The 136,406-nt window shown below is 52.3% G+C and overlaps 11 protein-coding genes and 1 long non-coding RNA gene across 22 annotated transcripts in view; 4 read left to right on the plus strand and 8 right to left on the minus strand.

Moving 5' to 3' along the window:
* Window positions 1-7,270: 7,270 nt before the first annotated feature.
* On the minus strand, window positions 7,271-11,200 carry LYPD3 (LY6/PLAUR domain containing 3). Its single transcript, XM_045202929.2, has 5 exons — window positions 11,039-11,200; window positions 10,306-10,437; window positions 9,250-9,420; window positions 8,786-8,947; window positions 7,271-7,973 (listed from the first exon to the last, which is right to left on the minus strand). The coding sequence occupies exons 1-5, from the start codon at window positions 11,118-11,120 to the stop codon at window positions 7,486-7,488; spliced, it is 1,035 nt and encodes a 344-aa protein (XP_045058864.1). The 5' UTR covers window positions 11,121-11,200; the 3' UTR covers window positions 7,271-7,485.
* Window positions 11,201-16,262: 5,062 nt separating this feature from the next.
* Window positions 16,263-36,888, minus strand: PHLDB3 (pleckstrin homology like domain family B member 3). 3 transcript variants are annotated; one of them, XM_024569503.4, is made up of 16 exons: window positions 36,725-36,888; window positions 35,867-36,220; window positions 34,677-34,859; window positions 34,410-34,556; window positions 31,883-32,011; window positions 31,491-31,655; window positions 30,491-30,601; window positions 30,319-30,402; window positions 29,908-30,018; window positions 22,669-22,768; window positions 22,415-22,502; window positions 22,241-22,328; window positions 22,048-22,104; window positions 18,626-18,845; window positions 17,788-17,873; window positions 16,263-16,832 (listed from the first exon to the last, which is right to left on the minus strand). In XM_024569503.4, the coding sequence occupies exons 2-16, from the start codon at window positions 36,098-36,100 to the stop codon at window positions 16,698-16,700; spliced, it is 1,938 nt and encodes a 645-aa protein (XP_024425271.2). In that variant the 5' UTR covers window positions 36,101-36,220; window positions 36,725-36,888; the 3' UTR covers window positions 16,263-16,697. The 3 variants fall into 3 exon arrangements, with proteins under 3 accessions (XP_024425271.2, XP_045058894.2, XP_045058895.2); XM_045202959.3 differs by lacking the exon at window positions 36,725-36,888 and adding an exon at window positions 36,427-36,672; XM_045202960.3 differs by lacking the exon at window positions 22,048-22,104.
* Window positions 36,889-38,683: 1,795 nt separating this feature from the next.
* Window positions 38,684-50,372, minus strand: ETHE1 (ETHE1 persulfide dioxygenase). 3 transcript variants are annotated; one of them, XM_045202876.3, is made up of 7 exons: window positions 50,197-50,372; window positions 49,706-49,850; window positions 49,426-49,541; window positions 41,566-41,695; window positions 39,593-39,682; window positions 39,076-39,192; window positions 38,684-38,881 (listed from the first exon to the last, which is right to left on the minus strand). In XM_045202876.3, exons 1-7 carry the CDS (start codon window positions 50,275-50,277, stop codon window positions 38,829-38,831), a joined length of 732 nt encoding a protein of 243 aa, XP_045058811.2. In that variant the 5' UTR covers window positions 50,278-50,372; the 3' UTR covers window positions 38,684-38,828. The 3 variants fall into 3 exon arrangements, with proteins under 3 accessions (XP_045058811.2, XP_053771618.1, XP_024425204.3); XM_053915643.2 differs by having other exon boundaries at window positions 38,684-38,945; window positions 49,426-49,574; window positions 50,197-50,370; XM_024569436.4 differs by having other exon boundaries at window positions 49,426-49,574; window positions 50,197-50,369.
* A 4,619-nt stretch (window positions 50,373-54,991) lies between these two features.
* ZNF575 (zinc finger protein 575) lies at window positions 54,992-58,910 on the plus strand. 2 transcript variants are annotated; one of them, XM_045202875.3, is made up of 4 exons: window positions 54,992-55,695; window positions 55,975-56,080; window positions 56,599-56,706; window positions 57,201-58,910. In XM_045202875.3, exons 3-4 carry the CDS (start codon window positions 56,628-56,630, stop codon window positions 57,857-57,859), a joined length of 738 nt encoding a protein of 245 aa, XP_045058810.1. In that variant the 5' UTR covers window positions 54,992-55,695; window positions 55,975-56,080; window positions 56,599-56,627; the 3' UTR covers window positions 57,860-58,910. The 2 variants fall into 2 exon arrangements, with proteins under 2 accessions (XP_045058810.1, XP_053771386.1); XM_053915411.2 differs by lacking the exons at window positions 54,992-55,695; window positions 55,975-56,080 and adding an exon at window positions 56,095-56,240.
* A 3,393-nt stretch (window positions 58,911-62,303) lies between these two features.
* On the minus strand, window positions 62,304-87,329 carry XRCC1 (X-ray repair cross complementing 1). 2 transcript variants are annotated; one of them, XM_024569391.4, is made up of 17 exons: window positions 87,118-87,329; window positions 86,626-86,718; window positions 77,601-77,711; window positions 70,000-70,158; window positions 69,023-69,097; window positions 68,821-68,926; window positions 68,551-68,660; window positions 68,366-68,477; window positions 67,954-68,212; window positions 67,508-67,624; window positions 65,035-65,128; window positions 64,737-64,869; window positions 64,444-64,498; window positions 64,208-64,347; window positions 63,038-63,128; window positions 62,592-62,667; window positions 62,304-62,498 (listed from the first exon to the last, which is right to left on the minus strand). In XM_024569391.4, exons 1-17 carry the CDS (start codon window positions 87,166-87,168, stop codon window positions 62,385-62,387), a joined length of 1,896 nt encoding a protein of 631 aa, XP_024425159.2. In that variant the 5' UTR covers window positions 87,169-87,329; the 3' UTR covers window positions 62,304-62,384. The 2 variants fall into 2 exon arrangements, with proteins under 2 accessions (XP_024425159.2, XP_024425160.2); XM_024569392.4 differs by having other exon boundaries at window positions 64,444-64,495; window positions 87,118-87,303.
* A 1,042-nt stretch (window positions 87,330-88,371) lies between these two features.
* PINLYP (phospholipase A2 inhibitor and LY6/PLAUR domain containing) lies at window positions 88,372-92,233 on the plus strand. Its single transcript, XM_045202954.2, has 5 exons — window positions 88,372-88,685; window positions 89,665-89,781; window positions 91,288-91,440; window positions 91,666-91,809; window positions 91,999-92,233. Exons 1-5 carry the CDS (start codon window positions 88,616-88,618, stop codon window positions 92,151-92,153), a joined length of 639 nt encoding a protein of 212 aa, XP_045058889.2. The 5' UTR covers window positions 88,372-88,615; the 3' UTR covers window positions 92,154-92,233.
* An 810-nt stretch (window positions 92,234-93,043) lies between these two features.
* On the minus strand, window positions 93,044-94,321 carry LOC139440375 (uncharacterized). The gene is made up of 2 exons (XR_011650584.1): window positions 93,937-94,321; window positions 93,044-93,798 (listed from the first exon to the last, which is right to left on the minus strand). It is a non-coding gene; the product is annotated as an uncharacterized lncRNA (long non-coding RNA).
* A 383-nt stretch (window positions 94,322-94,704) lies between these two features.
* IRGQ (immunity related GTPase Q) lies at window positions 94,705-101,694 on the minus strand. Of its 5 annotated transcripts, XM_053915407.1 has the most exons (4): window positions 100,589-101,529; window positions 98,189-99,309; window positions 97,528-97,578; window positions 94,705-95,002 (listed from the first exon to the last, which is right to left on the minus strand). In XM_053915407.1, the coding sequence occupies exons 1-4, from the start codon at window positions 101,116-101,118 to the stop codon at window positions 94,860-94,862; spliced, it is 1,845 nt and encodes a 614-aa protein (XP_053771382.1). In that variant the 5' UTR covers window positions 101,119-101,529; the 3' UTR covers window positions 94,705-94,859. The 5 variants fall into 5 exon arrangements, 4 of the variants coding, with proteins under 4 accessions (XP_053771382.1, XP_053771383.1, XP_053771381.1 ...); XM_053915408.1 differs by lacking the exon at window positions 97,528-97,578; XM_053915406.1 differs by adding an exon at window positions 101,563-101,694 and having other exon boundaries at window positions 94,861-99,309; window positions 100,589-101,120.
* Window positions 101,695-102,180: 486 nt separating this feature from the next.
* Window positions 102,181-105,401, plus strand: ZNF576 (zinc finger protein 576). Its single transcript, XM_024569434.3, is given in 5 exon segments — window positions 102,181-102,603; window positions 102,606-102,638; window positions 104,419-104,483; window positions 104,485-104,681; window positions 104,683-105,401. Coding segments are annotated over 5 exon segments (651 nt in total). The 5' UTR covers window positions 102,181-102,554; the 3' UTR covers window positions 104,990-105,401.
* A 6,111-nt stretch (window positions 105,402-111,512) lies between these two features.
* On the minus strand, window positions 111,513-118,535 carry ZNF428 (zinc finger protein 428). The gene is made up of 2 exons (XM_024569459.3): window positions 118,398-118,535; window positions 111,513-112,171 (listed from the first exon to the last, which is right to left on the minus strand). The coding sequence occupies exons 1-2, from the start codon at window positions 118,471-118,473 to the stop codon at window positions 111,663-111,665; spliced, it is 585 nt and encodes a 194-aa protein (XP_024425227.3). The 5' UTR covers window positions 118,474-118,535; the 3' UTR covers window positions 111,513-111,662.
* On the plus strand, window positions 115,803-118,438 carry SRRM5 (serine/arginine repetitive matrix 5). The gene has a single exon (XM_053915393.1). The coding sequence runs from the start codon at window positions 115,988-115,990 to the stop codon at window positions 118,436-118,438; it is 2,451 nt and encodes an 816-aa protein (XP_053771368.1). The 5' UTR covers window positions 115,803-115,987.
* A 5,899-nt stretch (window positions 118,536-124,434) lies between the features above and the next one.
* The window catches only part of CADM4 (cell adhesion molecule 4), a 14,127-nt gene continuing 2,155 nt past the window's right edge, over window positions 124,435-136,406 (minus strand). The window contains exons 2-9 of the mRNA XM_053915410.1: window positions 128,748-128,894; window positions 128,264-128,416; window positions 127,870-128,004; window positions 127,363-127,527; window positions 127,142-127,232; window positions 126,821-126,993; window positions 125,913-126,041; window positions 124,435-125,474 (exon numbers count right to left, since the gene is read on the minus strand). Of these exons, the coding sequence (XP_053771385.1) occupies window positions 125,365-125,474; window positions 125,913-126,041; window positions 126,821-126,993; window positions 127,142-127,232; window positions 127,363-127,527; window positions 127,870-128,004; window positions 128,264-128,416; window positions 128,748-128,894 (1,103 nt within the window). The 3' untranslated portion in view covers window positions 124,435-125,364. The remainder of the gene's footprint in view (window positions 125,475-125,912; window positions 126,042-126,820; window positions 126,994-127,141; window positions 127,233-127,362; window positions 127,528-127,869; window positions 128,005-128,263; window positions 128,417-128,747; window positions 128,895-136,406) is intronic.

Below are 136,406 nucleotides of genomic sequence, written 5' to 3' on the forward strand. Positions count from 1 at the left end.
ACAATCATAGCGCATTCGTCTAAATCAGGAAATCGACATCGAACGTAGATGATCTAATTCGGGGCCTTTCCCGAGATTGTGTCAGTTGCTTCAGCCGTGTCCCTGGCAGCGAAAGAAGCCCTTGGTCACGCCCTCCATTCCGCTGTCACTCCCTCGACTCCTCCTCCTCCGTCTGGAGCGGGGCCTCCGTCATTCTCTGTGTTCCTTGCGTGGACGTTTTTGACACGCAGAGATCAGTTATTTTGTGGGATGTCCCTCAGTTTGGACTTAGCGGCTGTTTCCACGTGGAGAGACCCGGGTTGTTCCCGTCTGCCCAGCACCGCAGGAGAGCTGCCGGCCCCTTCTCAGCGTGTCCTCTCCGGAGGCCATGAGTCTGCCGGTCACCTCGATCACTGGGTTCAAGGGGTGGCTGCCAACCCTTGAAAAGGGGTTCTCCCTTTCTACGTCACTATTCCCCATGTGTAAATGGTAAGTATCTTGTGGGGAGATCATTGGTGGGCGTGTAAATATCCTGTTACTCTGAACACTTGAACCCAGTCGTTCTGCACCTATGGGTAGGCCTGCTTTCTCCCACACCACCAAGCAATTAATGCCGTTCGACACCAACCGACGCCATCTACCTAAGATACGTCAAATTCCACAAATTCCACACGTTAGGGGCTCAGTCTCCCAAGACTCCCCCCACCCTACCCCTTCAGATATCAGGTCACGGCTCAGCCAGTCAAGGCTGTCACCTCACCTCTGACCCCCAGGTTCTCACGGCCCCTCTGTGGGGTCGATCAATTTGCTAGAACGGCTCACAGAAACTTTTTATATTTTTAATTATATTTTATTGATTATGCTATTACAGTTGTCCTGATTTTTCCCCCTTTGTCAACCTCCACCCAACACCCCCCACTCCCTCAGGCAATCCCCCCACCTTTGTTCATGTCCCCGGGTCATGGTGTAAATTCTTTGGCTGCTGCCTTTCCTGCACTGTACTTTATTACCTCCTCACGGCTAGTCTGTATTTGTACTTCTTAACTCCCCCCTCACCCATTCTCCCACACCTCTTCCCATCCCTCTGTCTTTAACCTTTGGGTTTTAACTATGATGTGTCTTGGGGTGGGCCTCTGTGCATCCATCTTGTTTGGGACTCTGTGCTTCCTGGACTTTGGTCAGAGAAACATTTTACTTCCTAGATTACTGGTTTGTTATTTTTTTAAAAAGACATAACTCAGGAACAGCCAGAAGGAAGACATGCAAAGGGCAAGTTCTGGCGAAAGCGTGCGAGCTTCCATGCCCTGTCCAGGAATGCCAGCTTCCCGGCACCTGCGCAACTTCACCAACCCGGAATTCTCTCTACCCCGCCTTTCTGGGTGTTGTCTTTGTGGAGCCTTCATTACAAAGACGTCAATGCCGAAATCATTGGCCATTGGTGGCAGATTCAACCTCCAGCCTGTCTCCCCTCCCCAGAGGCCGGGGAAGTGGGACCGAAAGTTTTGACCCTCAAATTGTGACAGCGGGGAATTGTAACCCACCCTGCCATTCTCTTGACATTGTTTCTGTACGTGCTGGCTCTGACTAACATGCAGCTTGTAGATAAAGAGCATGTTTGTATAGGAATCCTAGGAACTAACTTCAGAAGATACCGGTCCGAACTTCGGGCATCCCAGCTCCAGGAGAAATTGCTGACCTTCAATCGTGGAGCCAGGATGAGCCAAACCAGACCATCACTTGACCAATTTCAAGGTCCTTATTGGAATGGACTATGCTGGTCTGCACATAAATTGTAGAATTTACAGATGATGTCTTAAAATAAGAAGATAGATAAGTTGCAAATGATTTTTGTCTGAGGAAGATGCAAATGACTTCTGACGGAAATGATTTCTGTCCAGCAGACAACATAGCCCCAGAGATTACGGTTTTATTGCCCTGTAGGACACGAACTGGTTTTGAATCTCATTTTGCAATCTTATTTCAGCAGTCTCTCTTTCACTGATGAAATATACTTGCATCAGCTCGAATCAGCTTCACCGTCTTGCTGGTTCCCTGTGTTCTGAGTACTTCCTATGTGCCAGGGTGTGTACTTGAATAATATTATGAACTTTAAATCTCACAAGAGGAGTCCTAAAGGTAGGAACTATTATCACACCCAGTTCATAGATGTAGACACTGAGGCTTCAAGATTTCACCAGCCTGGTTCACTAGCAGTGAAACTGTAGTAGTGCAGGGTGCAGGGGACCTCACACTCGATGGTGGTGTACCCGTCGTGTGGCCTGTGTGTGTAGCACACATCATCTAAGTTTGTGGAAGTGCACTTGATGGTGTTTGCATGAGAAAATCACCTAATGACGCATTTCTCAAAACATGTCCCTACCTTTAAGCAGCGGATGACTTTATTTAGAAACAGGGTCTTTGCAGATTTAATCAATTTACACCCTGATCAGGCTTGATGGGGAGAAGAAGGCCTCTGTTCGACTGGTTCCAGACGAGGATAGTTTGGATGCTGCCAACAAAATTGGGATCATCTAAACTGAGTCCAGCTGGCTAACCCTAAATATAAAAACTTTAGCCCTGTCTGGTGCGGCTCAGTGGATTGAGTGCTGGTCTGCGAACCAAAGGGTTGCTGGTTTAATTCCCAGTCAGGGCACATGCCTGGGTTGCAGGCCAGGTCCCCGGTAGGAGGCGCACAACAAGCAACCACACATTGATGTTTCTCTCCCTCTCTTTCTTCCTCCTTTCCCCTCTGTCCAAAAATAAATAAAAATAATAAATAAATAAATATAAAAACTTTATACTATAAAAAAATAAAATGAGGTCATTAGGGTGGGCCTTTATTGAATATGACTGGTGTCCATGTGAAGGAGAGTGGAGTGATGTGTCTCCAAGCCAAGGAACCTCTGGGGACACCAGAAGCTGGAAGAGGCGAGGAAGGATCCGCCCTAGAAGCTTCGAAGGGAGCAGGGCCCTTCCCACACCTTGCTTTCGCACTTCGGGCCTCCAGAACAGTGAGAGGATACATTTCTGTTGTTTGAAGCTTCCTGGTTTTGGAAACTTTGTTATGGCAACCCTGAAGTGGACAACACTGGGTGGCTGCACAGTCACGGAGGTGAGGGAGGTGCCACCGTCAAGATGGGAACCACACCTGGAGGGCATCTTTCTTCTGTCCTCGCCTGTGCTCGCCAAGTGCCCTACCCCAACTCTGTGGCACCACATCAGGACGACTGCGTCTGGGCCTCCCTCACCACACGGTCTCGCAAGCCTTCGTGACAGGCAGCCAGGATCCCCTGGGGTCTCGTCTAGCACTCCCTTCTGGGTCACTGCCACCTTTCCTGGCCTTCAACTATCACAGTGACGCTAAACCGAGATAGCGAAGGAGTCCTGCCTGGCCAGGCACGACTGATTTTCCCTCTGGATATTGACCAGTTTGAGGTCCACTTATAAATTTATTTCAGCATTTCTGATCACCTGCATGCATGTGTTCTTCGAAGTCGCCTATGAACGGGCGGTAACATTTCTTTAGAAGGGAAACAACACAATTTTGCTTGCAGGGAGAGGCACTGAGCACCGCCCCGAAGCCAGGCAGAGACCCTCACGGTGCTTTATCTAGACCCACATGCCCCTCTGAAGCCTCCCTGAGGGAGGGCCTCCTGACCCACAGAAACGCCAGAGGCCCAAGAGGAGATGGGTGACCCGAGAGGGCTGGGAGACTGGCCAGGCCTCCGTGGGACCATCTGGGCTCCAGGGGAGGACGGAAGCACAGTCCAAGACAGAGCAACCAGCCTGAGACAGAGGCGGCACATTCTCCCCTCAGCTGCTCAGCCGGACTCTGGGCCAATGTGGGCGTCGGCTTGCCTTCCCAGCTGTGCTGGGGACCAGCCCCATCCCTGGGCCCACTGTTACCACTGACACCCTTGTTTCAGCTCCCACATAAGTCCCATGGAAACAAGCGCCAGGGGCTCCCTGCACAGGAGTGTGACTGGCAGCACACACAGCTCTGGAGGCCAGCAGGCACCAAGCATCGGGGGATTTGGGACGGGAGAAGTCGGGGACCCCTGCCCTGTAAGAGCTTCGGTCAGATGGGCCAAGTCCCCCTGCAGCAAAAACGTTCCCTGGGACACCTTTTCTCCAGGGCACAGGGACATAGGCTAGACAGGGACTCACTGGTGGCCCAAGAAGTCACCTGCCATTCAGGCCTCTGCCATGAACCATTGCTTGTAACATTTTACCCATTTCCTCATTGACGAATGAGTGCAATAAAACCTTTGACACAGGGTCGTTTTTCACCTGTATGAGAACCGTGATTTCCCCTTTTTAGAATATAGTACCCTTCCACTCCTGCTTCAGCCCCGAGACTGCGACATCCTTACCCGCCACAGGCCACAGCGGGACGTGGGCTCAGGACACACTGCGGGGAGGCCAGAGGAGCCTTCACCTCAGAAGCCCAAGGCTGAGCTATGCCAGAGGGGGAATCCTAGAGTCTTTCCCCCAAAGAGCAGGGAAAGCCTCCACGGAGCAGGGGTGATAAGAGGAGGAGTTCTAGCCTCCACACTTTCAGAAACGCAGGAGCCCTCAGATCTATACCGCGGAGACGCCAAAAAGACACAGTTACCAAGCTGCAGGCCCGAAACTGTGTGATATGCTAGGGGGTGGGGAGGGCAGGAAAAATAATTTTCCTTCTACCCTAAGTTCTTCTGGCTGGTCTAACAGTCCAATTGGCATGAGAGAAAGTAACAGGAGAAATGATTCAAATTGATTACATAGGTATAAACAGGGATTCCCTGAGAATATGGGACCTGAATACAAACTGGGCAGTTGAGGCTTATGTGGCATCTTCCGTTAAGGAAAAAGAGGGGTAGTGGTTTGGACTTTAAGGGAAAATATGCAGGGAGCAAACATTTGGTTAAAAAAAAAAAAAATTGGCCCTGGCTGGTGTGGCTCAGTGGATTGACTGCCAGCCTGCGAACCAAAGGATCACTAACTAGTTCGATTCCCAGCCAGGGCACATGCCTGGGTTTCAGGCCAGGTCCCCAGTAGGGGGCGCGCAAGAGGCAACCGCGCATTGATGTTTCTCTCCCTCTCTTTATCCCTCCCTTCCCCTCTCTAAAAAATAAATAAATAAAATCTTAAAAAAAAAAAATTCCTTGCCAGCCAGCAGAAACAATGGAACACAGAGAAAAGTCTAACGGACCACGCTGGGTTCCTCCCAGTCGGCCACACGTGGTTCATGTCATGCGGAGGGGAGAGCTCCCTTAACTTCAGTAGGTTTTTCTATCTGAGTTCCTTGAAGCAGATAAGGGAGAGGTGAAAGGCTCTTCCCCCGTCTTTTGTCTCTTAAAAATAACCAGCTCAGAATAGTCAATAAACCCAAAAAGGCATATTTGGAGGAGGGAAAATGCTGCCCCCTCTCATTGGTGAGCAGCTGGTGCTTACCAAAGCAAAAACTGCCCTGGACAACGAGGAGCAGGCCAGGAGGACTTTGTCAAAATTTGTTTGCATTTCTCAGTTACAGTTGGCATTCAATATTCTATTAATTGCAGGTGAAGGAAGATTTTATTCAAGGGCACTGCAATAGAGAGAAAGGCCAGAACTCAGTGCGGACTCAACTCAGCTAAAACAAAGGCAGTCGGGTTTTCAAGAGTTGGGGTGATGGAGAGCTCCTAGATCATCTGTGTTTGCTGACTGGCTTCCCCCAAGGGAAAAGGAAACTTTCTTGTATCTTCGTGATAGCAGGTAGTTTGGGGGTTTCTTTTTAAGATTTTATTTATTTATTTTTGGGGAAAAGGGAAGGGAAGGAGAAAGAGAGGCAGAAAAACATCAACATGTGGTTGCCTCTCACGCCCCCCTTCCTGGGGACCTGGCCAGCAACCCAAGCATGTGCCCTGACTGGGAATCGAACTGGTGACCCTTTGTTTCGCAGCCCAGGAGGTAGTTTTTTTACATCTGGGAGAAAGGCACCCACTTAAGAGAGGCTCTGGCTCTGCTGGGGAAACTGGAAGATAGAGGTGCTCCCTCTTTTGGTGTTTACATTTCAAAGAAATGGTTCCCAGGACTTTAAGGAAGACATTTCCTGGGCTATAAAACTGCCAAGAGGCTCTTCAAAGAAATTTCCACACATCTCAGAGGAGCAGCCAAAGAACTGAGGGTGACAAGTTTTCTAAAGCAAGAAACTGGCTGGACTGGACAGGACGTCTGGGGCCTCTGTGGTTTGGTCGTCTGAATTCTGGAAGGGTCGGGTGACAGGGAGGTCAGGGAGAGGCAGGAAGAAGCCTGTCTCAAGTTTAGACAAGCTGAGGGAAAAGTCACAGTCATTCTGTTCATGCTCCCTAAGCCCAGTCTGCCTGGGTTCAAATCCGGTCTCCATCGCTTACTGGGGTGACTTTCTCAACCTCTCTGGGCCTGGTTTTCTCACCTTGTAAGATGCAGGTGATTAATGCTTACCTCACAGGATGGTTGTGTAGGTTAAATATGTTAATACAAGCACAGCACTTAAACAGTACCTGGCACATAATGTTGGTAAGTGCATTGCTTGCTGTGGGATAAATTACATTACACTTCTGCACCTCTAATCATCCCATCTGAGAAGCTACATGGAAAATTCAATGAAAAACATTTTTAACTAATAGAGAAAAATTAAATGAGCTGATGAATGCAAACACCCTTAGCATATGCCTGGTGTCTGGTAAGACTTTAAAAATGACCAACATTCACCCTGACCAGTGTGGCTCGGCTGGTTAGGTGTCATCCTGCAAACTGAAAGGTCACTGGTTTGATTCCCAGTCAGGACACATGCCTGGGTTGTGTGTTTGGTCCCCAGTTTGGGGGGGGTGGGGCTCCGAGAGGCAACCAAATGTTTCTCTCTCACATCGATGTTTCTCTCCCACGTCAATGTTTCTCTCCCTCTTTCTCCCTCTCTTCCCTTCTCTCTAAAAATAAATACATAAAATCTTTTTAAAAAAAGAAGTGAGGTAGACATGATGTCTTCAAAAACACTGTACAAACTAATTCAAATTTTATTGAGGCCGTTTCCAGAAACTGACCACACAGAGGCATAAGGCACAGTCCTTGCCCTTGAGGAGCTCACAGTCTAGTAAGGAAGACAGACACTGAAAGGGTTCCCGCAAAAACGGGGGGACAGGGCCAGCTGCCAACAGAGCAGGGAACCATTATCCCGCTCCGCTCCCCCGAGGCCAGGCTGGCTAGGAGAAGGGGAAAAGGAAGCTTATCATTGTCTCTCCCACCCTTCCCGTGACTATTCTGACTGGGCACCTTGATGAGGGGGGACACGTTTGCCGCCCCCAAAAGCTAGAACACCAGGCAGGATATATACAATGGTAACTTTATTTCCCGAAGCCGCAAACCAGTGCAGCAGAAGCCAGCAGTAAAGTGGAGTAAAGTGGAAAAACTGGGACTGGGCCTGCCCAGTCCAGTGGTGGGAAAGGGAAGAGAGGGTACCCAGGGCCAGGGAAGGAGGGCAAGAGGGAGTTTTCCAGGTGGAGAAGCTCATAGGAGGGTGCCAGCAGCCACGGCCAACAGAAGACCCACCAACCCTGCCAAGGGAGCTGCAGAGCCTTTATTAGGGGCCCCGTTTTGTGTGGTGTACTGCTCCTTATTACTACGGTCCTGGTGACCAACAGCACCCCCAGACAAGCTAGCTCCCTCTTCCCGGGAGGTCTCAGGTTCTACTTCCTTTGGAGGGGTCTGGCTGGTGGAGGATGGAGTGGGCTTGGTGGCAGAGACGGTCGTGGTTGAGGTCGGGGTGGAAGTCGTGACAGGGGTGGTAGGAGCCCGCGTGGTGGGCTGAGCAGCCGGCAGCAGGACAAGCGGCGGGATCCGTGGGGAGAAGTAGGTCTTGTTGCGGAGGTCTGCGTTACAGCGGGACCCCTTGCAACAGGAGCCACTGAGCGTGAACCCCGGGCCTGTCACCGCATCCCGGGTGCAGAATTCGTCCTGGACGCAGCCCCGGACAGGCAAGGATACAGTCACGTTGGCTGAAGGAGGGAGACACAGGTAGGTCGGTGACTTGAAGTGGGGGGCGGGGAGGCCCAGCCAGAAAGAAACTCAGCAGGGCTCGTTAATCCGAAAGCCTCAACTCAGGCCCCACTTTGAGAAACACTGAACCAGTCAGTCTTTGGCTTATGACGGATCCTATTCCCCACAGTACATTGAGAGGGAAGGCTCACAGGCTGAACTACAAGTCCAACAGTGCCCTGGAGGAAAGGTCTGGACAGGGATGCAATACCTCTCACACGACCAAAGAGTAAAACAAACGCCCCCTCCCTCCCTCCCGTCATTTTTCACATACCTCTCCCCCAACACCGCCAATATTTAGTCTCAGAGTCAGAATTCTATCTCCCCTAACACTCCTGGCAAAGGACGAGGTTGGAAGAATGTCTCCCATGATTCCCTGCGGCAGAAGCCGGGAGGCTCAATAGCACCTCTCCAAAGTAGTTAGGTGGGCACCCTAACCCCTTGAGTTTTCAGGAGTCAGAACTAGATTCCCACAATGCCCGGGCAGAAACTGGAAGATTTGAATACATTTCCGATTGCACATCCTTGCATTCTGCACTTAGCAGGCTTCTATGGAAATGTATTTTTCCCAAAAACTAGCACAAAAAGCATCCCTATCCCCGTGCTATATGGGGATAGGACTGCATTTCTCATGACACTTAAGAAAACAAGACAAGCACTTAGGCCTACAGCTCCCAGAATGCGCTGGGGGTGGGGGTGGGGAACTTTCAGTAAAGGACTACCATCGCCCAGGAGGCCTCAGAAAGGCTACAACTCCCCGGGGACCGCTCACCTGCAGTCAGGGTGACGTTGCCGTCGAAACAGCCCTTGTAGGCGCGGTCGCTGGCGTTGTAGCAGCTCACGACCGGCGGCGCCGTACCCTGGCACGCCTTACGGCTCAGCCCCACACAGCTGTAGCACTCGGCGCCGTTCGGCTCGTTCGCACTCTCATTGCCTGCGAGGGTTGCAGGACGGAAGGAAGGGGTTGAGCTCTGCCGGGGGTCGCTACAGTCCACCCCTCCGCCCCTCAAGGGCGCTCGCTCAGCCTCTAGCTCCGCCCCACCCTGTGAGCCCGCCCACCGAGCCCGCCTCTAGAGTCCAATCTTACCGGTGCCCTGACTCTAGGCCCCGCCCCCGAGCGTGGCCCCGCCCCCCGCCCCTTCAACGTCCTCCAGCTCGCATCCAGTGATCATCACCCTTCGCGGCTCAGGCCCGACGTGGCTCCGCCCCTGAGCCCAGGGCTCTGCTCCCACTGACCTGCCGGGGTGAGCGCTCGCGAGCTGAGGTTGAGCTTGGCGTTGCAGCGGTCCTCGGAGCATTGCTGCAGCTGGATGAAGGCCAGAAGGCCGGCAAGGTCCAGTCCGCGGTCATTCTTGCCCGGGAGTCCGGAACCGCAGCCGCGCACTGCCAATGAGAACTGTCCGTGGACTGCGGAGAGGAGAGAAGGAGGGGTCAGAGGAAGCGCGGCCCTCAGAAAGAGCTGATTGGAAAGAATGACGAACGGAGGGGCGGAACTTCAAAAAGCCGAGTCTAGACTGGTGTGTGTCTCAGTGGGTTGGGCGTCCTTCCTCAAACGGAATGGTCGCTGGTGGATTCCTGGTCAGCGCACCTGCCTGGGTTGCGGGCCAGGTCACTTGTCGGGGTCGTGGGAGAGGCAACCAATCGCTGTTTCTCTCTCACACGGATGTTTCTCTACCTCTCTTTCTCCCTCCCCTCCCCTCTCTATAAAAATAAATAAAATCTTTAAAAAAGCAGAGTCCGTGGGTCTGCCAGGCTGACAGACACTGAATAGAGGGCTGGCTATAATAAACGGGCGGAACTGCAGAAAGCAACCTCAGAAGGAACTGAGAGACTGAAAAAAGCCCAGGGTGGGAGAGGGGTGGGGCCTCCTGGGAGGCGTGGCCTCGGATAGGGGTGGGATGTGGGTTAGAGAGTCGGAGCCTCATTCTCCATCACCATTGGATTGAGGAGGAGAACATTCTGGTAGGGACAGAGATGGCTAGAGAGGTCTCAGTGGTGGAGCAGAAATGAACAGGGTGTGGCCCTCCATCGAACGGGACGAGGTCCCAAACCCCGGATCTCCTAGTTCACGCTACCCACTCCGCAACTCTCAGCCCCTTAACCTTCTAAGCCCTAAGGGCGTTGTGGTGTTGAAGGGCCGGGGCCAGGCCGAAGGGCCAGGCTGAAAGGGTGGGATGGGGCTGCTGGGAAGGGTGTGGCCAAGTTCAGAGAGAGGGGCGGGACTATAAGGAGGTGGGGCCCGGCTGGAGGAACTTGAAGGAGTGGGTGCATGGACCAGGGGGCCCCACTCACTGGTCTCCACCGCCCCCACGGCCTCTGTGCAGACTTCCACTCCTGGCGCGCACTTCACGGTCTTGGTCTTCTGCGGCGAGCACCCGTCATCTGCTTTCTGCACGCAGCTGTAGCACTCCAGGGCCTGAGCTCCTGGGAATTCGGGGCGGAGGAGAATGAGCGCGACCCCTAGTAAAGCTCCCCCACCCCGGCCTGGCAAGGAGAAACAGTCCTTCCCATGCCCTGTGTCCGCAGGACGAGACAATCCGACTGCACAACCTTTTCTAGGGCAGGAGTAAGGAAAATCTTCCCACAGATCTGGGGTCGTGGGATACATTGTGTCCCTCTCCTTCAAGCCCCCTATGCCTACAGTTGGGAGTATCGTTCCCACAGCGCCTTCTGCCCAACGTGGGGAATCCCTAACCTGGGGCCCTGGGAAAACCCTGCCATGGACCGGGAGCGCCCTCCCACACTTCTCCACTCAGGATGGGATCCCTTTCCACAAGCTGCCTCTGACCAGGGCAGCGGACCTGCCCACAGTCCCTTATCAGGATGAAAGAGCTTTTACCACAGCCCCTCCAGGACAGGAATCCTTCCCACAAGCCCCCTCTGACTAGGGCAGATAATCTTTCCCATGGCCCTTCTGCTCAGGATGCAGAGATCCTTCCCTCAGCCCTCTCTGTAGGGGGTGAGGGGACCCTCCTCCCCGGAGCCTCCGCTCTGCCCCCTCCGACGCTCCCTGCAGCAGACCCACCTTCTCGAAGCAGTATCGGCAGCAGCAGCCAAACTGTAGGCCAGATCATGGCCCCGGCACCTGCTTTCCTGGCAGGGGCCATGCTTCGATCCTGCTCCCTTGGCGTCCCCCCTTGGTGTGCCGCCTCCCAACCCAGCTCCTCTTACCTGAGCCCAGGATGAGTAACCTCCCCCCAGGCAACCCTGGCCTTGCTCAACCGGGCCAAATCAGCGTCCGCTGTGGGCGCGGGACACCCGCCCCTGGGTGGGTCCCCCACAGCTGCCAAGGAGTGAAATGGCAGGGCTCCAGTTCCCTGGCAGTTCTCAGAAGAAAGTCTGTGTGTTTGGGGGGCAGAGGGGGGAGTGCTGAGGTTCACAGAGGGGTCTACTCAACACTTGGCACTCACCAAATATTTCATGAGTACCTGCAGTGTGCCGGCTTTGGTCTGGGTGGCCTGCAGATTAAGACAGAACCAGGGCCCATCCTCACAGAGCTCACCGTCTGATGGGGGAGACAGATGTTCATCAAATAATCACATAAATTGTTACTTACAACGAACACAATGAAGGGGAAAGTGGAGGGAGCTACAAAGAGTGTGGAGCCTAGAAGTGGGGGCTGGTCTGTGAAACTTCCCTGAGGATGTAATTCAAGTGGTGGTCTCAAAGACACTGAGGATTTAGCCTATGAAGTAGGTCGGGGTGGGAGCCGAGAGCGTTACAAAGCAGAGGGAGCAGCAGATGCAAAGACCTGCAGATGAGAAGTAGCATGAACCATTCAAATTCAGAGGAGAGCCGTGTACCCGGAGCTCAGAGAGTGAGGGAGAAGGGTGGAAAGTGAGGCAGAAGCACCAGGCGGGGCTAGAGCATTTAGGGCACCACAGGCCCTGAGAAGGGATTTGAATTAATTCTGAGAAAGGTGGACAACCTTTAAGAGTGTCTCAGTCAGCTGCGGACACAATCAGTTCTTTCTAGTGTGATCAATCTGGGAAATAATGCAAATATCCATCAAGAAATGAATAGAGCCCTGGCTAGTGTGGCTCAGTGGATTGAGCACCAGCCTACGAACCAAAGGGTCACTGGTTCAATTCCCAGTCAGGGCACATGCCTGGGTTTTGGGCCAGGTCCCCAGTAGGGGGCGTGTGAGAGGCAACCACACATTGATGTTTTTCTCCCTCTCTGTCTCCCTCCCTTCCCCTCTGTCTAAAAATAAAGAAATAAAATCTTTTTTTAAAAAAAGAAGTGAATGGAAAAACAGTGGGTCACCTATGGAATACTACACAGCAATAAAAAAGCCAACTAACGGCTCCAGCAACATGAATGAAGCTCAAAAACTTCATGTTGAGCTCAAGAAGCCTAAAACAAAGAAAACATACTTTATATGAGCTCCATTTATATGCAGTTCTAGACCAGGCAAAACTAGTCAGTGGTGAGGGAAATCACAGTAGGGGTTATCTTTGGCTAGGCATTGCCGCAAAAGAGAAATGGTGAGAAGCCCTTACAATCTTTGTCTGGGTGGTAGTTACACGTGTGCAAATATCTAAAGAATCACCAAGCTATATACTTACGCAAGTCACTGAACGTACATTATTATTAAAGAAAGAAAGGAGAGCCCTGGCCAGTGTGGCTCAGTTGGTTGGAACGTCATCCGGTAAACTGAAAGGTCATGGGTTTGATTCCTGGCAAGGGCACATGCGTAGGTTGTGGGTTCAGTCCCCGGTTGGCGCACATATGAGAGACAGCCAGTCCATGTTTCTCTCCCTCTGTCTCTCCTTCCTTTCTCCTGTCTCTAAAATCAATAAGCATGTCCTTGGGTGTGGATTTTTTAAAAAAATGAATGAAAGAGGAAAACTGTCCCTGTGGCCTTTCTGTAAGTAAGTACAAGACTCCAGAAGGGGGGAGAAAGAAGACCAGGAGCCCAGTGAGGGAACTGGCCAGTTTTCCAGGTAAGAGAGAAAAAGGCAGCCCCTGACGGCTGGCCAGGAGTTGGCCTGGCACTCTCAGTGAGGACATGGTGTTCTGTGACCCACCAACACAGGCCACAACCATCACACAGGGCCACGCTATAACCGAGATGGAGCGAGACGTGCTCAGGACCACTGCGTCACCACGTCTGAATACAGAAACGAACAAGAGCAAGCCACGAAATGACTAAGCATCCCCATACCCTGGCTTTAATGTAAACGACTGCTTCTATTATATTTATTATATTGTGTTACGTTAAAGTTACAGCTTTACTCTTGCTTTGCTTCTCTGGCTCATAGATAAGATTTACCTATGGCAGTAAAAATAGTGGCTATGTTCATAAAGATATTATCTGTTCCCCAGGCCCCGTTGGGCACCCCCACTCCCAACAATGACTAGCACCTCAGTCATAGGTGGGGTCACTTGGCATCGTGTCGAGAGAGAAAGTGAATGGCTGCCTGTAAGGTCATTCAGCACTGGCCCCCTTCCCTGCCTCCCAGCCTTAGAATCCGAGCCCCATTTATGGTTTGCTGTGTGACCCTGTGTTAAAGTGTCTTCACCTCTCTGAGCCTTCGAGGTGTCTTTTATAATAAAGGAAGGAATGTCTTTCATGGAGGAGTGAGGCAGTGGGCAAAGTATCAAGTCTGGAATTTTAATCCTGACTCTGCCATCCTCCTGCTGTGTGACTTCCAACAACTGCGTCTCCTTCTCTGAACTTCGGCTGCCTCCTTTGCTGAATGGGTCTGAAAACCCCTATGTCTTATGGGGTACAGGGAGGCCAGCTGATAATACTATTATTATTATGTGCTCAAAAGCAGGAGGCCCTGCAGGCCCTAGCCGCGTGGGAGAGTTTCAGGGAGGAACCCCAACTGGCTGGACCAGAACAACTAGCGTCTTGGGAGGGAATGGGACCCAGGGTGGGGTGCCTCCTCTTGCTCAGGCCTGCCCAGGTTCCAGGCATTGACCCCCACCTGGCCCTGGACCAGAGAGCAGAGGGAGGTTTGAATGCAGGGCCTCTACTTAACCTGCTCAGTGACCCTTTCCAGCTCCTCTCCTCAGACATCACTGCAAAGAGATTTAGAATCCGGGTCCCAAGGTGGTTGCACAGAGGGGTCAGTGCAGAGGCAGTCCCCAGTCCTGGAGGTCACGCCAGGGCTTCAGACAAGCCTGGGGCCATATCCACTATGGGTTTCCTGTCCCCCAGGACAGCGCAGGCACTGAGCCCAGTTGACATTCCCAGCCTGTCTCAGATGCACTCCCTCTGGGCTGTACTGTCTGGGATGTGTCAGAGAAGGGGTGGGGTCAGGAGCAGTGCGGGCTCCATAAATTGCAGGACTCAATGCAAAATGAAAATAGGGGGATCCGGTTCAAAGGGCAGGAAAAGATGCCTTTAAAATACTAAAAATAGAAACTCTCTTCCACCATCTCTCTCCACCTCTCATGGTGTTTAATGTCATGTTCTCCTGGGCACAGCGATGCTTGTGGGGTGAGCACAGACCCTCACAGGTGTCTAGAGACCCTGCCGCATAACTAGAGCGACCTGGTGGTTGTGGACCCCCTTTCCACCAGCTGCCCATAACCACGCCCCATCCTGAGATGCCGTTAAGGCTCTAATGCCTGACCCTGAGCTTCCTTGTACACGCAGGCCCTGCTGAAGCTGCAGGGTGGCAGGGGTCCCAGAGAGGAGGAGAGAAGGGGGGGGAGAGTGAAACGGTCCCAGGGAGGTGGGAGGTGGAGCCTCGGCTCCAATCCCCCCAACTCATGCTTCACATCCCTTCAGACCTCACTTATAAAATACAAGTTCAAATACAAAATTAAGACTTTCCAGACAGCAACCACAGAGCATTAATCCTGAGAGGGTTCTTCTGAGCACGTGACCTGTCAGCTGGTCACATGCCATGGAGCTGGCCCCAGCAAGTGCCCAGTTTGCAAAGGAGATGAATTGCTCCAAGAATGCAGATATTTCCCACCTGGAGGTGGGGGTCAAGGGACACCTGAGGTCACTGAGAGCCTGGGGATTAGGGTGTCAGCCTCCCTAGGACTCAGAAGTACCAATTCCCAGGACAGGACTGACAGGACACCCAGGTCATGAGGACATGGGAACCAGAGGGACCAAATGCCTCACTTCAGAGTGGGCAAGGGAGACCTGTCTCCATACAGTGACAGCCTAGAGGGGTCACTGTGGGGGAGCCTGGGGGACTGCAGAAGCCCAGAATAGGCGTCTGACACAGTCTAGGAAACAGGAAAAGCTTCTTGGAGGAGGGGACACTTTGGGTCAGACCTAAAAGATAGAGTTCTATGTCTGCCTTGTTCACCATTGTCCCCAGTCCTCAGCATCTTTCTCATCAATTTATTAAAACATTAGATATTTCCTCAACACCTAGTTTGCACAAGGCCCTCTGCTGTGCAAAAGGACTCAGTAATGACCGAGACGGCCCCAGGCCCTGCGTTCCGGAGCTCCCACCCAGCACGGAGACACACTCATCAGCAGTGATGACCCAGAGCAGTCAAGGCTGTGATGAGTGATCAGAGCCGGGATGTGAAGCCCAGGAGAAGCATCTGACTCAGCCATGAGAATCAGGGAAGGCTTCCTGGAGAAGGAAACATCTGAGCTAAAACCTAACTGATGAGTAAGAATTGGGTAAAAGATTGGGAAAAGATGTCTAAGAGGTGAAAGGGAAGCATTTTTCTTTTTTCACTTTCATGGAATGCAATGTGCTCTGTGGTGCTGGGGACACAGCAAAGACCAGGATAACCCTGGCTCTGCCCTCATGTGTCCCCATCTAGAAGAACATAAATCCATCACCAGTGCTAACCTAGCTGTTCAGGGACGGGACAGTAGAGCTTAAAGCAATGCCTGACCCAGTCAGGAAGGGCTTCCCAAACAAGACCTGAAGAATGAGGGGCTAGCTGGTTAAGGGCAGGGAAGAGGGAATAACATGTGCCAAGGCCTGAAGGGCAGGAGCCTAAAAGCTCCTGTCAAGAGCCCAGTCAAATCTAAAAGGGGGGAAGCAGACCTGGCTGGTGTGGCTCAGTGACTTGAGTGCCGGCTTGCAAATCAAAAGGTCTCCGGTTCCATTCCCAGTCAGAGCACACGCCAGCGTTACAGGATGGGTCCCTGGTTGGGGGTGTGAGAGGCAACAGACTGATGTTTCTCTCCCTTCCTCTCACTCTAAAATCGGGGGTTGGGGGTGGAAGCAGGTAGACCCACAAACTAAAAAACCAAAATTGCCAAAGTCTAAGGACACATGCCTCTCTACACCCCTCTCCCAGCCGTGACCTTAGAGTGGAAGGCCTCCGTTTTCAAAGAGGGGAGAATCGGCTGGGAGACGCCTGGCGCTCTGACGTACCCCTAACTCGGACGTCCTGCCTAGCATGCGGGGCCGAGGGGTCCAGACGCCTGGACTGGAAAAAACCACCACCGGTTTTCCTCCATGTTTAATTCGGTATTCACAGGAGCACCAATAAATAGTCCCTCCCCACCCCTGCACTTTTCCTCCTGCCTGGCACAGGACCCCAGGGGCTGGCTTCCGGTAGGGGGAAGGCACCTGCAGCCCCGAAAAAACACCGCGGCTCAGGCCAGCAGAGCAGCAGCACCTGCAGAAACCCCGGAGTTCCAAGTGGGCGGGCCCAGGCTTCCGGGCAGTGGGCGGGGCCTCGCGGGCACCACGCGCGTGGGCGGAGCCTCGTCAGGCCAGCCGCCCGGAGGGTGAGGCCGCTCAGGGGGCGTGGTTCTCGTCAGCCGCCGTAACGATGACGTCCATCCAAATGCGCATGGCCTCGGGGCTGGGCGCCACCATGTAGAAAAGGCGTTCGTAGGTTTTGACGCAGAACGTCAAGCGAGGGTTGGGGCTCTGGGATAAAAGGGAGGGTGGAGGTGGTTAAGAGCACCGATAGGATGGAATGTGGCATTGGACAAGTTACTGAGACTCGTTGAGTCCGTTTCCCCAACTGCCTTCCTAAATAATGGTACCTACATCATTGGGTTGCGAGGGTTAAAGGAATTAACACAAGAAGGGGCTTAGAATTTTAGGAGAGGAACTTAAAAGCAGGACCCGTGTTCCCTTCCCCCAGCCTACCTTTTCCTATATTAGAAATCTAAGCATTCAGATTTCCCCTCTCCAAAGTGTAGCTCTCCCTGGTTTGTACCTGGGGAAAGCTAGACTGTTCTACAACCCATTTATTGAGTACTTACTTGCCAAGCCCAAATTCAGTAAGCCCCTTACATCCATTATCTGTCTGACCTTCTGACCCCTGAGGAAATGGGTTGAAGTGTGCCCATTTTGCAGGTGAGAAAACTAAGGCTGGTAAACAGAAGTCACTTCTCTCACATCCCACTGGCTGCTTTCCACAGCTCTTTCTAAACACTGTACCAGTCGCCAACATTTAAATTTCTGGCACTGCACTGTTATAAAAGTTCAAATTCCCGAGTCCTCTAGGGAACAAATAAAAAATATGATGTGTCATGGGGCCCATTCTGATTTGGCAACTACCAGCAGAAGCTGAAACCAATGTCTCCTCTGAAGGCTCCCAGGCTGCCCCAGCCCTCACCCCGCCCTCTTCATCCATTCATCAGTTTGCCAAACTTTTGCTCTAAATCTTTCGCTCCAAGAAAAGTAACAGTGGCTGAGACCCAGAGGCTGCGCTCTTAACTTGTGGTCCCCGCGGTGAAATGTCCTGTTGCCCCCCTGTGCTGGATGGAGAACCCTGACAGTGGGGGCCGTGGATGGCCTTTCCCGGGAGCTCACTGAGGCTAGACTACAGGGGCTCACACCAGGAAGACAGGGCAGCACCTAGCAGGGACTTCACCTTGAAGGCACAGCGCAGGTGGTCGTAATAGACTTCCTCGATGGCCTGGAAGTAGATGACGCCTTTGAGTTTGGACTCTTCCTTGTCTGACAGGGAGGGGAGGGAGAAACAGAGCCAGTGAGGTGTGTGTGTGGTGTGAGTGTGTGTCGGGCAGGGTGCGGTCACTGGGCCATGTCCTGAGACTGGGGCTGGGGAGAGGAGCCGGCTGACAGTTCCTGAAGTACTGCGGTTGGGAGGTGAGTGAACATGGATGCTACGTGGGAACCTGGTGTGGAGTCTGGACAGGACTGGGGGACGGGGTTGGAATCCCAGGTCCCTGAATGCCTGGGTCCCGGACAAGGGAAGGGACCCAAGGAGAGGCCAGATGCCTTGAATACCCTGGAGAAAAATCGAGAGACGCCTGGACTCGTGGGTGACGGAGAGGGGGGAAGGCACTGATGAGGTGGATCCTGACTCCTCCTGGGTATCTTAGGAAAATGGGGCCTGGGGAGCCACAACTGTACAAAACTGTTACCCATGTTACTGAGGCAGACTTTCTATAGGAGGAAGGGGATGGAGATCTGGACTCCTGGGTCCTGGGAGAAGAGGGAGCCGGGAGCCCAGAGTCCTGGGTTGCGGTGAGTTAGGAAGGAGTGGGGGACCAAACTCCAGGACCCTGGGGGAAGAGGGGCTGGGGGCCTAGACACCTGAGTCCCGAGGGAGGAAGGGGCTGGGCAGCCAGACCTACTGCGCCTAAGAGAAGGGGGCGGGGCCAGGACTCCTTGGTATCTGGTGGGAAAGCCCAGGGAGTGGACTCTCCCAGGGTCATGGGGGCCCACGGCGGCCAGGCTGGGTTTACCCGCGTAGTAGGCCAGGCGGCGGGCCTGGCGGTCAAAGCAGAACCACCGCTTCCTCCAGGTCTTGATGCGCCCGCCCATCTTCACTAGGTGCCCGCGGCAGCAGCCCCCAGATACATGGACGTGTGAGCAGTTTTCCGGGTTGTGGCCCCAGCGTTCCAGGTGCTGCTGGAGATCCAAAACCTGGGGTCCAGGAGGGCGGGGTGGGAGCATGGGCGGGGCCTGGGAGAGAAGAAAAGGGGGCAGCTGAGGGCACTAGGTCAGGAGGCTACACTTACCGTCTGTTAAACTGCCTGAGCTTCACCAGCATCAACCCCGACTCCCCACCAAAACTGCCCCCCCACCGGCCCTGGGACAGGGCCACTATGAACCCCATATTACAGATGAGCAAAGTGAGGTACAAAGAGATGAAGTAATCCACCCAAGGTCACCCAGAGGTCAGGTGGCAGAGCTGGGGCCGGAAACCAGGGCTTTCTGGCCTAAGAGGCCACGGTGAGACACCACAGGCATGTCAGAGAGGGGATGGATGCCTAGGTCACGGTCCCCAAAGTGGGACCCTCACATACTGCCTCTGTAAAGCAGGGGCCAAATAGTAAGTGATCAATGAATGAGCGTACCATTTCCATTATTATTGCCATTGGGATGAAATTAGTGACTATTACCTGTGCTAAGCACTTTATAGGTATAATCCCACTGCCCACTCAAACCCTCTTGGGGGGTAAGTACCTTATTATCCCCATTTTAATAATTTTTTAAAGATTTTATTTACTTATTTTTAGAGAGAGGAGAAGGGAGGGAGAAAGATAGAGAAACATCAATGTGTGGTTGCCTCTCACACGCCCCCTACTGGGGACCTGGGCCCCAACTGGGAATCAAACCTACCACCCTTTGGTTCACAGGCCAATGCTCAATCCACTGAGCCCCACCAGCCGGGTCTATTATCCCATTTTAAAGACATGGAAAGTAAGACTCAGAGAGGTTGTCCCTAGCACCGAGTCACACAGCCAGAGATAACCAAGACAGGACTCACCAGGCAGTGGTCGCCTCAGGTGGTCAGAAAGGGGAGAAGAATTAAACTAAGGCCCTGGAAGTGCCTGTTGTTACCAGGCCCAGACTGATCATACCTACTCTTCCAGAATGATCCCTGCAAAGACTGGTATGACCCTGTAGTCAGGGGGCTCAGGCCAGGCCTCAGACCTGCCTGCAAGCAGAGCCCCTGGGGGTTTTGTTAAAACGCAAGCTCAGATTCGGTCGTTCCAGGTGGGGGGCTGCAGGGGGGGGGGGGGGGGAGGGGAGGTTCTGCATATGTGACCAGGCCCCAGGGATGCCGATGCTGTTGGTCCACAGGCCAAATTTTGAGTATGGGGGGCTGAGAAGACTGAAGCGAGGCCAGAGCAAGGAGGGAAGAGAAACAGACGAGACTCACTGGTGGAGGCAGGGAGAATGAGCAGGAGGAGAAGGCGAGGTGAGGAGGAGCAAGGGAGCGCACAGGAGGGGCAGAGGCAGTTGCGAGGACACCCGCTGGGGGCCCTGGAAGCTATGGGTCATCCTGTCAAATCCGTACAGCAGTACTACAGACCGCCACAGTGTATGCGTGGCCCCCCAGTGCATCCGGCAATCACCATGACCCCCTCGTTTCCTCTCCCGTTCCTGTCCCCGTTCGACAGCTGAGGAAACCGAGGCTTCAGAGAGGAGGTGACTCGGCCGGGTCACCCAGGTAGGTCGTGGTGGAGTCTGCCCCAATCCAAGAAAGCAGGGCTGGGCTCTGGACCGTCCACTCCACACCCCCGCCGATGCCGGTCACCCGCACAGGACCCCTGCCCCTCTCGGAGCCTCAGTTTTCCCGCACTGAACCTAGGGGGCTGTTTCCACAGCACAGGCTGCTCCAGGGCTGCGCTCGCTGCCGTCGGGCTCTCCAACCCCGTGACTCTACTGTTAGGCGCAAACCCAGAGACACACTATTTAATAAATGATGCCGCTACCAAGCAGGGGTGATTCATTTTTAATGAGCTAGAGCTTGTGCTCTATTTTACTCCCTGAGTCTTGTCAGCACCTGATGCGCACCTTATTTTACTTACTGATTTGGCTTTTCTTTTTCGGAAAGCTTTATTATTATCTTTCTAATCCCCACCTGAGCATATATTTTATTGATTTTTAGAGCAAGAAGAACATCAATATGAGACAGAAACATCAATTGGTTGCCTCCCATTACAGGCCCCAACTGGGGATCGAACCTGCAACCTACGTACATGCCCTGACTGGGAGTCAAGCCCCAGCCTTTTGGTGTGTGGGACAATGGTCCAACCACCTGAGCCACTGGTCAGGGCTAAGGCAGCTTTTCGTTTGCCGCCCCTCCCCCCAAACAAATGCCAGCTTCCCCAAGGGCAGGAGTTGTCATTTTGGTCACTGCTGCCACCCAGGGCCCACCACACAGTGAGCACCCCACACATAGAGGCTGAAACAAAGTAAGGACCAGTGGTTGGGAAAACAAGAAGCAGGCTGGGAACAATGTGCTCATTTTGGAGAAAAATAAATTCACAAAATATGGTTTGATCAGTATATGTGGAAAAGTGTAAGAAGATTCGAAGGCTCTTTAACCACAGAAAACACCTGGGCCTCCAGAGGTGCAGCAAGGAGAGGGGCTCAAGGGTGACTTTCATTTTCCCAAGCTGTCACATTCTTTATAACAAAAATGTATCCATGGTATTAGCACAGGTTAAATAACATCTGAATAAAATGTTTGAAAATAACATTTGAAGGAGCCTGTCAGCTAAATCCACAATGTGAGAAACTACAGGATAAATGACTTGACTTTTTTTCCATGAGAAAAGTGGCATTAAAAAAGTAGGGAAGGCCCTGGCTGGTGTTGCTCAGTGGATTGAATGCCGGCCTGCAAACCAAAGGGTCCCCAGTTCGATTCCCAGTCAGGGCACATGCCTGGGTTGTGGGCCAGGCCCCCAGTAGGGGGCGCAAGAGAGACAACCACACATTGATGTTTCTCTCCCTCTCTTTCGCCCTTCCTTCCCCTCTCTAAAAATAAATAAACAAAATATTTTCTAAAATTCATATTTTAAAAAATTGGTAAATCTTAAAAAAAAAGAAAAACAAACAAAGAACACAAAATTTTAAATGATTTTTAAAAGCCCCAGGATGTAGTTGCCTCCATTTTGCAGTAACTGTGACACTGTCACCCACTCCCGGAAGAGGCAACTGAGGCACAGAGAAGCGAGCATGTTACCCAAGGACGTGCTGTGGGTACAGACAACCACAATGGGAAGGGGAGCTAGGTCTGTTTGGTTCCCCTTCCCTTGCCAAGTCCAGGACACTCTTCTGAGCCACTGGAGAGGACAGGGTGAGATTAGAAAAGGCAGAGGCCAGGGGGCGACAGAAGCAGGGAGAGGTGGGGTGAGGATGGGACACTGACCAGGATGGCAGGAACTGCAGGGCCTGAGGAAGCTTCAGTGCTCCTTCTTGTTCCTTCCTGTGGATTCAGGGTGGGGTCAATGAGGAGACTAACCAGTAGCATCTGGGGAACAAAGCACTGGACTCCTGGGTTGAGGGAGGAGGGGCTGGGGGCCTGGGCTCCTGGGTTGAGGGAGGAGGGTCTAGGATCTCACCCTGGCCTTGAGCAGCCGCTCCCGCTCCGCCACAGCCTGCTGCAGGAGCCGCTCCATGCGGGCGATGTCTGGGTAGAGTGCCCTATAGCTAGGAGGAGGGAAGAGAGACCAGGGCAGGTTACCGCGGCCCTGCCTCTTTCCCCCCATCTCCGCGCCTTCTCCCTGATGTCTCACCTATTCCCAGAGCCACAGTTCAGCAGCTGATAGAGCGGGTGTCTCCCTGAGTCTCCTGCTGCTGGGAGGGCTGAGGCCTCCAGGGGTCCTGGGGGAGAAGAGGTGAGGCCAGGGTAGGGGGCTGGGACTCTCCCTGGTCCAAGCCCCTCCACTTCTCCCCCCACAGGCAGCCATGCCAACTGTCTCCAGCCTGTGCTGCAGGAAGGCTGGTGGTTGGAAAGGAAGGGATGTCGGGGCAGGGCGGGCATCCTCACCAGCACAATGGAGGGACAGAGGTCGGGGGGATCCCCTCTGGCTCAATCTCTCTCCCCTCTTCCGGGACATGCTTCCAGTCCTCTGGAGGCCGATGGAGCCCTGAAAGCACACAAGGCATTCCATCTCAGCTGCAAGTCAGAGGGCTGACTGCCCAGTGGAACCACCATCTGACCGGCACACATCCAAAAGCCATTACAAATGTGATGCTGAGTGAGAGCTTCCAGTCACAGATGGCCACAGTGTCATGTCCAGAATGGGCAAAGCCAAGGAGACAGGAAGTAGATTGGTCTTTTGGGAAAGAGGGGCAATTGAGGGGTGATGGCTAAAGGGTACCGGGTTTCTTCAGGGGTAATGACCATGCCCTGAGTGGTGGTGACGGTTGCACAAGTCCATGAATCCACTAAAAGCCACTAACTGCACACTTTAACTGGGTGAATTTATTTTAATAAAACCATAAAGAAAAGCCACTGTGTGGTGGGCATGTGGAAAACCAGGCACTCCCACATGTTGGGGAGGGGCAATTCTATTAGAACAAGCTTTATGGAGGCCAATTTAGCTCTTTTTAAAAAAAAAAAATACCAAATGTTTAAATCTTTAAGCCCCAGTTCCACTTGCAGGACTATATCCAGTGCATATATTAATACATATGCAAAGTGGCATGAGTCCCAGGTTATTCCCCTCAGAAGCCTGGAGACCACCTACGTGCCCATAGAAGGGGGCAGGGAAAATGAACCCACCGTGGAAAACTCTGCAGCACATGCAGTAATAGGAGGGCATGCTCTCTGCATCCAGAGAGAAAATGACCTCCCAGATAAAAAGCAAGTACACAGCAGTGTGCAGATGATATATTTGTGCGTAAAAGAGGGAGAGAGCATATGCGGGACAGAATGTATAAACACAAAGCATCTCCAAGTAGACACCAAAAACCGGCCACCCGGCCACTCCCAGCAGATGATCTGAATGGTTGGGAATAATAGTGGAAGAGCCTTTCCCATGCCTTTTGAACTTTAAACAAGGGGAATGTTTAGCTTCTTGGGGGGGAAAAAAAAAGACAACTAAATGCAACCTGTGTTCCTAGACCAGAAAAATTTTTTCTTTGGTTTTTCCCAGAAAAAACATGAGTGAGACAACTGACAAAATGTGACTAAGATCTGTGGGTTTTAATAGTATGATCTCAATTAGTTTCCTGAGTTGGATCACTGTACTGCGGTTACGTGTAAGAATGGTCTTGATCCCTGGCCGGTGTGGCTCAGGGGACTGAGCGCCGGCCTGCGAACCAAAGGGTCGCCGGGTTTGATTCCCAGTCAGGGCACATGCCTGGGTTGTGGGCCAGGTGCCCAGTAGGGGGCGCGTGCAAGGCAACCACACATTGATGTTTCTCTCCCTCTCTTTCTCCCTCCCTTCCCCACTGTCTAAAAATAAAATAAACAAAATCTTTTTTTAAAAAACTGCCAATCTTAAAAAAAAAAACAATGGCCTTCAGCCCTGACAAGTGTGGCTCAGTTGGCTGGGCATCATGCCACAAAGCAAAAGATCGCTGGTTCACTGGTTCAATTCCTGGACAGGGCACACTCCTGGGATGAGGGTTCAGTCCCTGGTTAGGGCACAAGCAAGAGGCAACCAACCATCTCTCACATCGATGTTTCTCTCCCTCTCTTTTTCCCTCCCTTCCCCTCTCTCTAAAAATAAATAAATAAATAAAATCTTTTTTAAAATTTAAAAATGAATGGCCTTGACCTTACAGAATAATACAGAAGTATTTAGGGGTAAAAGGGAATAACGCTTCAGAAGAGAATGATAAAGTGTGTGTGTGTGTGTGTGTGTACAGAGACAGAGAAAGAATAATAAAGCAAATGTCAAACGTGGTAAAACGTTAATTACAGGTTCTGAATGACGGCTGCACAGGAATTCTTTCTACTATTTCTGTAATTTTTCTGTAAGTCTTAAGTTATGAAAAGGAAAAGTTATGAAAGATGAAAATATACATAAGAACAATCAATAAAGAAATAAAGTTAAAATCATTTTTTAAGAAAAAAACAGCAACATCTCTGCATGGATAATAAAGAATAATTTAAAAAGTTGCATAATTTGAGCACCAATAAGGATGCTCACTGCCATAGGTTGTAAGTCATCACATGCATTTAATCCATGAGTTAATAGTAACAGTATAGGGAAAATCGACATGCTTACCTTGGGAGGATGCAAGAGAACCAACCCGATTTTGAAGACAGGTAAAGAAAGTCAAACCAACAAGCATTTCCCCTAGATTTCCCATAAAAATCACACCCCTGGGTAACAAAACAGTAAATGAAGGTGAGTCCCTTTTTATAGAAATATTTCAATCATGCAAATAAATGTACCATCAGAAACTGCTGGGAGTGAAGAGAATAGGGTGTTATAAAAGTGGGTCACCTGCTGCCCTGGCCGGTGGCTCAGTTAGTTGGAGCGTCATCCTGTGCACCAAAAGGTTGTGGGTTCGATCCCTGGTGGCGGCTCGTGTGGTAGGAAACTGATCGATGTTTTTGTTTCTCTTTCTCTCTCTCTCCCCACCCCCCGTCCCCCTTCCTCTCTCTCTAGGGTCAATAAACATACCCTCAGGTAAGAATTTTTTTAAAAAGAGGGTCACCTTCCAACTGGAAGACCAGGGACAGCCTTCTGGGCAGTGACTCAAGGCCCAAGAATAAGAGTTGGCCAGGGAAGAATCTGGAGAGTTCCAGTCAAGACGGAGGTGTAGGTAGAAACGCTTTGCTTCCTCACGCAACCAAAAGAAGGATAACAACCACTTTAAAAACAACAAACAACCAGAACTGCCAGAAAATCAGACTGTATGGAACTCCTGGCAGAGAGGAGGCGCGGCAAGACGGACCATGCGAGCGAGGCAGGGGCTGGCTGACTGGGAAACTAAAGACTCAAAACCTCTAACCGTAAAATGCTGTGGGGGTATTGAAGTCAGGAGAAATTCCCAACCTCACAGGAGACTTTTGGAAAGTGGAGCTAGGGCAGAGGGAGGGGCATTGTTCCCTCTCTGACCCCTCCCCCACAGGCAGCGCCACAACGCAGCAAAGAGGGGTGCCTAGCCCTGGTGAACACCTAAGGCTCCTCCCCCTACAACACAACAGGTGTGCCAAGACAAAGAAATATGGCCCAAATGAAAGAACAGATCAAAACTCCAGAAAAAGAACTAAGCAACAAGGAGATAGCCAACCTGTCAGATGCAGAGTTCAAAACACTGGTGATCAGGATGCTCGCAGAAATGGTTGAGCTCAGTCGCAAAATGAAGAAATGAAGGCTACCCAAATTGAAATAAAGCAAAATATACAGGGAAACAACAATGAAGGGAAGGAAACCAGGACTAAAATCAATGATTTGGAACAAAAGGAAGAAAGAAACATCCAACCGGAACAGAGTGAAGAAATAAGAATTCAAAAATATGAGGAGAATCTTAGGAACCCTCAGGACATCTTTAAGTGTTCCAACATCAGAATCATAGCGGTGCCAGAAGGATAAGAGGAAGAGCAAGAAATTGAAAACTCATTTGAAAAAATAATAAATAGAGAACTTCCCCAATCTGGCAAAGGAAATAGACTTCTAGGAAGTCCAGGAAGCCCAGAGAGTCCCAAAGAAGTTGGACCCAAGGAGGAACACACCAAGGCACATCATCATTTAGTTACTCAAGATTAAAGATAAGGAGAGAATCTTCAAAGCAGCAAGAGAAAAGGACACAGTTACCTACAAAGGAGTTCCCATAAGATTATCAGCTGCTTTCTCAAAAGAGACCTTACAGGCAAGAAGGGGCTGGAAAGAAGTATTTCAAGTCATGAAAGGCAAGGACCTGCATCCAAGATGACTCTACCCAGCAAAGCTATCATTCAGAATGGAAGGGCAGATAAAGTGCTTCCCAGGTAAGGTCAGGTTAAAGCAGTTCATCCTCACAAAGCCCTTATTATATGAAATGTTAAAAGGACTTAGATCTAAGAAACAGAAGATCAAAAACTATGAACAGTAAAATGGTAACAAACTCACAACTATCAACAACTGAACCTAAAAAACGAAAGCAAAAGCTAAGCAAACAACTAGAACAGGAACAGAATCACAGAAATAAAGATCACATGGAGGGTTACCAACAGGGAGAGGGAGGAGGAGAATGGGGGAAAAGGTACAGGGAATAAGTAGCATAAATGGTAGGTACAAAATAGACAGGGAGAGGTTAAACATAGTATAGGAAACAGAGAAGCCAAGGAACTTATATGTACGACCCGTGGACATGAACTGAGGCAGGGGAGGGGAATGTGGAGGGTTGGGGCGTGGGGGTGGAGGAAGGTTAAAGAGGAGAAAAAAATGGGACAACTGTAATAATAGCATAATCAATAAAAATATACTTTAAAAAAACGGAGCTGGCCAGGGGAGACTGAGGGGAAGTGTTCCGGGTAGAAGAATTGGAAAGTGTGAAGGTCCTGAGACAGGAACCAGCATGGCTGGTCAGCGCCCCTGCCACTGAGCAGAGTACTGGGGAGAGTGGTGAGAGGGGGCAGGGGCCCGATCGTGCAGGGGCTGGTGGGCCATGGGGAGGGGGCCTGGGGGCCACTAAAGGCATTCGAAGGGGAGGACTGAAGTAGGAGGGCTGTCATGTACAGAACAGATTTTTGGTAGATAAAAAAGACGGACACACCAGTGAGGAAGCCAGTGTTGGGTGACAAAAACCGGAGATGGGGTGGAAGTGGATAGAAGGATGCTAATAATTATAATGCTACTAATAATTGTGACTGTGATCAGAGTGCCAGCAGTCCACATCCACTGAGCACCTATGTGCCAGGCACCACACTAAGGCTCTAACTGTCAACCAGTGGGTGCTGTTATTATTCCCATTTCGCAGCTAGGTAAACAGAGGCACAGAGGCGTGTCTAAGTTCAGCCAGCTGAGTACTGCCGGCTGAACCCAAGCAGGGGCAGTGCTCTTAGACATCACGTGATCCTGGAAAGCAGGGGTGGAATTTGAGGATTTACAAGGACTTGGAGTGAGAGAGAAGGCGCCAGGAGGCGAGGAGTTATCTACTTGTTTATCCGGCTGAGTAAAGAAGTACTCCGCTGTGCCCCGCGGCCCCCAGTTGCTCCCTCTGGACCAGCACCGTGCCCACCTGGATTCTGAAGGAGCCCTAGAAACCCCCATCTCCTAAAAGGCACAGGCCGTGGAAACAGAGGGACTTGGTTCAGACCTGCTCTGCCACTTCCTGGGTGTGTGACTTTGGCAGGACATTCCTTCTCTCAGGCTAGACTTGCCCACCGTAGAGTGGGCGACAGCCCCTTGCCCTGCCGTGGTCGATGCCAGGACTACATGAGTGACCTCGTGCAGAGCACACAGAGGACTGCCTGGCCCGGCCCCCCAGGTGACAGACACCGGGGTGCAGGGCAGGTATGAGAGCCACACCAGCGGGTACAGGGTTCCCCTGGCCTTAGAAGCTCCATGTCCACAGGAGCCAGAAACTCAGGAAACAACTCCATAGGAACGGACACGATTCTCATTGAGTGTCTATAGACATGCAACTTACTTATAAGGGTCATAGTTACGTTAAGTCAGTTGCCTGGCAACCCAGCTGATACTCCACCTTTATCAGGCTCCCAAGGAAATCAGTTATTTCCTAGACATTATCTGCTCACCCTTTGTCTTTAATAGGACCTATTTTGGGTGATTGTTCTGAGCATATATATATTTCCATGAATATATGTTATATATTCATGGAATTATATATCCATAAATTATACAAAATACAATTCATGAATATACATGAATACATATAATTTTATATCAAGTTGCCAATATTTGACTGTTTTTCATATCTAAATAATAGCAATTCCATATGGTTCAAAGTGATAAAAATGCTTCGAGCAGACCCTGGCCTACATTAATCTCTCGAAAGTGATTGCTGTTATTAATATTAATTAATACGTAGTCCTGGCCAGATAGCTCAGTTGGTTAGAGCATCGTCCCGATATGCCAAGGTTGCGAGTTTGATGCCCGGTCAGGGCACATACAGGAATCAGCCACTGAGGGCATAAATAAATGGAACAAGTCAATGTTTCTCTCTCCCTAGACATCAGTAAGTTAAAAAAAAGTTCAAGGCAAGATTTAAAAAGTATTAATGAGTAAGAAAGAATATAACGCATTGCTTATTACATTACATGATACGTATACTAGACAATGTAATACTCATCCGTGTTATTACTGTGTGTACAAAGACACACACACACACGGTCTCTTTAACAGCGCTGCTTAAACTGCAGAAATCTCAGGTCACCATCCGCAGAGGGAGGGTGGCTCGATGCCCCAGAGCAGAATCGTGTCCACAGGGAAGCCCCGAGGGGTGGAGCGTAGGCCCTGAAGACAGAGTGCCTGGGTTCACATCCCGGCTCTGCCACGCACTAGCTAGTTAAGTACCTTCACCTCTCTGCCTCCGTTTCTTCCCCTGTAAAATGGAGATGAGAACCTGCTTCATCGAGGTTTTGCAAGACCAAATGGGTGAATCACGTGCGAAGCATTTCAAACAGTCCCTGGCCCACGATACAGACTCAGTAAATGTGAGCTGTCGTTAGTATCACTGTTATTGTTTATATGGTTATTATCACAGTCGCCAACCAGGATGAGTCAGCTCTAAATGTATCAGTGGCAAACAATCTCCATGACAGAGCATTCAGTTATAAAAGCCAACTCATAGCTAATATACACATTTTTGCAAAAAAAAAAAAGGCAAACACTTCACATGATCTAACACGAGCCACCAATTTCTAAGTGCTTACCCCACATCCGCACAACTGAAATAAGACTCTGTCATCTCGCTTCCACCCTGCCTCAGGCACCACACCTGCATTGTCTACTCCACCTCATGGAAAAAAATCAGTAGCGACCCATTCAGAACATCTTTGCCCCGCTAATGAGGAAGTCTACGCAAGCAACAGGCAGTTGTGCCGCCTCTGGGGAGGGGGCCGTGGGCCAGCGGGGTGGGCAGGGAGGCCTGCTTATCAATATGCCCTGTTCAGATGCCTTTCCCATCTACTCCTGGGCACACACGTTTCATTTTTCCAGGGGAGGAATCACGTGTTAGGCAGAAGGGGAAAAAAAATGAAGCCAGAGACTGATAAAACTAAAAATACCCCTCGATCAACTCTCCCTGCCCCCCATGGCAGAGAAAGCCACAGTGGGAATTCTGGGGACGAGGTGACCAGCGGGGGACAGCGGGGAAGCACCTGCAGGGAGCTGTGAAGGGAGAAGAGGCAGGAAGAGGCGGAGGCGGCAGTGTGCGCCGTGGGGTCCTGGAGCACCAGCAACTGGCGGTCTGTCTTCTGAGTGAACAGGAGCTGCGGGAGAGGGTGAAGGTCAGTAGGAGCTGGAGGGATCGCAGGCCCCACTAGTTCCAGGATGCTCTGGCCACTGTCTCCAGTGCCAGCCCATTTCTCAGATGGAAAAACAAAGGCCCAAAGTCACAAGAGGGCTGGGATGTGGTCTCGCTGTCCAATCTCCCAGACCATGGGCAGAGACTGCTATTTCCCTGAGGAGGAGGAGCCGGGGGCCCAATCTCCTGGATCCCAAGGGGTCTAAGGGCCTGGACTCCTGGGTCTGAGGGAGGGGGCGCTGACAGATGCATGAAATCCCCATACCTTAGTGAGGGCCTGGTTGGGCTCAGCGAGGTCTCCGCCAGGGCCGCCCTGAAGGCAGTTAAGCTCCAGCAGTCGGCTCCGTTCCTAGGCAAAGGCAAGGCATCACGGACTGCCCACCCCTCTCCCCGAGTCCGAATGGGCCATCCCAGCAACAGAATTGATGGCCACCTACTTGTGTCAAGGCCTGAAGGGCCTCCTCCTTCTTCTGGCTCAGCCCCCGACTCTCAGCTGCCATCTGCTCCCCCAGCGACTTCAGCTGCTCCTCCAAGACCTGGATCCGGCGCTGCAGGGCACCCCCAGTACCCTCATTACTTAGCTGCCCCAGGTCCCCAGCTGGCTCCTCCAGAACCAGCCTGGGGTTTGCTCTGCCCTGTAACAGAGACCCTGGGACCTGGGTGCCTGGGAGGAGCTGGGGGGGACTCAGAGTTAAGCTCCCTGGTGCCTTCTCCCCTTTGGGGGGTCCAGAAGAGGGGATGGAGGGTCCTATCCACAGACAGAGACCAAGGGACACAGAGACCCAGAGAGAGTCGCCAGAGATGGAGAGAGAAGGGGGCAGACGGAGAAACAAGCCAGAAGGAGGACCAAGACAGATCCCAAGAGAGAGATGCAGAGAGGGAAGACAGGGCAGAAACAGCAGAGACGGACAGAACCTGTGAGACAGAAGAAAGGAGACAGTGACAGGAAAGAGACCCAGAAATAGAGGTGGGGAAAGAAGACACACTTCAGAACTTTCTGATCCAAAATCCCAGAAAAGTTGGTGTTCAGTATCACCAAACGTGCCACTTTTTTACAGTGGGCTTTGTCGGACCCTTGACTCTGACGATCCCCGAAAAGACAGGGGCAACATCTTTTTGGACTTGGGTTTGACAGGCATAGAGTGTAGTGGTGAAGGCCCAATAGGTTCAAATCCCAGCTCTGTCCTTTACAAAGGAAGTGACTTGGAAAAGGAAACATGAGTAGGCTGACCTTCAGTTTCTTCATTTATAAAATGGGAAAAAATAAGATTTGTCTCCTAGGATTGTTGTACGGATTCAATGCTTGAATAGACGTCAGCTATTATTGTTCCTATTGCGAAGAACACCACACAGGTAGGGAAGAGAGAAAGGGCCAGACATGGAGGGGAGAAGGCAGAGGGCGACGTGAGGGAGGCAGGCTAGTGCAGCCCAGCTCACCCTGTGCTGAGTCAGGCTGGCCTGCAGCTCCTGGACCTTGGGGTCCCGCACACCAGCTCCAGGGCTGCACCGAGGGTCCTCCTCCTCCCGCCGGCTCTCCCGCTCCAGTTGCTGGAACTCTAGGTCCTCGTAGGCACGCTGAGCCACATCCAATTGTTCCCTCATCTGTGAACAGAAATGCAAAAGGGCTGGAAGCCTGGACCCCGAGGGTTCAGGGGAGGAAAGGGTGGACCAGGACTCCAGGTCAATGAGGGGGAGACATTGAGGGCCTAGACTCAAATCCTGGGGGTTGGGGGACTCTGGGAAGGGGAAGCTGAAGACTTAGACTTCTGGGTCCTGAAGGGGTAGGGGCCTGGACACAGGGTTCCTGAGAGGGTCCAAAGGGCCCTCACCTCCTGCATGGCCTGCAGGAGCCGCTCACGCTGGTCCTCTGGCTGCGAGTCAAGCTGTCCCTGGGCCTCCCGGAGTCTCTGGCGAAGACCCTCCACTCGATCCCGCTCCTGGCTTAGCCGCCTCTGCTCCTGAAAGAACAGCCAGGATTTTAGCCTCCCCCTGAGCACAAGGGACGGTCACGAGGCAAGCAAGGGCCAGGCCCGCTGGACCTCAGGCATCCCCCTGCCCAGGGTTGGCTTCATGAGGGCAGGGACCCTGTGTGTCTGGTTCACTCTGGTGCTGGCTTGCCTGGAGTAGGCATCATACAAACAGTTGTTCAAGAAATGAATGATGCCCTGGGTGGTGTAGCTCAGTGGAATGAGCGTGGGTTGTGAACCAAAGGGTCACCGGTTCCATTCCCAGTCAGGGCACATGCCTGGGTTGCAGGCCAGGTCCCCAGTGGGGGTCACATGAGAGGCAACCACACATTGATGTTTCTTTCCCTCCCTTCCCCTCTCTCTAAAAATAAATAAATAACATCTTTAAAAAAAAGAAAAGAAATGAATGATTGCGAAACAAAGCATTTCCTGCTGGGTGATTGATACTGGGACCCAGAGCAGGGAGTCAGACCTGGTCCCTGAGCCCCAGGTGGGGACACAGCCAGTTGTCGTGGGGCAATCAGGGCAATGAAATGCAGAGACCGTTGGAACCCAGAGGGGGGGAGCAATTTCTATTGGGGTAATCCCAAGTTTTCCTGGATGTAAGGATTTTAAGATGAGCCTCAAAAATCAGAAAATATTTAGACCTAAGGAGATAGAGGGGGTTGGAAGGGCCTTTTGGGGAGAGGGAACAGCATGTTGCAAATGCACCATGGAGTTGAAAAGCATGGGAAATTTAGGGGCAAACTCTGGTCAGGGAGGAAGAAGACGTGGTGGAGCAAAGAGACAGTGAGCACAGAGGAGACGGCAGCAGAAAGGTGGGTTCAGCTCATGTTGGGTTTGGTCAACCAGGCTAAGGAGCCCTTATCCTGGGGCAATGGGGAGCCATGGAAGGATTGAAAGGATGCAGTAGGACCTAGGTGTGGAATCATCCCTTTGGGAGATGGACCCCAGGGGTTGAGACCAGCTCCTTCATGAGTCCTCCAAGCAAGGAGGATGAGACCTACACTAGGCCTGGGCAACGGGGATGCAGAGGGGATAGGCTAGGCAGAGGATCAGGGGACAGAAAGGACAGGACGTATTGATTGACGGGCTTGGGTGTGAAAGATAGGGAGGTGTGCCGAGCAAGGTCCAGGACTCTGGCCTGGTGACTGAAGGGAGGGGAAGCTGGGGACAATGTAGAAAAGGGAGTCGTTGAGGTCAGCTTTGGCTGTGGTCGACTCCTGGGTCTGCGGGGGGAGGGGTCTGGGCACCTGGACTCCTGGGTACTGGGAGAGGAGGGAATATCTAGGAGCCAATATCTTAAGCAGGACACAGAGGTCTGATTATGGGAGAGAAATCAGGGCTGAGAGAAACATAGGCTCTCTGGGGACCCAGCCTGAGGATATTACAACGTACAAGATACGGGCAAAGAGACCATTTGACAGCATGACAAAGGTACCATCCCCTAAGCTGTAATGGTAACTGGTCCACGCAATGACCGCCAATGGAGGGGTGTTAAAGCCTCCAGGGAAACGATTGTTAGGAAGGGATCAGAGTGGCCTCCTGAGGTTGGACAACCAGAAATGATGTCCCCCTGACACAGCACACAGGAAGGACCAAGCACACCTGAATCTGATGCAGCTTGTACGTCTAACCCACCACCCGCTGCAAGGAAGAGGAACACGCAAGGGCAAAGGACACGGGCCACATCCTGACCATGGGGACGGGAGACTTGGTTTCTCCGACACGTGGAATGGAAAACAATAGTAGGTAGGGACTACTAGAAGTGAAACAGGTAATGAAAAAAATGCAAATAAAATAAAATCAGGAGAAAAAAAAAAAAACACATATGGCATTTCAACCCTACTGGGGACCTGATTCAAACAGACAACTGTAAGGGGCATTTTTGAGACAATCTGGAAACTTGAAAACTAGAAATAAGACAATATTAAGAACTTGTTCATTTAAAAAGGAGTTCTCATTTAAAAGTAATGTGATATCTGAGATAGGCTTTCAAAACTAGGAATAGGGAAGCAAATTGACAGATACGAAACAGGCACGGAAATTGATCATTGCCGAAGCTAACGAGGGAGGGCACAGGGCGGCAATCTGACTCTTCTATTGTTATTGGTTTGACATTTTTCACACTGTAACACTAAGAGAGCAAAAAGAGAGGGGCAAAAGAAGACGCCCCAGTGATTCGGGCCCCAAAATCATGGTCAGGGAGGCAGAAGGAAGATAAGGAAAGGCATTTGTCCATCACTGCTTCCCAGCCCAGCCCAAGTGTCCGCATTTGGGGAATAAGGGTAACCCTAGTCCTGGGAGCCGTCGTCCCGTGAACCCCACCAGGAATATCCCTCTGACGAGGAAGAAAGCTGATGATGAAGACTCAGCTGGACCAACAGACCTGTTCCCTCTGTTCCCGCTGCTCCTGGCCGCCCTGCTCTGTGTCCACCTGCTGCTCTAGCAGCTCCCGGAGTTGCTCCTCCTCCCGCCGGGCAGCCACTCGCTCCCCAGCCAGCTCACCCCGCAGCAGGGCCACCTCGACCTCCATCTGCAGAGAGAACGCAAAGGCTAGGGCCTGGAGGTGTAGGGAAGGAGGGGGCTGGAGGCCTAGAAATGGATCCCGTGGAGGAAAGGACTGGGAGACTTGGCAGGAGGTCTGCAGCCTCACCTCGATTCTCAGCTCCTTCCTCTGGCGCTGGAGCTCCTTCACTCGCTGCTCCATCAGGGCCACTCGAGTCAGAACCTCCAGCTGCTGCTCTCGAAGCCGCTGCGCCACCCCTCGAGCGCCTTCCTGAGACCGGGTGGGCATGGGGGGCGTGGCCAGGGTCTGTACGGAAGGCGGGGTCTCCCCCTGAGATAAAAGAGGGTGTGGTGAAGTGGAGAAGCCTCGCCCCCTGCAGTCACTAAAGTGGTCTGTTCCGTGCCTCAGACTTCCTCAGAGGGTCTTAATTGGCCTAAACTCAACCACCACGCTTTTATACGAGGGAGGGTGTAAGTTCGGTGACCACCCGGCCCCAGGGCTCGCAGTTTCGGGAGCCAACTCAAGGGAGGTGTTTCTTTTTCTCTAACCAGGTCCTATTTTCTGGGCGTCAGGTCCTCGTAGGCCCTGGATCTCTCTCTCCCCCCAGGTGTCTCGAGTCTTTCACCGCGCTTCTTTGGGCTGCGTCTCTCCCACTGAGTACCTGTCTTCTGTCTCTAAGTTGTTACTTCCCTTCCTCTTCCTCGGAGTATCTCCCTCTCTTAAGGTTTCTCTGTCTCTATTTCTGTTTCTCTGAGCATCTCTGTCCTGTTTTGGGTTTCTGTCTCTGTACCATCTCTCTGAGTCTCTCTTCCTGTGTCTCTATCTCTTTGGGGTCTTTTCTTTTAATTTTATGTACTTATTTAATCCTCATCCGAGCACATGCTTAGAGAGAGGGAAGGGAGAGAGACAGAAATATCAATGTGAGAAAGAACCATCAATAGGCTGCCTCTCACTCGTGCCCCACAGGGGGGCCGAACCTGCAACCCATGCATGTGCCCTAACAAGGGAATTGAATCTGCGACCTTTGGGTTTACAGGACAAAGGCCCAACCAGCTGAGCCACATCGGCCAGGGCTCTTTTGGGTCTCTCGGTCTCCTGTTTCTGGGTTTCTGGTCTCTCTATACCGGACTCTAGGTGTCTCTGTCTTTCACTGGGTCTGGGTCTCTCTGGCCCTGGGTCGGTGTTTCTTCGTCTCTCAGGAGTTTCCATATCTCGGGGCTCTCTCCCTGTCTCCGGATTTCCGTCTATCTGGTCTCTCCATACCTGTCTCTCGCTGTCCCTGTCACCTGCTCTGGGTCACCCCCGCTCCCGGGGCTCCTGCCCTCCTGGTCCCTCACCGCGTCGCGGCTGCTCTCTGTGCTGCTGCCTTCGGCCACTTCTTCCTCTTCTTCCGCCTGCTGCTCAGCTCCTCCGCTGCTGGAAGGCTCCGCCGGGACCTCGGGAGCCTCCTGCTCGCGGGAGCCTTCGGGGTGCTCCCGGGGCTGGGCGGCTCCTCTGGGCTGAACCGCCTCATCGCACTCTGGGACCTGTGGTGGCGAAGTCCCCTCTTCTGGGCTGCTGGGAGTCCCCATGGCGGTGGCTTGCTACAGCGGGGTGGGCGGGGCCCGGAGTCCGGGGGCGTGGACTGACAGCGTGGGGGCGTGGCCCAGGAGGCCCGAGCGTTCTGCCCGGCTCTTCCAGGGGGGTGAGGCCTAAGAGTTCAAAGGAAGGGACTGAGCACTCCCAGAGCGTGGCCTGGAGTTTTCAGGGGCGGGATTCGATGGCTCTAGCCCCGCCTCCGGAGGCGGGACCGGATTTTGAGTCCTAGGTCCTAGCCCGCCCCCTATTGGCTTCTCCCTTCTATCCAGGTGTGGCACCTTGGTACCCTCCCGGCAGCCCCCCACAATCCCTGGCCCACCTCACAGCGACCCCGGGTCTCCTTTTCCCTCGGGGACTCAAAAGTCCGGGCTCCTGTCCCCTGCACTCCGGAGCTTGGTAGACGTGGCTCTGACCCCAAAGGAGCGGCGTCCATGCCACCTCGCCCAGGGACCCAGGAGTCGGGGCTCCTAGTCTCCCTCTCTCCAGACTAACCAGGAGTCTTGAGTCCTCAGCTCCTCCAGGATGCTAAATTCCCAAACTCTGGCCTCCCCCACCCGCGCGGACCTTGGAGGCCAAGTCTCCAGCCCCTTGCTGCGCGGCAGCCCCGGCCCTCTCACCCGCTCAGGATTCGGCGCGCTCGCCCTGCACTCTGGGCGCTGTCGTTTCAGCCTCTGAAACAGGTGGCTGGGAAAGAGGGAGGAGAGAGGCTGCTCTGTCCCCCTCCACAGCAGCCCGGAAGTGGAGGGGGGGGCACAACAGGTCCAACAGCTCCGGAGGGAGGAGGCAGCGACCTGCTTGCCCCGCCCGCGACCGTGGCATCCGGGCATCCCGGCCCCACCGGTCCCACCCTCGGAAAACCCAGCATCGCGACCCCCCACTCTGCCTCTAGCACCCCCATTACTGTCCCTTGGAGGGCCAGGTGTCTTGGTCTCATATGTGCAAACGCCTGCTTAATGCCAGACCTTGGGAATGCTGAAAGAAAGAAGGGAATGCGGATAGGGGCCTCTCCCCTCTAATGAGCCCTTTACAAGAGCCCGGACCGGTTTGGGGAGCTGGACAAGGGACGAGGTGCCCTGAGCTGAGTCAGAGACCCGCCCAGAGAGAAGTGCGCCCCCCCCTCCACTTTGTTATGGGGTGGACCAGAGAGGTTAAAGGTGTCAGCCAGACCCTTTCCTCTCTGGGTAAAAACAGGAAAATAACTGGTGTGAGAAAGTATTATTGGATGTCAGGAGCTGTGCTAAAAGTTGATACACGTTAATTTAATTCTATCCTCCTAACAGCCTAACAAGAGATGTCTATCTCCACGTCATAGTTGGGGAAACTGAGGCGGAGAGGGACGGGACAAGTGTGCCCAAAGTCTATACATGTCGTTAACGTCAGCACCAGATGTGTTCTCTGGAAAGTCTGCTCCTACCATTACGCTGTCACTCCAAGCCAGGAAATGCCTGGAAGATCATTCCAATTGATAGTGACAATAATAGTTAACGCTCATCCTCACCCCCCAAGGCTATGCTGCAGCTATTATGGAAACTACTGTGGAGGGCACGGTGGTGAATGCTGTGGCTATGGAGGCTTAGGGCGTGGCTACCGTTGGGACCCTGGAGGTCTGGGACACATCCGTGAGTATGGCTGGGGTAGGCACTGATACGGCTGCTGTCATCCATCGTGTGTGAAAAAGTTCTATCGCTTCCACTGAAAACCTGATTCAGCAGCTCAATTTCAAATGATAAGAAATCCTCCTCTTTTTACCCATAGTTTATCAGGGACGATCGCCTCCCCAATGCCGAGGAACCCTCTACTGCTTGTCACCCCGAACACAGGGGTCAGTCTGTGTCCATCCCATATATCAGATTTCCTGGGCCCCTTAGACCAGTGAGTACTTGAATTACAAATGTGAGCTTCTCATTATGGCTCCTGTATGCATACCTGACAATGCTAATATTTCACTTTTTCAATTAAAAAAAATCTTAATCTTCTTTTATTTTTTAAAAAGCTTTATTTATTTATTTTTAGAGAGGGGAAGGGAGGGAGAAACAATGTGTGGCTGCCTCTCACACGCCCCGCACTGGGTGCCTGACCTGCAACCCAGGCACGTGCCCTGACTGGGAATCAAACCCGCAACTCTGTGGTTCACAGGCCTGCGCTAGATCCTCTGAGCCACACCAGCCAGGGCCTTAATCTTCCTTTCAAAAAAAAAAAAATAGTGGTTAACAATGATAGGAAGCCTGCCGGGCAGGTAGGGTGCCAAGCACCTCACATACATGAACTCACTGGATCGTGAGAACACATTACTATTTTCACTTTCCAGAAGAGGCCTGGAGAACAGAATCACCGTGTTCTGGGTCTCACAGGGGAAATGGCTCAAACTCAACATGTCGTTCTCATCCAAGGAGCCAGGAAGCCCTGCCCCAGACACCTGTTTGCTTCTGTGCTTGTGAGTTAGAGTATCTCCTCCTTTGGGCTCTCTGGACCTTCACTCTGTCCTGCTGTCTGGCCTCTCCAGACCCCAGAACAAACCCCAGGCCCCTCAGTCCAGGAGCCCAATGGGTTCCCCCAGAAAACAGACAGAACTCAGATTCAGAACAACAAAAAAAGATTTTTATTTGAGAGGCTTGAGGGCTGGTGAGGGAGGGGAAGAGGAGAGAGGCTCCAGTGAGGCACCTCTCCCCTCACCCAACCTGCTGCGCTTTTAATGCACACGAGCATCTGAAGGAGATGACGTCAGCAAGGAGGGGTCTGGACCCCACAGCGCATGTTAGCTGGAACAGCGAAGTCTGAGAGAAGAAACCACGGCTGCAGCTCAGGGGCCCCAGCAGGCTTAAATGGGACCCAGAAATCCTAAGAGCCATCTTCTTTAGGAAAGGAGTTCTGTCCCTGAGCCCCCTCCTCCCTCAGACCCAGAAGTCCAGGACCGCCCGCCCCCCCCCCACCACACACACACCAGGAGTCCGGGCCCCCAAATACTCACCTATCTGCTTAGGCTTGGGCAAGTTCAGGTTGTCCATGACCTTGATGAACTCCTCACAGCTGAGGGTGAGCCGAGGGTTCAAAGTCCGCTCCTCCTCCACAGTGGACACTGTGAGCCCTAATGGCCAAGGGAGGGGGAGGATTGTCCACTTATTCAGTGCCTTGGGCCTCTCAGGACTACACTTCCCAGAAGGCTTTGGGGTGCCTGTCTGGCCTGGGACTATTGGGCTTTTCTCAGAATGTTCCTGAAATTGCTTTCCCTCCTCAACAGGCAATATGGGAAGCGTAGTTTCTCAGTTCCCTAAGCTCTATAAAGAGGTCTGAGGAAAACCCAGGCCCTCTGGAATTCCAGAGTCATGGTTTCCAAATTCACACTCAGTACACATCAGCCCATTGGGGCCAGAAGAATTTCTGGGAATTGTAGTCCCATGGCCCCATAAGGATTACAGTACTTTGGTGCTCCCTGTCAAATAGCAGTAAATTATGTAGGTCCCACACCTCCTCCAGGAAGCCCTCACCATGGTAATCATGAGCAGGGTAGATCAGACAGTCTCCTGGAAGTGTGAAGATCTTTTCGTGGACCGAGTGGTACAAGGTCTTAGCACAGCCTGGGGAGGGAAAGCTCAGAAGTCAGTGGATCAAAAGGACAAGAGAGGCTCCTTAATCCTTCCCCAAGAAAAGGGTGGAGGTAGCTAAACCCTCTCCCTCATTTCCTGCCAGTCCCCCTGTATCTAGGTAGAGAAGGAGAGGAAAGGGTATTCTAGGCAGGTGGAACAGCATGTACAGAGAAGTGGGGAGTGGTGAAACATTCGGCATGGCTGTAAGTAAGGTTAAGATGAGACACTGGCGCACAGAGGAACTGGCCCTCGCTCTGTGGATGCCAAGAAAGGATCTGGGCAGGGGCAGTGGACTAGAAGGTAAGAAACTGTAGGCATGAGGCCAAGGAGGAGAATGGCACTGTGGTTCCAACAGGAAGCCCTGAGCCCTGAGCCCTTCCATTTCATGACTGCTTTGGGAGTGCATGGGGGGGGGGGGGGAACATAGGAGCCTCAGAGAGAAAAGGACAGAGGCTGAGACGGAGAGATAAGGAGAGGGAAGAGGAAGCAAGAGGCAGCCAGGGGTCTGGTTACCCGCTGCCAGCTCAGTGTGGCTGTCTTCCCCCTCTCCAGGCTCGCCCTCCCCTGCAAGGCAGCTAAATCCTCCCAACCTCACTACTGTCAACCCCACATTCTCTCTCTCTCCCTCTCACAGACACACTCAAAGGACAGCCAAACCCCGATATTCTGAAACTCCCCTCTCACAGAGACATCCCTGAATCTGAGTGCCCTCAGCGGCTAAACCCGGAATGTAACACGGCCCCCTAGCAATCAAACCACTGACTCTGACAACTTGCTAGCAGTGAACTCCAGAGCTGAACCCCACCAGCCCCACCCCTACCACACCTCCAGCAGCTACACCTCTCATGGAGTTTTAAAATATGGCCACAAACTCTTTGACACTTCAAAATTTAACACTAACTCCCTTCGCCTTTGACTTAGTGGTCTGGATTAAGGAACTTGCATCTAATAAATAAGATGTTGCAGAAATGACAGAGTTTAACTTAGGAAATTAGGTCATTGAGAAAAATTAGGGCCCTGGCTGGTGTGGCCTACTGGACTGAGCAATAGCCTGCAAACCAAAGGGTCGCTGGTTCAATTCCCAGTCAGGGTACATGCCTGGGTTGTGGGCCAGGTCCCCACTAGGGGGCATGCGAGAGGCAACCAGATGGATGTATCTCTCACATACTGATGTTTCTCATACAGATGGTTCTCTTCCTCTCTTTCTCCCTCCCTTCCCCCCTCTCTAAAAGTAAATAAATAAAATCTTCCTAAAAAAAATTAGGGCTCCTGTCTCTCTCTCTCCCTGCTCATTTGGGAGAATCCAGCTGCCAGATGTGACAGCCCTTAAACAGCCCCACAGAAAGGTCCACCTGGGTAGGAACTGAGGCCTCCTGCCTGCAGCCAGGGCCAGCTTGCCAGCCATGCGTGCGAGCCTCTGTGGAAGCAGAGCCTCCAGCCCCAGGCAAGCCTTGAGATGAGTGCAGCCCACCTGCACAGCTTGACTGCAACCTCATGAGAGACCCTGAGCCAAAACCACCACCCGGCTAAGCTGCTCCCAGAGCCCGAGCTCTTAGAAACCGTGTGAGATAATAAATGTTAATCATCGTTTTAAGCCACTCAGTTCTGAGGTAATTTCTTTCACAGCAATAGGTAACGAACTCACCCCTGAACTTAACTGTCCCCTAACAACTAAACCCCTCAATCTAACTGTTCCCTGATGAGCTACCCTCTGAATCTAACTCCACCCCCACTCCACAGCTAAACGCCTTGAGTTTAACCCTGACCCCCTAAACGCTTAACACTCATTCAGTCATTCTTGCAGCTGAGACTTAAAACCCTGGCACACTCATAACTATACTAAGGTCTCGGGCTGCGGGGGCAGGGCCTGTGACCTTGCTGGAAGTCCGTTCGCCCACAGCCCCGGATGAGCAGGGCATCTCCCGTGAAGGCCATGCTGTGATCATTCAGGACGAAGGTGACACAGCCCGGGGTGTGGCCAGGGCTGGCCCGGGTCTCCAAGGCCTGGCAGGGAGGGAAAGTACAGACAGTCACCAGGAAGCCGATGGCTCTGCCCTCCTGGTGGAACTATTCCAGGGTCACATCTACTGACATTTAACTATTTTGTAAAAAACTAAGTTAGATTTCCAGGCTCAGACCTCACACCGGCATAAACTCCAAATGAATTAAAGGCAAGAACATAAAACCATATGACAGCAACAAAAGTACAAATGAATATATGACCTCTGGTTAGGGAACAACATTCGAATGTGATCCCTAATGTCGTAAATCATTAAGGAAAAGATCAGTGGTTGGACTTTAAGTCAACTTGAAGTTTTGCAATGACAGAAACATCACAAACAAAACTCAAAGGGGACAAGCAAGCTGGGGATGCCACATATTTATAACATATATATCACATGGTGGTTAGCATACTTTATAAGCAAACAGATCCTGCAAATCAATAAGAAAAAGATAAGCATACTAATATAAATATAAAATACTAACCAGTCCTTAAAAATTATCATTAAAATAAAATTTAATGATGACATACACAAATATTTAATGACACAAACATATGCTTAATATCCAGTAAGTGCAAAAAAAGCAAGTTACAAAGCCACCTGTAAAAAAAACAAACCAAAACACAAAGCCACCTGTACAGTGTCTTTTATAAAATGTATCATTAACTCTAAATATATATTTTGGTTTTTTTTTCCAAAAGATTGTATTTGTTTACTTTTAGAGAGGGGAAGGGAGGGAGAAGGAGGGGGACAGAAACATCAATGTGCGGTTGCCTCTTGTGTGCCCCCTACTGGGGACCTGGCCCGCAACCCAGGCCTGTGCCCTGACTGGGAATCAAACTGGTGACCCTTTGGTTCACAGGCCTGTGCTCAATCCACTAAGCCACACTAGCCAGGGCAAAATATATATTTTGTTCTTTAAATTTTTCCTGTATCATCCTTTTTAAAAAAAAATACAGTGAACATGTAACTTTATAATTAGTAATAAAATACAAAATTCAGGATACACTATAGATCTAAACATAAAAAGCATTAAAATTCCAGATATAAATATAGAAGGAAATATATCTTGAGGTAGGAAAGGGCCCCGGCCAGGTACTTCAGTTGGTCAGAGCAGCATCCTGATACACCAAGGCTGCGGGTTTGATCCCTATAAAGGCATATACAAGAATCGTAAACAAGTGGAACAACAAATCAATGTTTCTGTGTGTCTGTCTGTCTCTCAAATGATAAATAAATAAATAAATAAAATTATTAAAAACCTTGAGGTAGAAAAGATTTTTCTAAGCTTGATAGAAAATTCAGAGGCTATAAGGAAAAACAGTGACAGCTGTGGGCACACAGTTTAACTTCATCATAGAAAACTACAAAATCAGAGTTCAAAGACAGAAAAAACCTCAAAGACAGTATTAACTAGCAGCATGTATAAGAAACTATTATAAAGTGTAAACAGCCATGATATATAAACAACCCCTCCTTGGCTGGAGTGGCTCACTGGATTGAGCATCCGCCTGGGAACCAAAGGGTCGCAGGTTCCATTTCCAAACAGGGCACAGACCTGGGTTTCCGGCCAGGTCCCCAGTAGGGGGCACACGAGAGGCAACCATAGATTGATGTTTCTCTCCCTCTCTTTCTCCCTCCCTTCCCTTCTGTCTAAAAATAAATAAAATCTTAAAAAAAAAAAAACAAAAAACTCCTAAAAACCCCAAAAGAAAATGAGCAAAAGAAAAAAAAAATCAGGTAATTCGTGGAAACAAATGGCCAAAAAAAACACCTGGAAAGACGTTCGACCTCCCTTAAAAGGAAGGAGGGAACAATGAGAGTTAAACTTAAAAATCTTTATTATTCACCCACCGGATTGGCAACTGTCGGTTACTCAGGGTGTTTGAGGAAAGGCCTTACGTTTCCTGGGATGTGGATACAACTCATACGACCACGTTAGAGGGCAATTCAGCAGGCTCTGTCATAGCAAACGTCCACTTTCTGATTTCCAAAGCCACTTCTAAGACTGCCATTAAGAATCTCGGACATGCCCTGGCCGGTGTGGCTCAGGTGGTTGGGCAATGTCCAGCAAAGGGAAGGGTCACCTGCCGGGGTGTACGCCTGGGGTGCTGTTGAGTCCCCTCTCCACCCCCTACCCTCCGTCGAGGTGTGTGAGAGAAGCTAATGTTTCTCTCTCCGCCCCCCATTCCTTTCCTCTCCCCCCCCCCAAAAAAAAAACAAAACAAAATACCCTACAAAACCCGGACACAAAAATGCCAGCCCAGGGAGCTCATCATTACTTAAATCCCCACACTCAATTAAGAGAAGCAAATGTCGGAAAAGAAACTATTACCCTAATCATCTGGCTTCTGAAACTACCCACATCAACTAAACCCCACACTAAAGATACCAGTACAAGCTCTCTCACCTCGAAGTTCCCACGGCCCACACTGCCCCCTGGTGGCAAGTAAGCTCCCGGTTTCTTTTCCTTTCTGTCCTCAAATATTGTTGTTTTCTTTCTCCATTATTCAAAAGTATTTAATCTTGGTATTACCATGCATTTTTACTATTCGCTCTCAACTCAAAAACCCAAAATATAATTTTCCATCGTAGCTAAATACTTTGAACCTCCATCAGCTAAACCTTCTTTCTTTTGTGGAAACAAAATAAGATGAAGTGATGGATGGATATACAAGGTGTACGCTGTAAAAATTGTTTCATCTTGTCTGTATGCTTGAAATTAAAAAAAAATATTGGTGAGCCCTGGCTGGACTAGCTCAGTGGATTGAACACCAGCCTGCGAACCAAAGGGTTGCAGATTCAATTACCATTTAGGGCACATGCCTGAGTTTTGGACCAGATCCCCAGTAGGGGGCGCCCCAGAGGCAACCACACAATGTTTCTCTCCCCATTTCTCTTCTCCTGTCTCTAAAAATAAATAAATAAAATCTTTAAAAATTAAAAATAAAATAAATTAAAAATATTGGGAGATAAAAGACTTGTTCCACAATTGCAAATTGTGAAAAAAAATATTCAATTTGCAATAGGAGAAAGCACAGAAATACTTTTGTGGGGCATATGATGATCGATTAAATCAGAATCTCGAAAATGGGGCCTGGGAAATTAGAGTCTTGAGAAGCACCCTTCTCGAAATAAAGAGCAAACTGACAGTAACCAGAGGGGTCGGGGAGGGGGATAACGAGGGAAGGAAGGGGGAGGGTCATCAAGGAACATATATAAAGGACCTAGGGACGAAGACAATGGAAAAGGCAGGGAAGGACTAAAAGTGGGAGGTGGGGACGGGTAGGGCAGGAAGAGAGTAATGGAAGGGAAAAGGGGACAACTGTAATTGAACAATTAAAAAAGAAAAAGAAAAAAAAACAGAAGCACCCTTCTCAATCAACACATTTAACAGGAAAGACTAACTTCTAAATCTCATGGGTGATAAAATGTTCAAGTCTCGATGGCTGCTTATAAAACAGAAAATTCATACCACAAGGAAACCATCCGAATTTGGCCCACTGTGAGTGTAAAATGTATGAGTGTAAAATTCAAAAAACTGTTGGCTGGTTTCTACTATAGTTAAACATACGTGAGTTCTGTGAACCAGCAAGTCCACTCCCTGGAATGGAGGGTAATCTCGACCAAGAGATTTGTACAGGAATCTTCATAGTAGTGCTGTTCATGATAGCCCCAAACTGGAATCAGCCAGCAAAAGGAGAATGGATGGATTGTCATAAATTCACAGAATGAAATGCTCTGCATCGGGGTTGGTAAGCTATGGCTGGTGTACTAAATTGGGCCTGCCCCCTGCCTTTGTAAAGCCTGAAAGCTAAGAATGCTTGTTACACTTTTTCATAGTCGAAAAAGAAATCAAAGTTAGAAAGATTATTTCGTGCCACATGAAAATTATTGAAATTCACATTTCAGTGGCCATAAATAAAGCCGTATGGAACACAGCCATGCTTATTCATGTATGCATCTTCTCTGGCTGCTCTCACACCAACAGAATTGAGTAGTTACAACAGAGACCATGTGACCTGCAAACCAAAAAATATTTACTAACACCCTGACCCGTGTGGCTTAGTGGGTTGTGTGTTGTCCCACAAAGTAAAAGGTCCCAAGTTCAATTCCTGGTCAGGACACATGCCTGGGTTGCTGCCCAATCCCCATCAGCGTGAGAGGCAACCAGTCAATGTTTTTCTCCCTCCCTTTCTCCCTTCCTTCCCCTCTCTTTAAGAATAAATAAATGAAATCTTTATTTTTTTTTTAAGATTTTATTTATTTTTACAGAAGAGGGGGAGGGAGAGAGGGAAAGAAGCATCAATGTGTGGCTGCCTCTTGCACACCCCCTAGTGGGGACCTGACCTGCAACCCAGGCATGTGCCCTGACAGGGAATTGAATTAGTAACCCTTTGGGTTGCAGGCCGGCACTCAATCCACTGAGCCACATCAGCCAGAGCAATAAATAAAATATTTTTTAAAATTATTTCCTATCTGGTCCTTTACAGAAAAAGTTTGTCAATCCCTGCTATATATCAACAAAAAGAAAGAATTACAACCATATCTAACATTGTGTACAGTGAAAAAGACCAAGCACAAAAGAGTACACACTGTATGATTTCTAGGTATAAGGTACAAAACAGGCAGAACTAATCTAAGATTAAGACAGAAGAGCCCTGGTTGGTGTGGCTCAGTGGATTGCACATTGGCCTGTGAACCAAAGGGTCGCTGGTTCAATTCCCAGTCAGAGCACATGCCTGGGTTGTGGGCCAGATTCCCCAGTTGGGCACCTGCAAGAGGCAACCAATCAATGTATCTCTCACACACTGATGTTTCTCTCCCTCTCTCCTTCCCTTCCCCTCTCTAAAAAATAAAAATTTAAAAAATATTTTAGAAAAGACAGAAGAATGATCCCTTGACAGGGTGTCAATGGCCAGAAAGAGGAACAAGGAAGCCTTCTAGGGTACTAGGCATGTTCTTTATCTGAACCTGGGTGTGGCTACTCAAGTGTAAATGTGTAAACATTTGCCAAACTGCATATGTACAATATGTGCCCTTTGTACCATACTATATGTATGTTACAATTCAATTCTAGAAAGTGTGGGGAAGAAAATAAGGGAGAGAGAAAAAATGTGCCTGTCTCCAGTGGTTTGTAAAGAACTCGGGTAGGACCTGCATCCAAGATTACTGTACCCCGCAAAGCTATCATTTAGAATGGAAGGGCAGATAAAGTGCTTCTCAGATAAGGTCAAGTTAAAGAAGTTCATCATCACCACGCCCTTATTATATGAAATGTTAAAGGGATTTATCTAAGAAAAAGAAGATAAAAAATATGAACAGTAAAATGACAGCAAACTCACAGTTATTAACAACCACACCTAAAACCAAAACAAAAGCAAACTAAGCAAAACAACTAGAACAGGAACAGAACCATAGAGATGGAGATCACATGGAGGGTTGTCAATAGGGGAGTGGGAGGGGGAGAGAGGGGGAAAGGTACAGAGAATAAGTAGCATAGATGATAGGTGGAAAATAGACAGGGGGAGGGTAAGAATAGTGTAGGAAATGTAGAAGCCAAAGAACTTATAAGTAGGACCCATGGACATGAACTATAGGGGGGGAATGTGGGAGGGAGGGGGTGGGCAGGATGGAGTGGAGTGAGGAGGGGGGAAATGGGACAACTGTAATAGCATAATCAATAAATATATTTAAAAAAAAAAACTTGGGGCCCTGGCTGGTGTGGCTCAGTGGATTGAGCTTGGACTGGGAACCAAAGGGTCTCCGGTTCGGTTCACGGTTGGGGCACATGCCTGGGTTGCGGGCCAGGTTCCCAGGATGGGGTGAGCCAGAGGCAACCACACTTCTCTCCTTGTCTTTTCCTCCCCTCTCTCTGAAAATGAATTTAAAAAATCTTAAAAAAAAAAACTTGGGTAAAAACAAACAAAATGCTGAATATTCATAACGACAGATAGTAACAAGTGTTGGCCAGAAGGTGCAGGAACTGGAGCCCTCACCCCCTGCTGGTGGGAACAAAAGTGGAGCAGCCACTTTGGATGGCAGTCTGGCCTTTCCCCAGACTGTCACTATACCACCCAGCGATGCCCTCTGAGGTCTGTACCCAAGGAAAATGGAAACCCATGTCCACACAAAAACTCGAACATTCAGGCAGCTTCATCCCAAATAGCCACAAAATGGAGATAACTCAAATGTCTATCAGCTAATGAACGGATAAATCAAATGCGGTATAGTCAAACAATGGAATATTATTTAGCAATAAAAAGAAGTCAAACATTGATAACATGCTACAAGGATGATCCTTGAAAACATTATGATCGGGGACAGAAGCCAGTCACAAAGGCCATATGCTGTATGAGTCCATTTTTACGAAACGTCCAGAAGGGGCAAATCTGAGGTCAGCAGGTAGATTAGCGGCTGCCTAAGGCTGTAGGGATGAAAGTAGGGGAGGGGCTGGGAGACAGCTGAGGGGTGTGGGGTTTCTTCCTGGAGAGAGAAAAATATTCAAAAATCAATCGTGATGATGGCTGCATAACTCTGCCAATATACTAAAGTCACTGAATTGTACCCTTTAGAAGGCTGAATTGGATGGTTTATGAATTCAGGCCATAAAGCTGTTTCAAAAAGCAAACACTGAAGCTAAACACACCACAGCTAAACCCTTCAACGTTCATTCACCAAAAACATCACTCGTTCGGTTCCACAAAGGGCTCATCTGGACACAGCATCTGACCATTTCTAACTCTTCTAAGGCTTCTCACCCCCACGAAATGTGTGTTAGCACCTGAATACTGTGTACCGTTCACATAAATGTACAAGGCATGTTGTTTTTTCTGCTTCCAGAAAAAAGGCTTAAAATAAAGAGGCTGTAACCATCGGAGTGAAAGCCTCTGATCCCACACAGCCATCGTTTCAGCTACGTGCTGTGACTCAGACTATCACTTAGCGAGACCCCCTCACCGGCACCTGACATCACGTCCCAGATGTCAGCCGAACTCTCTACCTCTTTAGCAACTCTGATTACAAAAAAGCCCCTTCAGCTCTCTCTCTCCCTGAGGGCACCTCCTCCCAGCGTCCTGCCCACCCCTCTGCATTGCCCTGGGTTGAAATTCTGGCCAGAAACCAGCTGATTATGCTTGTGGCAAAAGAACGGAAAGGCAGGTAGGAACCTTCAGACTGTTCCCCCATGAGGCAATGGCAGGGCTGGGCCAGGGTGAGGCAAGACAGTGCGTAGGTAGCAACTTTTAAGGAGGCAAGGTCACAGGAAGGTGCTGGCCTGGAGAGTGAGCACTTCCTTAAATACTGCACCCTAGGTGCCTCACTGCCTAACCCAGTCCTGACCCTGGGCAACGGGATGCTACTTCCTCCAACAGAGGCTCTGGGAAGACAGAGGGCTTGGTCCCTCCCTCAGCCCTGGTCTTGGCATTCCAGCCCCCAATCAACTTTTATGGAGATGCCAAGCCAATGGAGCTGCCCCCAAACTGTAGGAAACTGCCTAAGTGCTGTTTACTTAAGGGGCTCGGCCAGCGGCACACCTCCCCAGAGCCTCTTGCCCCAGTGCCCGGCCTGGGTTAATGGCATCCTTCTCCCAGAGACCAAAGCTCAGGGGTCAGGAACCCAGGCCTGAGGCCCCTCCTACCCCAGGACTGAGGAACCCAGGCCCCCAGGTTCCTCGTCCCTTGAGCCCAAGTCCAGGCCACCACCCTCTGGAAGACCCAGCACCCAACTCACGAAGCGCCCGAAGTGGATGGACTGTCCATCCTCTATGTGTATGTCCGCCTGGGCCCCACTGAGGCGGGAGATGACAGACTGGCAGCCAGGGAGTAGGGACCGGAGCAGCCCCGAGCCTGTAATGTGGTCGGCGTGGCAGTGGGTGTTCACTGGGAGAGAGAGGAGGCCAGGTCCAGGAGGGCACGGGGTGCGGGGAGGGCACGGGGGCGGGGGGGAGGGCACGCAGGATTCCCAGCCCCCACGTCCGCCTCCCTCCACCAGGAGTTCTGCCCAGACTGACCAGCGTACAGCAGCCGCAGTCCCAGCTCCTTGACCAGCTGGGCGTCCCGAGGCGCGGTCTCCAGAACCGGGTCGATAAGAATGGCCTCTCCAGACTCTCTGTCCCCCAGGAGGTACGTGTAGGTGCAGCTCTTGGGCTCAAACATCTGGGGAGGGGGCGGGGGGGAGGCAGGTGAGAGCGCAGAAGCAGACACACTCACTGGGGACCTGGGAGTCCCGGCCTCGGCTCGACTCCCGTCCTAAGAGCCAGAAGCAGAAACGCCAGGCGCTTCCTTCCCCGGGGGTCCGAAGTCTGGGGCCCCAACAACTTCATCAGGACCGAAGAGTCCCCACTTTCTGGTAAGTCCCCAGCGCCCTCTTCTGTGAAGAACTCAGGAGACCGGCCCCGAGCCCAGGGGCTCCCAGATCTCTCCGGATGTAAAGGACGCAGGTCTTCGGCCCCTGCGGCCTCCCAGGCCCGGGGATCCCGCGCTGGGTCCCGCCAGCTCTCACCTGCCGTAGGAGGACGCGGGCTCCAGCCCCGCTGTGCTGGCTCAGCTGCCGCCCTGCGACCCTCAGCGTGGTCGCCGCCATCGCGCCCGCGGCTGGATAGGGACGGAGCGCAGGCCCGTGTCCTTGGTGGAAGGTGCACCCTGCAGACCCGGCGCGGACCCCGCGGGCCTTAAAGAGACCTTGGGCGCAGGGGCGGGGCCAGCCTTAAAGGGCCCTTGGGCGCAGGGGCGGGGCATCCAGAATCGGTCCCGCACAGTGAGCTGGGGACGGTGAGGGGACATCAGAGACCCAGGTGACGGTGAGAATGGTACAGGGAGACATTCAAAGGCAAGGGAGAGACGCCGGGAGCACAGGGAAAGAAGTAAAAACCCAACAAGAGGCCCCCAAACACTCATAGCCCCAGGGCCATTTTATAGGAAAAGAGTGGGGTTGGCTCCTCACTGCCAGAAAGAGAAAAAAAAAAAAAAAAAAAAAGTCTGGTTCCAAGGAACGGTGGGTGCGTGGCTCCCAGAACACTTGATCCCATTAAAGTTTATTTTAAAATTGCGTTAAGTATTTTTTCAGGGATGTTTATTCCTTCCCAGGAAGAGCATTTTCAGAACATAATTTTGCGCCCCAGCCGGTGTGGCTCAGTTGGTTGGCGCATCCTCCAGTAGATGGAAAGGTCGTGGGTTCGATTCCCTGCCAGGACACATATCCGGCTTACGGTTCCATCCCCAACCCCTGTCTGCCTTCTATGAGAAGGCAACCAACTGAAGTTTCTCTCCCTTCCCTCTCTCTCCCCCCCCCCCCGCCAAAATCAATAAACATACCCTCAAGTGAGGCTTACAAAAAAGCTCAGAGTCAAGGAGAGAACTTTGTTCATTCCCCACCTGGAGGGCTCCCGCAAGCTTGGCCCAAGCTGGGTGAAGCTGGAGATGCAGAGGTGAGTCCTCAGTCTGGATGGGGAGGGAGGTACAGACATCAGGATAAAACAAGGGGAGGTACAGGGACTTCCAGGAGCTCAGGGGAGGGAGGGGCCAGGAGAATGGGGACCCTCGGGCACTCTTTATTGTGAGGGGCCGCGCAAATAAGACCTCCTCACACCTGAGGCGCCCATTCCTGATGTTTTTGCAAAATTGTTAGATGGTTAACCTGTTGTTTGAAGGTGTGCACACCCTTTGGGGTTTTCATAGGGTTAGCGGTGAGGTGTTCTGAGTTAGAAAGGTTGGCATCATTCTTCCTACCTGTGTAATCTTGGGCTAAAAACTCACCTTCTTTTGGACTTCAGTTTTAAAATGGGGAGCATTTAAAAAATTCTCCCTCTGTAAAATGGGGTTGAAAATCGTTCCTCCCTCATTGTGAAGATTCAGTGAGTTTACCCACGTAAAGAGTTTGGGACCACACCTGGAACAGAACAAGAGCTCAGTGGGAGCTGGCTATCCCTATTTCGTCACCACCCGCCACTCCTTCCTCGTCTTGCCACTGCCTCCCAGTTCATTGCTATAGGCCCCACTGAGAGAACCTCCCAGTCAGGCCACTTTCCCGGCATCACGTCCTCTGGTCCAGTCAACAGGCAGCAAAGAAACAGGCGAATTACCTGGATTCCAGGGCCAGGGGCAGGGGTTCAACACCTGGCCTTGTGGGACCTTGGAGAGGCGGCCTCCCCCCTCTGTGCCTCATTCTCCTCTCCTGTGTGTACAGTGAGGATAATAGTAGCACCTCCTCTTAAAAAGTCGCTGTAGGATTAAAGAATGAATGCATATAAACCACTCTGAACAGTTTCTGGTATAAAAAGCACTAACTAAATGCTGATAATTTATATTATAACTAATATGTAACAGCCGCCTCACTGGATTCTGGCTTCCACTCTGCCTCCTTACAATCCATTTGCCATACAGCAACCTTCAAACAAAGCAAATGTAATAAAAAGATATTTATGGGTTATGATGTCTGGCATATCACTTTAAAATTATTGCGGGGGGGCAGCATGGTGAGAATAAAACAACACTGGCCATGACTGGTTAATTGTTGACATTGGCCAAGTCTGTTATTAATGCAGAGAAGAGTTCTTTGTTCTCTTGAATTCTCTGAATCTTTGAAAGAAAGTATAACGTTGGAAAAGGAAAAAATAAGATACACAACTGACCGATGAGCAATGCGGATTTGAATTGCGGGGCCCACTTACCCGTGGATTTTTCAAAATTGACCCGTTCAATTCAAACTCACATTGTTCAAGACCATGGGGGAAATTTGAACACTGTGGGCTATGTGATAACATAGAAACAGAGTTCATAGAACTCTGAATTTTGGAAGGCGTGATAACTATATTGAAGCAGGAGACAGCATAGGAAGAACTCTGAGACTGCGCTGCTGTTACTGGTCGAGTCTAGTATCCTGGTTGCCAGGAAACGCCATTTAGCACTTAGGTAGAAGGAATAGCAAACCAAGGAAGGGAGGAGGAAGACATGTCTCACTCACTAACTCAGCAGTCCTGAGCCTGATCTGATAATATTGCCAGGTGTTCCAACATCACAAGAAACACTATGTTAGTTTTTGAAACTAACTGTCAAAGTCATTGAAATTCTATGTAGCGTTTCCAGTATCGGGGGAAAAAGCCTTGAAACTGTGCTTTCATCGCAAGGCCTGAAAGGCAGGAGAGGGTCCCCAGTACTCAAAGAAGCCCATGAAACAAATTTGGTTATCTGCCTACCTCTGATCACTATCTGTTTTAGAGGGAGTCTCTAATGCTTACAGAAGGAGCCCTAAATAACTCTGGGTAACTGCACCAACTTTAATTAACTGCCTCCTGTCACGTATCTGTTTTACAACATGATGAACAAATGGAGTCTGGAGCAAGATACAGATTCAGGTTACCAGACCCCTCACACACACATAAGTTTGGGTAGTCACACCCCCCACCCCCGGGGAAAGCTGGCACCACCTTTACCTGTTAATCAATATGTAACTTCTTCACCCCATCCCACCAACTATATAAGTCCTCAGAACAAAGGACTGGGGATGCTTGCCACCCCAGCCCTTTGGCTGACCTTACTTTCTCTGCCCTCACCCTGCTTTGCCTGGACCTGTGCCTCCCCGCCCCACCTCAATAAGGCCCATTCTCTTCCCTGAGAACATATCACCAATAAACCCTGCTTGCACACTAATAAATTTGCACACTAATAAATTCACTGATCATAATCTTCACAGCATCAGCAAGAAGAACCAGGTTTCTCCCATCAACAATAGTGTGGTTATGTTTAAAAGAGAGAGTTCTTATTTAAAATTTTGTTAATTTATTGACTTTAGAGAGAGAGGGAGAAGTATGGATTTGTTTTCCCACTTATGTATGCTTTCATTAGTTGATTCTTGCATGTGCCGTAACCAGGGGATCCAACCTGCAACCTTGGCAGGTCCATACAGTGCTCTTAACCAACGGAGCTACCTGGCCAGGGTGAAGGGTCTTATTTTTTTAGAAACACAGACTGAAGCATTTCTGGGTGTCATGTCTGGATTTGCTTCAAAATAATTCAGTGGGCTCAAGGAGGATCACTGATGAAATCAAACTGGCCGTGTGGAACCTGGGTGATGGGTGTGTGTGGGTTAATTCCTCTCTTCCCCTCCTTCTCCTTTTGTGTATGTTCAAAATTCCATAACCTAGAAATATGGTTAAAATCCTAAACTAGTTCATGTCACTTAATGTGTTTAAAACCCTCACTTGGCTTCCCGTTCAGCTTAGGCCTGTTGCCAACACCTTGACTTCAAGTTCTACATTTTCCCCATCATTGTACCTTCTCAGAGAGGGCTTCTGGCTGTTAGTTCTTCCAAGTATTCACTTGACACGATTTTTTTTTTTTGAACACCATGTATGTAGCTAAGCCCTGTTCCAGATGCAGGGGACAGAGACATGAATGAGATAAACGAGTTGTCCATACTGTCCATTGTAACAGAGCATACATTCTAGAAGACAGATATACAGCGCTAAGCGCATACAAAGGGAGTAAGACAACAGAGTAATGGAGGAAAGGGGCTCCATGAGATAGGATGGGCAGGGGAGGGCTTCTGCAGTGGTGATATTTGAACTGAGATCTGCCTGGGGAATCAGCAAGCAAAGTGATGGAGGAAGGGCCTTGGGGACAGAGGGCACAGTTGGTGCAAAGGCCCTGAGGTAGGACTGACCACAGCACATACAAGAACTGGAAGGCCAGTGAGTCTGAAGCAAGGCAGGACAGGATAAAAGAGATCCTGGGAACACAGCCTGCTCCTTCCCACCTTAAGGTCTGTTCGCTGGCTGTTCCTGAGACAACCTTGACCCTGTCATGGTCTATTTTAATGCACAATAAGAACAAGAATATTGGTAACAGTTATTGGGCACTGTAGGCACTGTTGTAAACACTTTCCATTTATTACTGAATTCAATACTAACAACACTTGATTGTATAGATGAGGAAACTGAGGCCTAGAAAAATTAGGTCCTTGCCCAAGGTCATACAGCTAGAAAGTGACAGAGCCAAGATTCCAAACCGGTTACCCAGACAATCTGGCTCCAGAATCCAAATAACCCCTGGGGTAACTCCCACAGAGCTGGCCAGACGTTGTGGGTTATCAAGCTGAAGAGCCACCCATGCGGGGTATTTTTATGGGCACTTCATGGTCATGCTTGTGCTGGGCGGAAAGGTGCACCATTACGACTCGCGGAAGGATGCAAAGCATGCCACCCCAGGAGTGGCACCAAGAGTTCCAGCCCCTCTGGGAACACCGATCCGCCAAGGTATCTCTCGAACCCCTCCCTCAGACCCCCTTCCCTGGGTCAGGCCATTGCGGTGGGAGGGGCAAAGAATCTGGAATAACCCAATGACTAAGGGTGCCAGGGAGCTATGCAAATAAAGTGCTTTTTATTGGGCATCAGCTCCACCCCGAGCCCGCCCCTACTTCTCTCCAGGAATTAGCCAGATGTTTTGGAAACGCCGTAAGGGGTGGGTAGGGCAACCGGCTCTTGAAACTGCCTCCAGAGACGGAACTCAGGCTCCCAGCGGAATGCTCGAAAAGAAGTGGGACACAGAAAAGGGAAGGTGCCAGTTCTGGGCGCTGTCTTAGTGAGGTCTACGCGCAGCTCTGCGTGTTAACTCCTGCACGTTCTTGACTCCAGTCAGCCACCGTAGGCCCCGCAAACCTCTGTATACTTTCCTATTGCCTGCAGTCCTTCGGCCCGCGGCTCTGCGCTTACTCACCAACTTGCCAGCCTATCACACCCACCCCTTCCAACCAACCTGTCTCCCGAACCACTGCCTCCTCGGGCCGTGACTGCGCATGCGTACTGACGCCCCCACTGGCACGACGTGGGAGGAGGGAATGGAAATGAGGCTGGGCCCAGCCTCTTGCGAGAGATCCCGGCCCTCCCCTGTGGTCGCGGGGTGCGCGCCTTGCAACACAACTCCGCGTCCAAGGGCCGCGCGGCTGCGACCGAGGCCGCCGCGGGAGGAGCCCAGAGCCCCGCCCCCAGTGAGGGGCGGTCCGCAGGTGAGAGTGCTCGCGTGCCGGCCGAGACGCCTCGGTCTTCGGGACAGTGATTAGGGGCAGAAGGCTAGGATCTCCCGGAGTGGAGTCGTTTGGGGTGCTGATGCATAGGTTCCGGAGGGAATGCATCGATGTCTGAGTCTTGGGATGCTGCACTGGTGCCCGAATGCCATGATCCCTTGGGGTGCACTGAGGCCCAGACGCTAGAGATCCGAAGTGAGAGGTCCATTAAGACTCTCTGGATAACAACACACGCCACGTTCTTTCTGTGTCTTCCTCCAGGTCTTCCCGCTACCCTCCACGGCCCCAACTCCACGCCGGGGATGAAATTCCTCAGCAAGGAAGAAATTTAGCGGTCCAGACGTCAATGGACTGAGACTAAGACGAGGTAAAGCTTTCTCTTCCGACGTGAAATTACGCCCACTGAGCTCTGGGGCCCCTCCCGTGGGAAAGTCGCAGAAGACCCGCCCACTGAGTTCTTTGGCCCTTCCCCTGGGTCAGAGCAGGCGATTTGGAGTCCTACTTGTGTAGCTCCGGTCATTCCGGTCGTAAGTACCCCTGCCTGGGAGGTTCTGGTGCGGAGGTTCCGCCCACTGTGGGCATAGGCTCCGCCCCCCTCAACGCCCAGGATCGCTGCTGAGTTTAATAGTAGAGGCCCAGGTAGTACTCCGCTCGGAGGTTCTAACCCTGGGTCTAAGTGGCAAAGGGAGTGCCTCTGCGTCAGATTTGCATAGCCCCGCCCACGGTGCTCTTAGGCTCCTCCTTCCTGCAACTCCTGCCTCCAGTTTAGGATCCCAAACTTAAATACACCCCTAAACAGACTAACCCCTGATTTTAGGCCTTGCAGCCTATCCTCATTAGCCTGATAATCACCACCGACGCTCCAACCCCCGCCCCCGCCCCCAGGCCCTCGTTTAGGTCTCTGGGCCAGCAAGATGCTGGAACGAGATGCCGAGCCCGCCACTGCAGCCACCGATCCTAGTCCTGCCGGCAAGGAACTAGCGACCAAAGGAGGTGAGAACGGCCACCGCTGTGTGGGTGGCGGACATTCTCCAAGGACTGGGCTAAGAGAATCACGTTTTGAGGATGTCTCAGGGTGAAAATGTGAGGGCCCAGGGTGATGACAATTTGGGATCCCCAAAATGTGTTCTTGGGATCCTCCTGGTTGGCTTAGGGGGACCCTCGTGATCATTTCTAGGGTTCAGGAAATTACAGGAGGGACAAAGAACATGACATTCAGGATTTCAGGGTGATCACTTGGGAAGATACAGAAGCAGACACCTAAATAGTTTTGGAAAAGCCTTAGTTTTGGGGATACAGGTAGGTAATGCTTTGGATGATGGATGGCAGGGGTGGAGAGCAGGAACAGGACGGTTGAAGATTCTCAGTATGACCTTTGAGTGCCCAGATACACTCGAATATCAAAGTGGGCTGGGGTGGGGGGAAGCCTAGCCTAGACTTAGGGAGCTGGCTGCTGCCAGGAGCCCATCAGCCCTACTGTCCTCTAGCTCCCCACCAGGGTTCGTCCAAGAAGCCCCACCAGTCGGCTCCAAGGCCTGCGGCATCCTCGGGGGCGCCGACTCGACCCCGCAGGCGGCCTCCGCCCCAGCGCCCGCACCGCTGCCCCGACTGTGACAAGGCCTTCTCCTACCCGTCCAAGCTGGCCACGCACCGGTTGGCACACGGAGGCGCCCGCCCCCACCCGTGCCCCGACTGCCCCAAGGCCTTTTCCTACCCCTCCAAGCTGGCAGCCCACCGCCTCACGCACAGTGGCGCCCGCCCGCACCCGTGCCCGCACTGCCCAAAGGCCTTTGGCCACCGCTCCAAGCTGGCAGCCCACCTCTGGACCCACGCGCCCACCCGCCCCTACCCGTGCCCTGACTGCTCTAAGTCCTTCTGCTACCCCTCCAAACTAGCTGCCCACCGACACACACACCATGCCACGGACGCTCGCCCCTACCCTTGCCCACACTGCCCCAAGGCTTTTTCATTCCCCTCCAAACTGGCCGCCCACCGCCTATGTCACGACCCCCCTACTGCGCCGGGCAGCCGTGTCACGGCCCGGCACCACTGCTCCAGCTGTGGACAGGCCTTTGGCCAGAGACGCCTCCTGCTCCTTCACCAACGCAGCCACCACCCGGCTGAGAGTCAGGGGGAGCGGGAGTGAGCCCGCCCCTGGGCTCACTGGCCCCCTCTGCCGCCAGCCCCAGGAAATAAAGAGGTGGTACTTCCAAACCCAGCTACGTGGACTTGCCTCTTCCAGTTGGCAGGGAGGTTGGCGCCTCATACTGGGCTCTAACTTGAAAGGTGAAGGAACTCTTTGCTCACCCGTTTTGGGGAAGGGAAGGTGTCACCCACTGGGAGTTAACCGGCCCCAACACGGACCTGGAGCTGTGGTGTGATGGAATCGGCTCTGGCTTTTCCCCGGGCGTTCATTTGGCAAAGGGAAGACATCTGCGAGAGTGGTGGGTTGCTGAGGAGCGCAGGAAACAGGCTCTGTCCTTATTAAGTTACACTGGTGCCTCCCTTCTGGCCATTTGACTGTATCTGTGAAATACTTGGACGCACACATGCTCGTGTGAACTATTCCACTTCTGGGAATCTATCCTATAAACTCAAGCACGTGAGCGAGGCGTGAGTGCAAGGACGTTCACTGCAGCGCGATGGTGGTGCCCAAAGCGGAGATGCGCCCCAAGTGTTCATCACCAGGAGCCCAGCTAGGAACTGAAGGCACAGCCAGAGTGGAGGGTGTGGCTGTAGGAGACAGTCAGCCCCACAGGTCCCGGCATGGGAAGATTCCTAACATAAATGATACAAATCAAGAACAAGGGCTATATTACTGAGAGTATTAAAAATAAATAAAGCCCAAGCCCTGGAGCCAGCCCTGACCCACTAGACATGGCTCAGGGGCCTTGGACAAGCTTTGTCAGTGTCTGGACTCAGAAGCCGTGTCTATAAAACAGAAGTGTGGCCTGTAACAAGGCCCACGTCAGGGTGCAAGCATCACCATCCCCAGCAAGGCCAGTGTCCTCCCTGGGCCAGTTTCTCCCACTGTAGAATCAGATGATCAAGCTAACATTGGACTGCTCTTCATTCTACACATAAGCACCTACTGTGTGCTAGGACCTGCACAGGGTATTGGGAACAGGGACAGTAAGCAAGACCAACATGGTCTAGTGAGGGAAGTGGGCAGTAATCAAATAGCGGGGGGGGGGGGGGGGGGGTGCTAAGTGAAGAGACTAAGTCCATTTTGAATAACAAGTAGGTGACCCTTGGTCCTGACATGTGACAACCCCACCCCCTGTAGATCAGGGTTGGCAAGCTCTTTCTGGAAAGGGCCAGGTAGTATGTATTTTCAAGTTTTGCAGGCTCTACAGTGTCTGCCACAACCACAGCGCAAAAGCAGCCACACACGTGATGATACATTAATGAATTTGTGGCTGGGTTCCAATAAGACTTTATTTACAAAGATAGCAGGTGGGCTGGACTTTGCCTACGGGCTGCAGTTTGCGACCCCCGTTGTAGATGAGTGGGGAAAGGACAGGCTAATCTGTGAGCCGAGATGGGAAAAAATGAAGTGGGACCCTGTGGTGGGCAGAATGGTCCCCCCAAATTGTCCTCGTCCTAATCCCCAAAATCTGTGTTAGTTTACACACGGCAGAATGGACTTTGCAGATATGATGAAGGACTTTGAGGTGGGAAGGTTATCCTGATTACTTACTCCAGCGGGCCCAGTGTAACCACAGGACCCCTCATATGGGAAAGAGGGAAACAAAAATGAGTCAGAAGATGTGCTAATGGAAGCGGAGACTGGAGTGATGCGGGGCCACGAGCCAAGGAATTAAGGAATTCAGCAGCTGGTAGAGGCTAAAAAAGTCAAGAACATGCTTCTCCCTTAGAGCCTCTAGAAGGAACCCGGCCTGCTGCCACCTTGACTTTGGCCCAGAGGCTGATTTTGGACTGCCGACCTCCAGAAGTGTAAGAAAATAAATGTGTATTGTTTAAAGCCATTAAGCTTCTGGCGACTTATTACAGCAGCAATAGAAAACCAACACAGATCCCCACCTCACACCACACGCAGAAATAAGTTCCTAGAGAGTTCAGATCTAAATTCGGAGCACAAAACTAAGAGGGCTACGTCTAAATTTACATCTATTTAGATGGAAATAGAGAATATCTTAGTAACCTCAGAGGTAGAGAAAGTACTTTAAGTCACTAAAGGAGCAAATTATAAAGGAAAAGACTGAGAAGTTTGACCACAAACAAATCAAGTTAGAAACGTGACACAGCATGTATCATATATGGTTACATAGAGGCTAGTAAAGGCTTTCTTTAGCCATAATGTCTGAGCTGAGACCTGAACTGTGTGGAGGATGGACTGAGAGATGGTTTGTGGAGACCCAGGCTAAGGGGTGGAACCAAGGAGCAAAGCAATGAGCGGTTTGCTGGACTGCAGGGCACTCTGCAAGGCCTGGAGGCAGGGCTGGAGGTGGGGAAGGATTCGGGCTCCTCCTCCAAACCAGACAGCATTATTCACACCCATGTGCACATCCAGAGCTGTCCAGGAAGAGTTCCTACAAGCAACCACACCACCTTCAAAGTTTCAAGGGCACAGACTCATTTGATCTGGTCTAAACACACCACATACAGGTGGGGAAACTGAGGCCACAGGATGGCACTGGCCTGCAACCAATGGGACAGTGCTAAGTCAGGGTGGATCCCGTCTCTTAACACGCTGAGGCCCTGCTGCTCCCCGCACAGGTCCTGCCTGAGGGCCTTGGCCCTTGCCTCTCTGGGGCCTGGACTGGTTTCCGAGACACACCCTTCTCCCCAGTCCCTGCAGAGGGGGAAGTCCCGTGACTTCAGGAACACCTGCGCCTGGCCCTATCACCCCCATCACTGGGCGACACTGCCCTCCCTGTTCTGCTCTGGCGTTTACCGCGCCCCAGCGCTGCAGTGCGCAGTCCCCCCCCCCAGATTATCAGCCCCAGACGGTGAGGCCGTAAGTGTTTTTCTCACACCGCGGCCCCAGGGTCTCCCTTGTGGTGGGGGTGGTAGGCAGAACAATGGCCCCCCAAAGATGGCCACACCCTAATCCCTGGAACCTGCGAATATGATGCTTAGCAAAGGAGAGTTAAGGTAGCAGGAGGAATTAAGGTTGCTAACCGGGTTGACCTTAACTGGAGATTACCCCATTTATCCATGTGGGCTCCACTTAATCACAAATCTTCAAATGGGAGGAGAAAGCAGAGTCAGGGTCAGCGTGATGAGGCGTGAGCAAGGCTCCCCTGGCCGTCGCTGCCTTTGACGGTAGGGGGAAGGGGGTGTGAGCCGCTGCTGAAAGCAGACCCTCCCCTAGAGCCTCCAGAAGGCAGGCTGGCCTACCCTGTGGTTTTTGAGCCCAGTGAGACCCACCTCAGACTTCAGACCTAGGAAATTATAAATTTATGTTGTTTTAAGTCACAAAGTTTGTGGTAATTTGTTACAGCAACAGTAGAAAGTAACAGAGTGATCAGTACGTGAACGAGAAATGAATGAGTGCACGCAGAACCTAATGCCGCCTTACTCCTCCAAGAGAAAAATCAAGGGTCAAGAAAGGGGAAGGGTTAAGATTGGTGGCTCTTGGTTAGTTGATGCAGCAAAAGCTGGGAAAAGGCTTGGAACGTCCAAGAAAAGATTACCCCAAGGGCAGATCTCAAACCCAGATGCCCCAGCCCTGTGCGCCTTCCAGACCCCCGTCCCCAGGGAAAGTCCAAGGTTCTCTGCCTGGTGCCGACAGCCCCGTCCTTTTGCTTCCTGCAGTGATGGAAATGTTCTGTCACTGCTGTCCAGGGTAGTGGCCACCGAGCGCTGAACTGGCGCCAGTGTGACTGAGGAAGTGAATTTTTCCCTTCATTTCATGGTAATTAAACAGTCCCCCCATCCACTGGCCACCGCACTGGGTGGTACAGTTGCAAGGACTATGCCCACCTTCCAGCCGGACTGTCCCTAAAGCCTCTTCTCCAAAGGCGGCAATGCTCCTTCAGCTCTCCCCAGACACCAGGCTAACCCCCGCTTCCGGGCCTTTGGCCACGCCATGGCCCCTAACTGGAACGCCAGCCCACCTACTGTCCTGATTCTCTGACACCCGGCTCAGCTCCCACCTTAAATGTGCTGGAGCCTTGAAGGGGCCCAGGATTTGGCAGGGCTGATAAAATGCACCCCCCACACTCCTCCTCCAGTGAGGCGATGATGCACAACCATGCTGGTGCCGGGCACAGAGCTGCTCTCGGAGCCCTGCAGAAACAGACGTCCCTGGCCAGGGGAGCTGATGTTTCGAGAGGCACGCCTCATGAGCAGCCAGGCGTCCTGCCCAGGACCCACAGAGGGACTGCCTAGACCCAGGGACAGGCTCAGAGGGTGTGAGATTCCCAATGCCCTGGCACCTGCCACCACAGGGCCGAGGGGCCAGGGAGAAGTGACTAACAGTTCCTTCCCTATCAGAGCCCTGACAGAGAGCCCCGCATTCTCTCCAGGACCCCAGGACAAGAGTCTCGGGCAGTCAGAGACCTGGCCCTCAGAGGGGAAGCAAAATCCAAAGATAAGGCAGACAGCAGGGAGCGTCTTGGGTGTTCTGGGAGACTCCTGAGCGAGAGAGGCAGCGGCTCCAAACCCAGTCAGCTTTATTAAACCTAGGTGTGTGTGCACACGCTTCAGGCCTGGGGCACCACGCCGTAGAGCTGATGAGGAAGCAGCTTCTGCTTCTCGTTGCAACTGTAGATCCACCTTGGGCGGACGAACACCAGGGAGGGGTTCTCCATCAGGGCCTGCAGGGGGCCGGGGGCACGTGTGAGAGAGGAGGAGAGGCAGGGGATTCGAGGGCAGGCTGGCTCTCCCTTTCCCTGCCCCTGAGGACCCACCTCCTCAAAGCTGGGGTCCCACTCCTGTGCGGTGATCACAAACTGGACCCGGTCACTCATGTAGTCCTCGAGCTCTCTGGCGGGAGAAGCAGTGAAGCCAAGAATCGGTGTCCCCTCTGCTGACGTCTGACTCCCCAGCCATTCTCAAAGGCCGTCCTCTCCTACCCCCGCCCATGTCCCCTAGAAGCTGCCTGTGGGTCCCCCATTCTCCCACATGCCAGGCTTGCCACAGTCACCGTACCAGCAGCTCCCACTGTCACCAATGCTTTCAGGAGGGTGGTGGGGAGCCTCACTTTAGAGAAGAAGCCAAGGGGGAAGCTATGCGGTGGTGCTGGCACTGAACTCCAGGGCCTGTGCCCTCCTGCAGGGCACACCCCTTCCCCACCCTCCCAAGCGCCTTCCTTCCCGCAACCTACCATACCCCTTCCCGGGACCCAGAGACTGACCCATTGAAGGCTGTGACATAGCGGCTGAGCTTCCTCCGCTCGTCCCCCGGGAACTCCCCGTACAGGAAGAAGTGTTTGCCCTGGAAGAAGTCTGGGAGATGAGGGAAGAGCCACGGTGAGGCCCTGGATGCCAAGGCACCAGCCCGGAGCCACAGAGCAGGTGGAGGCAAGGCAGAAGAGCAGGGCAGCAGCTGGACTGGGCGTTCAGGCCCAGCAGCAGGGCAATGACGACCAGCAGCGGTTCCCAGCCAGGCCCAGCAGACCCTTCTGGGAAGCTTGGGCTTTTTGGGTTTTGTCTTCTTTAATGGTAAAAGATATAACTGCAATGATTCTAATGTGTTCCTTACATGAGGTAAGTGATATAAGGGGCTGTTGCCACTTCATGACCTGGGCCAGGTGGAAAACCAACCAACCAGCCACTTCTTCGCCTGCTTTGTCTCGTTCCCTTTCGAGCAGGCTCTGGTCTTTAGGACGGCTCTTTCTTCAGTCCATTAACCTGGCTTTCCAAGCCATCAATTCGCTGACACCATTGTGGGGGCTTTGGAGGGTCACAGTGCTCTCCTGCCCACCGTCCACGAGGAACAGGCTTCTTCCAGCGGCCGCTGCACCTCACGCCCACTGAGCCCTCAGTGGCATCTCCCTCCATTGTCGTGGGCAGAGGCTCTGACTGTCGCCCCCATCCCACCCCCGCATTCATGGCTGAGATGACAACGCCAACACCACTCAGGTCCCTCCCAAAAGAAATGTCTGTGTCCTGCACCCCACACTAAACGAACAAAGGGGGGCAGGGAGGAGGGAGGAGCCTGGGCATCTGCACATTTGAAAAGGCCCCCCATGGTGCTCCTGAAGCCCGGGGAGGGCTAAGCCCTGACAGGAGAGAGGGGCCGTTCACACCTGCAGTGGAGCCAAAGGGGAGGGTGATGCGGTGACATGGGACTGCTAGGAGGTGTTCACAGCCCAGTCAGGAGGAGGACAGAGGGAAAGGGAAAGGGAAAGAACAGGAACAGGCCTGAGAGAACAAAGAGGTGGCAAATGCAGGCAGTGGCAGGGAGGAGACCAGGAGGCAAGTCACAGGGTGGAGAGCAGCAATCCCAGGCTGGCTGGAGCAAGTCACAGCTGAGAACTGAGAGGGACAGATCCACCTTCAGGAAGGAGGGAGAGATTTCCTACCTGGGAGTTCTGGAACCGGAAGGTCGGGAGACTCTGGCGGACCCTCGTTGTCTGTGTTCTCATCTGTGGATCCCGCGTATGGGTCCTCGCCATTCTCCCCCTGGTGAGGGGGCTGCCTTTGTTCCTTCTGCTCAGCCACCCTGGGGAAGCGGAGAGGGGTGGACGAAGAGCATGCAGAGACCAGGTCCCCTCTACCCAAGGCCAGGCCCTCCCTGAGCCTCCCGCCCCAACACTACCTCCTCAGCTCATCCTCAGTGTCCCCAGAGTCTTCTGCTCCGTTGTCCTGTCCTTCTATGAGTGGGAGTTTAGTCAACACAAGGTGTCTGCCTTGTCTTCTGGGAAGACTGGTAACCTCCCTCCCAGTCCTCACGCAGGCATCCCAAACCCCAACCTCAATTCCCCTCCAGGTCCAGTTACTGAGGGGCCCCTAGCTTCCTCCTCCCTCACACCCAGGATTTTAGGCCCCTAGCCCCTCCTCCCTCAGACCCAGGAGTTTAGGCCTCCAGCCCCTCCTCCCTAAGGCTCTGACCTGAGCACTCCCCCTCAATGTGGATATCTTCCTGGGATCCTGGAGAGGCTGGTTTGCCCTCTCCTGGGGTTGGGGGTCTCTGAGGTGAGCTGGATCCTGCTGCCTGAGGGGGCTTGGTTTTGGTCTGGGGGTGCTGAGGAGGGAGGGTGGGTCAGTGATCAGGAAAGAGACAGGGTGGGAGGGAGTGTGTGTGGGAAGGTGTGCCCACAGGAGGCAGGAGTAGAGACTTTGGGGACCACATCAGATCCATGTACTCCTCCCACTACACCCTCCCACACCCAAGCAGGGGACAGTGGACCTTTCGGGAAAGCCTGGGGGCTTCATCCCCGCTGCTGCTGCTGTGAGGGTCCCCCTCGTCCTCACTGCTGGAGTCTGGCCCTGCCATGAGGTACCTGGGGGAGGAACTGGGCCTCAGACAAACAGCATATTTTGTCCTCCAGGGCCTGTAGGGAGGGTGCTCAGGACACAGCAGCCACTGGCATTTACTACATACCCAGTGTCACAACCATGCCCACTCTCCCAGCCTGCCCTGCTTCCCAGGTCTGGAAGACCCCACCGACCCCCAGTCATTCCAGCCACCCACACGGGAGACGTGGGCCCTCCCTGGCTGCTCCTCCCTCTTGGGGAAGAAATGCCCCATTGCCAAAAGCATAAAAAAAACAGAAATAATTTTCCCCTTTGAGAACCAAAGTCAGTTTCTCACTGGGCGAATGCCTACCAATTAAGGAAAAATTCCCAAAAGCAAATACATTGTTTAAGACCTTGGCTCTACTATTCATGGTTGCTTAAGCTACTGACACTCCGGGAAAAGAATCCTCCCATTCTAATCACGACAGCAAACACTGACTGACACGGGACTCCCCGTGTGCCAGGCCCTACTCTCAACACCTGACAAACACAGACTCACTGAGCCCCAGGGAGGCGGTCTCTCAGCCCCATTCTCCGGAAGAGGAAACAGAGAGATTACTGACTTGCCCCACCCCAGGGCAAAGTAGGCAGAAGCAAATCAGGTGTTGGCTTTACTTTCCTGATGCACACGAAGTCCCTTCTGCACAGTCTGGTTTTCCCTAAGCTGGCGGGACACTGTTAGGTAAGTCACAACACTCTCTGGAAAGCAGCATCTCATGGGAAATTCAGAGAAGTTAAAGTGTCCCAGTGGATTAAACAATCAATGGTAGATTTACTAAGTTTTTTCTTTAAAGTGTTTTGAGCTAAAAGATTTGGAAAACTCAATTTGTGATTATTGTGGGGAGAGCCATGGTCCAGAATCACCCTTTTGTCACCGCTCTTTAAAATGAAGTACTTCCAAAGGTTTGTTTTCCTTTTCGTCAAAACCCAGTTGCAAATCCGACACTGTTTTGTTGCCTTTTCTTCCAGGCACCCTCACCTCTCCCAGGCGGACAGTGGTCCAAATGCAGTTCCTCTGTCCCTAGACAGACCCCCAACCCACCCTATTTCTATCCCCGAGGCCCCAGCCGCTCCAGGGCCCCCACCCACAGCCTCCCGGTGACACCCCAGCCCTCAGCACACAGCCTGCCCCGCCCCGTCACACCTTCCTGGGCTCCCTGCCACTCACAGAGCAGACAACCTCGGAACGAACAAGGCAGGTTTCAGGATTCTGAATTTTTCTGATTTTAGAGAGGCAAATGCCAGGGACACTGTTACATATCACTCCCTGGGCGGGTGGGGGGCGGGGCAGAGGAGGATATGCCCTGTCAATCAAACCATGAATATTTCTATAATAAATATGATGACACACTTCATGGAATAAAGTTCATAAATAGCCTCACATCAGCTCAGTATGCCCATGCAGCCAAGTGGGTTTGTGCTAAATCTAGAAAAACACTATTGGTTTCAGAGGCATCTGGATTCCTGAACCACAGATGAGGGGTCTGTGGAGCTGGGCGGAGCCCAGTCCTGGGGCCAGACACCAGGAGCCCTTTCTGAGCTGACCCACCCGCTTCGCAGCCTCCACCTCCACCACTCCCCTGACAAAGATGGCCTCTCAAATACACCAGGCACAGCCCTGATTCTGAGCACACTCAGGTCTGTGTTCCCTCCCACGGAGTACAACTCAAGGCCCCTTTCCAGCCATAGGCCTCAGATCTGACCCTGTCCTTCCCCAGCTCCACAGCTTTCCATGGCTCCTGCTGCCTCAGCCTCACTTCCTACCACTTGCTGCCCAACTGCAAGCTGAGCCCCACCTGTGGCTCCTCTGGGCAGACATCAGGCTGACCCCGACTTTGGCTCCTCCGCCCAGCAGGCTCTCTGCCTCTGGTCAGCTTGGTAAACCTCTTCTAGTCCTTAAAGACCCCTACTCACTGTGGTCTCTCCTTGGGCCTGCCTCCGTACTGTTTCATAACAAGTCTGGCCCCTCATCAAAGTGGGAGGTCTTGTCAAAGGCAGGACCTGGCGTCCGGGCACCCACCACTGCACAGGCTGCCTGGCACCAAGCAGAGGCTTCGGGGTCTTGCTTTAAATGAATCTGAACAGGCCCCATCACTCCATCCCCCTGCCCGAGCCTTTGCACGTGCTGTTTCTCCAGCCTGCACTGTTCTTCTCCTTCTCCGCTAAGCAGACTTCACAGAGCCCTACATGAACCCCCAGGCGAGTGCTCGCTGCCTCCTACAGTCTCCTAGCCCACATCCTCCACTGGGAGGCCCCAGTCTGCTTTCTCTCCAGACCCCCAGCACTGCCCAGCACAGGGGTGGGGGTGGGGGTGGTGCGCTCACGTGTGTGCTCGTGTGTACAAGTGTGCAGTGAGGCCTCACCTCCGGGAGGGCAGCCGCCGACGCATGCGGTGACAGTCCAGCACCCACTCCTTACGCACGATGCGACCTCCGAGGCCTAGGACCTGGCTGTACTTGGGGGTGTTGGCAAAGGCACAGCTGTGGGGAGCAGAATGGATGGGTCGGTCAGGCGGGATCTGAGGGGCGAAGGGGAAGAGGGAGACAAGGAGGACAGACAAAGGAGGAGAGGTGAGTGAGAGAGAAAAAGGGCCAGATATGGAAGAAACAGAAAAAGATGCAGAGAAACGTGGTGAAAGATGCGCAAATCAGAGAGGAAATGAGGCAGGGGGTGCACACAGTGTGCCGACGAGACAGACGCAGAGACGGACACACACACCGGCGGACAGGGAGGGAGAGGGCAAGACGGAGAAGGCAGAGGGAGGTGAAGCGCAGCAGCAGGGAGGTGGGAGGGGAGGTCACCAGCCTACATGAGGTGGGTGCTGTCTGGAGTCCAGTCTGGCCGATACTTGGCCCCCAGCTCTAGGGCTTTGTCCCGGAGCTCCGAGCGGAAGGGGTTCTGGAAGCCACTCAGCACCACCACCACATCCTTAAGGATCTTCCCCAGCTCCTGTGGGCCAGCTCGGGGACCCCTGTGCTCAGTGCCTTCTCCTCGGGGCTTCCCTGGCGCCGCCCCCCGTGCTGGGGCAGGGGCTGAGGCGGTGGCCGGGGCGCCGGTGGGTGCTGGCACTGAGGAAGCCAAAAAGTAGGTTCAGTTAGCACTACTGGGACTAAACCCTGAGCCCCTGCCCCCTCAGGTCCGAAGTCCCAGCCCCCAGTCCTCTCCAGCCCTAGACATAGGAGCGCAGGCCCCTACGGGAACAAGGAATCCAATTTGCTCACATTTGGGTCTCTTGCGGGTGGGTGGTGAGGGCTGGGCTGTCGGTTTGCTAGGGGTCTTCCTTTCTTCTTGATTCAAATCCAACTTCCTCTTCCCTTTGGGGGACTCCTGAGGCTGCAGGGTGAGGTGAATTGAGGCCTCTAGCTTCTCTCCTCCTTCTCCACCCATCAGGGGCTGACACTCTCACCTTGGAGGCGCTGCATACCGCCCTGGAGGCCGGAGAGGATGAGGAGGCAGCACTGGAGGCCTGCAGTGTGGCAGCCGCATAGCTGGGTCCTGCTGGGTCACTGGCTGTGGCTACGGAGGGAGAAAACAGAACCAGCGTGAGAAGGCTGGGCCCTCAGACCTTCAGCTCCTGTCCAAGCGACACAGAGGGGTGCTCCCCAGACCAGCCCGTGATCCAGGAGGCCCGGCGCCCAGCCTGTACTCACTCAGGACTCGGGTCTTCCACACTCACCAGTAGACGTCTTACTGATCCGGCTAAAGAAGAGGGCGCCTGGTCTCAGGGAGCTGGCACCCTCATCCTCCTCCTTCACACGGAACTGGCCAAGCTTGGTCACCTTCTAGGGTCCCGCAAGATCAGTGCAATGGATGTGGACTGTTGGCAGGTGGGGTGAAGAGGTAGGGAGAAGGCTCTGGGGGTGGCGGGTAACGCTTACCTGTGGGGAGGCCTCTGGCTCATCTTTGTCTGGGGGGCTTTGAAACCGTACAAAACTCAGGCCGTAGGGAGAATCCTGGGAAAGGAGGGATGGGAGTCCGGGAGTCTGGCCAAGGACCAAAGCCTGGCCCCACCCCCTTTGAACTCAGGGAAACCCCTCTCTGGCTCTTTCCCTCACCTAGCTATGTACCTGTAGGACAATTTCAAAAACAAAACCCTCCAGCTGTTAAGGAGCCCGAGCTCTGGCTCAGCAGGGCTCAAAGCCTTTAAGTGCATTAGCCCCCTCAGCCTCACAGCAACTGGCACAGGCCGCTGGGTGTCCAAGCAAACCCACTCCTGCACACCCGAATTACTGCCTGTGGTACGGGAGGCAGTGCCGGTGCCGCTTCTGGGGCACAGAAATGCTCCAGGCTCTGCCACCTCTGCCGGCTGGATGCAGAGCCACAAGATGGAAGGAACCTGGATGCCTGGATGACCAGGCAAACACCCCGAGGACACTTCCATGGGTAAGGATTCCTCCACCATGTGGTGTCATTACCACCGGGTCTCGTTACCCCAGCTTAGCACCCTAACTCACAGCAACCCCATGAGGATGAGGAAACCGAGGCCAGGAAGGGTAAGTCACTTGCCCAAGGTCACACAGCTAAGAAAGGGTGTAGCGGGTCTCACACCCAGGGTCTAACTCCATTTTCTTGATGTTTACTCCTAGGCCGCTCTCCTAGGCCACCCCTCTAACAAGTCAGCTGTCCCCTCCTCCAGTTCCCCTCTGAGGTGCTGCAGCTCACCGGCCCTCCACACCCACCAGGAAGCAAAGCCTCCTAGGAGGGGAACCCAAACCCACTTCAGGGAAAGCAGGGACCCAGCCTCCCCCTCATCCCAGCTATCCAGTCCTCCCAGCCCTGTGACTCAGTACTGGCCCCCCAGCTCCCTCCTCACCCAGGACAAAGGACCCAGCACCCCAACTCCCACCCTAGGTACCTTGCTGTAGGGCTGGCTGCAAACAATTTTGACTCGGTCCCAGCGCTTCTCGGCGGCTCCCCGGACCAACTTGTCAGGCCCAAAAATGCGAACACGGTTGGGGTTGGAGCCACTGCGGCTCTCGGAAGGGGACATGAAAGACGAGGTGACCAGAAGGACCTGGGAGAGGGCACAACAAATGAGAACCAGGGCTGACTGGTTTAAACGATGCATTCTCGTTGAGGGCAGGGGGCCTGTGAAGAAGCCAGGGCGTCACCAGACCCAGCTCACGCCTCGACCTGCCTCGAGGTGTCTAGACCCCTCTTGTTTCTGGGCCACGGTCCGTCTCTCCCTGACACAGGCCCCAGGAAGGGGAATCCTCCTACGTCCAGATCTGAATGAGAGCCTTCCGTATCTGGCCACAGCCTGAGAAACAAACCCTCCCAGCAGAGCAGATTCACAATGACTGGCACAGTATTCAAACACCTTTTGGAAACACACAGCTGGGTCAGCGGAGAGGCGAGGGGAATTCTCAGCGGCCAGAAACGAGAGAGCAGAATCCAAAGAGGCGGAGGGTTGCGCCAGTCAGTTACTGTGATTCTCACAGCTCAAGCCCCCCAGCTGGACCTGCATATTTCTGCTCCTTGTCGGGCTCTGCCAACAGGGGGAGCTACAGTGAGGCTGCAAAGCTGGAGGAAGGAGGAGAGATCAGCTCCTGTTTGGGACCCCATGGGCAACACCCCAGGCACACCTCTACTTCTTCAGCAGCTCAGGCTCCGCTCCCCCAGGCACCAGATGAATCCGGCTTGCAGATTCCCAGCACTTCAGAACCAGCCTCATCCAGCCCTTCTCAGGGACACTGGTGCCAGCAGATGGGCACCCCGCTTCACAGTCTGAGTTTCAGCTCTATAGAACCCCATCTCCAACTTGCAAACATCTACGTTTCCATCATTCAGACCTTTTTCTTTTGTTCCCCCAACCCTAGGGTTGACAGCTGCTCCCCGCCCTTTCTGCCGCATCATGATTTACTCTTCTTGCTTCATCAGTCACTAACTCTCTCTGTTAAAATAACTGGTGTGGCTCAGTCTCCTGGCAGGACCCTGACTGACACAGCGGGTGGCCCTGATGTAGCGTCTGCCCTGGTGCTGACACCGGGTGGCACACACAGCTTGACTGTGAAGGGCCCTAGGGGGTGGTGGCGACAGACTCGAAGCCTGAGCTCCAAGAAGAAAAACAGCATCCTGGAGACCATCAGCAATTCACGTAGACCTGGGTCCCTCCTCCACGGGTAAATCAGAGGAAAACGTGCCTTATGGAGAGAGTGGAAGGCATAAGCTCTGGAGGACAGCAGAGAAAAGATGAAAAATTATTTCTGGACTCCTAACCATGAGTTTGTACTCTCAAGGATTTAGAGCAAAACTCATACTAGTGCCTACATGGAAAAACACAGGCTGAACATTTTTTTTGTAGATTTTATTTACTTATTTTTAGACAGAGGGGTAGGGGGAGAGAGAGAGAGGGAGAGAAACATCAATGTGTGGTTGCCTCTCGCACGCCCCCTCACTGCGGACCTGGCCTGCAACCCAGGCTTGTGCCCTGACCAGGAATCGAACCAGAGACCCTTTGGTTCACAGGCCAGAGCTCAATCGACTGAGCCACACCGTCCAGGGCAGGTTGAACATTTTAAGTGGTCCCAGGCACACAGTGCCACCAGACGCCAGGGCAAATCCTCTTTGGAGGAACGTCCTCCAAACCCGGTCCTCCAAGAGTTCCCACAGATACATCCCCAAAAACGTAAGTTAGCAATTACACACACAGACACACGCACCCGAGAGGCAGGAGGGAACAAGCTGCCATGACTTAGGGTTCGCAGAAACCACAGACCGCAGACCGAGGCCCACAAAGGCTGCATATAGTGAAGATATCCAACACACAATGTAGAAGTAGTTTTAACAGTTTAAGGAAAGAAATGGACAGTATGATAAAGGAACAAATAATAATCAAAAATGACCAGGCAGTTTTGAAACAGAGTTCACACCCAACACTAAGGGACGAACCGTGATTGGTCTAAACGATCCAATCCCGTCTGTCGATGGCTGGTCCGAGGATGTGCACATGACCTAGTGCTGGCCCATATGACATTAAGAGGGAGGCTTCCCTGGCTGGTGTGGCTCAGTGGATTGAGCACGGGCTGCGAACCAGAGGATCACCCAGTTCAATTCCCTGTGAGGGCACATGCCTGGGTGGTGGGCCAAGTCCCCAGTAGGGGGCACATGAGAGGCAACCACACACCGATATTTCTCTTCCTCTCTTTCTCCCTCCCTTCCGCTTTCTCTGAAAGCAAATAAATAAAATCTTTAAATTAAAAAAAAAAAAAGAGGGAGGCTTTTCGGGATTTCTGAGAAAGATTTTCTGTCCTCATTAAAGAGAAACAGAGGATAGAAAAGGGCCACTGAATTTCTGCCATTTTGCTTTCTCCAGTTCCTGCTCTGGATGCTACTGGGTGACAGACGGAGCAGCAGCAACCATACTGCAATTGCGAGGGCAAGTCCAAAAGAACCAAGAGGTGCCCACCAAGCACCCTGACTTTGTAAAGCTTCCAGATCAACTCTGGATCTGCCTGATGCTAGGCTCCTCTCCTAGGAAACAACAGTCTTATGCTTTGACCCACTTTTAGTTGGGTATTTTCTGTTACTTGGTCTCCTTCAACTGACAAACTGTGAGTCTGTGGAATTAGAAACCAAAAGCCTCTTGCTGAGAAGAAATATAGACTACCACTGTGTGTCTTTTGGTGCTCAACTCTGATTATGAAAAGGAAACCACAAAGACAAAGACAATTATACAGAACAGAAGCCTCTCCCTGGCCTTGACTCTAATTGTTTATAAAAGGCCTGATTTTGAACTGACGGATGAGCTGAATTTATCAGCTAGAGGCTAAAATTAAGGGGTGATGCAAACTGTGGCTGGTAGCTGCTACCCATACTAAGAGGCAGACTTCCTCTGAATAGACTGTCTTCCCGTTCGTTGTAAAGAGAAAACCAGTTATCGGACCGTTTCATTACCCAACACTGTCCTTCAGGTTCCAGGGCTAACCCTTCACTCTCTAGACGTGCTAGTCTCCGAAGCTTATGAAACTCCTTAGTAGAATCTGAAGGGGAAAAAAGGACACGCTGATTTTGTAGAAAACTGTTACCTGCTACAATGTGTGCCTTACACTTGATCTGTCCAGCAGGTCCGCAAATGGCACTGTTTCATTGTAATGCTGATGGCACGCTCGGCTCTGCTGACGTCAGTTAGGCTAGGGGGAAACTGGTTTTGTTACCATGTCCTTTTGTTTCGCCCGAAGTCGCAGAACCTACTGACTGTGTTAGGTGAGGAGTTACTATAAAGGTGACATCTACTTTGACTAGCCCTGCTCTGCCCTTTTTCCTTATTTTTCTTGTCTTTTCCAGCCCTATCTAGTCTCTGGGTAGTAGCCAGTATTACTGGGTTGGCCAAAAAGTCTGTTTAGTTTTTTCTGCAAATTAAAAGACACATTTTTCATTTTCACCAATAGTCTTATTGATTTGGATATTTTCAGTATGTTGGCTATCTCCTGCATGGTGTAGTGTTGATTGTTCTCAACTAATGTCTCAATTTGATCGCTATCAATTTCTACTGGTCTATGGGACTATGGAGCGTTGTCCCATCAGAAACCTCCAGCATGAGACCTCGCAAACCACTTTTCACACATTCAATCAGTCACAGTACCCTCTCCACACACTGCACAGATCTTTTTTTGTGTTTCAGTTGCATTTTAACTTTTCTTGAAGTAATAAAGCATAATATGCTGAAAATGTTGTGTATTTTCTTCCATCTGCAATATTAAAATGGCTACACAAAATATCGGTGTACACAATACACCCATTTTGCCCTGGCTGGTGTGGCTCAGTGGATTGAGTGCCGGCCTGTGAACCGAAAGGTCACCAGTTAGATCCCCAGTCGAGGCGCACGCCTGGGTTGCAGGCCAGATCCCCTTGGGGGGCGTGTGAGAAGCAAATGATTGATATCTGGATTGCTATCTGTCTCTCAGATCAATGTTTCTTTCCTCTTTTATCCAAGATTTTATTTATTTATTTTTAGTGAGAGGGGAAGGGAAGCAGAGAGGGAGAGAAACATCACTGTGTGGTTGCCTCTTGCACGCCCCCTACTGGGGACCTGGCCTGCAACCTAGGCATGTTCCCTGACTGGGAATTGAACCGGTGACCTTTTAGTTCGCAGGCCCCCCGCTCAATCCACTGAGCCACACCAACCAGGGCTGTTTCTCTCCTCCTCTTTCTCCTTCCCTTCCCCTCTCTCTAAGAATAAATAAATAAAATCTTAAAAACCAAAACCAAAACCAAAAAAACCTCTGTCCTAGCCCACTGAGCACCCCTAACCATTTTTAGTTTTGGCTGCCCAATTTAAATCATTTGCGCAAATAAAGTCTTCAAAATTTAATGTGCCCCAGTTTACCTTCTGACATCTTATATGATCTTGAGAATATGAAGGTTTGTTAAAGGAAAACATCATTTGTTTAAATCTACCTTGTAGAACAAAAAAGGCACTTGATAAAACTCAACACTCGTTCATGAAAAAAAGCTCTAAACAAAGCAGGTTTAGAAAAGAACGCCCTCAACCTAACAAAGGACAGCTACACACACCTACAGCTGACGTCATATTTAGCGGTGAAAGACTCAGCACCTTCCCCCTGAGATCAGGAGCAAGACCAGGATGTCCCCTCTCAGCACTTCTTTTCCACACTGGGTCAGAGACACTACTCAGGGGGGTAAGACAAGAAAAAGGGGGGAAAGCATGAAGACTGGGGAGAAGGAAAGCTGTTTTCATTCACAGACAGCATGACTGTCTATGTAGAACATCCAGGAACCTACACAAATCCCAAGGGATTCCCCTATCAGAATTAACAGTGAATTTAGCAAGATCACAACATACAAGGTCAATATACAAAAATCAACTGTATTTTTATTACGCTATCAATACCTGGAAATTTTAAAATATCTTTAAAATGTATCACTAAGCCCTGGCCGGTGTGGCTCGGTGGACTAAGGGCTGGCCTGCACTCCAAAGAGTCACTGGTTCGGTTCCCAGTCAGGCACATCCCTCAGTGGCGTCCGGGTCCCCGGCTGCCTGGGTTGTGGACTGGGGTCCCCCATTGGGGAAGTACCTCTCATACATCAATATTTCTCTCCCTCTCTTTCTCCCTCCTTTCCTGCCGCTCTAAAAATAAATAAATAAGATCTTCTAAAAATTAGCATCAATAATTTAGGCAAGAATCAATAATAGATGTTAAAACTAGTGAGTACAATTTCAGGAGTAACAAGATACTTACATAGTCTCAAAGTATTTCTTCACATGATACTTATTAATTATAAAAGCCAGAAAGGAATTTTGCAGTGGGGAAACCTGGACCACACAACCTTCACCAAATGATCAGGTAACATCACCAGTAACAAACAAGCAGCAGTGCCTACAATCCGATGCGCTGACAACACGACATCCCTTCTGTGGTGTCCTGGCCCAGAGGGTATAACCTCACTCTAACCACAAGGAAACACAGACGTTCTGTACAATGAGCGATGTTTGCAACATCCCCTGACCTCTGCTCGTCAACAATGTCAACGGCCCGAAATACAAAGACAGGTGCAGGGACTGTTCCCCGGGAAGGGAAACAAAGGAGATGTGACAAGTCAACGCATGATTCTGAATTTTCTTTTTTACTTTTATTATTATTTTTAAATTTTTTTTCAGTTCCTCAGTTTACACGCAATATTGTTTTGTATGAGTGTCAGGTGTACCGAAGAGTGGTTAGACGAGCACACACGTGACAAAGTGACCCTGACATTTACAGCACCGGGCTGGCACCCTCCGCAGTTAGTACGTTACTACTAACTATGCTTCCTGTGTTGCACTTTGCATTTCCTTGTACTGTGAAGACCATTACTGGGACAAAGAAGGAAATCCACACAAGGTCTACCATCAGATAGCACAATACTGTATCAGTGATAATTTCCTAATCTAGGTAACTGTTCCAAGATCAAGAAATGTCTTTGTTTTTAGGGGATATCCACTGCAGTGGGATAAAGGGACAAAGTGACATCATGTACGTAACTTACTTTCAGGTAAGTAAACAATATGTATAAAATAAGCATGTAGAGTAGCCCCCCTTATCTAAGGGGGAAACACTGCAAGATCCCTATGGCTGCCTGAAACCTCAGATGGCACCAAACCCTATATATACTACTTTTTCTATGCAGACATACCTATCACAAAGTTTAACTTGTAAATTAGGCAAAGTAAGAGATTAACAATAACTAATAATAAAATAGAACAATTCACACAAAAGTACATACTGTAAGATTCCATTTATGGAAATTCTAGGACAGGCAAAACTATCCACAGTGACAGAACGGAAGGCAGCGGTTGCCTGAGCTGGCGGTGGAGGGCGGAAGGAGGGCTGATAGGGGCACAAGGGGACTTTCAGTGAGGCTGGCAGTGCTCTGTCTTGATCTGGGGGATGGTTGCACAGGTGTATACATTTATCAGGTTCTTTGACTTATGCATTAAGATCTATGCATTTTTAAAAAGATTTTATTTACTTAATTTTAGAGAACGGGGAAAGGAGGGAGAGAGGGAGAGAAACATCGATCGGTTTTCTCTCACACGCCCCCAACTGGGCACCTGGCCCGAAAACCAGGCATGTGCCCTGGCTGGGAATTGAACCAGTGACTTTTCTGGCACTCAGTCCAGTGAGCCACACCAGCTAGGGCATGAGATCTGTGCATTTTATTGTATGCAAAATATACCTCAATTTAAAACAATTTCTACCCTGGGTGGTACGTCTCAGTGGATTGAGAGCCGGCCTGCAAACCAGAGGGTTGCTGGTTTGATTTTCAGTCAGGTCACATGCCTGGGTTGTGGGCCAGGTTCCCAGCAGGGGGCGTGCAAGAGGCAACCACACACTGATGTTTCTCTCTTTCTCCCTCTCCCCCCTCTAAAAATAAATAAATAAAAACAATTTCTAACTGCAAGGAAAAAAAAAAATCTTGGAGAAAACTGGTTTGTTCACTTATAACTTAAACACTCTTTGTCATAGTAGGTCTATTTTTACCCAAGAACATTTTGTTGAGCTCTAATTAATTCAACCAGTTAAAAAAAAAAAAAAAGGATTGTGCCAACATTTAAAAGTATTTGTAATAGAGCAACAGGAATTCCTTCTTGTAAACATTTGTTGCAAATAAAGTGACTAACACAAGCATCCCACACTATGTGAAATCTCAATTTGTAGGACATCTGTGAGAGTCCCCAGGGCTGAATAAAGCAGTTTTGCTCTCAAGCAGTGACTGAATCTCAGAAAAAACATGGGACCCTGTTTGTTTATGCCACCACAATACAAACTGGGTCCCTTTCCAGCTGTACACAATTTATCACCTGTCTCTGTACACTGGGCTCCTCCAGAGGGCAGCGGGCAGTGGGCAGCGTGACTCATGTCTGCCCCAGCCTGGCATGCAGGAGGCCCAGGGGAAGCGGTGATGGGGAGTATGGGGCAGGGATCGGCCTGGGGCCCATCACGAGGCCCTGCTTACCTCGTAGTCTTGCTCCCCAGTCCCTCCAGCCGAGCTGCCCACCAGCACCTCCACGAAAGCCGAGCCGTCATTTCCGATGTCCACGCTGTGTATCTGCTCCTCCTTCTCCAACTGCGGGAGAGGAAAAGCCCGCTGTCAGTGCCTGCTCTGCCCTAGGCTTGCTGTGGGACCTCGGGAGTGGGGTGACCCACATCTGAGCCGCCTATCTCTTTGCGACATCAACTCAGTGATAAGTGGGTGGCCAGTACTGAGTGGTGCCACCTTGTCCCCTACACGCAGCAGTGGGAACTCAAAAAATATTCACTGAACACATGAACCTCCACACGCACTTTCCCAACTCTTCAAGACTCTGCCGAATGGGCTTAGGACCTGCTGCCAAGGAGCTCTCTCAAGGTAACTCTTAGGATACCTGCCAGAGTACCCTCTCCCAATCACACAAGACTCTGGGGACCTGTTCTGAGAGTAAGGCCCTGGTCTGGTTTTCTCACCACTGCTTCCTGGGTGTGAATCCCAGCTCTGCTGAACACTAGCTACATGGCCTCTAACCCCCTGGAGCCTCAGTCTCCTCATCTGTAAAATGGGGGTGATAACTGTATCTATGCACTTAAATACTGCAGCCACAGGGTCCGGTGCGTAATAGGCACTCTACCACTGTCAGCCAGGAGGCATTAATAGTCAATGCTTAGTAATCGCCTGTCGAAAGCAGGAAAGAGCTACCTACAGAGAGGCTTCCCCCAAAGGACCTTCCACCCGCTCCTGCCAGTTAAAGGTGCGGAAAGCCATGTGGGGTTTCGGAGAGGGGAACGCAGCTGGGAATGGCTGAGGCAAGCCTCCTGCTTTCCAGTTTGGATCCTAGAACAACAGGTTATTCCAACCCTCAAATGTCCCTAGTCCACCACCCTGCCCTGCCCCGGCCGCCGGAATCAGCTGATGCTCCAGTCCGCCCTGCCACCTCCCAGTCAGGTGAGTGCCCCAACATCGTCTGCACACAGCTATACACGGAAGCACCCCTACATGGAAGGAAGGAGCCCACACTTGGGGTGGGGCAAGCCTGGGTTCAAATCCAGCCCTGCCATTTCCAAATGTGCGACCTTGAGTGACGTACAACCTCTCTGAGAAGCAGCTAACTCACGTGTGCAAGGGGAGAGTCCTCATAATAATCCTCCTTCTGAAGGGAGCTGAGATGACACAAATAATAAATAACACCCATAACAATGCTGTAGCAGACATCTAAGTGCCCGCAATGTGCCAGACACGTAATGCATGCATCTTCTCTCCGCACAAAGGCTTTGCAAGGCAGGGCTATTATTATCCCCATTTTACACGTGAGCGAACAGAGCAGGAAGTGGTTACATAACCCCCCTAAGATCACACAGCTGGTGAGCTGCAGAGCTGGGACAGGAGCCCAGGCAGGCTGGCTAGAGTCTGCACAGCATAGGGTTCCTTCGCCACCGGGCAGGAGTGTTGGAGACAGAGGCTGAGGCGCACCGGCCTCCTGGTGACCCTGCCTGCCTGCACTGCTGTACCAGGGCGGTGCTGCCCAGGCACGGTGCCAGTCTGACTTCTTGGCCTCCCGCCACACTGTATGGCTCTCCTCCAGCCACACCAGCCTTCCTTCTGTCCTGAGAACAGGCTGGCTCCTTCCCACCTCAGGGCCTTTGCACCTGTCCTCCCCGTCTGGACTACTGGTCCCCCACACCTTCCCTGGCTGGCTCCCTCCGTCCTTCAGGCCTCTGCTCGGCCGTCACCTCTTCACACCAACCAGAGTGGCCTTCCTCACCTCCACCAGGCTTCTCTAACTCCTATGCCCACATTATTTTTCCTCATTATCACCACTGGATATTATGTACTTATATCTTTTATTTGTATTTGCCTAGCATCTGTCTCCCGACCAGACTTTTAAGCTCCACGAGGGCAGGGACAGTATGAGTCACTCCCTCTACTGTGTCCCAAATGCCAAGAACAGCGCCTGGCCCTTCCCCGCTCTGCTTATTTACTGCTGTGTGGTCCTGGAGCAAATGGTTTCGTGTCACCCTTTGGGCCTCAGTTTCCTAACGTATAAAATGGGGACAGAAACAACTTCCACCGCACACAGTTGTTGGGAAGATTCAAACACGGAATACACATGAAGGCCCTGGAAGAGCGCCTGCCACGGAGCAAACGCTCCGTAAATGCTAGCTGACCTCATCCTCACAAAAGGCCTTCGGTACACTCCTGACAGATGAATGAACAGACGGACAGGAAGCCCCCGAGGACCATTTGCTAAAGAAGTAAATGCCCTGCATTGTAACTCTCACTCCACTGTCCCTCACTAAGTGGCTTTGGTGAGTCTCTTGCCACGGTGTCCTCGTATGTCACAAAAGAATAATCCTGGCTGACATTTCTGGATTCTCACTATAGGCCAGGTGCTTGGTATATTAGTTTCCTGCTGCCGCTGCTATAACAAATCACCAAACTTTCTAGCTACAAACAACACATCTCACAGATCTGGAGGCCAGAGGCGTGAAATCTGGTCTCACCGAGCTAAAATCACGGTGTCAGCAGGGCTGCGGTCATTCAGGAGAGTCTAGGGGAGAAGCTGATTCCTTGTCTTGCTCCTAGAAACCACCTGCTTCCCTTGGCTTCTAGCCCCTCCCTCCAGCTGCAAAGCCAGCAAGGGCATCGCTCCAACCTCTGCTTCCGTCATCACAGCTCCTCTGACTCGGGTTCTCCCGCCTCCCTCTCCCTCATAAGGACCCCTGTGATTATATTGTTTTTGCCTCCCCTAAATAACCCAGGTGAACCTCACCATCTTAAGATCCTTAACTTCATCACATGCACAAAGTCCCTTCTCCCATGTAAACTGACAAATTCACAAGTTCTGGGGATTAGGATGTAGACAGCTTTTAGGGGGCCATTATTCTGCCTTCCACCACTGACGAAGCTCTTCCTGGGCCAGGCATCACTGAATCCTCACAACCACTTGAGGAGGAAGGGTCTGTTACTATCCCAGTTTTACAGATGGAGGAACTGAGGCTCAGTTTAAATAAGTAACTCACATGTCGCACAGAACTCATGATTAGCAGAGAACTTTGGACCCAACTTTCTGACTGTGAACATACACTCCTTCTCAACTCCCTATTTCAATCCTTCAGGTTAAAACACAACATTTTGCCCTGGCTGGTGTGGCTCAGTGGAATGAGTGTGGGCCTGTGAACCAAAGGGTCGCTGGTTTGATTCCCTGTCGGGGCACATGGGCACATGGCTGGGTTGTGGACCAGGTCCCCGGTTGGGGGTGTGAGGGAGGCAACCAGTTGTTGTTTCTCTTGCACATCGATGTTTCTCACCCTTTCTTTCTCCCTTCCTTCCCCTCTCACTGAAAGTGAAATGAATAAAATCTTTATTATTTTTTAATTTTTAAAAAAGATTTTATTGATTTATTTTTAGACAGAGCAGAAGGGAGGGAGAAAGAAAGGGAGAGAAACATCATTGTGTGGTTGCCTCTCGCATGCCTCCTACTGGGGACCTGGCCTGAAACCCAGGCCTGTGCCCTGACTGGGATTCGAACCAGTGACCCTTTGCTTCGCAGGCCCATAGTCATTCCACTGAGCCACACCAACCAGGGCTAATAAATAAAATCTTAAAAAAAAAAAAAAAAAGAATCGTCCAACATGTGGCCTTTTGTATCTGGCTTTTCTCATTAGCATGATGTTTTCGAGCCTCCTCACGTCACAGCGCGAATCAGTGCTTCATTCCCTTTTGCAGCTGAGTTCTACTGCTCCATCGTTTGGACAGACCTCACAGTGTGTGTCCATTCATCAGTGTATGGACATCTGGGTTGTTTCCACGCACAGACGTTTTTATGAAAAACTTTTTATTTATCAGAAAAATGAGGTAACAGAGGAGCAAGTCAGAGAAACACACTCTGGCTGACCTGGAAGCAGCAGCAGACGCCACGCTCTGAACGGCCGGGTGGCAAGCAATGTGGGTGGCTCCTGGGACCTGAGGGTAGCACACTGTCAGCAAGGGGCAGGGGCCTCAGTCCTTTGGCCACGAGGAAATGAACTCTGCCCACAGCCAGTTCTCTTGGAGGAGGACCCTAAGCCCCACATGAGAATCACAGACCCAGCCAGCACTCCGATTTCAGCCCCTGAAACCCTGAGCTGAGAATCCAGTCATGCTCTGTTGGACTTCTCACCTATAGAAACCGAGATACTAAATGTGTGTTGTTTTAACCTGCTAAGTATGTGGTTAAAAAAAAAAAAAAAAAAGAGTAAGAATACAAGGAAGTCTGTGTGTGTATAGAGTAGAAATAATTATAAGAATCATTCATTTAAAATACAAATATATACATCCTACCAAATATAGGGCCCGGTGCTTCATAATGTGGGAGAGGTGAAAAGGTTGTGTTGTTTTAAAAAGATTTTATTTACTTACTTTTAGAGAGGGGAAAGAAGGGAGAAAGAGAGGGAGAGAGACATCAACGTGTGGCTGCCTCTCACGTGCACTGCACTGGGGACCTGGCCCACAACCCAGGCCTGTGCCCTGACTGGGAATCGAACCAGCGATCCTTTGATTCACAGGCCAGCGCTCAATCCACTGAGCCACACCAGCCAGGAGGATGATTCTATTTTCATGAAATGTCCAGAATAGCCAAGTCCACAGTCAAGAAGTAGATCGGTGGCTGCCAGGGACAACCTGGGCAGGGGGACTGGGGAACAACTGCTTCATGTTATGGGGTTTCTTTCTGGGGTGATGACAATACCCTGAATTAGAAATGATGGCTGCAGAACATTGTCAACATACTAAAAACCAGCAAACTGTACATTTTCAATGGCTAAAATGGTGAATTTTATGTTCTTCGAATTTTACCTCAGAAAAAAGAGTGTTCAGGAAGTGTCAGCTGTTAGGAGAAGGGCTTAATCACAAGGCGACTGACTGTCCTCTGTGGCCACGCATGTGTGCACCTTTCTGAGGACACAATGTGTGACAGCGAGGCAAATGGCGCATGGTTGGTTTGCAACGTTCCTAACAGACACCTTGTTAAAAATTGTCCCATGTCTATGGAAGGCAATGTTACGCACCATTTCAAAGAAGAAGGCAGAACTCTGTGCAATGACAGCGGATCTCCAAGATGTACTGTTATTTGAGAAAACACCATGTAATTTTAAAAGGGGAAGCTGGGGTTTATATGTGCACAGGGTGACCCCGGAGGGCCACACAAGAAACTGCTAACAGTGGCTGCCTGGGAGGAAGAACCAGGCAGCAGAAGCGGGGGAGGGGATGGAGGCGGGTGGGGAAGGGGACTCTTAGTCTATGCCTTTTGAATTTTGCACCATATGCATATACTATGCATTCAAAAAGTAAGGCTAAGAAAACCACGGTGGTTATTTCCAACAATGGAACAGTCTACAGAACGAGAGTGAACCATCCACAGCAACACCGAACAGCACGGATGAAACTTACAAACCCGCTAGGGAGGGAGAGCAGCCAGACACGAAAGCAGATACTGCCTGATTCCATTTACATAAAATCCAAAACCGATGCTGTGAAACAAAGCGATGCTGTTGAAAATCAGGGTAAGGGTTACCTTTGTGGGAGACAGCGACTAGGAGGAGCACGAGGGGGCCTGGGGAAGGGGCACGCCCGGTCACGTGATCTGAGAGTGGCACACACAGGCTGCACTCCGTGAGGGTTCACAGAACTGTGCGCTTTGCTGTACACATGCTACACGTCAAAAGAAGATAAAAGCCAATCGATCAGAAAAACCCTGAAAAGCAAAACAAGAAACACGTGCCGCCTTGCTGTTGAACATCTCTCCCTAAGGATGCGCCTGCAGTGGGGCACTGGACTTCCACCTGGGCTGCCTCCTAGCCACCCGCCCAGCCCAGGAAAAGTGAGCACAGAGATGGAAACTCCCCTCCTGGGAACAGGCCGTGGGTTGGCGACAGAGACTCTGGTGGCCCTGGCAAACAGGAGCAGTGTGGGGGGCTATCAAGAACAGAGCCTCGTGTGGGACTATCCTGATGTGGCATAGTACTGTTGGGAGGAAAAAAATACAGGGTAGTAGGAAAAACCAACACAGATTAGCCTGTGAGTCTTGACGTCCAGAAACTTCAGCCTTATCACTTGAAAAGAACCAAAATTAGTATTTGGTGAATACGGAGTCAGCCTGCACATTGGCACCTGCCAGAAGCAATCAGATTTTGCAAAGGACCTCTGTCTGACACGCGGTAAGTTAACCACTGCAGTGCTGCTTGCTCATACACTTGCCCCCTGCAGCTTGTTCTCAACAGAGAAACCAGGATTCTGTGAGAACCTAAGTCAGAGTCCGTTCTCTGCTTGGAGCCCTTCAGTGGCTCCCATCTCCCCCAGAGTAAACGCTCAGGTCCTTACAATGGCTTTCAGGCCTTCAGCGTCATGGGGCCTCACCTCCACCCTATTAGCTCATCTCCAACTTCTCCCCCGCTGGCTAACTCTTCTCCACCCACATGGGCTTCCCTACTAGGAGCTCGAGCTTCTTCCCAGAAATCTGCACAGCTCACTACTTAGCTCACCCTGCACACACGTCACTTCAGGGAGGCCTTCCCCTACTCCCTATTCAAATAAAAAACTCCTGCCACTGCCTCCTCCGCCAGCTGGGGAACTCCCCATTCCTGTTTGATTTTCCCCCACAACACTCATCAGTTGATTTATGTTTCACTTTTGACTTTCCCCACTTAACATGAAAGCTCCACAGGACTGACATACTGATACCTTATGCTACCCACTGCTATACGGCCCCCACAGCTAAAACAGCCCGGCCTATCGAAGGTGCTCCATAAACAGTTACTTTATGAATTTATAAAGAAATGGATCCGCCCACTCCTGAATCTACAGGTCCTGTGCCAACAACTTTGACAGCTGTCTGCAGCTCCATGTCCAATCCCTAACTGCCCCCTGGGTGCCGCCCCCTGGAAATCCCAAAGTCCTACCAAGCCTGGACATGCCAACTGGACATGTCACTTTCTCAAGCTGCCCCTTCTCTGGGTTCCCCATTTCAGTGACAGTAGCACTACCTCCCTCAGTCTCCCGGGTCAGAGAACCCTGTGCCTCGTCCCAACCCTCTGGCTCCCTCGCCCCGGATCCTGCCTCTTCTGCTTTCAGTCTCCCTGCTCCCACTGTGACTGGGGCACCGAGTGAGATGTGACTCTCCTAGGGTCACAGGAGATTCTCCCGGGATCATAAGAGAGCCCAGCGGAATCATCACACAGTAATAAACACACGAATCCCTCCCTTTACACAAACACCAACATGTTGACAGAGCCCGCTTGCAGACATTATGTCACCAAATCATCATAATAACCCTGGGCTTGAATCTCATTATTCCCAAAGGACAGATGAGAAAACAGGTTCAGAGAAGTGAAACAATTTGCCTGAGCTCACAGAGCAAGTAAGAGGAAGAGCTGGGGGCTTGAATGCAATTCTCAAAACCAAACCATCAACAACCTGTATCTCCCTCAGTTTAAAACATTTGGTCTAGAAAAGCTGTGTAACCTCTCTGGGCCTCAGTGTCCTCATCTGTAGAATGGGGATAATAATAGACTTGAGGTCATGGGGGATTTTAAGGATTCAATACGTTCATCCACATGAGGTGTTTCGGATGGTGACTGGCAGTTGTAACACGGAATAAATGTTAGCTGCCATTATTATTACTGTTAGGGACTTATGAAATATTTAAACTCCTAAAATCATTCAGAATCTTGTAGATCTGCGTATTTTTCCTGGAACGAGAATCCTCAGCTTCTCTCCTACTCTCAAAAGGGTTAGTGAGCCAAAGCTTTTTCAGAAATACTGCGCAAGAGAGAGACCAAGGACACGTTCAGTATCAAACATAATCACATAAGCCTTGCCCCCAACATACCTCCTCAAACACCTCAGAAATAAGGAATATGGCCCAAATCAAGGAAACCAGGCCCTAGTTAGCTCAGTTGGTTGGAGCATCAGCCTGATACTCCAAGGTTGTGGGTTCAATCCCCAGTCAGGATACAGACAAGAATCAACCAATGAGCCCTGGCTGGTTTGGTTCAGTGGATTGAGCACCAGCCTGAGAACCAAAGGGTTGCAGGTTCAATTCCCAATCAGGGCACATGCCTGGGTTGCAGGCCAGGTCCCCAGTAGGGGGCGCATGACAGGGAGAGGCAATTGATATTTCCCTCTCTTTCTCCCTCCCTCTCCCTCTCTAAAAATGAACAAATAAAAATCGTAAAAAAAAAAAATCAACCAATGAACAATGAATGCCTAAGTAAGCAGGACAACAATTCGATGTTTCTCCAGTATGCCAAAGCAGTTACCAGCACCAACACTCTGTAGTTGTGGGTTCAGGTCTTAGCACTGCCATTGATTACTGGTGGTAATGGCCCCTACATCACGCTGCCCTTGTGAAGGGCAAGATCATGCAAATAAAACCCCAAAGTCAGCACCTGGCAAAGAGCAAATGCATAAAACACACTTCACTCTCTTCTCCCACCATCCCTGACAGGAATAGCCTGTTTGGAACACTGTAACCATCTCAGGTCAATCCTCCCTTTCCTGTTTGCCTCCCTCCAACTTCATAGGGCATAGGGGAGAGCACACTCAAACCGAACCTGACCAGCATCGCAGAAATGGTGGTTTAGGCTGGCTACTTCACTCCTCCCCGCCATGCGCCAGTTTCCCAACTTCTAAAACGGGGTTGACTGGCTTACATGATCTCCTGAGACACCTTCCCACCCTGAGCAGCCGGACTTTAGAAGGCAGGATACAGGGCAATGATTCATTCCCTTCCAGCTGAGGAAACTGAGGCCCAGAAAAGTAGAAGCAACCTACCGGGCCACACGCCAATTCCCATGGTCATCCCTAGCCTAGTCCTTGGATCACTTTTCTCCTCTGGCAACCACCGTGCCCTTTTTCCAGGTAAGGAAGCTGAAGCCCGGAGGGAAAATGCCTCAACCCACTGCCAGCTGGAGTCTGGAGCCGGGGTCTCCAGACTCCTCGTCGGGAGGAGATAAGGGAAGGGCAGGATCACCTGGAGCACCACAGAGATGGTCCTCTCGCCTGCCTTGGCTGCCCTCCATTTCCGGTAAGTGTCCGCCCTGAGGAGGTTTTCTGCGCAGTGGGTCTGCAGGTAAGAATGGGAAAGTTAGGGTACCGAGATGACAGCTAGGTCCCCTGCTTCAGATTATTCCTTTGAATCCTCCCAAACCCTCTCCGATCTCCTAGATTGAAGTGCCCTCCCCGCCCCCACACCCTGCCTTGAGTCCCCTACAACACTTTCCCCTGGAAGTTCGCCTATGAACTCTCCAAGGAAGCTCCCCTATTCCTCCTTTCTCTCCAGAACTTCCATAGATTCCCGGAAGTACCCCCATTTCACATCTCTCAGAATTCCCTTATAACCTGGAAATGCCCCCGTGGCCCTCCTTAGACTTCCATCAAGTTCCTTTTACAATCCGTAAGTTCTCGTGGGGGCCCCTCAAGAATCCCTTTACGTCTTCCAACCTCCCCCATGCCAGGCTCTCACCGAGTCCTGGCTACTGCAGGACACCACATGGCGGAGGCGGATCTCCGGCATGTCAACGCCGTGGGCTCCGCGGAACCCAAAACGAAGCACGGTCCGAGTTTGGGGGTCGGGACGGGGGTGCTCCCTGCGCGGGCTAAAGTGCGCAAGCGCGCGAGGCTCGGGCCTTTCAAACCGCGGCGCGCCGGCGCCGGCGTCGACCCCGCGCAAGCCCAGTGGCTCCTCTCCAGTGAGAGGCGCTGAGTTCCCTAGCAACAAGCATTTCTCTAGACCCTCCTCCGAGTGATGTTTACGTCCTGCCTTCCGGAGGTGGGGCTAACAACAGGAGCGCCCTCAGGATTGGTCCCTAGAAGAAATTCGCCATTCTCATTGGACGAGACAGGCACCGCCCAAACGAGCCTAGAAAGCTAAGGCAGGCAAATCCGAACGGATTTTTGTCGAGAGCGTGGGGCCGACCGCAGCAGGGTCCTCTCTACTGGTTGTGCAGCTACACTCTTCCCGTTCTAGGTTCCTCATCACACACACAGGAAAAAAATCTCAGCTCTCGCCCTGGCCGGGTGACTCAGCTGGTTGGAGCGTCGCCCACACACCAAAAGGTTGCAGGTTCGATCCCCTGTCGGGGCTCGTCCGGGAGGCAACCGATCGACCGTTCTCTCTCGCTCTCGCTTTCTGTCTCTCTCTCATCAATAAACATATCCTCGGGTGAGGATTAAAAAAAAATCTCAGATCTCTCTCAGGGTTTTGCCGGAGGCCAGGAGAGAGTGGGTGCAAAACCTAAATAAAACGCAAAGCATGAGCCCAAACCAGACACACACACCCAGCCAGAGTGCTTCCACCACCCATGCCTCAGTTTCCCAATGGAACCTGTGAGCCTCTGTCTCCTTCGTGCCACGTCCGTCCCTGCCGGTTGACAGGCACTCCCTTCTGTTCGGTCCCCGCGAGACCCAGAGGTACAACTCCACGGGGGCAGGATAGGGAGACGGCCCGGACACAGAACGGGGAGAACGGGGAGTATGAGCCAAGCCCGTGAAGAAGAGAAGAAAGACAAGGCTCCCAGGCAAAGCGAGCCTGGACATGCTGGGTGCTCCCAAATGGGGCCCCACCCACGCAGGTGCCTCCTTGGGAAGAGAGAAGAGAAAGGATGTCAGTCTTTGTAGCTGCTCTACACCTACAGGGGATCAAGTGACCTGGCTTTGACCCTGGGCCAGAAAAAAGGGAGGGGGGTGGGGATGTGAGAAAACAGGAAAGGTGCCCTTCTGGTCCTGATGGAAGAGGCCACTGGAAGCCCAGACTCTGGGGCTCCCTGTAGAGGAAGGGGCTGGGCGCAAGGCGCCCTTGTCCCTTTTGGATTCTGGTTCTACCTCCCCAACCCAGAGCCGCAGAGGCCTGCCCTGAGATCTTACCTCAGCTATTTCTCACCCCAGGGTGAAGGTGGGTCCAGACCCGCCCCTCCTCGGCTTCCTATAAGTGCTGGGGACCGGGGACGGCTGGGTCACACACCATGAAGCCCTCCGGGACACCGAGGACCTTCCCGCTGGCTTTCACACTGCTGTGCACCCTGCTGGGTCTGGGTAAGTGACCAGAGGCTTGGACTCCTGGGGTCCTCAGGAGAGAGAGGACTAGGAGAGAGCATTCAGTGAGGGCCTCCAGAAGGAAAGAGGAGGTGTCCTGGGAACCCAGGTTCATGTTGCAGGCAGAGGCTAAAGGAAGAGGAAGCCTGGGACCCCTGAGAGGGAAAGCTCAAAGGCTCTTGTGATTGGATTTCTGAGAAAGGAAGGGGCATGGTGGGCTCTGAATCTTCTGTCCCCCAGGAGGGCTCTCAAAATAAGCCATCTGAATTCTAGAAAATGAGAGCATGACTACAAAGGGACATCTTAAAAAAAAAAAAAAAAAAAAAAAAAAAAAACCTCACACTGGGGGAAGGGGGAGAGATCTTTTCCTGGACTCAAGGCAGTTCCAGTCCCTGGGCCCTCCTCCCTCTGAGGTAGGAGTTCAGGCAGGTGCCTCCTTCCTCAGGGCCCAGGGGTCTGGGCCCCCAGCTGCCCTGTCTGTCAGGACAAAGGGGTCCATGCCCTCAGCCCTCCTGGTCCTCGCTCTCCCTTCTTGAACTGGGGTGCAGACCCCTGCCTGAGCTCCTACTCTCTACAAGACCTGTGTACACACGGTTCCTACAAAGAGGGTCCCACATCCAGGAACCAGCTGGAAGCTTCACAAAAGTCCATGGAAACCTTTCCCAGGACCCCTCCCTGTCCCTGAGCGTTCTCAGAGGACCCGAGCGTCCAAAGTCCCCAGCCTTGTAATTAATTAGGTAAACAGGCTCGTGGTGGAGTCGTTTCCCGCCCTGGGAAGCAGCTTTGCTGGCATCACGAGCGCGTCCCTGTTAGAGCGCTGGACAGTTCCCGGGCCAGCGTTCAATGCCCCACCCAGGAACGGGGAGACACCCGTCCTCCTCCCCTAGACCCAAAAGTCCACCCCTTCCCCCGACGGCGTCTCCAGGAGCCTAGCCCACACCACCCGGGACTACGGCCTGGCCCTCCCTCCACACTGCAGGGTGCCCTCTAAGCTGCGAAGTGTGTAGGGGCTCCGGTCCCACGTGCAGCGGAAAAATGAGGACCTGCGAGGCCGGCAAGGACGCCTGCGTGGTCATCGTGGGGGAGTCGAGCACCAGTAAGAGCGCGGAGCGTCCGCCCTAGGGAGGCGGGTTGCGACGGGAGGGACCGTCGCGGTGGAGGGCGGACAGGGGAGAGGAAAAGGCTCTCTCGAGGTGGATGGCGGGATGTGAATTCAGTGGAGCTATGGAAATCATTGTCGTCAGGGATTTCTGAAAATGAGACTCTCCAAAAGAGAAGATGGGGGGGCAGATACAGGGGCTTTTTCAGGCAGGAGGAGGTGAGGAAAGGACACCGGGAACCAAGTAGCGCGAGGGGAAGAATCGAATGTGCAAGAGGTGGGACGCAGATAGAGGAGAAGGAAGGGGCTGGGGTGGGAGTAATGCAATCAGGCAGGGCCTTGGGGGTGGGAAGGAGGAGCCCCAGGGATCGTGGGCATAGTGCGGGCTGGAAGAGGCCTTTCCTACCGGAGGAGGAGGAATGATGTCGGGGTAGGAGGAGAGAAATAAAAGGAGAGGGAAGGTAACCCCAAAACACGGAGAAGTAGAGATGGGGCGGAGGGGAGGCTGGTGGGAGAAGAGGGGATGACTTAAATCGAAGGGAACATCCCAGACCTGAGACGGGATGGGGGAGATGGGGAGCAATGGAAGAGACCATAAGGGGCAGGGCGGGGGGCGATATGGGCCACGTGTGCAAATGAAAGGCTGTGACAGCAGGTGAACAGCAACCTTGAAAGTAGGAAGGAACCATCCCGGCAGGAGGGGGTGTGTCAGGAAGGAGAGAGAGCTCGCCGGCCGCCCCACTCACCTATCCAGCACTGGCGGGTGGGGGGAGGACCGGAAAGGATTGAAAAGACACCCACCCCCAACTTGGGAAGGAGATGCAGACCCTGGGGGTGGAGGAGGAGAGGAAATTATGGGGTGGGAACCTATTGGTGGGGTGAAGAGGGGAGACCTTTAAATTGGGCTGGAAGAGACCACATGTGGGGAGGAGGGAAGGCGGTGGAGACCCGAAGAGACTATTTAAGGCAAGACCTGGGGGTAGCGAAGAGGGCAGTAGTGGGCCGTCAGTTGGAGGTCTGGGGAGAGACTGTGGGGAAATCTGGAAGAGACCACCTAGACAGACAGGGAGTGTTGGTGTGAGGGCAGGGTCTGTGGGAAGTGACCCCCCACGCCTCTGAAGGCTGGAAGCCAGCATCTCACACAGTTGCAGGGCAGCCGTAGGCAACCTGGGAAAGACCACAGTCCACAGGACCTTTAGAGGATGGCCATGGCGTGGCAGTGGGGTAGAAGGAACTGTTTTAGGCAGACCTGGGCTTGGCAATGGGGAACAGCAAGTAGCCACCACAGGCTGACCAGGGGCTATGGCAGTGAGGTGGGGGGTGAGGAGAGCTACCTAATACACCACGCCAGACTGCACCCCAGGCAGATAAGGGGGTACGGCTTTAGGAGGGGTGGAAGAGGCCATCCTAGAAAGTCATGGGGTGGGGGAGCTGTAGGGGTGGGAGATACCCCAGGTGGGGGCCCGCTGTACCCAGGCCCCCTCTCCTGACCCCGTCCCGCAGAGGGCCGCCACTCGGTGAACACCTACAAGGCCTGCATGAAGTTCAGCGACTGCTACTCGGGTTTTGTATCCACCACCATGGGCCCCAAGGACTACATGGTGTCCAACACGAACTGCTGCCAGAGTGATGGCTGCAACCGCGGCTCGGTGCCGGGTAAGTGCCAGCTCAGCCTGGCATGGGGAGCCCCTTCCAGCCCGCCCGAGAGCCCACCACCGATCTGCACGCTGTAATACTGGGCGGGCACCTTGCTCTCTGAGCCTCGGCTTCCACTCCTGTAGATGCAGCATCCACTATCAGCCACTGCGCCCCAGGGTTACTGGGGATTTGGGGAAAGGATCTAACGTCTCTTTGCACCTCATACCACGCCCTCACGCCCAGCTCCCCAGAACAATCGTACTGAGAATGGCCTCCAGTGCCCTGCCTGCGTCGTACCCTTCCAGGAGACGTGCCCGGGGACCAAGGCAGCCCACTGCGTTGGCCAGGAAACCCACTGCATCTACTTCGCTGGCAACGTGCAGGCTGGTGAGGGGCACCTGGATCTCTGGAGGAGGGCACAGGGACCCCCCAGAACTGAAAGTCCATGCTTGCAGGTTCTAGGGGAGATGGTGGCCCCAAAGACCTGGGTGAGGAGGTAGCAGGATCAAGATTCTTAGGTCATGAGGAAGGCAGGATTGGGGGCTCCCTGAGTCCATTCTGAAATCCCCCTCCCAGGTATCATCAACACCAAGTTTGCCACTCGGGGCTGCGCTACAGAGAGTGCCTGCAACACCAAGCCCGGGGCCGAGGTGCCCTCAGCCTCCTATCTCTACTTCCTGCGCCGAGCAGACTGCCTGCCAGCCCCCCAGCCCCCCGGCAGAGCCGAGTGAGGAACTGAGGAATGTGTGGCGTGTCTCCCCTTTGTCCTCAGCCTGCAGCTCCCTGTGTGCCTATAAAGCGAGCAGATTAACCAAGCAAGCCTGGCCAGTCTTTGTGATGTGGTACATGTTGGGGAGGTGCGTTGCAAGAAGCTGGAGACTCAACCTTTGGGAATCCCCTCTTTGCAAGAAAGAGAGGGAAAACCCTACCTTTAAAAAAAAAAAGTTGTATTTATTTATTTTAAGAGAGAGGGGAAGGGAGGGAGAGAAACTTGGATTGTCTGCCTCTCTTACGCACCCCAACCGGTGACGGAGGGAACCTGCAATCCAGGCACGTGCCCTGACCTGAATCAAACCGGGGACCTTTCACGTTGTGGGACAACGCCCAGCCAAGTGAGCCACACCAGTCAGAGCTTATTAAGGGATTACTCCCTGCTGGGCCCCTGTCTAAATGTTTTCCATGCTGTACCTCATTTCATAATTAGAGCCGCTCTGAAGTTGCTATTAGTACCCCCATTTCACAGACGAACAAACTGAGGCACACACAGTGAAGTCATGTGCCTTGGGTCAAACCTCTAGGGGGCCAGAGTCCGTGATTACTGCTCCTGAGTCACCTCCCCTCTTTTTGCCTGTTTTCATGTCAGCAAAATGTGGATATTAATAGTTACAAACTCAGAGTTGTTGTAAGAGTCAAATGAAAGAAAACTAAGAAAGCGCTTAGTGCAGTGCCTAGCACCTTTAAGACAGTGGTGATTCTAGAGACAATAGTCTGAGTAAATAGTAATCATTGTCATAGGTGCCACTTAGTGAAATGGCCATTAGTTGGCAGGTGCTAAACGTTGTCCTGGATCGGGACAGACTAGATTATGCTACAGTAACAAAGAAGTCCCTGATCTCAGTGGTTTAAAGCAGCAAAGTTGTATTAGTCAACCCATGTGCAATAATGCTGTGTAACAAAGCATCTCAAAACAGACTTATAACAACAAGCATTCTTCCTCTTAAGCATTTGTGGGTGGCCAGGGTGGCTCTGCTTCTGGTCATGGATTGTCTTGATATGGCTCTAGTGTTGGAAAGAAGATTCAAGTTTTTAGGGTTGACAGTCTTCTGGGATCAGTGGCTCCATGGCAGGTCACAGGAGCCCAAAAGCCAAGCACACTGAAGGCCCCTGCGGAGGTCGGGTCTGCTACCGTTGCACTGAGTAAAGTAAATCGCCTGGTCAAAGCCAACATTCGGGAGCAGGGAAGTTTCCCCCCCCCTCCAGTGGGAGGAAGAGGAACAGTATTTGCTGAACCAGTACTCGCTCACAACAGGCCGATTCTTCCTTCCCCTACATGATTGGCCCCCTCCGCGGGCATTCTGCTCATTACTGGCACAGAGCCACCCCAACCGGAAGCTGCCCATTTCTGTGCACAGGAAAGTGCCCAGGCGAGTCTCATGCGGGTGATTAAATGCTGCAGCGCAGAAGTGACTTAACACAACTCGCTGAATGGAGCTGGCCACGTGGCGCCACCAAACGGCATGCGGACCAAGAAGTGCAACTCTGTCCTGTGGCAGCGACGTGTTCCGTGAACAGCATGCACGGCCACCGTGGCCTCTTAGGGGCACTTTCTCATTTTATCTTCACGCCTCCATGTGATAGGCTCCATTATTCCCATTCCTGTTTTCAGGAAAAGAAACAGGCTCAGAGTAGCGATGTGACATTTAAGGTCACGCAGCTAAAAGTGTATTTATTGAGTCGTGTTGAGGGGGGAAGAGAGACCACATCACAGAGAGGGAAGAAGCCTGTATTAGTTACCTTTTGCCACGTGACAAACCACCCTCGTGTCTTAGAACAGTCACCTTTGAGTTTGCTCATGATTCTGTGAGTCAGCAGTTCAGTCTCGGATCAGCTGAACGGTTCTCCAGCGGGTCCCTGCTGGGTCCAGTTGCCTGTCAGCTAGGTCGCCCGGTTTCAGAGGGCTGGCTGGCTGCGGGTTGGGGTGTCAGGGATGACTGGGCAACATCTCTGACCACCCAGCAGATTACCTGGGGCTTCTTGACGGGGCAGGGGTGGCGGGGTCCCCAGGGCAGCGAGAGGAGCCCCAGTGCAGGCGCACTTCCCAGCCCTCCACGCGCACCGTTTCCTGTTGTCCCATTGGCTGAGCAAATCACGTGGCCGGGACTAGAGCGGAATGAGAAGCACCGTCTAAGGGCGGGGCTGTAGAGGGGCCGAACAAGTTGGAGGCATTAATGTGCCCAGCTGGTTCCAGATCAAAGGCGCTTTACCATCACAAGCCCCCAAGGTCAAAACAGTCACTGGCCCACCCCAACCCTCAGGAAGGCAAACTCAGATACAGATAGTCTCTTGCTTCCAGCCCAAGGAAGTCTCTCCTCTACAGAACCCCCACTGTCCTTCCCCTCCCAAGACTCAGGAGTCCCCACCCTTGGCCCCCTCCTCCCTCGGACCCAGGAGCCCAGACCCCCAGCCCCTCCCCCCTCAGACCCTGGAGTCTAGGCTGTCAGCTCCAGTTAAAATCCCAAGTATTTTTTTTTACCTTCAAATTCCAAAAGAACAGACACAGAATGGCATTTCTACTCACTTTTATTCACTCCTCCAAAAAGCACCACAGGCCAGCCACACCCTTGGTTCGTCCTTTCGTGGTTCTCCACCTCAGTGGACACCAGTCCCTCCATCATTATGCAGAAATGTAGGAAACTCGGCTTAGATGATGAGATGTCTCATCGCTCAAGTTCTTTGCGCCTGTTCTGTTTCTGACCAATGGCGATGCCAAGATTCATCATCCATTTCCTTGGATTCTTGCCTCTGTGGGTCTTCTGGCCTGGAGGTGCCATGTAGACACACCCTAATGGCAGCCAGTGATCTGTCCAAAAGGGAGACTCAGTGTTTTCTACTTGGATGCTCCTGCAGACAGGTGCCTCACTAGCAATCTTATGCCTCCCCAAAGTCTAAAAGTCAGTGCCATCAAAAGTCATGAGTTAAAAGGCAACCACTCGAAAAGGCAGTTGTGACACCCGTGAGTGCTAATGCAGTTACATATAGTAAGACAACCAGCACCCCCCAACAGCAGAGACGCATGCAAACGAAGCTGGGGCGGGGCTTGCTTTCTCAGGTCCAATCTCTGGCATGAACCCCACTGGCATAAGGGCAGAGGGAATTGGGAGCAGGGGAGGGGAGAGGTCAGACAGGACCAAATCAAAGGTGGTGTCAACATGGCAGGCAAAGGGGAGGGCATTCTGTGAGCAGAGATGCCCAGACTAGCGCCGTCTTGGTGCTGCCCCAGGCTGAGGGCGTGTGGGCAAGGGCAGCCAGGCTACCTCTTGAGCTCCAGTGTGCCAGGCTGCTCAGGAGGGGCTGCAGTATGTTGCTGTGTGAGAGAGTGCATGTACCTGGGTACATACGCTGAATTCTCACAATAACCCTGGGAGGTAGATACCATTTGCTGGGTGACTTGCCCAAGGTCACCCCCAAAGTCAGCAGGACTGTCTGACCTCAGCACTGTGCTGATAGAATTTCATTTCCCTAAGGCTGAGAGCTTTCGCAATGCCTGGAGCTACTCAGTACAGAGCCAAATGCTTTTTCCCTGTCTTGGCCATCTCAGCTTAGATGGGAGTTCAAGCTGGAGATGGGGAGCCAGCCCTCCAGTGTCTGTGCCTCAGATCAGTCACCCTTGCCTTCGGCTGTCAAAGGAAATTTCACAGAAGAGAAAATAAGGCACTGGTCCAAGTCACCCAGGGAGATGGTGGCAAAGCTCTGCTTGCTTTCCAGGCCCCTCACCTTGCAGACGGGCACTTTCTCTGCCATTAGGTGCTTGTTCCTCCCCCCAGCTCAATTTTTTCCCTGTGGGGTGGCAACAGGCTGACAATCTCCATGTCAGCCCTAGTTCTGCCACTGGCTAATAAAATAAAATACTTATAAAGCACCTACTGTGTGTCAAGCACTATTCTAGGTGCTGGGGGTATAGCAAAGACCAAGACAGATAAGGGGATAATAGCTGATAGATAAGTAAATAAATAATTTTTCTACAGTCATTAATTGCTACAAGGAAAATTAACCTGCCAGGATGAATAATGGGGGGCAGGATATGAGCTACCTCAGTTAGAGTGGTCAGGGAAGGCCTCTCTGAGGGGACATTTGAGAGACCTGACAGAATGAGCCACTCATGGAAATTCTGTGTGTGTGTGTGGGGGGGGGGGGTGAGGGACGAGTGGAGAGCATTCTAGGCAGCATGAACAGCAAGTGCAAAGGTCCTGAGGCAGGACCCAAGGTCGAGCATCAGAAGGAAGATCCAGCAAGCTGGTTGGGGGATGGGATGGAGCAGAGAATGAGAACAGGCAGGAGCCAGGCCATATAGGGCCTTGCTGTGTGCTGTTGGGACGAGAGCCTGCCCTCTCTGGACTCTGTTCTCCCCAACCATCATAAAAGGGATTCTGCAAGAAGGCCTCTCAGCTCCGCCTCCCTCCTTTCTGTTTTTGACACTGAGGAATTCTGTGCCCTGTGGCTGCTCCTCTGCATGCAGTTGGCAGCCTAGAACATCCCAGGCACTGTGGTTTCCGCCTTCACAGAACATTACCACACAGGCAGGAACGCTGCGCTGCTGTCTGCTGGGTCCCTTGCTCACCGCAGCGCACTCTTGTGTACACCAGAAGGTAGTGTTTCCTGAGCATGCCCAGGGGAGCCAACACAGAAACGCTGGGATTAGTGCAGCCCTGCAGCTGCTTCCCCAGAAAGGCAGGTGTACAAAAATATCAGGGCTGGAAAGGGTTCAGGTTTAATGACAGAAGAAACCAAGTCCAAAAGTAGAAACCACTAAAAGAGTGCTGGAGAGAGGAAGACAGTCCCCAGAGAGCTCCCAAATCACTTAGCACCTATGACATGAGAGCAATCAGAGTCACAGAGGACTGAAGTCCAGTAGGGATTTGCAAGAGAAGCCTCTGAGCTATGGGTTCCTGCCCTCCCATATCCAGAAGGTCTCATTCCTGGTGTCTGGCTGCCCCCAGAGCCTGCCATGCTCCCCCACTACAGCAAGAAATGAGTCTTTGTCACCAGGCCCCTCCCCCCACACTAGGAGCAAATACTAAACATCTCCATAGTCCCTAAGACACCAAAGGATTTCTAGCTGTCACACAGCCGCCTGTTCCCTCCTCTAGACCAGACCTCCCACCATCCAGGAATTAGGAACCAAGGTCCACAGCCCTCTTGGGAGCCAGGAGTCTGAGACCCCAGAGAGTGCCCCGTCCCCCCATGAAGGTGCAAAGCCCACCTGAGGAACTGAGAGGCTGTGTGCAGAACTATTCCCCCTAGAAAACCTAGACCCTATACCCCTATCCTATCCCTATCCCTTTGTGGCTCATAAGTCCAAGAGCTCCAGCTCCCTGGGGTACCCACCATGAGGAAGACCTCCGCCATCAGGAATCAGGGCTTGGACTCCCCCTATCCCTGGAGGGCGAGATGTCCATTATATCACTTTCCTGAAAACTAAGATAATATATCCCCTTCTAGAAGTCCCACCCCTCAACTCCCTTCAGGACACAAGTCTGGGGATGCTGCCCTGTGATCCCCAGAGAAATCAGGAGTCCTGACCCCGAGGTTCTACACCCCTTCAACACCCAGGAACCTGGGTGACTAGAAGTCACATATCCCAACCAAGAGCTAGTCTCACCCCCTCAGGCACCCAGGCTTCGGAGTGGTGGCTCACCTACTCTGTTATCTCAGAGCCCCAGACATCCCATGCCAGCGTCTGGACCCCTAAACCCTGTTCCTCTAAACGGGACGTAGAGTCTTCAACCCCTGGCAGAGCCAAATAGCCAGGAGGCAGAGCACCCCGGAAGCCCTGGCCCTCACCTCACCCCTCACTGTGCAGGCGTAGACGCATGGGGTGCCAGCACTGCCTCCGCATCTGCCAGCATCTCGTCCAGAGCCTGCAGCAGGACGCCGTGGGCCGCACGGTAGCCCAGGCCACCGGTGGCTGCCGCGCCACCCGCGGGCCACAGGAAGGAGAGCGCACCCAGAGCTGCGCCCCCTGCAGTGCCCTCACCCGCCCACGCACCCAGCCTCGCCTCCACTTCTGCGCGTGTCACCGGGCCGGGGAAGCGCGTCCGCTCTGCCAGCTCCCCGGGGGCCAGGCCCAGCGCACGCTCGCGTCGGGCCAGTGCTGCAGGTTCGAGCCCCAGTGCCCGCCGCCACTCTGCCAGCTGACCGCGTAGAAGTGCCACATCACAGGCCCAGCCGAGCCCAGGTACTGGCGCTGCCGCCGCTGCCAGGCTAGCCAGCAGAGCCGGTCGCCATGCCCCAGCCCGGAGCGCGGCAGCCTTGGTTCGGGCTGCACGCGGGGATGTGGGCGGCAGCGCCAGCAGCAGCGCCCCTGCCTGGGCCAGGGGAAGCGCGCGCCGCAGCCATTCGCAGAGCCCTGGGAGTCCGCCTCGGCGCAGGGGGAACACCGGCGGTGGCGCCTCCTCCAGCACCTCCCAGGTCTCGTCCTCTGGGCTCCAGGCAGCCACACACCCTGTGTCCCCACCGCCGGACTGCTGCGCATCTGCGCCAACCTGCTGCAAACCTTCCCTGCCTCCTTTCTCTGAAACTCCCCCATCGCCTGCTTTCTGAGATCCAGTGCCACGTTTCTCCAACGCCCCTCCGCCTGCGTTCTCCAAGCTCTCGCCAAGGGACTTCTCTGCTTTTTCCTCTTTCAGAGATTCCGGATCTTCGCCCTCGCCGTCTGTACGCACGCAGACCAGTGGGGCATCCGGTAGCACCAAGGGGCGGACCTGGGCCCAGTCCTCCTCAGTGGGGGCCCCAGGGGTGACGAGGATGAGGGCGTCGTAGCGGGTCGGGTGGGGGGCGGCAACAGTGCTCTCGGAGCCCAGAGGCACGGTCCAGAGCACCACATTGGGGCGCTCTGGGGCAGGGTAGGGCGTGGGCCCCGCAGGCGCCACCACAGCAGACAGAGCACCTGGGTCCCCAGGATCCAACCCGAGCAGCACGTCCAGCACAAGTCCCACGTCAGCGGTGCCGGCTATGGCCAGGTCCAGCCGCGCGCTGCCCAGTCGCTCCAGGCCAGCACGAACCCAGGACATCGCTGCCTCCAGGCCACCGGTCTCAAAGGCCTCACGCACGGCCTCCAGCTCAGCTGCTCCCAGTACCTCGAAGCCATCTTGAGCAGGCGGCAGCAGCCTGTAGGGACAGAAGGGATGAGGTCAAAGGCAGAAGAGAGGCTAAAGGCCTGAGAGCTGAGCTAGGGGCACAGGGATGGGCTATGACAACAAGGGTGGAGCTTTCTGAATAATCCTTAGTGAGGCAGGAGCAGGAAAGGGAGGGGGACAGCTGATGGCCCAGCAAATAGAAACCAGGGCTATGAATAAAGGGGAGAGGCTTAAAACAAGGATGGGTCCACTTAAATGAGGTTAGGTTTCCAATAGAGCCTAGATCCAGATCTAGCTTGTCTTCCCAGGAATAGCCTGTGGGCAAGGCTGTTCTCAGGGACCTGCAAGGTTAAGAAAAGGCCGTTGAGGGCGGTCAGAACACAGAGGGTGGGGCCTGGAGCAAGGACAGAATCACAACTGTATTGTAGACTACAGGAAAAGCCAGCACTATTCACTATCCAACATGGGCAAGGTCAGCAAGAGGGCTTTTTCCTGACACCAGGTGTGGGTGTAAGGAGAGGAGTAAACACGAGGGGAGAAGCCTCATCTACTAGTTCTTCCCAGGGGTACGTGGCTAAGGAAAACGGATGAGCAGTGGACATAGAGGAGAAACTGCCCCTCTCCAGGCCTCATTTTGACGTCTATGAAATCAGGCGGCTGGGGGTTGGGGGTGAAAATTCAGGAGGTAGCCAGCAAGTGGGCACAGAAACGAGAGGAGATGAGAGAAAGGCAGTGGGGGAGAGCACTCAGAAATAACGAAGCTCACTGAGGGTGTGGCTTTAGAGTGACTGGGGTCACTTGAGAACCAAGCTGACGGGGGAGGTTGAGGAAGATTCGAGACTAGTCTTCGGGTAAAATATTCGTGAGGACCACAAGCTTGTTTAGAAGGGTGAGCCCTTCTCCTGAACTTCTGCCTGGGGGCAGTATTTGGGTGATAGGTCCCAGCCTCTTCTAGAATTCTCTTTAGGGAGTGGGGCTGGTGACCTCAGAGCACTCACAGGGGCGGGGCCTGGGTGACAGGTCAGGACCTCCAGCTGACCCTTGGCTAGTGCAGGGCCTGGATGACAGAATAGGGTCAAGCACAGATGGCTTGCTGGGTTGGCGCAACACTGACCTCAAAACCTGCTCTGAGGGGCGGGATTGGATTTAGGAACAAGGCCTCCAGTAGATATCCCTTTTAAGGTTTGCCCTGAGGGAGGAGGTGGTTGGATTCCGGGACTGGGCTGAGGGTGGAAGATCTTAAACAGCCTCCGGTGAGGTCTAGACAAAGAGCCAGCTCTCCCTAACCCACCCAGAAACGCCTTGCTCACCTCTGCAACGCCTCCGCCTGGCTCCGCAGCGCCGCCCGCAGGCGCTCCAATTCCTCGCAGCCCTCTCTGCTGCCGCAGTCCTCTGGCAGTACGTACAGAGGCACAGCTTCCAACCCCGCGCTGTCCAGCAGGGCCGCGGTCTGATCCCGGGCCTGGGCTTCATTTTGTGAATCCCCAGGACGGAGGTTCCTCACAGCCAGCAACGGGGTCCCTCGGGCCAGTGCGGCCCGCGCTGCGTCCCCCAGCGCTGGTGCCAAGGGTTCGTCGTTCCCTTCGGGGCCGGGCAGCACCAGGACCAGCACGTTGGCCTCCGCTGCCCAGGGACCAGGCGCTGCAGGAGGACAGCTCAGCTCGCCCAGGAAGAGGCCTGGGCCCGCAGCTCGAAGGCTGGGGATCCCGGAGTCTGGCCGTCCATCGGGGATCTCTACTACGTCCACATCCTTGTTGCACAGGGCTGCAATCAGTGCGGACTTTCCGGAGCCCGGAGGCCCCAGGAACAAGGCGGTCACGTCACCCCGCGGTGTAGGCATAGCTGGAAAGCAAGCGATGGGGAAGACCGGGGTCAGGGAGCACCCAGCCGTTTTATTTCCTAGTCTTCCCACTCTCGTTTTAGATTTCAGTTCTTCATCCTGTCTCCTTCCATTCTCGGGTATCACTCCCAGGGACCTAGATATCCGGCGCCTAGACCCTATTCCCAGTCCTGGCCGGTCCTCTTTATGGTTGCGTTTCCCTTTCTGCTTCAAAAACTGAGAAACCCGGCCTCCAACCACCTTCTCCCTCAAGGACGCATTTGTTTTTACCCGCACCCCTCCTCCAAATCACGAACCGAGCAAAGAGCCGGTACACGGGGAGGGCGCAGTCGCTGGAGGCTGCTCCGCCGCCGAGAAGCCCCGCCCCTGGAGTCGGCGGACGGAAGCCGAAGAGGTCGGAGCGCCGGGATTTGGGGACCACCAGACGCGTTCCGGGGCTCTAACCTGACGTCACTCCTTTTAGGAGGGGGGTGTATCTAGGCGGCGTGATCTCAGGGACACAGCCCTCCGCAGCGCCTGCGCAAAACGGTCCCAGGGAGCTCACTCCCTAACTCCGGCTGCCGCAGGACCCTGAACAATGAAGAAGCCAAAGCGCCTGCGCGCCAGGAGCGCCATGCTCGTCTGCGCAGTAAGCTTAGGTCTGTACGGCTCTAGACGTCATCATAACGCGCCCCATTGCAGAGAAGGACACCCTCCGTTACTTTCAGGACTGAGTGGGCACGACTGCTTCACTGCCTGATGACAATTCGGGATCTCGGCTTCGAGAGGCTCATCAGGAGAAAAGGGCGTGGAAACCACCGGGACCTTGAGAGTCGGTGGGCCCTACACTGCTTCCCTCTGGGTGACGAGCAACTGACAGGCGCAACGCAAGGCAGCCTTCTGCCGCTTGGAAAAAAACGGAGACCTGGGCTACCGGCCTGGAGAGGGCAGAGCCGAGGGCGATGCTTGAGGCAGCCGGACATGCTTGAGGGGAGCAGCTGAAAGCGCGCGTGGGAGACGGGGATTCTGGGTGGAACAAGAGTTACAGGGTGTCAGAGAAGGCTGTCTCCCGGGAAGACGGGGGCTAAAGCGTGGGTACCATTACCTGCTTCAAGACACGTGGGAGGGACGGGGATGAGGATGGTGTCAAAAGATCGAGGGCTCTGCACTCGAGTTCGGGGAGCTTGTTTGATGTAGGTCTTAGGTTTCACGCAGGTGTGATGGCTCTAAGGGGAGTCACAAACCCAGGGAGTCGGATCTTTTGGGAGGGTTGAAGTTTCTCTGGTAAGAGCTCCATCAGGTTAAGGGACATGGTATCTGGGAGGGTCAAAGGCTGGCAAGGACAGCTTCTGTGTCAAAGCGGGCTCTCTAAGGGTGGTGACAGATGAATGGCTAAATTTGACTTACTATTCTGTCATGTAGGCCCCTCTCTTAACCAGAGGGGTCCCTAAGTCACCATGGAGGGCCTGCTTCCTGAAGAGACCATGGAGCAGCAGGATTCTTCCAAAAGAGGAGTCCCTGCGGTACAGGGGGCGACATCTGTGCGTACAGCTGGCTGGAGGGTGGGGTGCAGGAACTGATGCTAAAAGGATTTCTATAGCATTTCGGTGTCCAGGGCGCTGCAGGGACTTGCCTGTTGGGGAGCTGCCCTAACAGGAACTGCCACTCCCCATCTTACCCTGATTACCCCCAGATGTACCCACCCTGCTCTGTCCACATAAGTATGGATGGGTGCAGTTCAGAGGGGCAGAGTGTCATCCAGAGAGGCATGGGGTGGGAGATGTGGCTGGGAAAGAGCAGAAACTGAGAGGAGCCCCAAGGTTCCACTTCGAACTCTGCCCTAGGCTTTTAGTGTGACTTGGGTCTTCATTCCCTGTCACAGTGGGGTTGCCATTGCTTACCTCCCTGGGCTGTTACAGGGACTGGAAGCAGAAAAGAGGAAGCTTGAGGATAACGAAAGTAGCAACGGCTCCTACTGAATGCTCATTATGTGCTAGGACATTAACACCCGTTCTCATACTCAGTCCTGCTAACGGACCCTATGAAATTGGTCGTCACTGTCAGAGGAGGGAACTGAGGCAGAGTATTTGTGACAGTGACAGCCAGTGTCAATACCCTCTGGCCAAGACCCCCAGGAACACACCTGGGGTCAACAAGTTTATGGCTCACTGCACTGAAGAAGTGCATACACCATAGGGGCACCGCGAGGCACCTCAGTAATGGAGCGGGTTTTTTTAGGTTTTTTAATTTTAATTTTATTTTTAGACACAGGGGAAGGGAGAAAGGGAAACATCAGTGCGTGGTTGCCTCTTGTGCACCCTCTATTGGCAACCTGTCCTGCAACCCAGGCATGTGCCCTGACTGGGAATTGAACCTGCAACCCTTTGGTTCGCAGGCCAGTGCTCAATCCACTGAGCCACACCAGGCCAGGGCCAGGCCAGGGCTGCACTGTTTTGTACAAAGGACTGATTATAGGATTTGGGTTTGTGGTAGGTGATTTTGGGAAGTGTTCCAGGAACAGGGGTTTTGCTCTGGATTGGATGGTGCCACGAAGCAGGGCAGCTCTGTGGCTGGCTCTCTTGATAAGTCTTATCTAGAAGGCAGAGGGACACAGCAGGCACGAGCGGTGACTGGTGCAGCAGCAGCAGCCACTCATGTTGGCTAGGACAGGGGGTGTCTGGTCATTTTTGTGGCTTGGACGATGTTCATGTTTGTCTGTGTTCAGATGCTGTCATGGCATAGTTTGGCGTCTTGATTCAGTCAGTGTGGCCTTGTCTGATGGAATTGTTTATATTCAACAGGAGAATGCAGGAGTCTACCTGTGAGTGCCAGGCCAGCTCCCTGCTGTGGGGCAGCTTTTCATTTTAATAGTTAATAATTGCAAACCACTGTGTAAAGTATTCTACACACTTTATATAAATCTGTTCATTTATTGTTTACAACAGCCCTATCGGGCAGATACCGATATGGTTGTGACCCCATTTTCCAGATGAGGAAACTGTTGTACCTGCCTGGGAAAGAGTAGAGCCAGTCTGCTCCAGAGGCTGCGCTCTCTTCACACAGCTATACTGGAAGGAGAGACTCGCTGGGTTCCAGCCCTGACTGCGTTTCATTTCCTAAATTCATGACGGTGGGCGGGCAAGTTCCTAACTTCGAGCCTCAGTCTGGTCGTCCATAAAACAGGCCCCACAATATCCGTCTGCACTGCTGTCCAGCCCTGGCATACAGTGAGCACTGAATGCTAATTGTTGTCATGATTCTGGGGCATGGGACAGGTCCGGGAAGCTTGCCGGACTCCCTGACCTTTCCCACGACCCTTAGGCCATCTGGGGGCTCTGCAGTGCACCTGCTGCCTCCTCGCCTTCGCCAGCTCCAAGTTCCAGGAGCACACATCACATGAAATGGGAGCACCCAGCAAACATGGCCCAGAAGCTGCAGGGGACCCTCTTCATCTGCTTCACCTACAACTGCTCCTTCCTATCATCCAAGGCCCTAATCGCCCACCAGTGCAGCCACTGTCCCACCACCAGGCCCTCCCTGCTGGCTGTAATCACCACTGCCCAGCCCACCTTCCCCTGTTCTGACTGGCAAACCCTTTGGGCAGGCCACTTCTCTGAGGTGGCACCAGGTGCACGAGGCCTGCACCCCTCCTGTCCCCTTTGCTTGCACCAAGTGTGGTCAGGACCTTGCCCAGGAAGCTGGGCTGCATCTACACTATATCTGGCATGCCCACGGGGAGCTCAGAGTGCAGCTTCAGCCCTCCCTAGGGTATTGCGGGTTCTGTGGCTGGTGGGACCCTCCTCTGATATGGGATGGGCCCTTGGAGGAATTTGCTTTCCTCCCAGGCAAAGGGCTATTGAGAAATAGGGCCCAGAAGATGCTCCTCATTTAGAGCTTTAGTCTTTGGAGGACAGAAAGGCCTTTGGGGAATGAGGGAAATTAGACAATAGTGACTTTTGTTTAAAAAAACGAGTGAGTAATATCCCTGGCTGGTGTGGCTCAGTGGATTGAATGCTGGCCTGCCAAACAAAGGGTCACTGGTTCTGTTCCCAGTCAGGGCACATGCCTGGGTTGCAGGCCAGGTTCCCAGTAGGGGGTGAACAAGAGGGAGCCACATGTGGATGTTTCTGTCCCTCTTTTCCCCTCCCTTCCCCTCTCTCTAAAAATGAAATCTTTTAAAAACAATGAGTAATAAAGAGGAAAAATTGTTTTATATCTTGCTCATTCCCAATTAAATAGTTTGAAATCACAAGTGGCTGCAGATTGTAGAATCACCTTTTATTCTTCCCAGATGGATGGCATGGGCTGCAGGAACAAACTGCCCTGGATTTGTGCCTGCATGGGGGCAGGGACGGTGCGGTGTTGCTGGCCTCCAGTGCCACCAGATGGGCCCCAGACATGGAGCAGCTCAGGCCTTTGGGGGCGCGCAGCGAAGGAGCCCTCCCGAGTCATGTGGCAGTTGCAGTTCAAGTCCTTGTCTCCTCCCTGCTGTCCACCAGTCTTTCCCAGTCGGTGGGGAGAAGGGGGGGAGGGGGGGTGGGCATGGCATTGGGTGGCTTTGTTTACCCCGTCCCCCGATAATTTACTACCCATTTAAATAATTTTATGTACCCTTCTGGCCATGGAGTATTTTTTTTTTTAAGATTTATTTTTAGAGAAATGGAAAGGGAAGGAGAAAGGGGGAAAGAAACTGTGCAGGGGAAACATTGATTGCTTGCCTCTCATATACCCCCAGCTGGGGACCTGGCCCACAACCCAGGCATGTGCCTTGACTGGGAATCAAACCGGTGACCTTTGGGTTCACAGGCTTGTGCTCAATCCACTCAGCCACGGCTGGCCATGGAGCATTTTTTATATGTGTAGGTGAGATGGCATAAATAAGCTAAGAGAAATATTATCTAGAAACAAAAAGCTCTATATTCAGATACCTAAACAAGGAACTCTGGCTTTTCAGCAGGAATTCCCAGAGTACATAAGAAAGGCATGAGGAGGGGTGTATGGGATGTGAGAACACGGGTGCTTTCCCAAGCTCCAGCCCCCTCTCCCACCCAGTGGGAATTTGAGGAAGGCCCTTTGTAATCGGACTGTGGGGCTGACCTCGGAGCCTGGCCAGCTCCTCAGTCAAGAAATGAGCAAAGACAAACTGTTTTCGGATGTGAGCCCAGACTGTAAACAACTGCAGGGAAACAGCTAGCACTTTGATCTCACACAGCTTGCACACGAGCGCCCTGCACACCCTGGCTGCTTTGCTTCCTGTACTCTATATATCCCTGTGCTGGGGCAGACTTCACCAGCTGGCTACCACGGATGCACATGTAAGTCTAAGTAAACCCACGCCTTTCACAGCCAATCCTCTGGGTTATTTCTTTGGAATGAGCAAGCGATGTGCTGAGTGGACCTTGGCTCTTGGCATAACAAGGAGGGAGCTCAGGGCAGAGCCGCTCTGGTGCTGTGAGGAAACTGGTTTGGAATCAAACAGAGATACCTTCTGTTTCCTATTGTACTTGGCCAACATTGGGACATTTCCCATTCAGATCCTATTTTTAGCTCTTAAAACGCCCACTCTTGGCTGAGTCCCACCAGGCCAGTTTCACTCCCTTGTGTTACCCGCCTCGCCCTTAGAGACAATGGTTGATGCGTGGTATATAATACTTACAGATTCATTTAAATTGAGGGATGTTTTTAAAGCCCACAGATGGGATGGATGTGGTAGACTGATGGAGGTCCCCCAATTTTTAGCTAGGTACATGGTGGCTACAAAGACCACATTTCCCAGATTCCCTTGCAGCTAGCTGTGGCCATGTGACGGAGTTCTGGCTAAATTCCTGGGTAGAGCCCTCAGGCTTCAGAAAGGGACATTCGTTTCCTCCACCTTCCTGCCTGGAATGTGAACGTGGTATCTGGGCATCTTGGACTACGAGAAGGACAGGAGGGACAGCAGAGCAACAAGACCGCAGGAGTCTGGGCCCCGGTCAACTTCACACAGCAGAGCCGTCACATCAGCCCTAAAACGCCCACTTCCCTGCTGTCATGTAAGAAGGAAATGAGTCTCTACCTTGCTGAACCTGCCATTAGTTTGTGTCTCTGTCACATGCAGCACAATATCCAGCCTAAGGCAGAGGTCTGCAAACTGGCCATATGTAGCCTGCCTCGTGGTTTTGCAAATAAAGTTTTATTGGAGCACAGTCATACTCGTTCATTTACATGTTGCATGTGGCTGTCTTCACATAGGACAGCGGATTTGAGTACTTGCAACAAGGATCGTGTGGCCCACAAAGCTTAAAACATGTAGTCTGTCACCGTAAAGGTCTGCCGACCCCTTGTCCAGCCAGTAGACATACCACCCACTCTGAGCCTGGGTGCGGGATTCCCACGCTGGGAACTACCACCTCTAGCAGGGCTGTGTGCGCGTAGTACTTGGGGCAGGCCTGGCCAGCCTGGAGCTCTGCTGGGGTGACGTACGGGGAAACTGGTTTGGAGTGTTTGCCATCACTTTTTTCCAAGATACCAACTTCACCGAAGCCATTTCCCCTGGCACCTGGCGAAAGCCCAGAAGCCTCTGACCCAGGTGTTTCACACCACCCCTGCAGCGGCTCCCCCACCCCAAACCCAAGTATCTCACCCCACATGCTCTCAGGACAGACAGCTGCCTGCCCAGGTACACACTGGCTTCCTGTTCTCTCCACGCTCCAGATGGCACAGGCTCCCAAGACTTTACACAGCATCACAGGTGACTCCCAAATCTTTATCTTCAGCCCGAACCCCAGATGTCCCCCCATGAGACACAGCCTCCCGGACAGTAAATGGAGTTGCAAACCTAAAACAGGTCACCACAACTGCCATCATATTCACAAACAGTGCACTCTACTTCTAACTTGAAGAATCTGATGACTTCTCGCCCAGCCCTACTCTCCTAACTGCTCCCCCTGCTAAGACTGCCCCTCCAGTCTCTGCTACAGAACACCCCCTTTGCATTGTAAATCAGCTTACACCCCTGCTCATTTAAAGGAATGCAAAGGAATCCCCTAAATAACTTCCAAAGACCTCACCCAGGCCCTCAAAACCCAACCATGACCGAGCCTCAGCCCACTCAGCGATTTCAACTTCCTCCTGCTTTGCCTTCTTCACTACTGTCCAGCCACAGACTCCAGGCTGGTTTCTGCCTCAGGGCCTTTGCCTTGCTGCTCCCTCTGCCTGGAACACTCTTACCCAGAATGTCACAAGGCCCCTTCCTCATCATTCAGGCCTCAGCACGTGCCACCTCCTCAGAGAGGTCCTTCTTGACCCGACTGGCTGAAGTAGCCCCTCTAACCCTTACTCTAATTTCCTCCCAGCCCTCTTCAACACCTGGAATCATCATCACACTTGTTTATTCATTATCTGCGTACTCATGTTGGCCTCCAAGCTCCCAAGGGCAGGTGCCCTGTCTTTCTTACTGTTCACCCCCACACTTGGGATGGCGCTTACCAAGGATACTCAAAAAACACCCCTTGACTTTGTGTGTTTGCCTGGTGTCGGTGGCCTCCGCCTGCCTTAGAGCTGTCTTCCTTAAGTTCTGCCCATAAAAGGTACGGGCGGAAGGAAGGTGGGAGGGAAACGGTCTCACCTGGCTTTGGGCTCCTCCTGGAACCCCGTCGAGCACCTTTCTGTAGTAACACAAGGCACTATGCCTCTCTTGAGGTTTAAGCACCTGCTGCATACTACCTCGTCACTAGTCCCTGCACCGCCTGCACATGGCCTATTTGTTGGGTTCTGTCACCTCACCTCTTTTTCTGTAGCCCAGTCCTGGGGGTGGGAACTTCTTGCAGGCCCATTTCTCGGTTATTTCACTTTTTCTCATTTGCACTTCCAGCCTTCTCACACCTGTGTGGCCAATTCCCTGTACTGTGAGTCCTCTCAGGAATTCCCAGCTTGGTTTCTAAACTCTGAGTGCGCCTGAAGAATTCTGGAATGACCCCACTGGCAGCAGACCAGGCCACTTGATTCCCAGGTTCTCATGATCCTTAAGAGTTTTTGCTGACAAAGGGGCAATTCTCTACATGAGTGCTTGGAAAGAAAGCCCTGCCTCAGGGCAGAAGGGGCCTGACACTTGTGGCCCCGGGAAATAAAATCCGTGTTGTCTTAATGAGTTCGAGTTTCTGCTTTGATGAGTCTGAGACTCAGTGATGCTAAGTATAAGCTACAGTGGGGGTGCAAGTCTCGGTGGATCAATGTCAGGTTCTGAGATTTGAGGCTTCTAGGATGAAAAGTATGGGTTTTGAAAGATGCTTTGGTCTGAGGTCCTGTAACTGGGATCAAATGCAAATGCTGCCACAAACACCCCAAGCAGACTCCCACCTCAGGGCCTCTGAGCGGGCTGTTCCCGAAGAAGCCACAAGGCTCACTCCTTCCCCTCCCCCAGGTCCCTGGTCGGACGTCCCGTTCTTGATGAAGCCTTGCCTTGCGGACCACCCTATCTGCAACTGCTTCCCACACACAAGCCTCCCCACCCCGCTACCACTTCCTCCACAGCACTTACTACCGTCCAACAGTACGTACGTGTTATATTTTACTTAAATGTCTAACACAGTGTCCTCTCTCTCCCCCAGGGTAACGTCCACAAAGGCAGCAATTGCTCATCATGTTCACCACCCTATTCCCAGCTGCCCGGATAGTGCCTGCACCTCACAGGTGCTCAATCAATCAGGAGTAAATAAATCAGTCCCTACCTCAGAAGAATCCGAGGCGATTGTCCACATAAAGTGCTTAGCCCAGGGCCTGGTCCGCTGTGAGCGATGACTTAACGATGGCCGTTACTGGTAATTCAGGTTCTTAGCTGCCAAGCCTCTATGAGTTAACACATGTAAAGTGCCTTAGAACAGGGCTTGGCACACAGTACATGCTCAGTAAATGGTAGCTATCATTATAATTAGGCTTCTATTTTCAAAGCTGCTTTGGTGCCAAGCTTCTGTTAGTACTTCCCATCTCAAGAGCAAGAGCCAAAGTTTGGACGAGGCTGCACGGAGCAAGCCCTCCCCACCTCCCTCTTTCTCACACTCCTGCCTCCTCCCAACTGGACTAATCTCTCCACCAAAGTGCAAGGCTCCCTCCCTCCCTCAGGTCTGTCCCTTCCGCAGGGAGGGCTACAACTATTTCAAATCGCAACCCCCTTCCAGAACTCTTCTCCCTTCTCTGCTTTATTCTTCTCCACAGCAGTCACCACCCAGCATATACTACGTCTGGTTTAGTCTGTCCCCACCAGTGGCCCCTTTCTGCTCCGCCCATGTAAACTCCATGAGGACAAGCATTTTATGCTATTCACGGGCATATTCCCAATGCATAACACACAGGTCCTCAAAAGATATTTGTGGAATGAATTAATGGCTCACAGTCCCTACCTCAGAGTTATTCTAAGGACCTGATGATCTCATGCACATGACATGCGGAGCTCTGGAAGTGCTGGGGAAAATGGCAACTGTGATTATAATTAAGGTTCTATTTTTGTCAGTTCCTAGATGCACAACTTCTATATGAGTCAACACATATAAAGCTCTTGGACCAGCACTTGGCACCCAGGAAGCACAGCTATGATTCTAATGAAAGTCCTTTTGTATTTTTTAATCCTCACCCAAGGACGTGACTCTTGGTTTTAGAGAGAGGAAGGGAAGGAGGGAGGGAGAGGGAAACGGAGAGGGAACGAGAGGGTGCGGGGGAGGGGGAGAGACACAGGGACCGGTGGCCTCCTGTATGCACCGTGACTGGAGAGCGCACCCTCGCCTTGTGGTGCACAAGACGACGTTCCGACCGACTGAGCAACCCAGCCGGGTCTGCAAGTCCTGTGAAGGTTCTTAGGCAAAGTTGCAGAGAACAGGAGCTGTCCTCCACAGAAGATTTTCTGCCTTCTGGGCACTTGGCTAGGCTACATTTCCCAGACTCCCTTGCAGTGAGCTGCAGCCATGCGACTAATTTCTCAGCAAAGGGATGCAAATGAAAGCAGCACTGCCACCTCTAGGCTGGGCTTGTAAGAGAACACGTGTGCCTCTCCAGGCTCCCGGGCCAAGGCCGCCCAGCATGACCATGGGGATGAAAACAGGCTTCGGAGATAGCCTGGGTCCCCACATCACTGGATGGAGAAGGGTTGCCTGCCAACCTGAAACACCTACCCTGGACGATTGTGTGAGCGAGAAACAAAATTCTGTTGTGTTTGAGCCTGTACGTCATGGGGCCTACGAGTAAATTTGTGGAAACTACACTGACCATATAGTGCTTAGTCAATGTTAATTATCTAGGCAACAATGACCCTAAAGTTCCCCCTAGAAGGAGCCCAGGGGGTGAGGGGCATGCAGGTGGATGCCCAGGCACATGCCTCACACCCTGGAGCACGCACACACACACACATACACACACAGACACCAAACACGCTGGACTGACACACGCAGAATCTGGCTTTATTCTGGCCTTCACACATACTAAGAGGACACAGATAAGCAGCACCCCAACCCCCAGGACCATTTCAAGCACCCGATTTCCTCAGCCCCCTCCTCCCACCCCACCCCTCCTGCCAGGCTTCCTGGGTGGGGATGCGCCTACACCTCGCCCCGGGCGTGCAGCATGAAGTGCCCGTGCAGCTCCCCAAGGTTGTCGAAGGAATCCTCGCACTCTGTGCAGTGGTAGGTGCCCTCCTCATCCTCCTCTTCGTCCTCCTCCTCCTCCTCTCTCCCGGCGGGTCGGCCCTCCCTAGCCCGAGGGGGCTCTTCTTCTTCCTCCCCCAGCACCCTGCCTTCGGGGGCGGGTGCTTCCTGGGGGGCTGTGGCGGGAGAGCAGAGGCGGCAGGGTGGGGTGCCTGGTGGGGCCTCCCCAAGGGGTGAGCGGCCACAGAGCTGGCAGGGTTGGGCTGCGGGGCCCGGGGGCTGGGCTGCACGGGGGGCCCGGCGGGAAGGGCCGCCCCGGCCCCCACCCAGGCGCTGCTTCACCTTGTAGCCAGGGTCATATTCGGGGTCATCAGTGGTCTCCTCTTCCTCCTCCTCCTCATCTTCTTCCTCTTCAGAGTCCGGCTCTGAGAGTGTATATTCGGAGTCAGAGGAATGCTCGGGGCCTGCGGGTGGGCGGGCGGGGAAAGACAGCAGCATCAGAAGACCGAAGGCTACGCCCAGGTGACTGTCCCCTCCCCAAGCCCCACTGAGGCTAGTCACCAGAGAGAGAGGGTGGCCCAGGCACAGCCCTGCCCTTCCCAACAGATGGCTCCCCATCCCACAGGGCAGGGCCTGGTGCATGGCAGGCGCTCAGTGTCTGCGCGTCAAACAAACGAATGTCTTGCCAGAACGGCATGTTAGGGGCTCATAAAGACGAAACGGGAGTAAACGTGGGGACAGTAAAAACAGCAGCAGCTGCGCCCGTAGCTTTGGAAGAGCCCTAGTCTTTTTTTTCTTAATATTTTATTTATTTTTAGACCGAGGGGGAGGGAGAAGAAGGAGAGGGAGAGAAACATCAATGTGTGGTTGCCTCTCACTTGCCCCAAACTGGGGACCTGGCCTGCAACCCAGGCATGTGCCCTGACTGGGAATCAAAACAGCGACCCTTTGGTTCACAGGCCAGTACTCAATCCACTGAGCCACACCAGCCAGGGCTGGAAGAGCCCAAGCAGCAACCCTGGAGGGAGACACTATTATTACCATTACTATTACTATTATTATTCCTGAGTGACAGAAGGAGAAACTGGAGCACGGAGCAGTTAGGCCTCCAGTCTCACAGCTCTAACAGGGAAAGCTACATACGTGTAATCGCCTCTGCCAAGTCATTTTAGGGAGACAAATATTTGAACGAGTACCTCCTAAGGCTGACTCAGGCGCTGCACTGCTGGGACACAGAGACCTTCCAGGCGTCTCCAGGCCCCAGACCCAGACTACCTGAGCCCTCACTACCTGAGTGAGGGCTCAGGTAGTAAGTGGTGTTGGGGGGCCCAGAATGGAGACACACTGACAGCTGGGGAAGTCAGGGAGGACCTCACGGGGCGGGGAGGTGTGAGCTGGAGCCTTAAAGACCACAGGAGTTTGCAGCTAGAGACAGAAGAGGTGGCCCCAGTGGGAGAGGGGCAGGTATTTAAGCCAATTAAAAGACACGGTATACAGGTACTTTGAGATACGTGGTTTTATGTAATGACAGGGCTACGTTTCTGTTGTGCAAACGTGACAGAGAGCACTTACACAATCTAGACCGTCCGGCCCACCTCACACACCTAGGCTGCTGCTCTACCTTGACTCTTCTGGGTTCTGGGCTGAGACCCCCCTATGATGCACAGGAGGAACAGTCCAGTGACACGTATAGCCCCGTACACGTGGAAGAGACTCAGGAAAACTGAGTAACTCAACATATGGCTGAGCCACCACCTTAAATAGGTTCTTCAGTTGAAGACCAAGTTGCTGGGGGTGGGGGAAGCCAGCTCTGGCAGATTACCAGAAAGGGCAGTAAGCAAGGGGTAGGATGTTATGCAGATTTAAGCCCCAGTCATCTGCACTGATGAACATTTTTAGAGATAAGGTAATCCCCCTTCCTGGTACCTGACTGACACACCCTTACTAACGGAAATTTCCCTTACAAATATAAATGCCTCTCACAAAGGTAGTTTCTTCTTGGTCTTCAGAACTTCCCTGACAGTTACTTCTTGAAAATAACCATCTTAAAATAATCCTTATGGAAAACAGACCTACTGGACTGAGAGGGTCAGCGGAAAAGTCTCGTTATGAAGGAGCCTGAGCAGTTCAAACCTGCGCGGTCTGAGGGCTAACTGTACACGGGAGCGACCCGGTCGTGCCCCTGTAGCTCCCAGGCTTCACAGCGGCACAGCGTGTTCCTGTGCCGAATACTGCGGGCCACCGCACAATGGCGTTTGTGTCACGTGCTGCACTACGCAGTTACGACGGCTACAACGTCACTGGGCAGTAAGAATTTTTCAGCTCCGGTCTGATCCATGGGATGAGCATGGTATACGTGGTCAGTTGTTGACCAAAATTTCATTCATTGTGTGGCATGTGACTGTATAGATAAGTATCTAGTTAAGTTAATTAAAAGATTTATGTGTAAGTATAGATAATATGATTGTGGTTTTTAAAAAAACTTTCGTCATTTTTAGAGAGAGAGAAAAGGAGAGAAACAACGTTGTGTGGGAGAAACACAGATCGGCTGCCTCACGCACGCTGCCAACTGGGGACCCAGCCCGCAAGCCAGGCACGTACCCTGACTGGGAACTGAACCAGTGACTTTGTGGTTCAATCCACTGAGCCACACCAGCCAGGGCTGGCTGTGACTGCATGCAAATGAAGGACATGTTTAAGGACAAGTTTGGGTTAAAAAAAAGAAACAATTTAAAGTCCAAGTGAGGCAGGAGATAGGAAGGAGGAAACTCGGGAGGTGCCCCAGGGCTAAGATAAAGGACATCCAAACAAGACAGAGACCCTGTGCTAAGACCGGTTGTTCCTGCTTTCTGGAAAAGCGCTGAATCATGGTGACTCATGAATGTACCTGTGCAGAAGATGCTACATGACCCCTCCTTCATTATAATCAATTAACATTGTGTGACCCCTTCTGCGGTGGCCAATCAAGGAAAATCATGGGAGACCACACGCGCAATAGCTTTAAAATACAACTATTTGTAGGTGCACAGTAAAAGCCCACCAAAACTAGCCAGGAAGGATCCACCCTATAAAAATTGAATCCCTCCAGCCCACAAGGTCAATCTGCACTCAGGGTTGGCGTGCTCTCATGTTCTGTGGAGTGTACTATCACTTAATAAGTCTGCTCTCTCTCTTTCTGCTATAAACTGTGTGTTCAGTTCAAGTTTTTGTCTGCAATCAGCAACAAACTGGTCACCTGTGCCCACAGGAAAGGGTGACACCATCAGTCGTTATGGGGGGTGCACACACAAGTAATGGTCCAAGAAGGAGGAGTCCTCACTTTGGTGGCCGTGTGGGGAATACTGCTTCTTTAGATGCAGGGGCAGGAGCCTGCTACAGGTGGCTCTCCTCTCGTAGGGCTGCAACGGCCTTGCCCTGCGTTTGTCCCAGCCCCCCTTCCTTGGTTTTCTCTGGCAACCCAGAAGGCTCCTATTACAACTGAGCCAGCCTGGGCTCCTCACTGTCCCTCCACACTCCAGGCATGTACCGGCCTCAGGGCTTTGCCACCCTTCCTGGAGGTGGATTAAGCCCTTCTGCCCTTCTGCCACATCTGCTCCAGTGCCACCTTCTCAGTGACACCCTGATCACTCCAGCTAACAAGCAATCCCTCCCCAGCACTCCGATGCCCCTAACCCTGCTTTATTTTTCTCAACTGACTTTATGTAACACCTACTTGTGTGTTTACTGCCTGTCCCCCAAAGCAGGGACTTTGTCTGGTTCATTGCTTGGGTGGCCCCAAGGCTCAGATCTCCCTCCTCCAGGCCTTTGCCTTTGCTCTTCTTCCACCTGGGGCCACCTTTTCCATACTGAGCAGCAAATTCCTTTTTAAGGCTCCAGCTTACTTGTCACCTCCTCTGTGAGGTCCTCCCTGAGTCCCCCAGCAGTCAGTATCTCTCTGCTCTGGGCCCCCTAACATAACTGACCACCTGGGTCTGACCCCTGGAAGGTAGGACAATCTGGCTACCTGTCTCTGTGTCCCCAGCATTGCTGAGCCTCTGTCAGCCTCAGGAGAAATTTGCAGAATGATTGCAAAACACCGAGGAAACCTCTCTGGCCTTTGGGATAGGGCCCCACCCCTCCATATCCTCCCACCTCTGACTTCACAGCACCCACAGGGCCTTCAATGCCCACTGTGACTTCACGCAGTTGGCCTGTGAAAGGCAATCAGGTGGTCGTCCAGGGCCACCAGGTCTTTCACGTCCGCTGGGACTTCCAGGACCACAAGCCTTTTTGCGCCCACCATGTCTTCTCCACCTACAAGATCCTCACAGCCCAGCAGGTCTGTGGCATCCACTGGACCCTCAATGCCCACGATGTCTCCCAAGCCTCCTCCCTCCTTGAAGGCTACTGAGTCAGCAATGCCCAACAGCTCTTCGGTGCCCACGGCACCATCAATGGCCCCCAACTCGGTCACAAGCCCCAGCAGCTCCAAGTCCACCAAATGGGAAAGCACAAAGACAGCCCCTTCTAACCAGCCCAGCAGCAGGTCCGGAGTGCACAGCAGGGCAAGAACACCTAGCAAGGCCAGCACCGCCACCAGGGCCAGCACCGCCAGCAAGGCTAGCGGGGTAAGACGCTGCCTGCGGAAGGGTACATGTAGCCGGGGCAGAACTCCTGGCAGAAGGGGAGGCCGCCACTCCAAGAGGTCACCCAGCAAGGTGAGAACTGCTTCTCAGCAAAAAGAGAAAGGGAGGAAGAGTTATAGCCGGCCTAGAACTGGCAGCCAGGAAAGGAGTAAGAGCCAGCGTAGAAATATGAACAGAGAGAAGAGTTACAGCCCACCAGGAACCTCGGGTATGGGGACGAGTTCCAGGATGGCTGTAACCCCCAGTAGGGCAAAGAGTTATAGCTCCATCAGAAGTCCCTTCAAGGACAGAGGTTATAGCCAGTCTCCATCATGGAGGAAGGTGAAGAGTTATAGTCAGATGATCAGCCTCAGCAGGAAATGGATTTATAGCCCAAACCAGATATCCAACATCCTCAAGAGTTGTAACCGGGGTAGTGCATCCAGCAGGACCCGAAGTCATTGCCGGTCTAGAACTCCCAGAAGGGCCGGAAGTCGCAGTCAGAAGAGGACCCACAGCAGGGCGAGAAGTCACAGTTGGAAGAGAAATCATAGTAGGGCAAGAAGTCGTACCCGGAAGGAAACTTCCAGCCACATGAAAAGACACAGCCAGTCTAGAAGCCACAGCCACGAAAAAAGTCAATACCAATCTAGGACCCCCAGAAGGGAAAGATGTCTCAGCCAGTCTGGAAGCCCCAGCAAGAACAGAGGTCACAGACAATCTAGAACTCTCAGCAAGGAAAGAGATCATAGCCAATCGGGGACCTCCAGGAAGGAAAGAGATCACAGCCAACCTAGCACCCCCAGAAAAGAGAGATATCACAGCCGATCTGGAAGCTCCAGTAAGGAAAGACACCACAGTCGATCTGGAAGATTCAGTAAGGAAAGAGATCACAGACGATCTGGAAGCTCCACTAAGGAAAGAGATCATAGCCGATCTAGAATCTCCAGTAAGGAAAGACACCACAGCCAATCTGGAACCTCCAGGAAGGAAAGAGATCACAGCCGATCTGGAAGCTCCAGTAAGGAAAGAGATCACAGACGATCTAGAAGCTCCAGTAAGAAAAGAGACCACAGCCAATCTAGAAGCTCCAGTAAGGAAAGAGACCACAGTCGATCTGGAACCTCCAGGAAGGAAAGAGACCACAGACGATCTAGAAGCTCCAGTAAGGAAAGAGATCACAGACGATCTAGAAGCTCCAGTAAGGAAAGAGACCACAGCCGATCTGGAACCTCCAGGAAGGAAAGAGACCACAGACGATCTGGAACCTCCAGGAAGGAAAGAGATCACAGCCGATCTGGAAGCTCCAATAAGGAAAAAGACCACAGCCGATCTGGAACCTCCAGGAAGGAAAGAGACCACAGACGATCTAGAAGCTCCAGTAAGGAAAGAGACCACAGCCAATCTAGAAGCTCCAGTAAGGAAAGAGACCACAGCCAATCTGGAACCTCCAGGAAGGAAAGAGACCACAGCCAATCTAGAAGCTCCAGTAAGGAAAGAGACCACAGTCGATCTGGAACCTCCAGGAAGGAAAGAGACCATAGACGATCTAGAAGCTCCAGTAAGGAAATAGATCACAGCCGATCCAGAAGCTCTGACATGGAAAGAGATCACAGCAGATCCAGAAGCTCTGACATGGAAAGAGATCACAGCCGATCTAGAATCCCCAGGAAAAACAGAGATCACAGTGGAACCAGAACCCCCAGAAGGGAGAGAGGTCATAGCCAATCTAGAACCTCCAGAAGGGAGAGGGGTCGCAGCAGATCTAGAACCTCCAGATCGGAGAAAGATCACAGCCGAGCCAGAACCCCCAGCAAGACAGCACACAGCCAGTCTAGAACCTCCCCAAAAGATAGCGACCACAGCCGGTCTAGAACCCCCAGCAAAGAGAGTAATAACAGCCAATCTACAACCCCCACCAGAAGCCTCAGCGGGAAGGGATCCCCCAGCAGGGCACAGAGTCCCTGTCAGAATAGAACACCCAGTGAGTCAAGGAACCATTCCCCCTCAAGATTTCTCAGCGAAGCTCCAATCCCAAGCCAGGATGCTACTCAAGCCAACACCACCACCTCTAAGGACGCCTCACCTGGAGAAAGGTCTTCATCATCTTCTTCCAAGCTGGCGTAGCCTCCAGTCTCAGCTGGCTCACGGGTCTCTGTCATGGCCAGAGGAGCGGACAGGAGACAGCAACAGAGCAGCAGCTAGGCAGCGTCCCTCCCCGGCCAGCTCTCCACAGAAACACCTCCGCCACAAGTTCTCTAATGCAGGAGGATGTCAGCAGGTAGAGGGATGCTGGACAGGGAAAGGAAAGGCCTATGGTGACTTAATAAATTTTTACACAGCATCTGCCTCCCCAGGCTCAGCTATGTGCTCAGTGATGGGGGCAAAGCAAAGATGGCCCCAGCTCTGTCCCCGACTGCCCACTGCGCTTTGGCTGCTGGCCCTGCCCCCATGTAGATCTTCATTTCCTCATCTGGGCAACAAAGCTGTCTGTGGTTCTTCAGTGGGGCAGGAAAGGATAACATTCCAAATATTTATTTATTTAAAAGGTTTTACTTATTTATTTTTAGAGAGGAGGGAAGGGAGGAAGAAAGAGAGGTGAAAAACATCAATGTGTGGTTGCCTCTCACACACACCCCCACTGGGGACCTGGCCCACAACCCAGGCATGTGCCCTGACTGGGAATCGAACTGGCTACCTTTCGGTTTGGGGCCACTGAGCCACAGCAGCCAGGGCAATTCCAAATATTTAAAGAGGGGTACTAGCACGGGTACGAATCAGAACTGAGAATGGAACAAGGTCCTATGATAGGCATTAATCTGTTAGTTGCTGGAGTGTGGGGAAGTCTGGAGTTGGGGGAGGACCCAAAGTGACAGTTGGGGGCACAGATTACTTGGGGAAGTGGTGACATACCAACCATTCCAGAAGTATTTAAATATTTAAACAACTGGTATGGCTGTACTAGCTGTGGCTCTATATTAACTTACACTCTGGCAAGACAGTAGTGTATTTTGTCGTGCATAACGAGCACCCATGTTTTTGGCTCAAACTTTCAGGAAAAAAAACCTTTTTTAATTCAAATTTTTATTTACTTATTTTTAGAAACAAAAACAATGATCATATTCCAGGGTATTATTTTGCATACAGGTATAGTTATTGCTTTCTAGAATACACTTTTAATGCATTAAGCGTAAAGAAAAGAATTAAAAACATTTATACAGATACAAAATTAGAACTACTCATGTGTAATACGCATCCTTATTTTTCCTTCAAAAAACCTGGGCATGCCCTTTCAGGTGTGGTTCAGTGGACTGAGCACTGGCCTGAGAACTGAAAAGGTCGCCAGTTTGATTCCCAGTCAGGGCACAAGCCTGGGGTGGGCCAGGTCCCCAGTGGGGGGCATGTGAGAGGCAACAGATCACTGTACCTCTCACACATTGATGTTTCTCTCCCTCTCTTCCTCTCTCTAAAAGTAAATAAAAATTTTTTAAAAATTGGGGCAAAAAAGCATGTATTATACACAGCAAAATACAGGTATCTAGGTTTGAATCCTAAATCTGCCATATTCTGACTGCGTAGCTTTAAGCAAAGGACCAAGCCTGTTTCTTCAAAAGCACTTCGGGACTTAACTCAGTTCTCATAACCACGTTGAAACAGATTATCTCCTGTGTGCAGATGAAGATACTGAGACAGAGAGGATTAACAAGCAGCCCAAGGCCACACCAACCGGTTCCCACATGGACTAGGATTTGAAGCCACATCATCCCACCTCTCATAAAATGATCCCTCGGCTGAAAATATTTTTCTAAGATTCAGTAGATTCATTCATATAAATTGCTCATATGTGTCAGGTACTCAGTGGCTGTCATTACTTCCCACTTCTGACTCTATAAACCCCAGGCCTTCCAGATTTCTCCCTCTCCCTGTGCATGGAAGATGCAGGACTTTTTACATCTGTGGTTCTTAGCAAATCCTGCTGTTCTTGTCCAGAATACCCTCCTTCTCTCTTGTCAGCCTGGAGAACTCCAACCTGCCCTCCAAAGCTTACCTCAAACAAGAATCTGTACTTTCTCCCAGCTCAAATGCTCTGTCTGCCTCTACCAAGAAGTCTTCTCTTAACTCCTTTCTCTCCCCCTTCTTTGTTTCCCACGATAAAAGCCAGGCAGAGCAAATTAGGGAATGGGCGGCAGCCTCAGCTGTGCCTCTTCCATGCTAAGGTCTGTGCTGGGCACTAGGTATACAATGGTGGAAAATGTACACATCGCTTCAGAGCCTGGAGTTCAAGATTAATGCTAGGGACTAAAAAGAAAAAGCTTATGACCGATGACTGAAAAAGGCTGGGGCATGGGAGGGCTGGCATCAACGGCAGGGGTTTTCTAAGGAAACCTGGATATGATGGGCTTTAAGAAGAGAGAAGATTCACAATTAGCACAGAAGTTCTCATAAGACCCTATTGCCTGTAGGGCCTCGTTTAATTTGGGAATTCTACTTTATGTCAAGATAAGGTTGCCAGATTTAGTCAATAAAAACTTGATGCCCAGTTAAATTTGAATTTCAGATAAACAAGTAATTGTTTTATATGTATATGACGTTCCATGCCATATTTGCGACATACAGTTGTGTATTCTAAATCAAGTTTTTCAACTAGCAACCACACACCACGGACAATCAGGACTTCCCACGACGTTACCAGAAGACCTTGCTCACCAGTCGAACCTGCCCTTTCCCAAGACCACATCACACAAGACCCCTTCCACAGTATTCCAGAGGTCGGGCGGAGGCATTCCTTGGTGCACAGGTCCCATTCCCACGACGCCTATGGCGGCCATTCTGGCTCCCATGACTTTAGAGAGACATAAATAAGGCTATCTCCACACCATGCAGACGAGACCCCACAATGTCCTGAGCCTATAGCAATCCCAAGATGCCCTGCGTGAACATAATAGGCAACCCTTCCCACAATGCTGGGGTAAAGCGGGCAGAGCAAAACGTTACACGGGACAATAAGGACCAGTTCCCACAATGCCCAGCACCAACTCTTCCCAGGATGCCTCAGAGCTGTAATGACCACCTTCCAAGGTGGTCTGCGGGTAAGCAGTCCAAGTTTCCAAGATGCTCAGCGGAGGGTGTGACAAAAGGGGCCGGTTCCCTGAAAAGAACTACGATAACCCTTCCCAGAATGCCCCAGGCCCTCGACGACTAGTGGGCCGACTCCCACACGTTTAGGGCAGGCCATCCTGTTTTCCCAGGATGCGCGAGAGGGGCTCGGAGCCGCGTGGGGTTAGAAAAGGGAGCCTAGGTCTCGCCCTCAGGCCCTCACGGCACAAGACCGCTGCCGGCTCCTCAGTGACGGGAGCCGTCACTCCCATCATGCAGCGGTGCCGTAGCGCCCGCTTCCCAGCATGCCCCGCGTACCTTGATCCCGGACACTCACCGGCGAGGGCGGCCCCCGCTCCGGCTCGGCGGCGGCGGCGGCTACACGCCCGGGCTCGGCGCCTGCGCTGAAGTAGGAGACGAAGCAGCACGAGGGGCGTGAAGAGCCTAGGGCGCTTGCGCGCCGAGAAGGACCATTCCTGGCGCAGTGTGAAGAGAGGCTGTGGACGAGGCCCACGCAGGGGGTTCCGGGCTTTGCCCCTCGCTGTCCGGGTCTACTTGGTACAGTCCGCAATCCGACAGAGCCGGAAACTGCAGGGCTAGCGCGTGCGTTCCTTCATAGAAGATGGGATGCGCTGGGGGTGGGGGACGCCAGCTCGGTCCGGATCCAGGACGTGAGGCCTGCTTATTTGCATAATCTTAACAGGGGACAATGGGAGGCCTTGGGCACCGAAGGGGCTGATTTGCATATTCCCCGGGGAGGCAGTATCCCAGCGTGCAGTGGTTAGCCTCTGTACCGCGGGAGCCGGCTCCTGAGCACAGCGCTTGCGCACTAGGGCTGCGGACTAACGTGGATTGGGGAGCCTTGTTTTCAGTAGGGATCAGTTTGCTTCCTGAGAACCTGGGCTATACCAACCTTCACAGTTCTCCACCCCCAACCAGGATATATCTTTACTTCTCTTTTATGTGGCAGGCCCTGTGCTAGCAGGCACTATGGTTTCCGCAGTAAATAAGACATAGCCTCATGGCGCCGCAACCAGGAGATCACACATAATCAGAACCACAACCCAGAGTGGTCAGACTTGGAATGAGGGAAGCACAGGAAGCTGTCGGGGCCAGAAGAAGTGCCTGCCCCAGCCAGAAAAGGCTTCCAGGAGGTGGTGATCTTTAAGTCAGGGATTAATAGAAGCCAATTGGAATGGGAGTCACTTTGGCAGAGGGAACAGCTATAGGGAAAGGCCTAGAAGAAAAAAATAAAAAACGTCGTATAGGATTTGATTGTGGAAGTGAAAGCAGATAGTATGACTAAAACCCAGAATTAGATGGGGGAAAGGCTCCTGCAGGTGACGTCTGAGTTCAGACTTTACCCTGAGGGTATTACAGGGCGTCCAGACTTCCGGCAATTGACTCACATTCCAGTTTAAAACTCTCCAATGGGATCCCATTACACTTAGAAAAAATCCAAACTCTTTATCATGGTCCGGGGGCCATGCACATGGCCTGGTGCTATTTATCTCTGACCTCACTTGCCTCTCTCTTAACCCATTCCTGACTAGCTCCACTTCCCATCAAACACCCCAGCCTCTATCACCTCAGGTCTGTGCCCATAGCTGTTCCCTTTGCCTGAAAATGCTTTTCCCTTTGATCTCCAAACAGCTGCTCTTGTACTAACCCTGTCTTTGCACAGATGTCCATTTGAGCTTACCCTGCTTGTTTTTTGTTTCCCCCCCTAAAATAACACCTCCAAATTTGCTTTAGAGAAGTGAATGGGGTTGTGGATAGAGCGGGATTGGCAGTGAGTTGGTTTCTGAGGCTTGGGTGGAGACTGCATGGGCTTCGTTGTCCTGCCTACTTCATCTGCCTACTTCTCTGTTTGAAGTTTTCCTAAGTTACAATGTGATAGTACTCCACGTCCCCTTCATCTGCATTTCTTCGTAATGGCAACCTGAAATTAAGTTCTTTTTTCCTCATGGAAGCTGCACAAGGGTAAACATGGAGTCACTCTTTTTCACTTCGGGGCCTCAGAACTTAAAACAGGGACATGTTTCGGATAGTGCTAAGCTGTCTGGAACACCTAATATTTGTCTGTTTTATTCACCATCGCACCTCCTAGACCTTTGAGCTGCACCTGGCACAAAGAGTGCAATATATTTTTCAATCTAAAATTAGAATAACTCATTTGAAATTTAGAGAAATGGAATGAGGGGCCTGGAATACCAGGATAAGGAGCTTTGACATGATCTAGAGGTGATGGGGAGATAGGATAAGGTTTTGAAAGAGGCAGGATAAAGGTGAGATGTGACTAATTGAAAACTGCCCTATCCCTGGCTGGTGTGGCTCCATGGATTGAGCGCCAGCCTGTGAATCACCAGTTTGATTCCCAGCCAGAGCACATGCCTGGGTTGCCAGGGCTTTGCGTGCAAGAGGCAACCGATTGATGTTTCCCTCCCTCTCTGTCTCCTTCCCTTCTCCTCTTCTAAAAATCTTTTTTTTTTTAAGATTTTTATTTATTTATTAGAAAGAGGAGAAGGGAGGGAGACAGAGGGAGAGATACATGGGCAGGAGAGATGTTGATCAGTTGCCTCTCCCACGCCCCCAGCTGGGGACCTGGCCTGAAACTCAGGCATGTGCCCTGACTGGGAGTCAAACCCGTGACCTTTTGGCTTGCAGGCTGGCACTCAATCCATGGAGGCACACCAGCCAGGGATAGGGCAGTTTTCAATTAGTCACATCTCACTTTATCCTGCCTCTTTCAAAACCTTATCCTATCTCCCCATCACCTCTAGATCATGTCAAAGCTCCTTATCCTGGTATTCCAGGCCCCTCATTCCATTTCTCTAAATTTCAAATGAGTTATTCTAATTTTAGATTGAAAAATATATTGCACTCTTTGTGCCAGGTGCCGTTGGTGAGGTAAAGACCTTCTCTTGGCCTATTTGGTTCACTGGCAACTCCCCTCCCTTAGCTCAGTTTCCCTCCCAACATGGTGCAGCTCTGGGAACAGGGACAGACACACAGCCACCCAAATGTGTTCTCTCCTCAGTTTAATGGTGGTTAGTGGGATCGCCACACCCCCTCCCCACGCCCCTCCCCATCCCGTACAAAATATTGTGTGGGTTTGTTTTTTTTTTTTGAACAAGAAAAAAGGGGCAAAAGCCAGGAATGGAGGGAGGGGGGATAATCTGATATTTTCATACAGATTTTTGATTTTTTTAATATATTATATATAAAACCATAGAGACCAACACATCCCCTTAAACTCCTTTTCCCTCCCTGGGGGGCCTGGAGGAGAGATGGGGAAGGCACCCCCAGGAATGGGTGGACAGGGAGACAAATAGAAGTGGGACAGATTTGGGGGGAGGAGGTGGAAGGAAGGGGAGCCCAGGAAGGGGGACTGGAGAAAAGGGCTGCGGCTGTCTCCCTCACCTCCTCCATCAAAGTTACAACACAAAGACACAGAATCCCTGTTTCCATACCCGCCCCCCACCCTTATGCCCACCGTGCAAACATGGCTTTGCAAAGAGGTGCCCAGAGCTCTGTGGAACTCCTACAATGGCTGGCATGGGGTCTGGGACCCCCAAAGAAATCTGCGTGTCCCCCTCCCTGCCCACCCCACCCTTCCCAAAATCTGATCCCCTCCCCACAAGACCTGGTTCTGCAGCCTAGGGGCCCTGGCCTTTCCCCACTTATCTTTCCCCAACCCAATCCCTACCACCCTCCCTGGACTTGGGGGATCTGGACCTTTGGCCCTCCCCGCCCTGGGGGACCCAGATCTCTGGGACCTTGCTTGTGGCCCTGGCAGAGACCCAGGCATCTGATACCCCCATCCCTGCCCAAACGTCTGAGGTGTTAGTGGTGGGAGGAGATGCCTGCCCACCATCCCAGACTCTGGTAAATGTCTTTGCAGCTGGCAGTGGGGTGGACCCCAGCCCAGGCTCAGGCCTGGGGTAGAGGAGGGGTCAGATGAAAAATTCTTCTTTCCTCTTGTGTCCGTCGCTGCCATTGAGGAAGGCTTCTCTTGCTTCTCCCTGCTCATCCAAACCACTGGCCTCGTGGGTCAAATAGGAGCCTGAGGGGTGACAGAACCCCGGTCAGAGGAGACAGACAAGAGATATCAGACGAATGAAGAGGGAGAAACGGAACACCGAACAGCAACGTGGGTAGAGAAGGAGGTAAAGCAGAATTAGGAAGACGCCAAAAGTTCACGTAACGATCAACCCTTATCTGTTCTTTTGGTGATAGCCCCTTGCTCTGTTCCCAGTGAATCCGGCAATTAGGAAGATACATCGTTCAGTGGAAACCCAGGGCCTTCAGCTTCAACGTTCACCCCTTTTAGTCCTGGGCGAAAGACCCACTCTCCACTTGGAATCTTGGCTTCAGGTCCCGCAGGGTTTGGAATCCTGGATCTAGACAGTCCTCTCTCGAATTTAGGCTCTAGGCCCCGTCCCCTTCCCAATTCCACAACCAACCACACCCCTTGCTGGATGCAGACCCCGTCCCCACTCACCCTTCTGTCGTACTGAGCACCAGACCATGCCCACCAGCACACATATGATCAAAAACACCAGTAGCGCTAGGATGCCGCCCACAATGGCGTAGGGCACCGACGTCTGGGCCTCTACCACCGCACCAGGGTCTGCCAGAGGAACAGGGCACAGGACCGATGTCAGGGGACGGTCCCAGCTCAGCCCCATCGCTGCCAATTTGTTAAACCATTCCGTCCACCATCTCTAACCGCGCCACTTAACGTCCCCCGCCCCTCCAATTACTGCCACCTGGTGGGCTCTTCTTCTGGCTTCCCTCTTTCCTGAAGCTCCACTTCCTCAAGGAATGCGTGTTGATTAGCGTACTGCCCCAGGCCCCTGAGTCATTTTGCTAATACCGGCCCTGCCTCCTTTCCTCACCTCGCTCCCAGAGAACAAAAACGGCACATCTCTTTTCTTTTGACTCTGTTTTTCCCCCCATGGAACCTCAGGTCCAAGCCTCTTACCATGTTGTCTAAAACGCTCCAGGTATTTAAAATGCTAGCTAGGGTCCAAACACTTCCAAAATTCCTGCTGCACCGTCTTAAGAGCTAAACACATAACACTTATTTTTTGCTAGGGGCCATTCCAACCACTCTATATATTTAGCTCATATAATCTTCACAAACCCTGAGACAGGTGCTATTATTTATTTCCACTTTACCGATGAGGAAACTAAGGCGCAGGCTGTCACCCGCAATAGGATGTTGCAGAGCTGAACCTGAACCCACACGGTCAGTCTGGCCCCAGAACTGTAAGGACTTTGCGGGCTGTTGACTCCCTGGTACCACTTTGCACAAGCCCCGCCCACCCAGTATGAGGCCGAGAGACCCCGGGAGACCCCGCCCCTGCCCTGAGCCCCGCCCCCAGGCCTGAGGAAGCCTGCACTCACCGTAGACCACGAGCACATATAGCGCCCTCGCGTGGCCGTGCTTGTTAGACGCCTCGCAAGTGTAGGTGCCATTATCTGCAGATACCAGGCCTGGCAGCGTAAGCGTCTCCCCGACAGCCTCCGCCCGCTCCGGCAAAGACTCATTCCCACGGTTCCAGCGGATCTGATTTGGCCTGGACGGGAGTAAAGTACAGTGAGAGTTAGGGAGACAGGTGCCAGCACCCAATTCAGACTTCTCAGGAATCTAGACATGCAGCATCTCCAAATAAGAGGGTCCCTACTACCCCTTGCCTTTTAGGAGTCTCGGGCCCCGGAGCTCACCTGGGGTTCCCCGTTATAGCACACGTCAGCACCAGCGTGTCTCCCTCCCTCACCACAGCTTGGGAGGCATGGATCCGGGCCGTGGGGGAGTCTATGGGTAGAAGTGAGATGGGAGAGTGACCGTCAGGGTCATCACGAGGCGCTAGAAACCCTCCCGGGGTCGGGCGGCTGGCGTTGGGACCCCCTCACCACCGCCGGGTCCCTGCCCACCAGGCACTTACACTGCACATCCAGCACGTACTGCGTCTGCTTGCTGTGTCCCGAGGGCAGCGCCTGGTTCTGCGCCTCGCAGATGATGATACCGCCGTCGTCCTTGCGGTCTACACGAAACCTCACTGTGCTCTTCACGCTCCACACCTTGCCATTTTCCTTGCTGCTGCTCACACCTGCCACGCCCCGACCCCACGACCTCAGTCCAGGATTCTGGCTCCGCCCCCAGCCAATCCCAAAGCAGGCGATTTGCTAAGCTCCGCCCCTGAGCCGCAGGGCTCGCCTCCAGCTTCCAAACCACTACCCTTCCCAAACCAAGCCCACAATCCCGAGTGCTTCTTCCCAAAGCTCCTCTCTTTCACGCCCACGCCTTCTCATCTATCAATTTATTCAATAGCTGCATAGTGCGTAGATGACATTTCCCAGACCTGTGCGCCCGCCTCTTGGAAACCCGTCCTCTCAAGTCCCGCCCCTCGCTGGCACCTTCCCTACCCCTAGCACCCCATTTTGGGTAATACCTTTCAGCTCCTTGCGGTCACGGTACCAGCGCAGGGCCGCGGCCGGCCGAGACCGCGGAACCAGGCAGCTGAGCTCCACCTCGCCGCCCTCCACCGCCTGCTCCCGGACTTCCACCACGGGATTCTCTGGGGCCACTGCCGCAGGGAGAAGGGGAGAAGGGAGGAGGTCAGGGAAAGCATCCAGGTGGGTTCAAAGTGACCAGGCTTCGAGATTCCAGGGATCAAAGGGAACAAGGGTCAAACACGGAGCCCAGAGGTCAGGAGGGCCGCCCATATTGCCTGGGCCCAGATGTCCAGGAAGTTCAAAACAGCCAGGGTGGGGTCTCAGCATAAGGTAAGCAGAGGAGAAAGAAGGAGGGGATGGGTTGGGGCGGCGCGGCGGGGGGGCGGTTACCCAGTACAGTGAGCGTAGCAATCTGGTGGTGGGTGTCCTCCGTGTAGAGCTGGCAGAAGTAGCCCCCCTCGTCTTCCAGGCGGGCATCTGAGAGCCGGATCCTCACTCTGCGAGGGGAGAACTCCTCAAGCTGGAAACGCTCATCCTTCAGGGCTAGAGAGGGTGAAACAGAAGTGAACTTGGGGAATCCTGGCCTCAGGAGTTCCATCCTTCCTCCAGGAGCTTACAGTCCAGCCATACCTATGTGTCTATGGTGCCCACCTAGTTACACCCTTGAGGACCCAGAATAATTCAGGCCCTCCCACCCATAGGAGTAGGAGTCCAACCCCCCCAGCTCCATGCTACATGAGTCCAGGCTCCCAGTCCCTCCCTCCCTCGGACCAGGGAATGCAGAGTCTCAGCTCTGCCCTCTTTCCGGTCACAGGAACCAGGCCCCAGCCCTCCCTCCTCCCTCAAGACTTGGGATTTGGACTCCAGCACTCACCTCGGGTGCCGTTGAAGAAGAGGGTCTGCCGGGCTGGGTTCTGAATGACAACTATGGACCCATCATACTGGTGCAGACGGCAGGTTATCTCGGCCACCCCACCCTCAGCCACTGTCACATTCTCCGTCTGTACTTCCTGTCCTGCCCCTGGATCAACAGGCAGAGAGACAGGATAGGACACTCGTCGAGGGCTGCAATTCGATCTTTTGTCTCTCCTGTTCTTCTCCCATTGAAACCTCCAATCCCTCTCCTTCCCCTCCCATTCATTTTATCACACCCAACATTTCCTGCAGGCAGACTAGAGCCCGGGAGAGGGACTCTAATTCAGGATGCACAGGACACACTGGGAACCCGGAGGAAAGGGAGACCAAGGCTGCCTAGGGACTCTTCCTGCAAGTGGCCAGAGGTGACCTCTGAAAATGGTTCACTACACGCTTGACCCAGAAAACCCCACTAAATCACACAAATCAAGAGGTTCACATCTTAGCGTTCACTTTAAGAACACTCGGGAAACCGCCCAGGCCATTAAGGGTGTGCATATTCAAAAAGCCACCAAGTATGTGAAGGATGTCACTTTACAGAAGCAATGTGTGTGTCATTCCATCGTGACAATGGTGGATTGGTAGGTGTGTCTAGGCCAAACACTGGGGCTGGGTCGGTAGCCCAAAAAGAGTGCTGAATTTTTGCTGCACATGCTTAAAAATGCAGATAGTAATGCTGAACTTCAGGGTGTAGGTGCAGATGTTCTGGCCAGTGAGCACCCCAGCGAACACGGCTCCCCAGATGCAGCATCAAACGTACAGAGCTCATGGGCGGGTTAACCACCCATCGGTTCTCCCCGCCACATTGCAGGGTCCCAACTGAAAAAGCGCAGATTGTTCCTGAGCCAGAAGAGGAGGTTGCACAGAAGAAAAAGATATTCCAGAAGAAATTGGAGAAACAAAAACTTATGACCCAGGAATAAATTCAGCATAAAACAAATACTCATAAAAGTTTTTTAAAAAAAGAAAAAAAGACTGCCTAGGGAGATGGGTGATTAGAGAAGGTTCTGGAAGAAAGCTCTGTTGGATCCGGATCTTGAGTAAACAGGAGTTCACCAGGCATGGGAAACTGCTCTGTGTTCAACGAACCCCATCTTTTTTGGGGGGGATTTTAAAAATTTATTTTTAGAGAGAGGGTAAGGGAGGGAGAAAGAAAGGGAGAGAAACATTAATGTGTGGTTGCCTCGCGCGTGCCCCCTACTGAGGACCTGGCCTGCAACCCAGGCATGCGCCCTGACTGGGAATCGAACCCGCAGCCCCTTGGTTCACAGGCCGGCGCTCAGTTCACTCAGCCACATCAGCCAGGGCTGAACCCCATCTTTTACACTTGGGCACATGTTGTAGCTTGTCTACAGAGATGGCCACAATGCCCTTCCCATCCCTGTGCGTGCCCTTTGTAAGGTGACTTTGCTACTCCACCCATTAAGGAGGCACTCAGACCCTGGGAATCTGTGCAAGCTTTGTGACTTGCTTTTACCAACAGAACTCGCTAGAAGTGATATTATATTGATATGCGTTCTGGGGCCTAGGCCTCAAGAGAGCTTGCAGCTTCTTTCTGCTCATGCCCTCTGGCTGCCCTGAGACTGTCAGGTGAAGACGCCTGGACTATCTTCCTTGAAGATAAGAGGCTGCGTGGGGAGAGAAGGTCAGCCAACAGCCAGCTCGAACCCACGGCCATGTGAGTGAGGCCATCCTGAACCACCCAGCCCCAGTGAGGCCACCAGATGACTGTGGCCACTCGAGTGACCCCAGTTGTGGAAAGAATTGCCCAACTGATCCAGTCCAAATTGTTGACCCCAGAGTCGTGTGAGTAAATAACATGATTGTTTACAGCCACTATGTTTCAGACGGTCTGTTACACCCTTAAAGTGAACTGGTAAACACATGATTGGACTGCATTTCCCAGGGTCCCTTGTACTTAACCATGTGACTGACTTCTAGCCAAGGGGATGCAGGTGGAAGAGAGAAACAACCTCTTCTAGAGTGGCTCATCTCACATCCTTCTTCTTCTTTTATTTTTTTCTACTCACATCCTTCTCACTGGCTGAATGGAGAGGGCCCCAGGGAGTCCAGAGGAGGATAGGATCACAAGCTGGAAGCCTGGGCCCCTGCCTGGCTGCCCCTGTGACTTGTCTGCACAGAACTGTAACATGAGTGAGAAATACGATTTTTTTTTTTTTGTAAAGCCACTGAGATTTCAGGGCTGTTTGTTACAGAAGTTAACCAACCTGATTAACCCAGCAGAGGAACAAGGCAGGCAATTAGTAAGGGGGTGTTTCCAGCAGAGGAAACAACCTGGAATGAAGCTCAAAGCCGAGATTAATCAGAAGCAGCATCACCATCATCATGGTGTTACTTTCATCTTCAAAATAACAACCACGGCAGCTGTTTATTAGGCACTTGCTACACCAGGCTCTGTGCTAAGGGCATCACCTATATAATTTCCATTTAATCATCACAACATCTGAAGAAGGTAGGCACTGTTATCAATCTCCAGTTTTCTTCCAATTCCTATTTTGTAGATGAGAAAACTGGTCCAGAGAGAGAAAATGACTTGCCCAAGGTCATAGCCCAAGCATCCAGGTCTCTCTGATTCGACAGCCCAGGTCTACATCCACCCCTGGCTGTCTGGGTGCAAAGGTCCTGCACGGGTGAGGGTCTGTGGGCTGTGCCAGTGGAGGGCTGCACATGCCAAGCTAGGAGACTAGCTTTTATCCTGAAGGCCAGTGGAGGTTTTGAAGCACGAAAGAGCCATGATCACATCTGGTTATTTACCTTTAAATGTTGGATAACTATTGCTTCATGTTTCTTACAGTCTGTCTCATTCATTGTTTGAGTATTTCCCCAGCAGTGGGCAGGTTTTCCAGGGCTGGATGCCCAGAGATGAGTCAGATGAGGTCCCTGTCCTAGCGGGCCTTTTAAGATTGTTGGGGAGGTAGTCACAACTCACTATAAAATCCCACCAAAAGTGTTCTGTTCCCTGTAAGGACAGGTAACCTGATTCGGGGGCTGAGGGGTGGAAAAGATTCATTCCAGGGGATGAAGGCAGAGATAGCTAGCTTTCTACCCCAACATCCATGCTTCCCTTTCTCCTTAGCAAAAGAACCCTGATTGTATTTTATGGTTGCCCTGTGCCTAGCAGAAAGATATATTTCCCAGACTTTCTTGCAGCTAAGTGAGGCCAAGTGAAAGTTTTATACAATTGGATGTAAAAAGAAGTGTCATGTGATGATTTGAGGAGCATTTCCTACAAGGGGGAGACAAGTACCTTGTCCACCAGGTCACTTTTGTGCTGCTTGGAACTAGGATGTGATGCCTGGAGTTCTGGCAGCTATGTTGGACCATAAGGACTAGGCCATAGGGATGGTGGCACCAAGAGGTAGAAAGTACCTGGGTCTCTGGTGATGAGGTAGAGCTCCCATAAAAGCCCTGGATGCCTACTTCTGGACTTCTCTTATGTTTGAGTACAACTTTTTGTGTTTTTAAGCCTCTATTAGGGGTTTATCTAGTACCTCCTGGAATATCAAGTTTAACAAGTCCAATCCAAATGTCTTCCTGTTCACGTTTTCTCAATCTCAGTGAATGTCACAACCATCCACCCAGTTGCTTAGGCCAAAATCCTAGAAGTCATACAAGTTCTCACCATTTCCTTCATCTCTAACATCTGTTCCACAAGCAAGATCTATCCATTCTACCTCCAAAACATATCCCAAATTTATTCACTGCTGTGAATACCTCTTCTAACATAACCGCAGTCCAACTACACCATCTCTTACTTCGACCTTTAAGAGCTACTCATGGTTTTCTTGCTTTCATGCCTACCTTCTGCCAGGCCATTCTCCACACAGCAATTAGATGGATTTTCCAAAAAGTTAAATCAGATCAAGTCACCTCTGTGCTTAAAACCCGTTGATAGCTGCCCATTACACTTAGAATAAAAGGTAGACTCCTTCCCCGGGCCTTCCAGATGCTCTGTGGCCGAGCCTCTCTCTGGCCGCAGTTCCAGTCACCCTCACTTCACCCCAGCCTCACTGGCCTTGATGCCCTTCAAACACGCTGAGCTTGTTACCACCTCAGGGCCTTTGCACTTGCTCTTCCCTTTGCCTGGAATGTTCTTTCCCCTTCACCATCCCAGCACTGTCTGCTGTTATCCGGGTCTCTGCTCCTAGGGACACCTCTTCAGAGTGACGTTCTCTCCCCATTCCTTCGCCTCCAGAACACTTTCTATTTCATCACTATTGTTTTATTCTCCATGGAAATTTCACTGAAATTTCTTTATTAATTTGCTTGCTTGCTTATTGTCTGTCCCTCACCACTAGAATACACACTGCGTGAGACAGGGATATAGGCTATTGATTGGGTTTACCCCTGTCAGTGGTACCCCTGGTGCCTAGAAGTGTGCCTGGCACTTGATACATGGCCAGGAGATGGACGAATGACTGGCATGTGTCAGGCGGGATCTCATTTCAGCCTCACAACAACTTGTGGCATCACTGTTCTCATCTTACACACCTGAGCTGATCCCAGCTGGACCACCTGCCATCTGTGCGACCTTAGCCAAGTGGCTTAACCTTTCTGAGTCTCGGATGCCCTCCTGTAAAATGGGGGTGATGCCAGGGCCCGCCCCGTAGGGGTCAGCCCAGTGCCTTGAGCTCAGGGAGCCCTCTCTGCAAAGCTGCTATTATTAAAACCTCCAGAAACTTGTTTGTACAATGAAAACTGGCCTGCCTGCTCACATTGGTGCTTGAAAAAAAAAATTTTTTTTGAAGCCTGTCCATGGATTCTGGACCGCAGGGTCAACTTAATGTTAGCCCCCCATTTTACAGATGTGGAGAATGAGGCTCAGGGGTCCCAGGCAAGACAGCGGCAGAAACTCAACATCTCCAGAGAGCCATCAGGGTCTCTGGATCTGCTCCCCCCAACTTTATCCCCTGTTCTCTGCTTGAGGGTGCACATGGGGTGAGGGTGGGGGGCTTTTGTCTAATTCCCTCCCCCTCCTGAAGACTCAGTAACCAACAGTGTCTGTGCCTGGAATATTAATGGCCCAGGAGCTTTTGTTTCGGGGTTGGGGGTGGTGAGGCAGGACTTTCTGGTCAGAGAGGAGTTGAGCTTTTGGGACTAGGGCACTGGCCCTTTAAACTGTGTTGACAGCCTGGAGTCGTCATGGGGATGGTGCCTGGAAAAGGGACAGGAGGGAGTAAGAGTGGCTAAGCAGGTGACATGTAGAGACCCAGAATCCAGCCCCAACTGCCTCCTCTCCCAGGATCCAGGAGTCCAGGCTCCTAGCGCCCTCTTCCTTCAGGACCTGAAAGTCTGGTTCTCAGCATCTTCCTCCCTCAAACCCAGAAGTCCCCAGGCCCCAGCCTCTCCCCGCTCAAACCCAGAAGTCTGGGCCTTCAGCCCCCTCCTCCTTCAGGACCCAGGAGCCAGGGGTCCAGAGTACACAGCTGGCGGATGTTTCCACGGAAACTAAGCAGGGTGGGGGAGCACTTCCTGGGTCCTGAGTCAGCGAATACCCACGGGAGTCTCAAGGTCACAGTTTCAGGAAGGTCACAGCCACCCCCTCCGTATCCGCTCCCCAGGAGGCTCTGTGGCATCATGCCTCTATCCCCTACTTCCTCCCCTAGGGAGGTGGTACATCCCTACGTCCTGACTGAACCCCCCCTCGGCCCCCCATCAATGGCGGAGTCCGAACATCCTTGCACAAAGCGTCAATTCTTCCCCAGCTCAGCCTTCTGAAGGCGACTGTATTCTCAGGACCTAGGCGTCAGGGTCCCACCCCCTCCTCCTCAGAAACCTGGAGTGGGACCCCCAGCCCCTTCCTCTCTCAAGACTCAGGCATCTAAACTCCCCACCCCTCCCTCTCTCAAGACCTAGGAGTATGGAACCCCAGCCTCCTTCTCTCTCAGAACCCAGGAGTCCAGGCCTACAGGCCCCTCCTTCTTCAGACCCAGGGAGTCTAATATCCAGCCCCCTCCTCCCTTTGACACAAATGTCCAGGACCCCTAGTTTCCTCCTGTCTCAGACCCAGGAGTCTAAGACCCCAGCCCCTCCTCCCTCAGACCCAGGAGCTCAGGACCCCAGCCCCTCCTCTCTCGGAAACTTTTGACTCCAGGTCTGCAGTCCTCAACTCCCAGCACCCCAGTGCTGCCTTCCCCTGGCCCTGTCCCCCTCCCATTGGAGACCCAGCATCAGGTGGAGGCAGAGGGGTGAGTCAGCAGCCTCACACACAAAGTGTCCCCTGTGGCCCCCACGTTCCTGGGATATTCAGAACTCCCCAGATTCCGGGCTTTAGGCCCGGGCAGGGGGTGGGAGAGTCCTCTGGAGATTCCCTCTTGGTGGGGGGTCAGGGGAGGAATTCCTGCTCTGGGAAGGGGGCAAGCCTGCACTGAGTGCCCACTGTCCTCTCCTCCACCCCCAGTGCCCTCTATTCACCCCCTTCCCAGAAGGGCCTGGGCTCTGCTGCTGCCCTCCTGCCCTACTGGGTGCCTGTGGAGGAGCCTTGGTGCCTGCTTCCCAGAGGACCTAGGGGCCTGGGGTCTGCATAGGAAGGAACTAGTGGGTGCTCGGGTCCTGGTGCCACAGGCCAATGAGTGCTGGCAAGTCTGACTGTCTCCAAGTCCCCCCCGCCCCACCCAGAGAGAGAAAGCTGTCTTTGTGCTCCCCAAGACGGGGACAGGCCAGGCTCGTACGACATTAACCCACCCAGGCCCCAGCCCCGCTATGTCTAAGGTCTTGGAATCCATTGCAGAATCTGACCCCAGCTATAGGAACTCAGACAACTGGCTCATGGGTGGGTGGGGGTCAGTGACGGAAACCGCCCAAGACTTGTACCCAGGGCTGACTCGCATTGGGGGGAGGCCCCCCTGTTCTCAGAGTGGCTGGTCCGAACTTCATCAGGGAAAAGTGAGTCACTTGGGAGGAAAACATTATTTGGGATCAACAAGCTCCCCCTTCACAAAGCCCCTCAACTCTAACTGCCTCTCTCTCTCTCTCTCTCTCTCTCTCTCTCTCTCTCTCTCTCTCTCTCTCTCCTTTGTGTTTGGATGTGTTTCCTCAGCGCCTTTCTGGTCCAGGTTCTGGCCTGTGTCTCTCTGTCTGCCCATGTGCATCTCTGGGCAGGCAACCCATCTCTCTCTCTCTCTCTCCCTCTCTCTCTCTCTCTCCCTCTCTCTCTCTCTCACTTCCTCTTGCCTGCCCACCTGGACCCTTCTTTCTTTTGGCATAAATCTCATCATCTTCTGCTATTCGTGGCAGATGAGTGAGCCAAGAAAGAGAGCACACATTTTTGAAAGGACACAAATGGACGCCATCTCCTGTCCCTGCTCCTGCTGGCTGGGCAAGGTGAGAGAGGAAGGAGGGTGACTGAGAGGGCAATATGGGGACCATGCACACCCCCCAAAATCCAGTGGCCAAGGCCATTCAGAAACAGCCAGTGAAAAGGAAAGCAGACAGGGCCCTCTGAGACCATGCACTCCAGCTCCCTGACCCCGTGCTTTGCAGAAGGGGAAAGTGAGACTCAGAGAGGCCTGGTTCCCTGGCTCCCAGCCCAGAGGGCTTCCCTTGACTCCAGCTGTCCCCCAACTTTAACGCCCCACGATTTAGAGAAAGTTACAGA

This window comes from Desmodus rotundus, chromosome 12, assembly GCF_022682495.2.
Source record: "Desmodus rotundus isolate HL8 chromosome 12, HLdesRot8A.1, whole genome shotgun sequence".
NCBI classification, from domain to species: Eukaryota; Metazoa; Chordata; class Mammalia; order Chiroptera; family Phyllostomidae; genus Desmodus; species Desmodus rotundus.

Bases quoted from the DNA above. Each gene is read 5' to 3' on its own strand.
- PHLDB3 (XM_024569503.4), bottom strand. From the start codon at position 36,100: ATGGGGACTCCCAGCAGCCCAGAAGAGGGGACTTCGCCACCACAGGTC. The intron at 22,769-29,907 runs GTGCTTCCCCGC...GTGTGCTTTCAG, and splicing joins CCCTTCACAGCTCCCTGCAG to GGCTCCATCGGCCTCCAGAG. The intron at 17,874-18,625 runs GTAAACCCAGCC...CCTCCCTGTCAG, and splicing joins CCGCCTGGCCTACTACGCGG to ACAAGGAAGAGTCCAAACTC.
- XRCC1 (XM_024569391.4), bottom strand. From the start codon at position 87,168: ATGCCGGAGATCCGCCTCCGCCATGTGGTGTCCTGCAGTAGCCAGGAC. The intron at 64,870-65,034 runs GTCCACTGTCCC...CTCCCTCCTCAG, and splicing joins CCCCCAGGCTTTCCCGAAAG to CACCCCCAGACCAAAACCAA. The intron at 62,668-63,037 runs GTCAGTCTCTGG...TTCTCCCGCCAG, and splicing joins TATGTCACAGCCTTCAATGG to AGAGCTCGAGGACTACATGA.
- SRRM5 (XM_053915393.1), top strand. From the start codon at position 115,988: ATGTCTTCTCCACCTACAAGATCCTCACAGCCCAGCAGGTCTGTGGCA.
- ETHE1 (XM_024569436.4), bottom strand. From the start codon at position 50,277: ATGGCGGCGACCACGCTGAGGGTCGCAGGGCGGCAGCTGAGCCAGCAC. The intron at 49,851-50,196 runs GTGAGAGCTGGC...CCCCCTCCCCAG, and splicing joins CCCGCGTCCTCCTACGGCAG to ATGTTTGAGCCCAAGAGCTG. The intron at 39,683-41,565 runs GTCACAGGCCCT...TTCCCTCCCCAG, and splicing joins GCGAACGGACTTCCAGCAAG to GCTGTGCTAAGACCTTGTAC.
- IRGQ (XM_053915406.1), bottom strand. From the start codon at position 101,118: ATGCCTACACCGCGGGGTGACGTGACCGCCTTGTTCCTGGGGCCTCCG. The intron at 99,310-100,588 runs GTGAGCAAGGCG...CTGTCCCTACAG, and splicing joins CAGGCGGAGGCGTTGCAGAG to GCTGCTGCCGCCTGCTCAAG.
- ZNF428 (XM_024569459.3), bottom strand. From the start codon at position 118,473: ATGACAGAGACCCGTGAGCCAGCTGAGACTGGAGGCTACGCCAGCTTG. The intron at 112,172-118,397 runs GTGAGGCGTCCT...GCCCACCCGCAG, and splicing joins TGATGAAGACCTTTCTCCAG to GCCCCGAGCATTCCTCTGAC.
- ZNF575 (XM_045202875.3), top strand. From the start codon at position 56,628: ATGCTGGAACGAGATGCCGAGCCCGCCACTGCAGCCACCGATCCTAGT. The intron at 56,707-57,200 runs GTGAGAACGGCC...ACTGTCCTCTAG, and splicing joins GGAACTAGCGACCAAAGGAG to CTCCCCACCAGGGTTCGTCC.
- LYPD3 (XM_045202929.2), bottom strand. From the start codon at position 11,120: ATGGCCCCTGCCAGGAAAGCAGGTGCCGGGGCCATGATCTGGCCTACA. The intron at 8,948-9,249 runs GTCAGTGGGAGC...CAACCCTCGCAG, and splicing joins GCGAGCGCTCACCCCGGCAG to GCAATGAGAGTGCGAACGAG. The intron at 7,974-8,785 runs GTGAGCGGTCCC...TCCCTCCTTCAG, and splicing joins CAACGTCACCCTGACTGCAG to CCAACGTGACTGTATCCTTG.
- PINLYP (XM_045202954.2), top strand. From the start codon at position 88,616: ATGAAGCCCTCCGGGACACCGAGGACCTTCCCGCTGGCTTTCACACTG. The intron at 88,686-89,664 runs GTAAGTGACCAG...TCCACACTGCAG, and splicing joins GTGCACCCTGCTGGGTCTGG to GGTGCCCTCTAAGCTGCGAA. The intron at 91,441-91,665 runs GTAAGTGCCAGC...CCTCACGCCCAG, and splicing joins CAACCGCGGCTCGGTGCCGG to CTCCCCAGAACAATCGTACT.